Genomic DNA, 144179 nt, shown 5'->3' with positions numbered 1-144179 from the left:
CCTTCATCAGAGAGGGGGATGGGGTGAGGGTTCTGGAATAAATAGGGAGAGAGGGGGAGGCGGACTTATCCCCTCCCTACCTCCCCACCTATACTCACCTCTCCACCTATCTTCTTTTCTCTCCATCTTCAGTCCGCCTCCCCCTGTCTCCCTATTTATTCCAGAACCCTCACCCCATCCCCCTCTCTGATGAAGGGCCTAGGCCCGAAACGTCAGCTTTTGTGCTCCTGAGATGCTGCTTGGCCTGCTGTGTTCATGAAATGAGTTCAATCTGTTTTTTTGCTCCTGATCTGTAGTCCAATTTCCAGCATCACATGGCAGTCTAGTTAAAAGCGGGCACTATAGATTCTCCGCCATGTGGAAATTTAGTGTTTGGAATTTTCGAGGCAATTGCCTGAGCTTTGTAAATGCTATGGTGGCACTATCAAAGTTAATGAAGGGGACTGGAAATGATTATTGCAGTAGAAATGAAGGTCAGTCCATGATTTTGTTTTGTTCTTGCATAGGATGTGGGCATTGTCAGCATGTCTGGCCTTTATTGTCCAGCCTCAGTTGCCTCTGAACTTGTTGGCTGTCTGGATAATATGACAGCTTAGAAGTAGTAAGATAACAAAGTAAGCAGCTCGATGAACACAGCAGGCAAAGCAGCATCTTAGGAGCACAAAAGCTGACATTTTGGGCCCAGACCCTTCATCAGAAAAGGGGAAGGGGAGAGGGTTCTGAAATAAATAGGGAGAGAAGGAGAGGTGGATCACAGAAGGAGAGAGGAGAAAATGAAGAAGGGTCCCGACCTGAAACGTCAAGCTTTCCTGCTCCTCTGATGCTGCTTGGCTTGCTTTGTTCATCCAGCTTCACACCGTGTTAGCTCTGAATTAACTACCAGTTGGACACTTGACTGAACAAGAGTGGGTGTTATTCAGGATCAAGGAAATCAGTGGCACAAGTCCTGCCTGCCTGACAAGAGCTGCCAGACAACCAAAAATCAGCAGTTGTAGGGAAGGACACTGCAGAGGCGCTGACTAGTCTTAGTTACAACATCACTCATGGCCACAGGGATTGCTGAAAAGCGCAGTCTTGGAACGGGAGTCACACGGGAGAGGGCAAGATGTCAACTACAAAAGCAAATGTGTGGCTCTCTGCAGGACATTCTTTCCCAGTGTCCCTTGATCAGGAGCGGAATGCCTTTGAATGAGGAAGACATCTCCATGACTAGAACCCAATCCAGAGTAACACTTGTGGTGGTGGGATGAGGCCCTGAAGTAGGTACTAATTGTTTACCTGAGGCTCTGAGTTGGCAGCTTGGTGAGAAGGCCATCATAGGCACTCCTGCCATAGATTTAATTGGAGTGGGTGCAGAAAGGCGGTGGTGTCCCATTATCCATCATCAAACATATCATGAGGGAAGGAGTAAATACCACCCTGCATCACAAGTGCAGTGACCTCAGCTGAGAACAGGTCTGATGTAAAGGCTACTTTGAAATTAAGGAAGGACTTCAATTTTGAATTTCTCAACTTCTGCTCTTTATGTGAACAAGACAGAGAGTGTTTCAGTACAATCATCGTAAATAAATCAGATAACGAGGTCCAGGCATTTGCTAACGGAATTGGTCAGCATGAAATTCCACCAAAAGCAAAAATTTTTGGAATGGAAACAAGCCCTATATAAGGACATGCTCTAAAACTTCGTGTGATCTCTCTGCATATCAAATAAAGTTAAATGCTTTTAAACGATCGAGTGCCAAATAGTAAAAGAAAGTGTCAAGCAATGTGGCCAAGCATGCTTCTTTGTCCATTTACGGTTCTGCCTGAAAGAATTTCCTAAGGTGACTAAGTGTAAAGATATCTGTCATTAAAATTGGGCTCACAACTATTGCATCAAGTTCTAAACTAAGTTACCAAAATGTATTTGCACATTGCCACAATGTTTTTTTGATAATATATAGTGGGGATTTTTCGTAGAATATTCGAGAGTTGTTTCCTCAAAATTCTGTTATGAGTTGGGATGAACTGACTGGCCATTGAGTTCTCAAGAAAATTGTTTGACCACAAAATTATTGACTTCTGCAGAGTCCAAATGTTTCTCTCCCACAGCCAAATGCAAGAACGAAACTTCTGAAACCACCTTCAAGCATAAGAGTTGAGTTGATGCTCTATCTCAGCCTCCTCCTGAGCTCCCTAGCATCACAGGCACAAATTTTTGCTTCATTGGATTCAGCCCATGTAATATCAAGAAATAGTCAAAGACATTGGATACTGCAAAGACTGTTGGCCCTGACAAATACCCAGATGCAATACTGAAGACTTGTGCTCCAGAAATAGCTGGGCTCCAAGCCAAGTTATTCCAGTGAATCTACAACACTGACACCTAACTGAAAATATGGAAATTTTCCCAGGTATGTCCTGACCACAAAAAAAGGGCTGTCCAATCCAGCCAATTCACAACACCATTGGTCTGCTCTCGATATTTGAATAAAGTGATGGGAGGCATTGCCAACAATGCTAACAGAGCAATGATCTGTTCACCAATGCTCAGTTTGAATAGTATTAGGGTGAATCAGCTCCATTGCGTCCCTAATCCATATATGAACAAAAGAGCTGAATTCCAGAGAAAATATAAAAATAATCACTATTGATAGCAGAACAGCCTTTGACCGAGTGTGATATTAAGAATTCCTAGCAAAATTGAAATCCTGAAAACTGTCGGTGATTTTTCCACGGAATTCCTGTACAAAGGAAATGGTTGTTGTCCTTTGAGATCAATCATCTACCTCAGCTCCAGAATATCAGTTGCAGGGGTATCTTCAGGGTATCAGGGTAGTATCTTCAGCCAAAACAGCTCAATCTGCTTCATCACTGACCTTCCCTTCGACAGAAGTTCTGAAGTTTGCTGCTGATTGGACAGTAATAATGATCTTATTCACTATTTGAAATGCTATTCCCTTCACCACCAGCCTACATTGGTACATTGCATACCAATTTCAATATGTCCTGCAGCAACTTGACAAACTCCCATGAACAGATCTTCTAGATGTGTGACCCTTACCACCAGAAGGACAAAGATAGCAAACATGTTGGAACTACACCAGATGCAATTGCGCCCCCCCCGCCCAAAATGACCAACCTTCCTAACTTGACCATTATCTCACTGTTCATTTAGAGTCACTGAGTCAACTCCCTTTCTAAAAGCAGTGCACCAGAATGAAAAGAAAAGGTTTCCTTTCTTTATTAACCATCAGAGCACCAAAGAGCTTTACAGCCACTGAGTACTTTATTTTAAATGTTGTCATTGCTAGATTTTTCTTTCTGTTCATTTTGTGACCAGCATTTCTTGCTCATCCCGAATTGTGTTTGACAAGATGGTGATGAGCTGCCTTCTGAACCACTGCAGTCCTCCTGCTGTGGGTTGACCCACAATTCTATTAGGGAGGGAATTCCAGGATTTTGACCTAGCAACATTGAATGAACAGCGATATATTTCCAAGTCAGGATGGTGAGTGGCTTGGAGGGGAACTTGCAGGTTGTGCGTTCCCATATGTCTTTTGCCGTTGTCCTTCTAGATGGAAGTGGTTGTGGGTTTGGAAGGTGCTTTCTTAGGATCTTTGCTGTAACATAGGAAACATGATAACTCATTTTAAAAAGTAAAGGTCCACAAACAGACAAGTGACAATGGTCACATAATCTGCCTTCTTGCAATGTCGATTCCCTGGCCTTCTTTACAACAGTGCTATAGGATCACTGCATCCAACCGAGTAGGCTCTAAAGTGTTTCCTTCATCCTGTCCTGATGTATAGTATTGATGTTGCATTCAAGCTCCAGAGTGGGAATTGAAAGCAGAATCTTGTGACGTAACAGCTGAAAGTGTTACCTTCTCAAGCAACACTAGAAATTAGTCACAATGCTTAATTGCCATCAACAGGTTAAAAAAAAAAGTACCATGCCAACTAAAGTGGTAATTTCTTGCTGCTAGGTCACTTTGTGGCTCTGAATGAGTCTTTCAAAATAATCTTTTCATAGCTTGCAGAATCCTTGGCAAAGCCAGCTTTTTCGGTTCATCACTAATTAGCCATGACAGCAGTGGCTTTTTGAGTCATATCAGAACCAATCAAGGTCAAACAAACTTGCTACAGAGCAGAGATAATGGGAACTGCAGATGCTGGAGAATTCCAAGATAATAAAATGTGAGGATGAAGGGTCTAGGCCCGAAACGTCAGCTTTTGTGCTCCTGAGATGCTGCTTGGCCTGCTGTGTTCATCCAGCCTCACATTTTATTATCTTGCTACAGAGCAGGGTAGGTGAGACCAGGTAAGGACAACAGAGTTCCTTCTCTAATGTTATTAGTGAAACAAATAGGCTTTTGCAACATTGGGTGATAGCTGTCACTGTTGCCGTTACCGGGACTAGTTTTCAATTCCAGCATTTGAATTCTATCAAACTCTGTGGTGAGATTTGAACCCATACCTCGAGACCATTTGCTTGAATCATCTTAATACAGTATTGCATGCACTGTCTTCCTTGTCATGTTCTGAATTTGCTCTTTCATAGTTCCCAACAAGACCCATTCTACTGGAAGTTACACTTTCATGACCTGCTATTTGCGTAGAGAAATGATATCCAGGCTCAGTTGTCTGATGTATATTACTTCCTTAAGATTTGGAAGGATCTACTCAGTTTTCAGACTCTGTCACCAGTTGCACTTCGTTTCTTCAAATCATAACAAAATTGGAAAGTCTAATGAGCCCTGCTATACTCAGACAGTCAGTTGCAATGGTTCCCAAATCAAAAGCATTGTCATTCTTGATAGTGAGTGCATGCATTGTGCTTGCTCCAGAGAGTTCCAGGGAAATAGCGAAAACAGTTTTGTAGAGGTAAGATTTTAAAGTTATAACTACCTAGTGGAAGTCAGGGGTGTTCCTCCAAGCCCCACAAAGATAAGCAGATTTACTGCTGCAGATTTTACCACTGCTCTTCCCCATCCTCACCTTGTCCAGATGATTTGTGTCTCCCTCTTCTGCCCCCCCACTCTTGCCCCACCTCCCGAATCCACACACATTGCATCTACCTTTTTGCCCATCAGATGGCGTGATATTAGGAGACCACGATGTGAAGAGTTGTTTTGAAATAGCTGCTGGCTTCATACAAGTGGGGCATAGCTTTTTACGTCACCCCACTCTTCTTGCTCACGAATAGCGTACATCACATTCCACCAGCCAGAAGCCCAAAAGTCAAAATTGATCTCTTTCCACAGCATTGTTCAACGTAGCTCTCCGTTTTGACTCTGTCCTGGCTATTGAGTGCAACTAAATGAATTAAATTGACTTTATTTTTGACCCAGACCTATCCAGTTTAAGACAATTCATTACCAGTGACAATAACAAAATTACAGTTTGGTATTGTTCCCACAGATAATGGAGCATGTTTTGTGTTGAAAAATATGTTCGCTTTTTATGCCAAACACAATTTGGAATTCAATGCATAACGTAATTAATGTCCCTTATAGCACTACTCTGTAGGTCTGGCCCTGGCCCCAGTTAAACCATATTTCTTTTCCCAGTTGTTTTAATGCAACTGAGTATTCATTATATTTAATTACTTCACATTAACTGTTTTGACGCATAGGCGTGTCCTATGACATATTGTGCTTCATAATATCTATAGTTGTCTGGTAATCTATTTTTCATTCCATCAGGCAATACAAAACCTTTTGGCATTCTCAGTGTTTGGCATGTTTCTGTTCTATTTTCTCCATTTGCCTTTTTTCAGGTTTTCCCATGTCACCCACCAATCATGCTCTGGCCATGAGAACAGTTAGGTCAGTTCTCACGCCTCTCGGAGTCCTGCTCTTTGACAAGCAGCACAAGAGTTGCCTGGGCGATCGACAGTCTGATTATTCTCTCCTTTCCTAAGGGGAAGTGTCTCTGCTAAGCGCCTTTCTCCATCAGAATGGCTTACATTGGAATATTTCTTTTGGTGACTCATAAGTGTCAACAATATTAAATACCAATAAGCAATTTAAAATTATTTCACCATAGTTGGTAGCCATGTCTTGAATTGTCCTTGGATATAAACTCTACAATTCCTTCCATAACCCTCCGTACCTTCTTTTCCTTTAAAGTGCGCTTTAAACTGACTTTTAACAAGTTATCTTAATTTCTTCTTTTATGGTTTAGTGCCACATTTCATTTGATAACACTCCCATAAAGCACTTCGGGACTTTACATTATGTTAAAGATGCTTTATAAATGCAAGTTGTTAATGATGTTTCTGTTAAACAGCAAACATTTCGACCACTAGCACATCCTCCCTAAATCCTTGTCCCTTGCATCTTTACCTCCAATAATAACCTTATAGAGGTTTATAAAATCATGAGGTGCATGGATTGGGTGAATAACCAAGGCTCCCACCAGGGTGCAGGAGTCCAAAACTAGAGGACATAGGTTTAAGATGAGAAAGGAAAGAGTTGAAAGGGACCTGAAGGTCAGCATTTTCATACAGACTGTGTTATGTGTTCATGAAGCTTTGAACAAGCACCGAGATAAATACGTGAACAGAAACACAATAGAGGGATACAGATCTTGTGATTAGAAACAGTTTTAATATGGGAGGGCAAAATGTGGCCGTGCAGGCTCAGAGGGCTGAAGGGCCTGTTCCTGTGCTGTATTGTTCTCTGTTCTGTGTACAGAATGAGCTGCCAGAGGAAGTGGTGGAAGCTGGTACAGTTAGGACATTTAAAAGGCAACTGGATGGATATATGAATAAGAAGGGTTAGCGGGATATAGATGAAATGCTGGCAAATGGGAGTAGATTAATTTGGAATATCTGGCTGGCATGGGTGTGTTGGGCCAAAGAGTCTGTCTCCATGTTGTACATGTCTTTGACTCCATTACTCTAAACAGCTGAAGGACTTCTTTCTTTGTATGATGGCGACCATTCAATCAGCTGCTGATGTTGCTTTCCTCCCTTCCCCTTATCCAGCAAATTAACCAACTCCCCAACCAAGCCCTCTGACCTTGCCTACCAGCCTGACAAACAATGGCCCACTTCACCATCTAATTTTCTGTCTACTGATGAAATTTTCATTTATGTCTTAGCCATCTCCAGTATTGACTCTTACAGTTTTCCCTTGGTCAGTCTTCCATCCTACAACTAACTCAAAACATTGCTGTCCCTGTCTCTGTGGGGCATTACTCCTCTCACAGACGAATATTGGCTGCTGATCCTCAATCAACTTCAACGTTAAATGATCATTCTCTTTAAGTTCCTTCAAGGGTTCATCGCTGTCTATCTTTGTGACCTTGTTAAGCTCTACCAGCCATTGCAACAAACACTGCAATCCTCAAATTCTGATGTCCCTTCACCCCATCATCTTTGGTCATATCTTTAGGCATCCCAGTTTCACCTTCTGAATTTCCTTCCCTAAGACCACCAATTTTCCAGTTGCCTCTCCTTTCAGAAACTGCCAAATGAACCTGCATGAGAATCCTGAACTAGGTCTACCAAGTCCCTTTGTGCTTCAGATTTTCATAGTCTTTCCCATTTAGAAAATAGTGAACACATCTATTCTTCTAAAGTGCATAGCCTCAATTTCTCACATTGTATTCCATCTAGTCCCGCTTTGCCCACTTTCCTGACCTAACCAGTCCTTCTGCCGGCTCCCTGCTTCCTCAATGTTACCTGCCCCTCCACCTTTCTTTGTGTCATCTGCAAACTCAGCAACAACGCCCTCAGTTCCTTTGTCCAGATTAACAATGAATAACATGACTGTACTGGTCCCAACATAGACAATTACAGACCTCCACTAGTCACTAACTGCCAATCTGAAAGAAAAGAGACCCTTTTTCCCCATTCTCTGCCTTCTGCCAGTCAGCCAATCTTCTCTTCATGCTTGTACCTAATACTTCATACCATTCCTTCCTCAAAGAATTCTAACAGATCTGTCAGGCATGACCTCCCTTTAACAAAGCGTTACTGACTCAGCCCTATTTTACCTTGCACTTCCAAGTACTCTCCAATATTGTCTTTAATAATGGACTCTAAAATCCTATCAATAATGAAGATCAGGCTAATCAGCTTATAGTTCCCCTGCTTCTGCCCCCCCCCACTTAATATTAGCCATTTTACAGTCCTCTTGGACCCTCCCTGACTCCAGTAATTCCCGAAAAATCAGCACCTCTACAATTTCCTCAACTATGTCCTTCAGAACTATGGAGTATAGTCCATCTGGTCCAGGTGATTTATCCAACTTCAGACCTTTCAGCTTTCCCTGCATCTTCTCCTGAGTGATGGCCAGTACACTTACCTCTGGCCCCTGCCTCTCTTAAAGATAGTATGAACTGCCAATGCTGGAGTCTGAGATAACAAGGTGTGGAGCTGGAAGAGCATAACAGGCCAGGCAGCATCAGAGGAGCAGGAAAGCTGACAGTTCGGGTCTGGGCCCTTCTTCAGATTTCCTGCTGTGTTCCTTCAGCTCCACAACATGTTATTCCTGGGTCTCTTGATGTTCTAATGTGCTGCTGCTGTCTTCCATGAAGACTGATGCAAAGTATTGACTCAGTTCTTTTGCCATTTCTTTGTTGCCCATTACTATTTCTCCAGCTTCATTTTCCATTGATGTAATGTCCACTCTTGATTCTCTCTTACCTTTTAGATATCCAAAAAATCTTATTGCAATCTTCTTTTATATTGCTAACTGGCTTGCTCGCTCATATATTTCATCTTCTCCCTTCCTTATCACATTTTTAGTTTATCCTCTAGCTGGTTTTTAAAAGTCTTCTCAATCATCTGGCGAAGCTGAACCTCCCAGTCGTGAACCATTTCAACTAACCCTCCCATTCCTTAGACAATATGTCCATTCTGGGCATCCTGCATTGCCATAATGATGCCACCCGAAGGTTGCAGGAACAGCACCTCATATTCCACCTGGGAACCCTGCAGTCCAATGATATCAATCTGAATTTCACAAGCTTCAAAATTTCCCCTCTCCCCACTGCATCCCAAAACCAGCCCAGCTCGTCCCCGCCTCCCTAACCTTGTTCTTCCTCTCACCTATCTCCTCCTCCCACCTCAAGCTGCATCTCCATTTCCTACCTACTAGCCTCATCCTGACCCCTTGACCTGTCCATCCTCCCCAGACTGACCTATCCCATCCCTACCTCCCCACCTATACTCTCCTCTCCACCTATGTTCTCCTCTATCCATCTTCGGTCCGCCTCCCCCTCTCTCCCTATTTATTTCAGAATCCCCTCCCCATCCCCTTCTCTGATGAAGGGCCTAGGCCCAAAACATCAGCTTTTGTGCTCCTAAGATGCTGCTTGGCCTGCTGTGTTCATCCAGCTTCACACTTTGTTATCTCGGATTCTCCAGCATCTGCAGTTCCCATTATCTCCGTATACTTTTCCTTCTGTTTTTAGGTTGTGCTCCTTATTTGATATGCCTGATATTCGTGACCCTTTCCATTCTCTCTGTCCTATTATTTGTTCTGGAAACTTTACCGATTTCTGCTGAGCCTTCCTCTCCTTTAACTTTTTCGACAATTTTCCACATAATTAAACCCATGCCCCCATTATTTAGTTGAAGACCCTATCTTGGTGATTGGCCAGGAACTCTGGTCCCAGCATGACGCAGGTGGAGCACCGTCCTTTTGGAACATTTCCCACCTTCCCCAGTCCTGGTGCCAATGTCCCATGAATTCAAACACATTTCTCCCACACCAATCTTGAGCCATGTGTTCAGCTCTCATATCTTGTTGACATTGTGCCAAATTGTTCATGGTGCAGGTAGTAATCTAGATACTATAATCTGGTCATATTTCCTCAGCAGACCCTCTTTCCTCTTTCTACCTATATCAGTGGTACCTATGTAGACCACAACAACTGGATCATTCCTCCCACCCTCCTACTCCGAGTTCGTCTGTAGCCCAGATGAGATATTCTGAACCTGGGCACCAGACAAGCAAAACAGCCTTCTGGAATCTCGAACCTGGCCACAGATAATAGCATTTATTGCCCTGACTATACAATTCCCAATCACAAATGCCATAATTGGATAATATGGATTGTGAGCAGCTGACATCTGACACATGGAAGTCTTTTCAAAACCAGTTGATTAGAGTCCAGGATAGGCATGTTCCTGTGGAAATGAAAGACAGGAATGGCAGGATTCAGAAATCTTGGCTGACAGTGGCAATTATTAACTGAGTCAAAAAAAGGAAATACACCTAAAGTCTAGGCAATTGAAGACAGACAACGTCCTTGAAGAATACAGAGAAGGTGGTAAGAAACTCAAATGGGGAGTTAAGAAGGCAAAAGGTGCTATGAAATATATTTCGCCAGCAGGATTAAAGAGAATTCCAAGGCATTTTACACATACATTAGGAGCAAGAGGATAACTAGAGAAAGAGTGGGCCCACTCAGGGATAAAGGGAGGTTATTTGTGGAGCCAGAGGAGCTGAGTGAGATCCTCAATGAATACTTTACATCAGTATTGACCAAAAAGAGGAATATGAGGGATGTTGTCGTTCGGGAAAGGCATGTGAACACTCTCAGGCAGGTCAATATAATAAATAATAATATTGGGTGTCTTAAGATGTATTAAGGCAGACAAGACCCCAGGGCCCGATGGGATCTATCCTAAGATATTGCGGGAGGCAGGGGAGGAAATAGCTGGCGTCTTAACAGATATCTTTGCATCCTCTTTGCCCTCAGCTGAGGTTCCAGAGGACTGGAGAATGGCAAATGTTGTTCCTTTGTTTAAGAAGGGAAACAGAGATAATGCAGGAAATTACAGGTTGGTGAGCCTGATGCCAGTGGTTGGGAAACTGCTGGAGAAGATACTGAGATACAGGATCTATTCACATTTGGAAGTGAGTGGACTTGTTAGTGATAGGCAGCATTGGTTTATGTGGGGAAGGTCCTATCTCAACAACTTGATTGAGTTTTTGAGGAGATGACAAAAATGATTGATGAGAGAAAGGCATTGGATGTTGTCTACATGGGCTTTATTAAAGCATTTGATAAGGTACCTCATAGTAGGCATTTACAAAAGGTAGAGTCTCATGGGATCCAGGTTGTACTGGCTAGATGTATAGACATCTGACTTAGTTATAGATGTTAGAGATTAGTGATAGAAGGGTGCTTTATGGAATTGAGATCAATAACTTGTGGTGATCCACAGGGATTAGTGCTGGGACCATTGCTGTTTGTTATGTACATAAATGATCTGGAGAAAATGTATGGTCTAATTAGTAGATGACACCAAAATTCATGGATTTGCAAATAATGAGGAGGATTTTCAAAGGATATATCAGGACAAAGATAGATTGTGGATTGGGCAGAGAAATGGCAGATGCAGTTTAATTGAGACTAATGCAAGGTGGTGCATTTTGGAAGAGCAAATTCAAGGTGCAAATTACATAATAAATGGCAGAACCCTTAGAAACATTGACATATAGAGGGATCTAGGTGTAAAGATCCACACATCCCCAAAAGTGGTAACATGGGTGGATAAGATGATCAAGAAGTCACATAGCATGCTTGCCTTCATTGGCCAAGGCATCAAATAAAGAAGTTGGCAAGTTATGCTACAGCTGTGTGAAACTCTAGTTCGTCCACACTTGGAATATTACATGCAGTTCTGGTCGCCACACCACCAGAAGAACATGAATGGTTTGGAGAGGGTGCAGAGAAAGTTTATCAGGGTGTTACCTGGTCTGGAGGGTTTTAGTTATGAGGGGATGTTGGATTAACTCAGATTGTTTTCACAGGAAAGGCAGAAGTATGAGAGGCATAGATAGGGTAGATAGTCCGAGGCTTTTTCCCAGGTTGGAAATGTCAACTGCAAGAGGGCAAAGGTTCAAGGTGAGAGGAGGAATGTTTAGGGGAGATGTGAAGGGAAAATATTTCACAAGCGAGCGGTGGGTGCCTGGAACACATTGCCAGTGGAAGTGGTAGAAGCAGGCATGTTAACAATGTTTAAAGTGTATCTTGATAGACACATGAACGGGAGGTAAAAAAAGGGGGTAGAAACCTTACACAGGTAATAGGTAGCAAGTCTAAATAAGAACTAGGAATTGGCCCAGGCTAGCTGGGCCAAGCAACCTGTTCCTGTGCCATATAGTTCTTTGTTCTATTCTATTCTGATTGGGAGTTCCTCAATCAACCAACATTTGTGATAGATATAGTCAATATGAGCCATAATGGACTAGCTCATGTCCCAGGTGATCAAAAATGTTGAGAAGGTATGGCATTCATGGTTACCTCATCCAGTACAGGAATTGAACCCATGCCATTAGTGTTGCTTTGCATTCCAAACAAAGCATCCAAACAACTGAGACAACAAAGTGTGGAGCTGGATGAACACAGCAGGCCAAGCAGCATCTTAGGAACAGGCACAGCGGATGCATTATACCACATTGACAGACGTGCAGGTGAACATCTGCTTGATGTGGAAAGTCTTCATGGGGCCTGGGATGTGGGTGAGGGAGGAGGTGTGGGGGTAATTGTAGCACTTCCTGCGGTTGCAGGGGAAAGTGCCAGGTGTGGTGGGGTTGGAGGGGAGTGTGGAGCGGACAAGGGAGTCACGGAGAGAGTGGACTCCTGGAAGGCAGACCAGGGTGGGAATGGAAAAATGTCTTTGGTCGTGGGGTCGGATTGTAGATGGCGGAAGTGTCAGAGGATGATTTGTTGTGTACAGTGTTTGGTGGTATGGTATGTGAGGACAAGGGGGATTCTCTTTTGGCGGTTATTGTGGGGACGGGGTGTGAGCAATGAGTTGCAGGGAATTGGGAGATACGGTCAAGGGCGTTCTCGACCACTGTGGGGCGGATGTTGCGGTCCTTGAAGAATGACGACATCTGAGATGTATGGGAGTAGAATGCCTCATCCTAGAAGCAGATGCGGCGGAGGCGAAGGAATTGGGAACACGGGATGGAATTTTTGCAGGAGGGTGGGTGGGAGGATGTGTATCCTAGGTAGCTATGGGAGTCGGTGGGCTTGAAATGGACATCAGTTTCTAGCTGGTTGCCTGTGATGGAGACAGAGAGGTCCAGGAAGGTGAGGGATGTGTTGGAGATGGCCCAGGTGAACTTGAGGTTGGGGTGGAAGGTGTTGGTGAAGTGGATGAACTGTTCGAGCTCCTCTTGGGAGCACCAGGTGGCGCCGATACAGTCATCAATGTAACGGAGGAAGAGGTGGGGTTTAAGGCCAGTGGAGGTACGGAAGAGGGACTGTTCCCCGTTACCTACAAAGAGGCAGGCATAGCTTGGGCCCATGCAGGTACCCATGGCCACCCCCTTTGTCTGTAGGAAGTGAGAGGAATTGAAAGAGAAGTTGTTACTTACTAACCATCTGCATTTAGACTGAAAGGCAATAGCAAATCACCACTATTGAAAACTGCCAAGGAAAGTGGTTCAAGATGGAGCATCAGCAGGCAATAAGTCAAACACTCATCAGTACATGAGCAGTGCATGAATGAAATACAATTAAAGTTATATGGGGTCTTTCGTTTTTGTATTAAATAGATACATTGAATACAAAGTAAAGAAATAATGATAAACAATGATAAAACAATGGTTATAGCACAGCCTGGAGCGTTGAGCCTAATTCTGGGCATCTACTTTGGAACGTTAATCAATGCCTTTGAAAGGATACTGCATCTTATCAGAAAATAAGCAAGGATGAGGGGAGTCAATTATATGAAGAGAATTGAGAATTTAATATGTTTTCAGAGCAAAAATGGTTACTGGACTTAAATGGGAGAGTGAATGGGGAGAATCTGTTTTCTTCAGCAGGCACATTGATAATTAGTAAACACTGATTCAAGTTGGCAGTGCAACGGGAAAGCAGTTTTTAAAAATGTAGTTTTGCTATGATCTGAAAATGCCCTGCCTGAAATGATAGTGGAAGTAGAATCCATGGTGGCTAACAAAAAGACGTTAGTTATATGATGTAAAAAATTAATGGCATTGGCAATATAGATCAAAAGGTTTCCTGTGCTATATGATTCCAGAATAAGTGAAATTTTTATTCTTCTCTACACTCAGTGGTTAATAAAAGCATTCAAAAACAAAGTAATTCACTAAAAATTGTACTTTTCTCTGTGTAAATGCTTATTTTTATTTAAACTGTTATTATAAGCCAATGATAAATTGGTAAAATAATATTGCTTTGGCTTCACACAGAGAACAAAATACTTCTAACTTTCTTCACTGATTAGATTTTTATTTAGATTATATTTTAAATTGAGGGGACCAAGTAGTTTCAGTTTCCAAAAAGATGACCTATCGTGTGTGTGCATACACACATCACAAACATGCACTCAACAATCACATACACAATCACGCACTAATACAAACATGCAAATACATTCACCCCCACTCAAGCACAACTGCAAACACGCACACACGTTTACATTCATACAGCCATGCAAAATTGCACATGCAATCACAAATGTATTTACATTTAAATACTCACACAAAATTGCAAATACACACACGTGCAATTGAATGCTCCTCCTTATACTCAGTTGCACACAGATTCCCACACACACTTGTATTTGAGCAGTGCATGGATGGGGTAACGTTGGTCATATGGGAACTTTGGTTTTGTAATTAGAGACACATAACACAAAAGCATTTAATAAAGCAGCACAGCAGCTCAGTGCTTAGCACTGCTGCTTCACAGCTCCAGTGACCCGGCTTGAGCCGACTCTCAGGTGACAGTCTGTCTGCACATTCTCCACGTGTTCGCCTGGGTTTCCTCGGGGTGCTCAGGTTTCCTCCTACAGCCCAAAGATGTGCAGGTTAGTTGGATTCACTGTGCCAAATTGCCTGTATTGTCCAGGGATGTGTAGGCTAGATCAGGGGAATCCAGGGTTACAATGATTGGCGGGGGCGGGGTCGGTGGTGGGTGCTGGGTGGGATACTCTTCAGAGGGTTGGTGTGACTCAATGGGCTGAATGGCCTGCTTCAACACTGTAGGGATTCTATGCTGTATTTGCCATATTGTTGAATAATTTGGATACTTAATTTATCTTAAAGCAATGCACAATGAGACGTGCTAAATCTACAACATGGTTATTTACAGTTTTTAAAACATCTCAGAACTCACAAGAATTTCAAGACATAAAGCCATAGAGTCATACAGGACAGAAACAGACCCTTCAGCCCAACTCGTTTATGCTGACTTAGTTTCTGATATATATGGTCACACATCAGTAGTAATACTTAGAAAGTAAGATTAGGAGTATTGGGATTGCAGGACCAGTAATCGTAGGATTACAGCATCAAAAATAGTGTGATTGCTTAGATGGTAAATGAGAGTAAACCGGTTGATGTGGTGTATATGGATTTCAGCAAGGCGTTCGATAAGGTTCCCCACAATAGGCTATTGTACAAAATGCGGAGGAATGGGATTGTGGGAGATATAGCAGTTTGGAATAATTGGCTTGCTGAAAGAAGACAGAGGGTGGTGGTAGATGGGAAATGTTCATCCTGGAGACGAGTTACTAGTGATGTACCGCAAGGGTCGGTGTTGGGTCCACTGCTGTTTGAAATTTTTATAAACGACCTGGATGAGGGCGTAGAAGGATGGGTTAGTAAATTTGCAGACGACACTAAGGTCGGTGGAGTTGTGGGTAGTGACAAAGGATGTTGTAGGTTACAGAGAGACATAGATAAGCTGCAGAGCTGGGCTGAGAGGTGGCAAATGGAGTTTAATGCGGACAAGTGTGAGGTGATGCACTTAGGTAGGAGTAACCGGAATGCAAAGTACTGGCTAATGGTAGGATTCTTGGTAGTGGAAATGAGCAGAGAGATCTCAGTGTCCATGTACACAGATCCTTGAAAGTTGCCACCCAGGTTGACAGGGTTGTTACGAAGGCATACAGTGTTTTGGCTTTTAGTAATAGAGGGAGAGAGTTCCGGAACCAAGAGGTTATGCTGCAGCTGTATAAAACTCTGGTGCAGCCGCACTTGGAGTATAGCGTCCAGTTCTGGTCACTGAATTATAAAAAGGATGTGGAAGCTCCTTTTTATATTCCCTTGCAATGGAAATGTGAGTGTGATTTACAGTTTTTAAAACATCTCAGAACTCACAAGAATTTCAAGACATAAAGCCATAGAGTCATACAGGACAGAAACAGACCCTTCAGCCCAACTCGTTTATGCTGACTTAGTTTCTGATATATATGGTCACACATATACAGCTTTTATCACTTGAAGATAATTGGGGTGCAGTAATAAAGGAAGCATGGTCAATTTAAATTAGTAGCAGAACATTATTTTGAAATTGGGAAGAAAACATAATTTAAGAATTCTGAAAAATAACCAAATTGCGGGAGGGTGCAATTTGGGTGCAGAGGAGATTTACTAGGATGTTGCCTGGTATGGAGGGAAGGTCTTACGAGGAAAGGCTGAGGGACTTGAGGCTGTTTTCTTTAGAGAGAAGAAGGTTGAGAGGTGACTTAATTGAAACATATAAAATAATCAGAGGGTTAGATAGGGTGGATAGGCAGCGCTTTTTTCCTAGGATGGTAACGGCGAGCACGCGGGGACATAGCTTTAAATTGAGGGGTGAAAGATATAGGACAGATGTCAGAGGTATTTTCTTTACTCAGAGTAGTAAGGGAATGGAATGCTTTGCCTGCAATGGTAGTAGATTCGCCAATTCTAGGTAGATTTAAGTCATCATTGGACAAACATATGGACGTACATGGAATAGTGTGGGTTAGATGGACTTGAGATCGGTATGACAGGTCGGCACAACATCGAGGGCCAAAGGGCCTGTACTGTGCTGTAATGTTCTATGTTCTATATCAAAGCCTCAGCTCTTTCCGGCCATTCTCAGTTTTCTTATTTTACTGGCTCCTTCCAAAAGTTTAAATAATCAAGGCTAGTGTTCATGGATTAGTGCCCAGAATAATACAAATAATATAATCTAATTCATCAAACTATTGAAGATTTCAGAAGTGATGAAGCCCTTACCCATCATCTGGAGAGCCATGTGTTATGTTCCTCTTGCAAAGTTTGTTCTGTCACATTTCTAGTACAGCTGGGCAGCTGTATTTCTATGCCTGGGTCAAGATTCCCAGCTGTAGAAATCTCGCTCTCTTGACATCAGTGGTGTCAAACCAGAGGCTGGCAGCTGGCATTATAGGGAGGAGTGGCAGCAATACACAAAATGCACCCACCTAATGCCTGGGATCACTATATGTCCCAGAGCACAAGTGAATGATATGGGGCTGTGGTTGGGGTAATGGGTGAGAAAGGAAGCAGGGGCAGGTTATAGCTCTCCAGTACTCCTTCATTTCCAATGTCAAATCAATCAAAACAGACTGAATCCTTTAGGACCAGGGATCCTCTAAATGCCCATCAGTAACCTTGGCAGGATTCTCTTTTCGGAACTCCCTCACCCATTGCTTTGTGAATAACATTGTTGGCACAATGAGGCATTGATTGCCACCTCCAACCTGATTAAATAGCCCCACTCCCTACTTTATCTCAGGACAAGGCATGAAATGCTGCTCGCCGCACAGTCGCACAAATCATAATCACACTCACATTTCCATTGCAAGAAACCACACAGTGTGCTGAGATTGGACTCTCATGGCTTTGTTGATGGTCCATTTGTTAAGTTATTAATTACTGTAAAGATTCAGAGCCTACATTTTGTGTCCGAACAGTGACTCAAATAACAAAATAGTTCTACAGAGGCCATTGACCCTCCAAGTGGTCAATCTTCATGTGATAAACCCATAATTTCATCCAGTATTTCAATGTGCTTTGACAATTGGCACCCTCCCGCAATTTGGTTATTTTTCAGAATTCTTAAATTATGTTTTCTTCCCAATTTCAAAATAATGTTCTGCTACTAATTTAAATTGACCATGCTTCCTTTATTACTGCACCCCAATTATCTTCAAGTGATAAAAGCTGTACAATGAGCTAACTGGTACCAGAACAGAAATTTATTTAACAAATAACAATGTATTTTCTTATTTCTAGCTACCTGCCCTGTTGCATGCAGAGGAAGTGGGGTGTTTGAATATTTTGACGGTGAAGGTAGATACAATCTTGTTCGGCAGAGGACCCAGTGAATGTCTGGACTAAAGGCAAATATGGAATTCAAACTGCAAGCAAATGAACCATGATTTTACTGATTGGCAGAACAGGCTTCAGGGGCTGAATGGCCAACATCTGCTTCTCAACTTTTTGCTCGCACATATGTTTCTTCCATTTATCTTACCCATCTTTCAATCTGCCTTTTTTTAAAAAAAACTTATCCACTTAAAAGTATTCCTCTGCCATCTCTTCTCTTCCTTGCGTGCAAATTATTATCACCAAGATGACTGTACAAAGCTGACGCTACCACTGTGGTCTAGGTTTTTGTTTTCTGTGTTTTACTGGATTGTTTATATTAATTAATCAACCTTGAAATGTGATTGTTTTCATCTGGTAGTACTAAAGAATCAAATTAATACAGAGCGAGCAGAACTGCAACTCTGATCCCACCTCCTCCTCAATCATCATGATGTTGGGTCCTCATTCCAAGCACTCTTTCTTTCTTACAACCCTTGATCCCCAGAAGCACAAGCCTCATTTCTAGTTGTTAATTATTTGGTGTTTGATTATACATGTCAGCAGACTATTCTCACTCCTGTGCACTATTAGTCAAGCCTGTTACTATATTTCCAACACAGAAAAAGAAACTGAAAGTATGTTGAAAGCTTCAGGCTGGGGGCATTTTCCAAAAGCATCTGTAATAAATTTCTGTTCGGACACTGAACTAGGCGTGCCATCTCTGCACATCTCCAAGACAGAAAAAGCACAATAGCAGCAATTTTTTTTCACCAGAAAGGAAAGAAAAGGAAAAGGCTGAAGATATTAGATCCCATGTTAAGGCCAGCAGCTGCAAAGTGTCTCTGTTGTTTGAGCACCAATTTTCAGAGACCAAATTTCACAGCCCCACTTACATTATCAGCACCTGTCTCCAGCTCTCTTATTTTTAACTGGTGATCCGCTCCCTGCGTATTGGCTTATTTTGTGCGACTTTCATCGGAATCCTGTGTCTATTCTGCTTTGCCAGTTTTGTTTTCCACCTGCCAATCCCCTTGTCTCTTGAAGTTGCGAGGCACATATTTTCTGTTCCTGGATTGTACCCTGATGATTCTGGTTTGGACACTGTTTGTAGACTAAACCTCTGAGAAGTTGTATTCACACTGGGAGGATTAAGTGAGGTGTCTGACTATTGTTATCCATGGCATTAAGCTGGCCTTGTAATTCTCGGCTGGTTTACTCAATGGTTGTGCCAGATCAGATGGTACATTAATCATTGTGTCCTTAGAGAATCCTGGAATGAAGTGACATTGAAGGAGAACATTTGGTCTGTGCCTGCTCTTTAAAGGAGATGTCCAAATGATCCATTTTAACTTACTTTTCAATTCTGTAAAATAATAGTTACTTTTATCCCACTGCAGTACCCAAGAATTATACCTGGGCACTTATACTTAAGGTGTTACCATAAGAAGGTAGAGAGTGTCAAAGCTTTTCACTGTACTCCTACAATGGAATACAAATGACAATAAAAGTATATTCTATTCAACCCAATAGGGGCAGCCGGTACTAGCAGTGATGTCTTCACCAATGGTGGCAAAGGAAACACCGTAACCTGAAAAATCCGGCAGCAAAAACAGAAATTGCTGGAGAAACTCAGCAGGTCTGGCAGCATCTGTGGAGAGAAAGCAGTTAACATTTTGGGTCCAATGGCCCTTCTTCAGGGCTGATGGTAACTAGGAACAGCTGGTAGTTATGCTGAAGACAGGATTGGAGGAGGGGAAGGAGTAAGTGATAGATAGAGACAGAGCCCAGAGGGAGAAAAAGATAGTTAAGCAGGAAGAAAGAGATCGATAACAGGAAGCCAGGGTGAAAAATGACCTTCTAATGGGGGCTTTAAGTAGGTGAGAATGGTTTGGTTTTGCTGAGAACAGTCTATGTGACAACATCGGGAAGGCAATGGCCTAGTGGTGTTATCAAAGAACAAAGAAAATTACAGCACAGGAACAGGCCCTTCGGCCCTCCAAGCCTGTGCTGATCGAAATCCAGATAACATTCTGGGGACCTGCATTCAAATCCTACCGAGGCAAATGGTGGAATATGAATTCAATAAAATATTTGGAATTGACAGTCTAATGATGACTGTCCATTGTCAATTGTCAGGAAATACCCATCTGGTTCACTAATGCCGTTTAGAGAAGGAAACTTCCATCCTCACCCATTCTGGCCTACAAGTGACTCCAGACCTGCAGCAATGTGGTTGACTCTGAACTGATCTCTGGACAATTAGAGGTGGGCAATATATACTGCCTAGCCAGCAACTCCCTTATCCCGTTAATGAATAAAGGGGAAAAAATATGTGTTGGGGTGTGGAGGTGGCTGAAGATTCAGGCCTTGATCTCTATTTATAAAGCTAAGGATCTTAAATGTTTCTTTTGAACAGCTTTCTTAATTTGTCAAAAAAAATGAAAAAACTGCTGACTCTAGAAATCAGAAATAGCTGGAAAAACTCAGCAGGTCTGGCAGAATCTGCGGAAGAAAAGCAAAATTAATGTTTCTGATCCAGTGATCTGTCCTCAGAACCATTCTGTCATTTTATTCACAGCCTCTCATCCAAAAGTTTAAAAAAAATGTGGTCTCTTTCACTATCACCTTCCAAGTATTTTTACCCCAGGATATCTCTCAACAAAAGTACAACACTTCATGCTCCTTTGCACTAAATTTCATCTGTTCACTTCTGCCTTTGTGAGTCTGTTATTGTCCTTCTGTTCATTTACAGTATTTCTAAGTTTTAAGTTATCTGCTGAAATGTTGCTGAAGTTCAGGTCATAAATATATATTGAGAAGAGCTGTGGTCTACATATTGCCTCCTGTGAAATGCCGCTTCATGTCTTTCTCCTCTGTGGAAAAATAACCATTCACAACCCCTCAGAGATACTAAGAACTGCTGATGCTGGAATCAGAGATAACAGTGTGGAGCTGGACAAATATAGCAAGCCGGGCAGCATCAGAGGAGCAGGAAAGTTGACATTTCAGTTTTGGATCCTTCTTCAGAAAATCTGAAGAAGTGTCCTGACCCAAAATGTCAGCTTTCCTGCTCCTCTGATGCTGCCCGGCTTGCTGTGTTCCTCCAGCTCCACACTGTGTTAGAACTCACAACCACCCTCTGCTTTCAGATCATGAGCACTTTCATTCCTGTTGTATTTGAAACATCAGTTGTTTTCCCATCAGTTTCACAGAAAGCATTGTCTAGATAGCCTCAGAAGTTAGCTGCAGAAACCACTAGGCTGCTGGACCCTGATTCTCCATTCTCCTGTGTGCTTGCTGAGGCTGTGACTGAGAAGCTGGTGGCCTTCTCTGCTCTCTCAGAGAACGAAGCAAGTCCTGCTAGGCACAGGGATGAAACAGAGTCTGATTTTTCTCTGTAAAGATTGTCTCACGAATACAGTGAAGGAGTTCTCAGCAGATGGATTAGCCATTAAAAACAGCCGTGTTTATGTTCCTGGTCTTCAGCAACTGGGTGAAAACAGAATTCCCAGCAGCAATGAGACTCAGAAAACCTGTAGAATGCCTTCCTAAAATTATATCTATCGCTGCTTTTTTTTCATTCAAGGAATCAGATGGTCATTGGTTAGATCAACATGTATTAGATTAGATTCCCTACAGAGTGGAAACAGGCCCTTTGGCCCAACAAGTCCACACCGCCCCTTGAAGCATCCCCCTAATCTACACCTCCTTGAACACTACAGGCAATTTAGCATGTCCGATCCACCTAGCTTGCACATCTTTGGACAGTGGGAGGAAACCAGAGCACCTGGAGGAAACCCACACAGACGCAGGGAGAATGTGCAAACTCCACACAGATAGTCACCCAAGGTTGGAATTGAACCCGGGTCCCTGGTGCTGTGAGGCTGCAGTGCTAACCACTGAGCCATCGTGCTGCCCTAATTACCCAATCTGAATTGCCCACAGGGCAGCTGAGAGTCAGCCACACTCTTTTGTGGGTCTGGAGTCACATACAGGCCAGAGAAGGTAAAGATGGCACAATTTCTTGCCTAGAGGACATTTGTGAATCAGGTGGTTTTTAATAATAATCAACAGTGGTTCCATTGTTGCATTTAGATAAACTCTTAATTCCAAACTTTTACTGAATTCAACTTGCGCCATCAGCCATGTTGGGATTCAAACCCATGTTCCTACTTCCTAGGATTAGCAACAAATATTACTACATCATGGTCTCTCCATACTGGCAAGTATTACGTTATTTATCATACATGGTACAGACATAGAAATTGTGTTAACCAAATCATCAAGTTGAATTTAAACACTTCGGGCAAAGAAGTTAGAGCTCAGTAAAGAGACCGAATTCAGAATGATTCCACTGTGATATTTTATATTTGATTACAGAATACTGAGCAGACACAGAATTTATCACCAGCCTTGTGGTATGTCTGAGCCACCATGAAGAAAGTCCAGGCTTAACAGTACATCTAAGCATACAGGTATAATTTTGTCGGCTCAGACAGTGGTAGATTAGAGTTCTACACTGAAATAACGAATTATAGAAAATAAATCTATTCTCCTCTCTCCTCACCCTTCATCAATAAGAAAATGATACTGATTTGCAGTAGGATCAGATGATTAAGGAAAATGAAGTCACACCTTCATGGCTTTCAAATGACTTGCCTTGGATGTAGCCACCTGTGGTGATCAAGATACAATTTCTCTGGACTTCAAATTCAACTGGCATTTCACAATCGTTTTCACTGCTTAAGAGACTTGTTGATTGTTGAATGAAATTCCTTAATATGGAAAAGTGACTGAGAGAGCTTTTGTTTGAATGTTGAATTATTTGACTGTATGAAAACTTTGACATACACAATGTACTAATTCAGCTGTCATAACATTGTCAGTTTTCTCTATACTTCAAAACTTTTCAGTTGAACACTTTACTCAAAATCAGTCAGTTTTGTTATACTTCTCCCAAGAGTATCTGGTAGAGCGGATGTCTCACGATGAAAGGCACAGACTCTGAAATTACTACTCTGTGAAGAAAGCCTGAAAAGCTTGATGCTCTGTGAGCTGTACCAGCAGCTATGCTTTTCTTTGGAAGAATGACTCTTCCTTACTCCCTCTTTACTGCAAAAATAAAGGTCATCACAACTATAATTCATTCAATATCAAAACAGTGCAACTCTTATGCTCCTCTTCCTCACATACAGGATTTATAACCCAAACTTTATGTTACATTTGTCACTAGTACCAACTGTACATTTTTCTCTTCACAACAGGTTGTAGCTCATCAGCTAGGCCCACACACACACACACACACACTCTTATGGATTACATGATTTCTGCCATGAATGATGTATTATGATCAAAGTTGATGCTGATATTGGACAAAGCAGACTCCTGAGTGAGAGTTAGTTTATGTTGAGGCTTCATGAACAAATTGCAAGCACAGGTTACATACTCCCTTACTACATGTTCATTAAATTAATGCCTTTAACAACTTTTGAAGATGTCTTCTTCTCTAACACCTTAAAGGTTTCTATTTCTGGTGCTTTTCTTTTAGTAACTTAAAAGCCATTCAGGACTCTTTACTACAGCCCTGGCTGTATTGGAGACTGCTAAACTGCACTGATGTGACAGAGAAAAATACATAGAAACAAAGATAGGAGCAGGGGGAGTCCATTCGGCCATTCAAGTCTGCTCCACCATTAATCATGATCATGGCTGATCATCCAACTCAAAAACCTAGTCCTGCTTTCTCCCTATAACCTTTGACAATCCTCTCTCTCTCTGAACAACCTGCTTTTCTCTGAAAGTAACCAGAAACACTGATCTTCTGTATGGTTCTCTCTTTATTTCCAGAAGGAAACATGTTTTTATCTCTGCTTCCTTGAGTCATAGGACATCTTGTTGCTAAGCAATAGTTCATGTATTTCCAGTCTTCTAGCATGGGCTTCCTAAAAGATTGAAGGATTCATTTCAACAGTTACTTTCCTTTAAAGCAACGTTTAAAATGCAGATTAGCACATTTCCAGACAATCCATAAACACTTAGAACTCAAAAATTAAGCAAAAACTCCAGCCTCTTCCTACATTAATACAGAAGTACAAATCAAACTTAAAGCTAAACATGGTCTACCATGCTTTCAAATAATGATAACTATATACAAAGAACCTTAATCACAGCTGCCACTGTTTATTTTCTCAGGGCTGCTATGCCAAAATACTTGCCAAAAGCAATTACCAAGTATTATCATTATTCCAACTCATCAAAATCAATAGTAATAATGACTTACACATATCTTTTTTTTAAACCTTACAATCGCAACATTAAAGCACAATCACACTGAAATATTTTGCTGAAGTCAATGCAAATCGCATTTCAGCATTGTATTTGTTTCAAAAAGTAATGTTCACCCCTTCCACCACAACAGCTTTCTGATAAAGTACATTTTACATCAATGAATGCAGAACATGCCCAGAACCAGGAGCTTCAGCAGAATTTTAAATCTTTTTGAAAGAAAATAATCCACATTAAAATTGCTCATACAAACTTTTAAAACTGGTAACTTGATTAGTGTTGATTAACAGAAATAAACACTTTTAACCACAATGTTAATCCCACCACCCAACTTGATTGTAAACCATTGAAATTAATATTTAATCTTCAACTATTTCCTATTTAGATCGGAGTATTTGGAACACATTAGTTCATTACTTAATCAAAACAAAAACTATCAAGAGTATAAGAAACAGACGCAGAGTTGACTTGCATCAGAGGAGCAGGAAGGCCGACATTGGGCCTAGACCCTTCAGAAAATTTATTGAAGAAGGGTCTAGGCCTGAAACATTAGCTTTCCTGCTCCTCTGATGCTGCTTATCCTGCTGTGTACATCCAGCTCTACACCTTGTTACCTCAGATTTTCCAGCATCTTCAGTTCCTGCTATCCCAGGAGTTGACTATTTGGCTTCTGGAACCTGTTCTGCCATTTTATAAAGTAATCGTTCAATCTTCAGCTCTAGGAAGGGGAGTTATTGTGGGCGATCTCTACATAGAGAGAGTGTATGCAAAGCCTTGTAATCAGTGATGAAGCTGAGACATCAGTAGTTATTGAAAAAGGCGCAATTAAATACAATGGCTCAGTGGTTAGCACTGCTGCCTCATTGCACCAGAGCCTGGGTTCAATTCCAGCCTTGGGTTACTATTTGTGTGGAGTTTGCACATTCTCCTAGTGTCATTTGCAAACTTTGAAATTGTCCCCTGGACCACAAGATCTACATCATCTAAATATATCAGGAGAAGCAATCTGCAGGGAAAAGAATAGCTTCCTCCCGCCAGCACCTTTTAGAGCCTGTCTCTGAGCCATTTCCTCAAGGATCATGGTACAGGAGCACAGTGAGAGAAGCAGTTCATAGCTTACAGCATCTGAAGAAGTGGCTTGTCTTTAAATACAGTGCCAGTGGCATGAACACTAGAAGGTCCCAGAGGTATAGAGCACTCCTTCTGCCATGCAGTTCCACAGGAAGTCCACCTGAATGCCCAGTTACACAATTAACAAGAAAAGGAGCAAGAGTTTATAGTAGAAAAATCACACCCAGCTAACATGGGTTGATCAACAGGAGTCTCACTTGACAGATTTTGTTAATTGAAAAATTGGAGAATGCTGCCCATTCTGACCCAAAATCACAACTGCTGGGCATCAAACTCCTCCCGGAACATGTGAGATGACCATTAACAGAAGGCAATTTGGACATAGCCACTGTGGCCACCTGATGAAGTGGGACACAAAGGTTTGACCTGGCTGCCACTGCAGAATTCTTGGCCGAATGATGGAACACATTATTGCAGCTATTCCTGCCTCAAATTTGTGGATAACCTCCTGAAGTTACTCTTGCTGTTCGGTGGGGCATTGTGGTGTGCTAGAACTGGATAGTAAAACTGTGACAACTGTTTCTGCTCATAAAGCCATATGAAAGAAGAAGAACAGTTTGTCATGTCAACCCTCAACAACTGAGCATCCATGACTTTCAGTGGAGAATAGAAGTAGGTGAAATCTATACGACTCTTTAAGCCTATTCTATCATTTGAGAAGATGTGGCTAAATTGATTGTGGACTCAACTCCATTTCCTGTACACCCCCTAACTCCTCTCTCCTTTGTCAGTCATGTACCTAGCCAACCCAACCTCAACTAAACCAAATGACCTAGTTGCCACCGCTCCCTGTGGAAGAGAATTGCACAGTCTAATGGTCTTCTAAAACAAAATATTCTTTAAAATTAGGCTTACATGTCAGTCTCAGCCTTCATTTTTAAACATGCCCCTTTGTTCTAGGCAGTCTTGCAAGGGAAATAATCTCAGTGCCCAATCTGTCATGTTCTCCCAGGGCATTCAATAAAACAACTTAGTTTTCAATAAAGTCATTTCTTATTCTTCTAAACTCATAAACAAACTCTTCCTCAAGCCCTCACGCACCAATATCAGAATCACATGCATCTCCCTCCACCCATTCTGCCCAATCTCTCCACTCCCTCAGCCTCTGTGGGAAAAGCAAAATTATAAGGAAAAAGTCCAAAATGTAAACTTTCTGATTACATATACCACGTGTTACTCATAAGGAAACCTACAAATGTAGGTAAAGTCACTATAGTCCCACAAGGGAAAGACAATTGGCAGTAGTTCAAACTCAAGGTCACCACACCTCTAGGCAAGGGGAAAGGTTGAGAAGGAGAGTCCTCCGTTGTATACAAGCCATCTGGCCAATTGAGCTAACCAACAACATTAACTAATGGGACACGTGCCATGAAATGATGATACAGCAATGTTGTACTGATCAATTCAACAACTGCATCAGCTATTTAATTTCCTCAAATTCTCAGATCAAAGAACTTTCAAAATCATAATCCCACTTTACTCCTTCCCGACTGGTATATTTAATATTCTGTACTGATAACTGCTTGATTCAGATGAGAAGCAAAACCAGAAAGACAATTGGAAAGGCAATTAGAAGTTATGAAATTAAATTGTTCTGGAACACAAACAAAATAGTCGACAGTAATGTAAATCTATTGGGAATGAGGCGGATATTAAACAGAATTGGGGATGAGAAGTTGTCTGACCAAATTAAAAATAATGAGGAGAAATATTAACTAAATTAATTAAACTCAAAGAGGGTTAAAATTCCTGCTCTAGTCAGATTGCATCTGCCCATTTTAGAGCAGTCTCATAAAGAGATATGAGAGGTATTAGCATTCATTTAATAATTCATTAGAAAAAGCTTGAATGCCCAAGGACTGGCAGATGTTATATCGAAGAAGGGAGATAGAGCATGCAGAAAGAATTACTGAGCAGTTAAGTGAATGAAAGATAATGGAATCTCTATGAAGGAAGAAAATAGAAAAAAAAAGTCTTTAAGTTAATAAACAACATGGCTTTCAAAATGGAAATTTTTACTTGAGTGATATCATTGAATTCTTGGAGATGGCAACAGAATCGACAAGGAAAATAATACAGTTGCTATAATATACAGAAATCTCTGTAAGAATTTGAATAAACAACAGATAAAATAAACCAATAAATGTCAGAGCATGAACTATCAGGAGAAAGCAGTAACATTGTAGATTCCTGGCTGCAACGGACAAAGAACAGTCAGGCGATGCCTAATTATTCAGAGTGGCTGGAAGTGAGAACTGGTATTCCATAAGGTTATTGTTGAGATGATTGTTGTTCACAAACTATATTTCTAGAGGTTTAGAATTGAAAAGTGCATAATTATGCTAAACAAAGAACAAAGAACATAGAAAATTACAGCTCAGGAACAGGCCCTTCGGCCCTCCAAGCCTGCGCCAATTGAGATCCTCTGTCTAAGTCTGTCATCTATTTTCTAAGACTCTGTATCCATTTGCTCCCTGCCCATTCATGGACCTGTCCAGATATATCTTATAAGACACTATCGTGTCTGGGTCTACCACCTCCGCTGGCAACGCGTTCCAGGCACCCACCACCCTCTTCGTAAAGAACTTTCCACGCATACCTCCCTTAAACTTTCCTCCTCTCACTTTGAACTCATGACCCCCAGTAATTGAGACCCCCACTCTGGGGGAAAAGCTTCTTGCTATCCACCTTGTCTATACCCCTCATGATTTTGTAGACCTCAATCAGGTCCATCTTTCTAATGAAAATAATCCTAATCTACTCAAATCTTTCTTCATAGCTAGCGACCTCCAAACCAGGCAACATCCTGGTGCACCGCCCCTGCACCGTCTCCAAAGCTTCCACATCCTTTTGGTAATGTGGCGACCAGAACTGTACGCAGTACTCTAAACTTTTATTAAACCTTGGTTTAAACTCATTATCCTGCAGAGCTTTGGTTGACATATTGGAAAAGGGAGCAGGAGCAGTAAAGAGGTTGCAAATGAGTTTTAAAAGTATAATATCCGTCTGTAATTACCAGGAACGGATGTATAGCCTATGCTCTGTTCTTATGAAAGTCAATGACATGATATGCCTGTATGGACATGCCAAAAAGCATGAGAGTTTTTCTAACTTGGTTTTAATAAGGGTATATCGACTTTTACGAAGAAGTAAAACTGGACACCACTGAAAAATACTCACCAAGACATGAAGTAGGGAATTTAGAGTAAATTTCTTTCAGCAAGAGTGAGAAAATGTGGAATATTTTACCACAGGAAGCATTTGAGACAAATGGTATTAATGCACTAAGGGAAGCTAGAAAGGCATTTGGGAGAGGACAGAGAGTGTTCTGTTGATAGATTGAGATCACATAGGATTGGTGGAGACTCAGGTAGTGACATACATGTTGCCATGGGCCAAATGGCCTGTTTCTGTTTGATGCTTTGTAATTCTATGGGCTGAATCTTACTTTAACTGACTAAGTTCAAGTTTTATCAAGTGGCTTGGAGGGCATTTTGATGTGAGACCTAATACATTTTCTTTCCAAATCTCACCAAATTTACCTCAGTAACTAACTACCCCACCCCAATGGCATCCATCACATCTGCTTCCCATCATGGGAAAAAAAGGCTGAGTGGTGCTATTACCAGATGATTAATCCAGAGACTCTCGGGATTTGAGTTTGAATCTTGTTATGACAGATGGGGGAATTTGAATTTCATCAAAAATCTGGAATTAAGAGTCTAATGTTGACCATGAAACCATTGTCAATTGCCAGAGGGACAACCCATTTGGTTCACTTATGTCCTCCAGAGAAGGGAAACTGCCATCCTTACCTGGCCTGAGCTATATGTAACATTCCATGAACAAATTTTTAAAATCCTACCATGGACCATTCCTGGAGCAACTCCATACTGCCAGGATAACCTCAAAGTAACCAGCATTCCTTGCACCCAAAACATCTTTAAAGCCTGTTGTGCACATGAACGATAAAGTCAGTTGGGAGCTGCCCTGCGTTGTTTCTGACATGGTAGATGGCAGGTGGTGACCTTGGTGCCCTGCTGGATGGGAAAGTACACAGGTGGGAACGTCTTCCCTTGGGATCAGAAGTGGACACCTGACAATGCCGCTTGGAAACAGTAAGGACTGCAGATGCTGGAAATTAGTCATTAAATGAGGAGCTGGAAATGCACAGCAGGTCAGACAGCATTGGGCTGAAACATTGACTTTCCTGCTCCTTGGTTGCTGTCTACCTGCTGTGCTTTTCCAGCTCCATGTATATTGACCTGCCCATGCCAGTCTGGTCCAAGATTGCAACCCAGTTAGTGCTGTCTCAGCTATCAGGAGGAATGCTTAGAATCGAAGGAAAATCAGTGACATGCTCTACTCCACCAGCACAAGAGCCAGCATCTCCTCTCCAAAACCTCATGGTAATCTTATCTTTGCCATTGTCCCCGCCTTCCACTAAGGTTCATGTTCTCCGACCCTCAATATTGAGGAAGAATCGGGGTAGATGATGGACTGCCAAACACCTGACCCATTTCTTGTTGAAACCATTTTAACTCCATCTTCCTCTCCCTGAGTGACATGTCCATCCTGGGCCTCCTCCAGTGCCACAATGATGCCTCCTGCAAACTGGAGGAACAACACTTCACATTCTGCCTCGGAGCCTACAGCCCAATTGCCTAAAAATTGAGTTCACCAGTTTCAAAATTTCCCCACCCCTGCCCTCATCCCAGGCTCAACCCTCCATCTCATCCCCGTCTCCTTAACCTGACACTATCTGTCCATCTTCTTCCTCACCTATCCACCCCACACTTCCCACTGACCATTGCCCATGACCCCTACCTGCATCCACCTATCGCCAACCCACCTACCTTTCCCCAGCCCCACCCCTTTTCCCTCTTATTTATTTCCCAGACCCCTCCCTCCTCCCCCGTCCTGATGAAGTGTCTAAGCCTGAAACTTTGACTCTCCTACTCTTCTCATGCTGCCTGACCTGCTGTGCTTCTCCAGCTCCACACAATATCCACTCTGACTCCAGCATCTACAGGTCTTGCTACCTCCATTTGATTCTATATCCTTTGTGTGTACAGCATCCTGACTCTGTTCACCCTGAGGGGCTAACTGTCTGTTTTGAAGCTCCTTGACTCTGTATCCATGAGGGCACGGTGACCTCACTGCAGCATTATCATAATGGTTACCATCGCAGCCCAGGGTACATTGAAGTGCAGATGCCTTCTGCAAGTGGATGGAAGATGTGCCTCAGAAACTGGAACATTTCAGATGTCACTGGCCATGGACATTGAGTGGTGTGGCTGATGGCTATGGAGCACACCCTGGGATGTTGATCCCTACGTCCAATATGGAGATCCTTTGGAGCAAGCTGAAGATGCTAGCTACACTGATTCCCATGTGAAGATTTATTGACATCTAGCTTGTGTTAGGAAGCTCAATGGTGATGAGGTGAGTTGGGCATTAATAAGATGTTTCACATGTAATAATGCCCCTTCATTGCAGGAAAGTGTTTCCTTGTCCAAAATCTACAGCCAGACCATTCAGGATTAAAATCAGGAAGCACTTCAGTACAGAAAGGGCACTGAATGTTTGGACTCTTTTCTAGAAGTGACACTTGATGCTGCAATCAATTATTAATTTTATATCTGAGATTGCTAGAATTTTTTGTAAACCTCAGGTATTAAGATATGTGGGGCAGAGGCAAGTCCAAAAGGTTAGGCTGCAGATCATCCATGATCTTATTGAATGTTGGCTCAGGCTGGAAGGCCAAAATATCTCATTCCTATCCCTATGTTTTATCAGTCAACCAGATTCACCAGCTTGGTACCCAGAAAGAGCTTCAAATGAGAGTTTATTGCCTTTTAGATATGCATATAAGTTTATTATTTGAGTAATCCATTATAATTCTAATGAATTGGATGATTGTATGAGATTACTATATGTAACATGAGTCACATGCAGGCCAGACCAGGTAGGAACATCAGATTTTCTTTGCTAAAGGGCATTTGTGAGCCAAATGGGTGTTTATGACAATCAACAATGATTATACTGTCACTATTAGGCTGGCTTTTCATTCCAGATTTTTACTGAATTCAAATTTCAACTTCTGCCATGGTGAGATTCAAATCCAAGTCCCCAGAACATTAGCCTGTAATTTAATGTACAAATATGATATGTTCAAATATAAAAAACTAATACATTTGACTTTAAACAGCACTATAGCGACTGATACAATGAGGTTATTTGTGCCTTAAAGTTACAGTACAGATTATTGTGCTTGTGTTTCTATTTAAAGTATTAAAATGCAGGCAACAGGGAGATTCTTCTGTGAATCTTCTTTGTATTAGTTACTTTTGAAAGGCTCAGCTCTAAAAGTGATACTGTTATGGTGCTTTGTTTTGGGTTTCTACTGAAATGACTCCGACTCAGTATTACAGCTGCTGTATCATCCCTCCATTTCCCACTTTCCTACAATGCAAATTGCATCACGTGAACCTCCTCAGTCTGCTGTGGGATGCTTCCAATGTTGAGATGGGCCTTGGTGAACTTATAATCTGATTCTGCTGCAAACCTGACTGTGGCCCATAATGTTTAGAACCCCATAAGATTCCAACCAGTTCATCTGAAATCTAGCAGAAACTGATGCAAGAAATATCTGTTGAAATCTTAAAAGTTGGAACTTTGTAGCTCATTGGTTTTTTTTCAATGAATTATTCTTTTGCTAGCTTGGTTATATTTCCATTTTATTTCTTCTTGTTTTGTTTGCACCATGCCTTATACATGTGCGAAGCAATGGAACTGCAATCTACATCACAGGTTTCTGCAATTCTATTCTGAAACTCAATTTTCGGAGATGTGCAAGAATAGCCTGAGGTAATTCCTTTTCTCTCTGTAACTTTTCCTAGAGAAGTACTTGACACTGCTGAGATTGGGAACTCTTGACTTCAAGAATCATACAAGCCAAAGTCGTGCTGAACTTCACTTTGTCATTCATTACACTTAAACTTTCTGTACTTCCTTGAACCCCAGACGTAACAGACTGGAAGATTTTAAGAGAAGGAAAGCCTTGTGACATAATTGGCTTAGCAACAATGGACACCTTGTTGTAGCATTAGTAGCTTAGCAACAGTTTGCCGAATAAACTGGCTCTGGGCCAGCTTTTAACCAACCCAGCTACATCTGCTCAAAGATACTACTGGAATCTGCAACAATGCTGATTTCGCTTCAGCCTGCTTTGACTGTTGTAAGCATATCACAGCCCCAGTGCAACATGTCAATCCATATGACCCTGAGTCCTTGTTCTGTCCTAGCTACATCAGTGATAAATAAAGCCATACTTATTCTATGCTCTGCCTCTTGGCTGAAGCACAAACAAAACCCCTAACATCCATTTGAAAAAAATTCAAGTAGATTTATCAAAACCTAGTTTCTGTAGGGTGCGGAGAATTGCTCAACGTGGAAAGTGGCTTTCCGAATTGTTTCCGATGCACAGTAATAGCATGCTCAAACTTAAGAGTGAGAGTGTTCTTAATTTATGTCATGAAGTATGTTCTAATAAGCTGAGAAACACAGTAAGCAAACACTTACTTGTAGAAATAATTGCCTTTTAGTTGAAGAAGCTAAAAACATTGAGTCCAATGCTGCTGCCAGTATGTATGGGATACAACATGAGGGTAATCTGTTGACTCAGCAAATTAAATGGTACATACCTTATGACTGCCAACATCAATAGGTCCACTTGGATAAGGTTTAAGCAGGGTTCTTCCCGATCTTCTTTCCATAGGGACAATACTCTTCACAACTCCCTCATCTGCTTCACGCTCCCCACCAACCCCACTGAACCCGGCATCTTTCCCTGCACTGCAGGAAGTGCTACACCTACCCCTACACCTCCCCTCTCATGTCCGTCCGAAACCCCACACAATCATTCAGTCTCCGACAGGGATTCATTTGTACGCCTTCTGACCTGAACTACTGCATGTATTGCTCCTGATGTGATCTCCTCGACATCAGAGAGGCCAAGCACAGACTTGGTGACAGATTCAATGGAACATCCACACTCTGTTTGCTCCAATCAACACAACCTTACAGTTGCCAGTCATTCTAATTCCCCCTCCCACTCCCTCAGTGACACGTCCATCCTGGGTCTCCTCCAGTGTCAAAATGAGGTCACTCATAAATATCAGGAACAACACCTTATATTCTGCCTCAGGATTCCACATCCCAATGGCCTCAACATAGAATTCACTAGCTTTAAAATTTCCCAATCCCTGGCCTCATCCCATGTCTAACCCTCCATCTCATCCCAGCTTCCGTGACCTGACATAACCTCTCCACCATTCTTTTCGCCTGTCTACCCCACCCTTCCCATTGACCCATCTCCACAACCCTGCATCCACCTATCGCCACCCAAAGTAGCATCATGCAGCCCCACCCTCCTCCGTCTATTTATTTCTGAGTTCCCTTCCCTCTCCCCAGTCCTGATGAAGGATGTTGGCTTGAAACATCGATTTTCCTGCTCCTCTGACGCTGCCTGACCTGCTGTGTTCCTTCAGCTCCACGCTGTATCGACTCTGATGTCCAGCATCTGCTGTTCTTGCTATCTCCTAGGGTTAACATAAACACAGGTAAAATGACAGGGCCTCATCACAGAGGAAAGAGATAAGACCTCCCAGTCATCTGAAATAACATGTTAGAAGTTTCATATTAAACTAAGATGGACAAAACAAGGAATGATAGAACATAGAACATAGAACAATACAGCGCAGAACAGGCCCTTCGGCCCTCGATGTTGCACAGACCTGTGAACTAATCTAAGCCCCTCCCCCTACACTATCCCATCATTATCCATATGCTTATCAAAGGACTGTTTAAATGCTCCTAATGTGGCTGAGTTAACTACATTGGCAGGCAGGGCGTTCCGCACCCTTCCCACTCTCTGAGTAAACAACCTGCTTCTGACAACTGTCTTAAGTCTATCACCCCTCAAATTGTAGCTATGCCCCCTTGTACAAGCTGAAGTTATCATCCTCAGAAAAAGACTCTCACTGTCCACCCGATCTAATGATATTTAGATAACATTATAACATAGAACTGCACAAGAAAGGAACAAGCCCTTTAGCCTGCCATATCTATGCCATTCTAAACTAAAATCTGCCTGCTCATGGCCCATATCTCTCCATTCCTTGCCTATTTACGTGTCAATCTAAATGCCTGTTAAATATTGCTCTTTTATCTGTTGTACCACCTCCTCTGGCAGGACTTTCCAGGCACCCACAATCCTCAATGTAAACAATTTGCCTTGCATACTTCCTTTAAACTTTTCCACTCTCATCTTCAACCTCTGCCCCCGATATTCAATATTTGAATCCAGGGGAAAAAGACTCCAATTATCCACCCTATCCATGCCTCTCATAGTTTTATATCTTTCCATCAGGCTACCCGTCAACCTTTGACACTCTAGCGAAAATAATCCAAAGTCACCCAACCACTCGTTATAAGTAATACACTCCAAACCAGTTGTGACTTTTTGAACACAGGTCCCACATTTGGGGATACGGACTCCTTCAATTAGCTGGACAAACACAGATGTAAGATAATTGTAAATTAGAAGTGATTTCACCCATAATTAATCTCATACATATTTGTAGCTTTAGCCAAGGCTGAAGGAATTTTCGTTGTAATTAAGCAGAGGTTTAAGATATTGTCAAGTGAATAATTACAATAGCTGGAACAACATGCCTGCTAGCCACTAGGGACCCTATCAACTCCAGAGGGCTGCAGATTCTCAGTGATAACAAGGTGTAGAGCAGCAGGCCAAGCAGCATCAGAGGAGCGGGAAAGCTGATGTTTCGGGCCTAGACCCCGCTCAGTGGCTGAATATATTGGAGACTGAGATTTACAGCTGTTTGGAGATTAACAGGATCAAGAGAAATGGGGATAATATGGAAAATGGTCTTGAGATAAAAGATCAGCCATGGTTCTATTGAACAGCAGTGCAGAATCAAAGGGCCAAATGCTGTCAGCCTGATTCTAATTGCTACCTTCTTATCAAACTGTGACCTTTTGCTCCATTCTGTGTTCCAATAAAGTCCATTACCTTCCCTTCACCTGAGCTTCCCACCACAAGCGGATATGGTTATGATGCTAAACATCTCTTTGCTCTCTGAGGAACTCCAGATCTATCTAATTAGTATTGGAGTCATAGAATCATAAAGGTCTGCAGCACAGGAAAAGATATTTCAGCCTACCGCATTGGTGCCAGACAAAAACAACAGAACCCTATTTTAATCCCATTTTCCAGCACTAGAGCCCATAGTTTTGCTTGACATCTCCATGTTATTAGTGTTTCTACCTTAACCCACTAACAGGCAGTGAGTCCCAGATTCCAGCCACTCTCTGGGTCCAAGGTTTTTCCTCACATCTCATCTCAACCTCCTGCCCTTTACCTTAAACCTATGCCCTTGTGTCACTGATTTCCTCCACAGAGGGGAAAAGTTCTTCCTGTCAACCTATCATTGTCCCTCATAATTTTATACATCTCAATCATGACTCTGGTCCAGGAAAAACAACTCCAGTCTATTGGATGTCTCATAACTCCAACTTCCCAGCCCAGAACAAACTGTGGCTCTTGCCCTCATTTCTTATGGTCTTCTTCCAATTGTAATATCTTTGTAAATTTCCTCTGCATCCTCTTCGGTAAAATCACATTCATTCGATAAAGCAGATTTCAGAACTGCACACAATGCTCAAGCTCTGGCCTATCCAATATTTTGTACAGTTTCAGCATAGATTCCCTGCTCTTAAACTCTATGCTTTGGCTAATGAAGGCATTTAGACAGTTTATTTTCCTGTCCCACGACTTTTGAGGGACCGGTAGTGATGCATATTAAGGCCCCTTTGTTTCTCAATGTTTCTCTGCTGTTCATCAGTATTCCCTTGCCTTGTTTGTCTTGCACAAGTGCATCATTTTACAGAGGGAGGTCATGCCAAACAAATTTGATTGAATTTTTTGAGAAGGTGACCAATCATGCAGATGAGAGTAGTGCAGTTATCATTGTTTATATGGATTTCAGGAAGGCCTTCGACAGGTTGTCATATGGGGGACTGATTAAGAAGTTAAAAGCTGCCCGAAACACCAGCATTCCTGCTCCTCTTATGCTGCATGGCCTGATGTGTTCATCCAACTCTACACCTTGTTACCTCTGGAATCCAGGGTAACTTGGCAAGTTGGATCTAAAATTGGCTTTATGACAGGAGACAGAGAGTGACGGTAAACGTTTCTGGGGATGCTTGTGAAGCTGGAGGCTGATGTCTACCACATAACGATAAGCACGTTTGCAGATGACATGAGGATTGGCCAGATAGTTGACAGTGAGAAAGGACATCTTAGATTACAGGAGGACATGGATGGAACAGTCAGACAGTCAGATTAGTGGCAAATATGTTTTAAACTTTGATAAATGTGCAGTGATGCATGCTGGGAGAATGAACAAGGCAAGTGAGTAGGCTGGAACAATGAACAAGACAAGGGAGTACTCAACGAATAGCATGACACCAGGAACCTCAGAGCAACAGGGAGATCCTAGGATGCTTGTCCACAGATTCTTGAAGTTGGCAGAGCAGGTGAATAGCTTAGTTAAGAAGGCATACAAGATGCTAGCCTTTATCAGTTGTGGCATAGATTGTAAGAGCAGAGAGCTATGTTGGAGAAATTTCATTAGGCCACAGATGATTAGTGTGTATAGTTCTGGTCACCACACTGGGAAGGATGTGACAGCACTGAAGGGATACTGAGTCAATTCACCAGATGTTGCCTGAAATGGAGCATTTCAGCTATGAAGAGAGGCTGGATAACCACAGGTTATAATTGTAGCCTGTTCCTCCGCTTGTTCTGGCAGCTCATTCCACACAGACACCACCTTCTGTGTGAAGAGAAGATTGACGAGAGTCATGATAGAGGTGTATCAAATTAAGGAGCATGAACAGTTTGGATAGAAAGCAGCTGTTTGCCTTAGTTGAAAGGTCAAAAAAGGGGGCAAAATCTAAAGTGAAAGGCAGGAGGTTTAGTGTGGACGTAGAGAAAAATGTTTTCACCAGAGGGTAATAGGATGGATGCACTGCCTAGGAGGGTAGTGTGGCAGTGAGGATAGTGGCACCTCACAACGTTTAAAAAGGATGAGCACTTGAAATTTCATCACATTCAAGACTATGGGCCTAGTGCTAGATAGTAGGACGAGCATAGGTTGAGCGGTTCTTTGGCGGTTCCAATACTTAGGGCTGAAGAGGTTCTTTTGTTCTGTATGATTCTATGGTATCTATTCTCTAACATATTTATATTCTACCCAGTCTGAAGACTAAGCCATTTCTAAGACTATAAATTGGGTCAAGATATCAGAATCATTGAGCACAGAAGAGGCACTTTGGCCCATCACATTTCTACCATTAAAAACCAATTTCCCATATGATGCCCATAACCTTATATGTTACAACACTTCAAGCATTCATCCAAGTACTTTTGTAAAGTGTTCATAATCTTATAGACTTGTATCAGGTCTTCCCTCGACCTTTGTGTTCTAAAGATAACAGCCGAGCTCATCCAGCCTCTTTTCGTAGCTGAAATTCTCCATCCCAGGCTTCATTGTTCAAAACTTTTGAGTATGGGAGTTGGGAGTTGTAGCTGTACAGGAATATGATTAAATCCCTTTTACCATACTGTGTACAATTCTGGTTGACCCTTTTGGGGAAGGATGTTGTTAACGTCTAGAAGGTGCAGAAAAGATTTACAAGGATGTTGCCGAGATCGGAGGGTTTGAGTTATAGGGAGAGGCTGAAAAGGGTGTGTTTTTTATCCATGGAGTGTCAGAGGCTAAGGGGTGGCCTTGTGGACATTTACAAAATCATGAGGGGCATTGATAGGATGAATAGCCAGGGTCTTTTTCTAAAGGTAGTGGTGTCCAAAGGTAGTGGGCATAGGTTTAAATTGAGAGGGGAAGGATTTAAAATGGACCTGGTTGGGTGTGGGGGCAGCATTCCACACAGAGGGTAGTGCATGTATAGAATGTTCTGCCAGAATAAGTGGTGGAGGAGGGTACAATTACAACATTTAAAAGACATCTGAATGGATACATGAATAGGAATGGTTTAGAGGCATATGGGCCAAATGCTGCAAAATGGAACTGGTCAGATTGGGATGTCTAGTTGGCATGGATGATTTGGACTGAAGGGTCTGTTTCCAAACTGTATGAATCTATTTCTCTATCTTGGGAAATCTCTTTTGTACCCGCTCCAATGCAATCACATTCTTCCTATAGTGTGACATCCAGAACTGCATGTAGAACTCCAGATATGATCTAACTAAAGCTCCATACAGCTGAAACATAATCTCTCTGCTCAAGGTAGGTGTCCCAAATGCCTTCGTAACTACCCTATTAATCTGTCCTGTCACGCACAAGGATCTGTGAATTAGTATCCCAAATTCACTGTGTTTCTCTGAGCTTCACAGTGTTTTGGCATTCTTTAAGTACTCCATTGTCTTGTCTCTTCTTCCAAAATGCATCACCGTACATTTATGAGCATTAAATTCCATCTGCTACTGATCTGCCCATCTGGCCAACCCATTTATATCCTCTTGCAACCTAATACCTTCCTCATCCTCCTGCAACCTAATACCTTCCACCTCATTGTCAACTGCCTTCCCAAACTTTGCAACATCCGCAAACTTATTTATCATGCCCCACCCCTCAACACCCCCATTGTTTACATGAAGTCTCCACATCACACAATAACAAATAATTCAGATCAGTTCTGGTTGCTGCACTGTAAGAAGGACATGGGGGCTTTGGTAAGGGTGCAAAGAGGTTTATCAGGATGTTGCCCGGATTGGAGTGCATTAGCTATAAGCAGAACTTGGACAAACTTAGACTGCTTCTGTTTGAGTGTCAGAAACTGAGGGTTGACCTGAGAGAAGTATATAAAATTATGAGAGGCATGGACGGGGTGGATAGTCAGAGCCTCTTTCCTCGGGTAGAAATGTCAAATACCAAGAGTCATTGATTTAAATGGAGAGGGGGAAAGATTAAGGGAGATCTGCGAGGCAAGTCTTTTATGCAGAGGCTGGAAGGTTCTTGAAAAGTTCTTCCGGGGAGGTGGTAGAAGCAGATACATTAGCAAAGTTTAAGAGTCATTTATACAGCCACATGAACAGACAAGGAACAGAGGGAAATGGATCATGTGCGGGCAGATGTGATTAGTTTAGAATAGCATCACAATCAGCACAAACATGGTGGGCTAAGGGTCTGTTCTGCTCTGTACTAATCTAATATATCCTGGCTTTTCCCACCATATCACTTGGATGTGATATAGCACGAGAAAACATATCATTTGTGATAACTAAGATTAATTGTAAAACTAGTTCCAATATTAATTCCAATATTTCTGAAGGAGGGTCTAGGCCTGAAACATCAGCTTTCCTGCTCCCCTGATGCTGCTTGGCCTGCTGTGTTCATCCAGCTCTATACCTTGTTATCTTCAATATTATCTGTTTTCTTTTTCAAATTTCTAGCAATCACAGTACTTTGCTGCAATATTGTTTTTTAGCTGTTACACTGAAAAATAGCTATACATCACAGAAGGCCTAAACCCAGATGTATTATAAATTGGTAGTTTATTTTATTACAGTTAAACATTGGTATTACAAGCATTCCTACTCAATAAAGTAAATGTGTATATTTAAAGAATGCACTCATAAGATTAGCATTTTCTGTTCTTTGATAACCTTGAAACACTCTTTCTGGTTTCCTGATAGAAAAACCCCATCTGTCCAAACAGAATGACGTGTGACAGAGCCCACATAGAGGTGGAGGTGGGACAGCTGCCTTATCAGTCTTATCACTGGAACCTTTGCACTGATAGAACTGCACTGGGAGGGCTGGAATGCTTGCACAAATTTATCAGTGTTTATGTACAAATGGTCCAAATCCAAGCTGGAGTCTTGGATCTTAACTCAAGAGTCTACATGTCAGGCAGTGCTATCAGTATTTGTTAAGGAGAAGGTTGGGCTACCCAGTAAATGTTTCCTAGGTTTAAGGTTTATATGCAAAGACTTGCAAAAACAAAGCAAAGCCTTTCGGGTGGGAAATAAATCCTAACAAGTCACACAACGCAGTAAACCACATTTACTTTTCCACAAGTTATATACCAAACTATTTTAATAAGTATTTATTCACAAAAAATTGCTTCCTGTTCCAATTCCAAGATCTGAGGTTTATCTGGGAGATTTATGAATCTTTTGAATATTTCAACAAGAATACTTTTGGCCATTGTCACTTGAATAGCTTCATACATATTGTCATGAACAGTTGTGGGTCTCCTTTCACAACCATTATCTGCTTCATGGTTCACTTTATAACTATTATACAGGAATTGATTTACAAAGGGCAAAAGTGTTAATTTTTCCTATTCCACATCTGAGCTGCTCTGATTGGGGAAAAGGTTCAAACCACCAGAGAGTTTACCATCTGAAGCTGTTAGTCCCAGTTTCTCTCTTAGGCACCTGGCCCAGGTAGTCTGAGGCTAAAGCAGTTTAAGCCATTGGAAATGGATGCCCCAACCAGAAGTAGGCAGGAAGTAGCCACTGGACTTTGGAAAACTGTAGAGACTTTGGTTTCCCACCAGTACTTAGCTCAGAAGAAGACCGTTCCAGTTACCTGCCAAATAACTTCCAAAAACATGCAAGCAACCCGTAATAAAAACAAAGTTACTGGAAAAGCTCAGCAGGTCTGGCAGCATCTGTGGAGGAGAAAACAGAGTTAACGTTTCGGGTCCTGAGGAAGGTTCTGAGGAAGGGTCACCGGACCTGAAACGTAAACTCTGTTTTCTCCTTCGCAGATGCTGCCAGACCTGCTGTGCTATTCCAGCAACTTTGTTTTTGTTCCTGATTTACAGCGTCCGCAGTTCTTTTGTTTTTTTTAAATTTAGCAACCGGTAATACTTGGAAATGAATATTTCACACTGGGTTTATGCAGCTCCATTTAAAATATAGAAGATGAACATCAACCACAAATGTTACAGGTTTATTTTTTTTTTGCGTTGACAAATTTTGACAGTATTAAAGCCACCTTCAGGTCTGGTGGTATCTGTGGAGAGAGAAAAATCTGAAGAAGAGTCATGTTGGACACGAAAGGTGAAATCCATTTCTGACTCCACAGATGTTGCCAATCTTGCTGAGTTTTTCCAGCATTCTCTGTGTGTGTCTCAGATTCCCAGCAACCGTATTATTATACTCTCATTAAAAATATCTTTATTGCTAGAGTATACTTTTCAGTGATAGTGGTTACATTTTCATGTCATGGAAACAGTAGATACCTCAGAGGTCAGTAATGGCTCTCTCCAGGTTCTCTGCCAAGCTTCACAGGAAATGCAGGAGGCCCTGTTCCTTAGGGATAGCAGCAAGAAGCAATCCCGTCTGACTGAGACAGCATAGACAGAAGTCACTGTGCAGGATAGCTGCTGGACAGAACCTGGGAAGAGGATGAACAGTCTGTTCTCCACCAAAGGAAATGGCACCGTCTGATCACTGCAAAATTGACCATTGTTGGGGCATAAAGCACTATAAATGAATGAATTCAGGGGGTTGTAAAGCAGGAACACTTGATGTGGGCCTCAGCAGCAGGTGGAGCATGTAGACTCGATGTGAGGGAGAAACTTTGTATAATGAACATCATACCATTCCATTTGCAGGTCAGCGTGGATATTGAGCACAGGAACTATCATAGGCATGCATGCCCATAAAGTACCTATATACATTGGGTTGGTACACATTCATTCTTTTTGTCTGTATGAGAAAACTGCCCTTAACAGCACAATAGATGGAAGGCACAATCATATTGGAGAAGGTGTCACAGACTTTGCAATTTTGACCTCAACAGAGAACAAGACCATTAAACTTGATAGTGAGGATCTTCAGCAACTATGCAATATCAGACAGACCACGCTTTCACAGCTAAACCTCCTCTGAACTGCTTCCAATGCATTTTCATCCTTCCTTAAAATAAGGCAATGGGCACTCTGCTCGTGATATGGTCTCACCGATGACCTGTATAACTGAATTGTAAACTTCGTCTTTCCTTGAGACACACTAATCGATGCATCTTCCCCACTTGAAACTGAATTATTTATGTCTACACTGTACTTCCAATTACTCAGCCAAACTTCTATACATGTTGTGGAATTATAAAACATAGAACATAGAACAATACAGAACAGAACAGGCCCTTCAGCCGTCAATGTTGCACCAACCTGTGAACTAATCTAAGCCCCTCGCCCTACACTGTCCCATCATCATCATCACAGAACTCTGTCCGAACTGGCCAAGAAGTGGAACCTTCCATTTAGCATTCCAATAGGTTTCTCTGTTGAGCCTGGTCCACTGTTGAGGCATGGTTTCACACAGTACCTTTCCTCAGGTAGACTTTGCAGCTTCTGAACTGGTGACAGTGGGGGAGAGGAGTCAACTCTGCAGCTATTGAGGTAGAACAACCCGTCATGACACCTGCAAGTTAGTGAGGACAAACAAATCACAAGCGTTATCCACTGAGCATGCAGACACCTGAAGGATTTGTTTCCTGTGATCACAATGTGGCTGTCCAATCAGACAGTGAAACCCACCCCATTTTTGTGAACAAATGCTGTCAGCCAATCCCAGTGAGCTCCCAACACCACACGTGCAGTCAATTGCTGCTCACACTTGTCAAAAACGAGCAAAGGAATCAAATCCCAAAGCTCTCCTATCTGGATCTCTCAGTCTAAACTGCACCTAACAAATTCATTTGCCCTTCTAAGTAGGCCATTGGAACTCCCTTAAAGTATGTCTGTATGGCTGACTGTGAGATGCCGCTTCTGGCATTAACTGTCCAAAATTTGAGAAGAAACGGTGCTATGTGCACCATGATCGGTTGCTCAGAGGTCCAACATTCCCATTACCACTGATTTTGAGTTTCCATCTCTGCTCCTTGACAACATTTCCCTGTTGTTGACCAACTCTTGCTTTACATTGCTCAACATCACCATCTACTATCTTCTGTGCAACTGCACCAGAACAAGCAGAAGAATTGGTTGACTTATTCCATCATCAGGTCAGCCTAAGGTGATCTGTGAATATTCTACAAGGACCAATCAAATCAGCATGTCCCTTGAGGCTCTCACTCCCATTCTGTGTACTTCTGTCCAATGGGATTCTTCACACTTAGCATTGGAAACCAGGTTTGCAACACCAATTGGAGTATTTGGGCCTGTGTATTTTTGAGGAAAACAATCCCATTATGTGATGTTGCTATCCTGATACCTCAGAATAGAAGGGTCTGAACAATCCAACCCCACCACCCAAGACATTTTTCCATCCCCTCCCCTGTCTGCTTTCCGGAGAGACCACTCTCTCCGTGACTCCCTTGTTCGCTCCACACTGCCCTCCAACCCCACCACACCCGGCACCTTCCCCTGCAACCTCAGGAAATGCTACACTTGTCCCCACACCTCCTCCCTCACCCCCATCCCAGGCCCCAAGATGACATTCCACATTAAGCAGAGGTTCACCTGCACATCTGCCAATGTGGTATACTGCATCCACTGTACCCGGTGTGGCTTCCTCTACATTGGGGAAACCAAGCGGAGGCTTGGGGACCGCTTTGCAGAACACCTCCGCTCAGTTCGCAACAAACAACTGCACCTCCCAGTCACAAACCATTTCCACTCCCCCTCCCATTCTCTAGATGACATGTCCATCATGGGCCTCCTGCAGTGCCACAATGATGCCACCCGAAGGTTGCAGGAACAGCAACTCATATTCCGCCTGGGAACCCTGCAGCCATATGGTATCAATGTGGACTTCACCAGTTTCAAAATCTCCCCTTCCCCTACTGCATCCCTAAACCAGCCCAGTTCGTCCCCTCCCCCCACTGCACCACACAACCAGCCCAGCTCTTCCCCCCCACCCACTGCATCCCAAAACCAGTCCAACCTGTCTCTGCCTCCCTAAACGGTTCTTCCTCCCACCCATCCCTTCCTCCCACCCCAAGCCACACCCCCAGCTACCTACTAACCTCATCCCACCTCCTTGACCTGTCCGTCTTCCCTGGACTGACCTATCCCCTCCCTACCTCCCCACCTACACTCTCTCCACCTATCTTCTTTACTCTCCATCTTCGGTCCGCCTCCCCCTCTCTCCCTATTTATTCCAGTTCCCTCTCCCCATCCCCCTCTCTGATGAAGGGTCTAGGCCCGAAACGTCAGCTTTTGTGCTCCTGAGATGCTGCTTGGCCTGCTGTGCTCATCCAGCCTCACATTTTATTACCTCAGAATAGAAGTTAGGACCACACTGGTTTTGGGTTGGCAACTAAAGTGCCTGATCGGAAATGTCTTTTAGAATCAGAAATGATGGGAGTTGCACTTCATTCCATCAAGTGACCAGCATTTTAGCTGGCCATGATAAAATTCCTCGGCAAGTAAGTTGAAGAAGTTAGAATTGGAATGTCATAGTAATACAGCTGAGAGTTTTCTATGAATGAAGTTAGCTGAAAACATGACAGCATAAAGAGTTAGGCTACACAGTGTGAATAAAGTGTGTATCCTCTTAAAAGTGTGTACTACATCATTTGAAGGACAATATCATCACTGTATGCCCTTCCAGTTGTTATATTCAAGACCAAACTTACCTCAGCAATTCACCTTCAGTTGAATAGTTCAGTTTAAAAGAAATTGGTATTGTGCTCCTACAATGTCTTTTGTGGCATCTTGCCACTAATAAGTACATGAGAACATAAGAATTGGGAGCTGTGGTAGGTAATTCAGCCTCTCTACCATTTCATACGATCATGGGTGATCTGATCTCGGCTTCAACTCCACTTTCCTGCCTGCTTTTCATATCACTTTAACAAGACTTCAAATTTAAAAATTGCCTATCTCTTTCTTAAATTTATTCAATGCCCCCATATCCACTGCACTTTGAGGTAGCTTAAGGAAGGCATGGCATTTAATCTCTGCTAGGAGTGCAAAGGGAATATTGAATCTCGTCACTGCCAACCTGAGGCAGACATTCACCTGATCACTGGAAGCTGGATGGGAGGTGTTGCTGTGCAACTGAATTTTGAAAAGCCTAAATAAAATACCGTATCAGTTTTATTACGAGCCTTCTCAGATTTGGATTCAGATAATCTGAAGCATATTATTTGATTGCATCAGTTAGTATATAACAAAATGTTGCAAACTCAGCAAAGTAAGTAAAAGATAATTTAACAAAATATATTAATATTAATTGGGAGATAGTACATGAAATCAAATGGGATGTCATACTTTTAATTAGCCTTGTTTTATTACAGCCAAAGCTGTTAGAAGATTAAATTGTTTGTTATACTTTTGTTCACCAAAAGTTGCACTTGCTACAGAAATAAAATTAGCAATATAGTATAAACTCATGCAAAGTTACAATTCTAACCTTGAACAATACACGCACATTGCTAATACTATTCATTCTGCTTTTCTAAAATTGGACTATTATTAAATAAAATTACAATATAATTCTATTCTTCTGCTGTAATGTATTATTTTTGCAAAGTTCTTTTGATTCCCCACTCCTACACACAGATGATCCTTCCCTATCGATGAAACACGAGAGACTGGGCATTCTTTAAGAATGACTATCATTGAATTTTTTTGTTCTGGAAACAATGGTGTGAATTTATGTGTTTGAACTGAAAAGTCTCAGACTGGAAATTGGAACTTTTTTTTAACCAATTTGATCATTACACAATAGTATCAACCTTGTCCAGGTTAGATATGTCTCATTTTCAAAGGAGATTTGTCATAACCTTGTACTAACAGCAACCTCATTAAGTTTTATGTGAACAGTTTCGATACTTATGAAATTTGCTGGGATTTAAGTAAATGGGGCAGTCATGGATCAGTTTTACTTAAATATCAGAGACTTGTGGGTTTGAGCACCATTCCTAATGGTTGAATCTATAATCTTGGTGAATTCCAAACCCCAGTTCTAAGGACACTGTCAGGAGATGCTATCTATAAATTAAGACAGTAAATCAAGGTGCTATCTCGCAAATTAAAGAGTCCTTTATTTTACTGTTGTATGTAAATTGGCCACTACGTTTCCTAAAACAGATATCACACTTCGTAGGTGTTTCAGTAACTGCAAAATGTTTTTGGAGATCCAGGGCTTATAAAAAGTTAAATAGAAATCAATTTTTTTTCATCCTTAATACCTCAATTAAAGCAACCAATAACAAGTTAAGATATTTTTCTGATCAACCTGTTTAGGGCTAACATTGGAGCAGTTGGGGCTTAAACCTTCTGTCTCAGAGGTAGAAACGCTGCCACTGTACCACAAGAAACCTCCATCCTCACCATCAATTCACTAACTGAGAACAGAGGAGTTTCAAAAGTTTTCAAGTCACAATTGATAGGTGTGACTGGAATTAGTTGTCCAACAATACTGAGCACTACTTGCAAATCCCATGTTACAATTCTTTAATAATTGACCTCGTGCAATGTTGTTTTTAACACTTCTTCATTCAGTGATGAAATAATGCAAAATGTATTTGGAAACATCAGCGTCAATAATTTATGGGTCGAATGGGATTGAATTAACAGCCTAAAGGATAGTTGAGGGACAGTTTATAGTAAGATACATAGTGGCCAAAGTAATCTAGCGGCCCCATGAAAGTAGATTCTGTAAAATGTAAAGTTGCAATAGTCCCACTTTTTAATTAGAGGAGGAGACAATTTGTGGTGATTTAACATGGTGTGTGAAGGTACGCACACCTCAGGTAAGGGGTGAGGTTGAGAAAGCAGGATGTGCTTAATGACATCAGCCAGTGCTGGAATAGAAGCCATGATGTTGGCATTGCAAACCAGCCATTCAGCCAACTGAGCTAACCAACCTTTAGGAAGGGCTATAGGTGTAGGCTTCAGAGTCTCCTATGTCAGGGATTTCAGGGGTTCCAAACCCTAACTCCCATTTATGCTGCAAAAGCCATATCTAGCCATTGGAAAATCTGGGCCATTGTTACAAAAACTTTGAGGAGAACCAGATGTGAAGTCCCACTTATTTAAGATCCCAACCCAGTCTACCCACAAATCCATATGACATTACCATAGTGGATGCTGTATGTGGCATACTTGAGTATTAACCCTTTACAACCCTCACATGACCCTTACAAGATATTGACGAAGCAAACGGCACAAAGGCATTTCAAGGTAATATTCATAGGGTTAGATTCAGGTTAGGGGGAAGTGACGGCCTAGTGGTATTATTGCTGAACTATTAATCCAAAAACTCGGATAATGTCCTGCATGCCTGGGTTCAAATCCCCCCCATAGCAGATGGTGGAATTTAAATTCAATAAAAATCTGGAATTAAGAATCTAATGCTGACTATGAAACCATTGTCAATTTTCAGGGAAAACCCATCTGGTTCACTAATGTTCTTTATAGAATGAAACTGCCATCCTTACTTGGTCTGGCCTACATGTGACGCCAGCACCACAGCAATGTGGTTGACTCTTAACTGCCCTCTGGGAAATTAGAGATAGGCAATAAATGCTTCCGAGCCAGTGACCTCATCCCATGAATTAATTAAAAAAAGATAAAGGTGAGTAGGAAGAGGATTCATGCAGTGCTCAGATCCTAACATGGGCCATTCAGGCTGAATGTCCTGCTTTTTTATTGCACCCAACTGATGTTAAACATCATTGACTGATTTTATATGGTAGGTGAAGCCTCCAAGGTGGATTTGTTTTCTTGGCTTGCAAAATACATTTATTTTCTGAATTTTATTCAGAATGTGGCAGCTCTTGAGCATGCAAGATGCACACAAGGGACTTTAAGGTGATCTGTGTAAGGAATTTCAAGCCATTTATTTAACATTAAGGAACATACCGAATTACAAAAGGAAAGTCAAATACTTAGCACAATTGGTCCTTCAAATGGCTGAGTTACTATGCTTTCTGTGCTTTATATTTCTATGATTCAATGAATGGTGGTTAAAAACTGAAGAAATAGTGTCCAACTGAACAAACTTCACATTGAAGATAATGAAATGTGAGGCTGGATGAACACAGCAGGCCCAGCAGCATCTCAGGAGCACAAAAGCTGACGTTTCGGGCCTAGACCCTTCATCAGAGAGGGGGATGGGGTGAGGGTTCTGGGCATTGAAACCTGGTTTAAACAATCGATAGTAGCTCATTCAAATTATTGAATGTGATGCCATATTTTCAGTGATGGTTTTGTTGCTGAATGTTACATCTTGTAATAACCACAAAGCAATTTGCCAGATGGGGTCAGGTGGAACATAAATCCATTCATGGAAATTTTAACTTACTCCGCAATTTGGGAAAATGACAGGATTGGGTGCATAATTGGTTTTGCACCTTGCCAGATTTTATATTCTGTTGAAAACAACATGCAATATTTGGTGGAATAAAAATCAGCATTTCACTTCATCCTGTTGGTTTCCTGGCAACTTTGCTCTTTGAAGCAACTCTGTTTTATAGTGGTGGCAGTGTCAAGTTCTTCAATACATGGTGACTTATAGTTGGGATGTTGAGAGAAAACAGTCTCTGAACCTACCTTTTAGAGAGAATCACAAAGTTACAGAAGCCTTACAATGGTGAAAGAAGCCATTCAGCCCATCATGCCCGCCCGGCCCATTAAATGAGGGACATAACAAGTGCCAATTTCCTATTTTTTATCCTCTTGCACATTATTTTTATCCAAATAATCATTGAGTCCCTTCTCAAATGTATCAATTGAACCTCCTCCACCACATTTCCAGGTAGTGGATTCTGTAGCTTAATGGCCACTGTGTCTCATATTGTCATTGCTTTTTTTTGTAAATCACTCCCAATCCATGCCCTCTCATTCTTGTCCCTTGTCCAGATGGGAACACTTTCTCCCTATCTTCTCGAGCCAGCCCACTCATGATTTTGAAATAGTCTATCAGATCATTTCTTAGGCTTCTTCTCTCAACAAACGGAATAATCATAGGCGTCCCATCTATTCCCAAGGGAAAGTGAAAGAATCACCATGTTAATCACATTGGTCAGCACATGTTGTGAGGAATGTTTTAACATTATCATCTTACTCCCAGCAAGTGATGGCTGTATTTCTGCTTCATACCAGCTTAACCTCTGGCAAGCCCCCACATTCGAATAAAATTACGGTGACCTTTCAGTTGCCAAAATAAATCCATATTATAGGAATAAATAACTACTTAGGAACAATTCTTCAGCACTTCTGTAAAATACAACAGAGTGATCGCACTGCTCTGTCCATGTGGAATTTCTGTCACAAACTCATTTCCTTTCAATAGCACATTAGTTTTCTTAAACACATCCCCAGGGAAAACTGGGCCTAATTAATTTTTTCACAGACTAAGTTAGTAAATCCAAGAAAAAGAAAGTATGGATTTATGAGTGAAATATTATCCCAAGTAGTATTTTACCTCAAATTATTTCTAAATCCATGAGTACTGAGCTTTATTGATCTACAAATCCCTTTTAACTTTTCAGTATTTGTTGAAATGTGACCATACCAACAACCTCTTCTGTAGACCATCTTATGAAGCTTAGTGTTATCTGTGCATACCGAGGGTAAGTCTTCTGGTGAACACACTTCTAAGGGCTATTAACCCAGCTGGCTGCAGTAGGCCTGGTATTTTAAACAACAACAAATCTTATTTTTATATTGGACTTTCAATGTAATAGAATGCCCCAAAATGCTTCATAGGAGCATTCTCAAAGTACACCAGACCACATCAGGAGATATTTGATCAAATGATCAAAAGATTAGTCAAGGAGTGTTTTAAAAGATGAAAGGGAAATAGAACGGCAGGGAGACATAGGGAGTGTATTCCACAGCTTGGCCACCAATGGTGGAGTAATTGAAATTAGGGACACTCAAGAAGGCAGAGTTAAAGAAGAATATTTTTCTTGGACATTTGTGGCTGATTGCAGATATTGACAGCAGTGAGGCCTCAAAGTAGCTTGACAACAAGGATGAAAATGTTTAAATCAAGGCATGGCTCAACTGGGAGCCAGTGTAGGCTATTGAACATGGGGGCAATAGTAGAATGAGACTTGCTGCAACTTAAGATATGGGGAATAGAATCTTGAAGGGCCTCAGATTTGCAGAGAGTAAAAAGGAGGAGACCAGCCAAGAGTATGTGTTTCTTTAATTCATTCATGGGATGAGGGCATTGCTGGCCAGGCAACATTTATTGTCCATCCCAAATTGTCCAGAGGGCAGTTATAATTCAACCACATTGCTATGAGTCTGGAGTCACATGTAATCCATATCAGGTAAAGATGGCAGTTTCCTTCCCTAAGGGACGTTAGTGGCCCAGATGAGATTTTCCTGACAATCAACAATGGATTCAGGGTCATCATTAATTTCTTAATTCCAGATATTTATTGATCTCAAACTTAACCATCTGCCACAGTGGGATTCAAACCCAGGTCCCCAGAGCTTTTTCCTGTGTCTCTGGATTAACAGTCCAGCCTAATACCACTAGGCCATCATCAACAAGAGTTGAGACTAGCTGTACCAAAGAAATGAATGAGGCTTTCAGCAACAGACAAGTTGAGACAAGGACAAAGTGGTATGATGATACATAAGTCAAAATTCATGCTGCTGACGAAATTAACTATTGCATTAATGAAATGAACATTGAGAACAGCTACCAATTTTGGTTATCCCACACAGAGAACGTAAAGAATAGAACCACATAAGCAGGAAAGCAAAAAATCAACAGTGGCAAGTCATTAGCTGCATAGTTGTTACAGCCAGTTGAGAAAAGGAAATTCAGCTCCCCCTTTTTGAATCCCCTCTCACTCAGATGCAACAAATATTTTTATTTCTTCTTAGCCCATAGCTATCAAACTTCAATTAAAACTTAGTTCATTTGATCAAAATGAAGGAGACAATTACTGAGGCTTCCTGGAATGAAAGAAAGGGGAATTTTATGAACTCTACTCACCTCAAGAAAAGATAAAGATGGAACATTAACCAAACACCAATAATAATTTCAAAGGGAGAGCGTTCCTGGTACAGACAGGAAGAATAAAGGCCATGCAATTGAAAAGGCATTTGGTATGCATGCCTTTATTTGACAGTGCGCTGAGTATTGGAGTTGGGAGGTCATGTTGTGGCTGTACAGGACATTGGTTAGGCCACTATTGAAATACTGAATTCAGTTTTGGTCTCTCTGATACAGGAAGGATGTTGTGAAACTTGAAACGGTACAGCAAAGATTTACAAGCATGTTGCCAGAGCTGGAGGATTTGAGCTTTCAGGAGAGGGTGAATAGACTGGAGATATTTTCACTAGAGTATCAGAGGCTGAGGAGTGACCTTACAGAAGTTTATAAAACCATGAGGGGCATGGGTAGGATAAATAGACAAGGTCTTTTCCCTGGGGTAGGGGAGACCAAAACTAGAGAGCATAGATTTAAGGTGAGACAGGAAAGTTTAAAAGGGACTTAAGGGGCAACTTTTTCATGCAGAGGGTGGTGCGTGTATGGAATGAGCTGCCAGACAAAGTGGTGGAGATTCATATAATTGCAACATTTAAAAGACAGCTGCGTGGGTACATGAATAGGAAGGGTTGGGAGGGATATGGGTCAAATGCTGGCAAATGGGACTAAATTTATTTGGGACAGCCACTTGGATTGCATGAGTTGGAAGAAGGGTCTGTTTCCAAGCTATACATCTCTATGACCCTATGACTCAGAGTTTTTCAGATGTGAGATTTTTAACCTGAGACCGAAAACCATTCATGGTTGACTCATATACTCAACAGTAGCAGAATTTGTAGATATCTTTGAATTCTGGGTGAGTGGCTCTTTTGCCTAATTTGCTTTCTTACTGGGTGTTGTCTTCCAAGTTGAGAAAAAGACACAGAAAGGTAACCAAAAGACTTTCCACATTAAGCAGAGGTTCACCTGCACATCTGCCAATGTGGTATACTGCATCCACTGTACCCGGTGTGGCTTCCTCTACATTGGGGAAACCAAGCGGAGGCTTGGGGACCACTTTGCAGAACACCTCCGCTCGGTTCACAATAAACAACTGCACCTCCCAGTCGCAAACCATTTCCACTCCCCCTCCCATTCTTTAGATGACATGTCCATCATGGGCCTCCTGCACTGCCACAATGATGCCACCCGAAGGTTGCAGGAACAGCAACTCATATTCCGCTTGGGAACCCTGCAGCCCAATGGTATCAATGTGGACTTCACCAGCTTCAAAATCTCCCCTTCCCCCACCGCATCCCAAAACCAGCCCAGTTCGTCCCCTCCCCCCACTGCACCACACAACCAGCCCAGCTCTTCTCCTCCACCCACTGCATCCCAAAACCAGCCCAGCCTGCCTCTGCCTCCCTAACCTGTTCTTCCTCTCACCCATCCCTTCCTCCCACCCCAAGCCGCACCTCCATCTCCTACCTACTAACCTCATCCCACCTCCTTGACCTGTCCGTCTTCCCTGGACTGACCTATCCCCTCCTTACCTCCCCACCTATAGTCTCCTCTCCACCTATCTTCTTTTCTCTCCATCTTCGGTCCGCCTCCCCCTCCCTCCCTATTTATTCCAGAACCCTCACCCCATCCCCCTCTCTGATGAAGGGTCTAGGCCCGAAACATCAGCTTTTGTGCTCCTGAGATGCTGCTGGGCCTGCTGTGTTCATCCAGCCTCACATTTTATTATCTTGGATTCTCCAGCCTCTGCAGTTCCCATTATCACCAACAAAAAGGGTTGATGGGATAATGCTGTTATCGTCTGAGGCTATGCCTTCAGGTCCTAGTATCTCCAATTGGTGGAAACATCTTCTCCATATCCACTCCATCCTGCACTCTCAATATTCAGAAAATTGCAATCAGACCCGCCTATATTTCGAAACTTCATTGAGCACAGACACTCATATGACGAGCTTTTCATCCCTGGGATCATTCTTCCTCTGGACCCCCTCCTACACCAGCACAACCTTCATTGGGTATGGGGCCCAAAACACCAGATAGCATTCTAAATATGGTCTGACCAGAGCCTAATATGGCCTCAGCATTACATTCCTGTTCTTGAATTTGAGACTTCTTGAAATGAACGCTAACATTACATTTACCTTCCCAACTGCCAACTGAACCTGCATGTTAACCTTAAGAGCATCCTAATCTAGCACTCCTAAATCCTTTTGTGCTTCAGACTTCCAAAGCTTTTCCTCATACAGGTTATAGTCTACACCCATATTCTTCTTATCAAAGTGCACAAACTCCCTCCTTCCCACATTGTATTCCATCTGCCATTTCTTTGCCCACTCTCCAAGCCTGTCCAAGTCCTTCTGCAGCCTCCCCATTTCCTCTACACTATCTGTTCCTTCACTAATCTTTGCATTATCTGCTAACGTAGCAATAATGCCCTCAGCTCCTTCATCCTTTGTGGATCAAAAAATCTGTCTGATTCAACTTTGAATATTTGATTTGATTTGAAATATTATTGCCATATGAACCGAGATACAGTGAAAAGGCTGACGAAGAAGCTGGCTGGCTTGCTTGCCTTTATTGGTCAGAGCACCAAGTTCAGGCATTACGTTGTGACTCTAGGATGCCAGTGAAGCCATCTTTGGACTATTATGTACAGTTTTGGTTGCCCCGCTATAGGAAGGATGTCATTAAATAGCCAGAAAGGATTGACGAGGATATTACCAGGTCTGGAGTATTTGGGTTGTACAGGAAGCTGGATAGGCTGGGACTTTTTATCTTGGAGTGTAGGAGGCTGAGGGCTGACCTTACAGAGGTTTGTAACATCCTGAGGGACATAGATAAGGTGAACAGCAAAGGTCTTTTCCCAAGGCTAGGGGAATTCCAAACTAGAGTGCATAGGTTTAAGGTGAGAGGGAAGAGATGTAAAAGGGACCAGGGGCAACTTTTTCACACAGATTGTGGAGCATATGTGGAATGAGCAGCCAGAGGAAGTGGTAGATCCAGATACAGCGACAACATTAAAGAGATATTTGGATGAGTACATGAACAGGAAAAGTTTGGAGAGATATAGGCCCAAGCACAGGCAAATGGTACTAGTTTAATTTGGGAAACCTGATTAGTGTGGATGAGTTGGGCCGAAGAGTCTGTTTCCATGCTGTAAGAGTGTAGGGCTCTACTATGATGTGGAGTATCACCTCATAAAGTGGATCATTGTTACACACACAATTTAATAGAATTACAGAATTGTTATAGTGCAGAAGAAAGCTATTCAGCCCATTGTGTCAGTAACAGCTCTCTAAAACAGCATCATGACTTTGTGCCATTTTCATAAAATCATTGAATTTTACAAGACAGAGGGGAATCATTTGATCCACTGTTTCTTTGAAAGCCCTTTCTCAATAATTTGCATTTTCCCCTGTTCAAGGATCCAATCCCTTTTGAAAATTATGACTGAATTTGTTTGAAGGTTGCAGGAAGTCAGTCATTTCAGACCCAGGATATCTCTGAAAGTTAACAGAGTGTGGGGCTGGAAGAACACAGCAGGCCAAGCAGCATCTTAGGAGCACAAAATTTGACATTTCCGGCCTCGGCACTTCATCGGAAAAAGCTTTTCTGTGAGAATCCTAGAACTCCCTGCCTAACAACCTTGTGAATTAACACCAAGTTGACTATGGTGGTTTCTGAAGACAGCTCACCACGACCTGCTCAATTCCACCTAGGGATGGTCAATAAACACTCACCCGGCTAGTGAAGTCCATATTGGTTGATTGAATAATTGATTGCTTTATTGTTACACGTACCAAAGTACAGTGAAAAATTTTGTCTACTAGCAGTACAGGCGGATCATAGTTAGCAAGAATGTACAGATCAAAAAGAATTAGACAGGAGCATACAGATTACATTGCATCAGTGTATGCCCTAGGCGAGATTAATGTTAGCAAGATCGGCATTATTTGAGGCTAGAGAGTCTATTCATCTGTCTGTTAATGGCCAGGAAGAAGCTGCTCCTGAACCTGCTTGTGCATGTGTTCAGGCTTCTGTATCTTCTGCCTAATGGAAGAGGTTGTATGAGTTCATTACAGGGGTGCGATGGATCTTTGATAATATTGGCAACCTCTCTGCAGCAGTGAGTTCTGTAAATGGAGTCCATGGATGGAAGGTTGGCTTCCATGATGGTTTGAGCTGTGCCTGCCACTTTCTGTAGTTTCTTACAGTCCTGGGCATAGCTGTTGCCATACCAGGCTGTTATGCACCCAGACAGAATGCTTTCAATGGTGCATCTTCAGATGTTGGTGAGGGACCTTATGGACATGCCAAATTTCCGAAGCCACCTGAGGAAGAAGAGGCATTGTTGTGCCTTCTTGGCTGTCGCATTTATGTGGGAAGTCCAGGACAGGCTGTCAGTTATCATCACTCCAAGGAACTTGACGCTCTCCAAGCTCTCAACCTCAGTTCTATTGATATAAATAGGAGCATGTTCACTTTCTTTCTTACTGAAGTCAATGACCCCACTTCCTTAGTTTTGCTGGCATTGAGAGAGAGGTTGTTCTCGTTACACCATGTCACCAAGTCCTCTATCTCCCTCCATTATGTTGACTCGTCTTTGTTAGATATCTGTCCTACTCCGGTGGTGTTGTCAGCGAACTCGTAGATAACATTTGTTCGGAATTTGGCAACATAGTCATGGGTGTACAGGGAATACAGTACGGGGCTGAAGATGCATCTGTAGGGTCTCCAGTGTTAAGTGGAGGAGGTGCAGTTACCTATTTTCACTGATTGCAGTCTGTGAGTCAGAAAGCCATGAATGAATAAAATGAACGTACATGCTCATTCCAGGACATGTGACAGTAAATTTGAGCCACTTCAGTGCAACCATCCATCTCGACACTCACATACTCTCAGTATAAGTGGGTATTCCTTTACTGTACTGTGTGATTCCGACAAGCATTTTCATTATCTAGCAGTTTCCACATTGATTTTGTCCCATTTCAGTACTTTACATTCATAAAGTGTGCACCAACATTCACCTTATCCACTAACGTTTGTAAAACACAGATGATTTACTTTGGCATTACTCCTTGGTTCTCTCATTAAGTTCTATGTTCTATGTTCTAACTAACAGCTCCACGTCAAAATCAATGCGTAAGCAGAAATGATAGGAACTGCAGATTCTGGAGATTCCGAGATAACAAGGTGTAGAGCTGGATGAACACAGCAGGCCAAGCAGCATCAAGAGGAGCAGGAAGGCTGATGTTTCAGGCCAAGACACTTCTTCAGAAATGGGGAGGGGAAGAGCTTTCTGAAACAAATAGGGAGAGAGAGGGAGGCAGATCAAAGATGGATAGAGGAGAAGATAGGTGCAGAGGAAACAGACAAGTCAAAGAGGCAGGGATGCAGCCAATAAAGGTGAGTGTAGGGGGGCAGGTAGGGAGGAGATAGGTCAGTCCAGGGAAGACGGACAGGTCAAGGGGGGCGGGATGAGGTTAGTAGGTAGGAAATTGGAGTGCGGCTTGAGGCGGGATGAGGGGATAGGTGAGAGGAAGAACAAGTTAGGGAGGTGAGATCGAGCTGGGCTGGTTTGGGGATGCAGTAGGGGGAGGGGAGATTTTGAAGCTTGTGAAATCCACTTTGATACTATTGGGCTGCAGGGTTCCCAAGCGGAATATGAGTTGCTGTTCCTGCAACCTTTGAGTGGCATTGTGGTGGCATTGCAAGAGGCCCAAGATGGATATGTCATCTGAGGAATGGGACAGGGGGTTGAAATAGTTTGCAACTGGGAGGTGCAGTTGTTTATTGTGAACCAAGCGTAGGTGTTCTGCAAAGCAGCCACCAAGCCTCCATTCGGTTTTTGTGATGTAGAGGAGGCCACAACAGGTACAGCGGATGCAGTATAACACATTAGCAGATGTGCAGGTGAACATCTGCTTGATGTGGAAAGTCTTCCCAGGGCCTGGGATGGGGGTGAGGGAGGAGGTGTAGGGGCAGGTGTAGCACTTCCTGCGGTTGCAGGGATAAGTGCCAGGTGTGGTGGGGTTGGAGGGGAGTGTGGAGCAGACAAGGGAGTCACGGAGAGAGTGGTCCCTCTGGAAAGCAGACAAGAGTGGGGGGGGGAATGTCTTTGGTGGTGGGGTCGGATTGCAGATGGCAGAAGTATCGGAGGATGATGCATTGGATCCGGAGGGTGGTGGGGTGGTAAATGAGGATGAGGGGGTTCTTTTTTGGTCGTTATTGTGGGGATGGGGTGTGAGGGATGAGTTGCAGGAAATGCGGGAGACGTAGTCGAGGGCATTCTCGACCACTGCGGGGTTGGGGGGGGGGGGGGGTGGATATTGCGGTCCTTGATAAACGAGGACATCTGAGATGTGTGGGACTGGAATGCCTCATCCTGGGAGCAGATGCGGCGAAGGTGAAGGAATTGGGAAGAGGGAATGGCATTTTTGCAGGACGCTGGGTGGGAGGAAATGTATTCTCAGTAGCTGTGGGAGTTGGTGGGTTTGAAATGGATATCGGTTTCTTGGTGGTTGCCCAAAATGGAGACAGAGAGGCCCAGTAATGTGAGAAGTTTTAGAGATGGTCCAGGTGAACTTAAGGTTGGGGTGAAAGGTGTTGGTGAAGTGGATGAACTGTTCAAGTTCCTCGTGGGAGTACGAGGCGGCGCTGATACAGCCATCAATGTAATGGAGGAGGAGGTGGCGTTTAGGGCCAGTGTATGTATGGAAGAGGGATTGTTCCACGTAACCTACAAAGAGGCAGCCATAGCTTGGGCCCATGCATTTTTTTTCTCAGAATTATAGGAAATTCTCTGATGTTTCCTAGGTGATATAAAATGTTCTGTCTGGGTATAGGCTTCAGAGGTTTGGCTTCATTCCCAATCTTATGAGATTTCCATAGAATTCAACTGGGCTTTAACATTTAGAATGGGAACAACCAATTTTTCTTCACCAACTTCCACCTCCAGACACATCTAGGTGCTGGAATTGTGCCTACATTTCTTGAAATTTCTTCCCCTATAATCTTGGCATCTGGGGCTGGGCAACAAATGTTAGCTTGACTCTTGATGCTCGTTCTCAAGAATGAGCAAAATAAAAACCTGAAGTGTGTCCCTTTGAAACCTTCTAAAAGCCCGAAAACATTCTAAATGTCTTCAATAGAAGCTGAAGCCTCTATAAACCACTTTGTCTCATGAGGACCTCTGGGATCTGTGCCCCAATGGATAGTGATTAGACTTGTACCAGTGCAATATCATTGTTGTACTCACGTAAGTATTGCTTTCAGCAATACTGTACACACACTCCATGCCACCACACATAGAGCATAGAACATAGAACATTACAGCACAGTACAGGCCCTTAAGCCCTCGATGTTGTGCCGACCTGTCATACCGATCTCAAGCCCATCTAACCTATGCTATTCCATGTACGTCCATATGATTATCCATTGACGACTTAAATGTACCTAAAGTACATTTACTCTCTGAGTAAAGAAACTACCTCTGACATCTGTCCTATATCTTTCACCCCTCAATTTAAAGCTATGCCCCCTTGAGCTCGCCGTCACCATCCTAGGAAAGGATGGTGACGGCGAGCCTGATAGTGTACAGACCCAGGAATTTCCAGAAATAAATTCTGCATTTGAAATTATTGTTTTTCTTTGATTCTCTCTATCATGAACACTGACATCCATCATTGTGGAGATAAAATTGATACAAAGAATGGCTTGCTATCATTGTGAATAATAATTGTGAATGTGGGATATTAATCCAACTGAGAAGTTAATTGAGTCAAAACAGTGCTACATGATAATTTTGAAATCAAATTAATAGATTTGCATGAATTTGATTGTCATGACCTATGACAGACAGATGGACAGATTGATGGATTGATGGACAGAAGAATAGACAGGTGGATAAATTAAGAGAAATGCAGAGAAGTGAACATATAGATGGATAAATGGTAGCATGAACTGGGAGTTGGAAGAACAGATGGAAAAAGGGTTAGACAATGGATGGATGGAGGGATAGATAGAGCTATGACAGAAGGCTGAATGAACAGATAACAGAATTTTCAACTTTCTCCAGTTTTGATTAATGCAAACAATCTGTATTTTTAACTATTTTTCTATTAAGAAGGGATGAAATCAGGTAAGATAACTCCTGAGAAAAAAGTAACGGAAATAAGTTTGAATTTCACTGCATGGTTTTAATTTTAGGCATAATTAGGCTTTATAACACTTATCACGTAACAGCATGTATTCACAGAACTTTATCAAAAAGAAAAATGAACATAATTTCCCTGAAGTAAATATTACAGAAAATATTATAGCATATTATAGAACAGAAAAGGTAAATAAACATTTTTTAGTTGAATTCCCACAAAAACGAAAAAGCCTGCCAGAGTTTGTCACTATATCTTCTGAGCTTTGACAACTATTGCAGCCATTTCATTGAGCGGACCATTAGAGATGACATTTTTGTCAACATTTTAAAATTAGCTTTGTTACATGTTTAACTGCCCTGATATTCCAAAACAAATACATTATTTAGACATTTGCTTGCAAAGATATTTTTCATTGTCAATGTGTGTCACAGCACAGGTCTTTGCTCAGTTTTGACCCTGTTGTCATCAAACTGTATGGAAACAAAAGTTTTCCGTGAGAATGGTATAAACAATCCGTAGCATTTAAGGGGATAAACAAGGCAATCATCCAGTCGATCCATTCCTGCATTTATCATTTATAGAAGCCAGCTCACACTTTTTTTCACCCTACTTTGTGAAATGCATCCAACATCGTACTTTTATTACTTATTCTCTTTATCTTTATCTAGCTTCCCTTTAAGTGCATCTATGCTCTTCAACCACTCTATATAGTTCCACATTCAAACTACTCACTGAGTAAAGACATTTCTCCTGAATTCTTATTGGATTTATTAGTGACTCTCTAGTCTTACTGGTCCCTAGTTCTGGTGATGTCTACAAATGGAAATATATTGTCTGTGTCTCCCTATCAAATGCTTTCACAACCTTAAATACCTCTACCAGACCATTCTTCAGTTTTCTCCTTGGCAAAAAAGCAGGCACCTCAGAACCTCTGAGATATGTAACGTTCTACTACACCCACCTTGCACTTTCTCTGATGCCTCTATGTCCTTTCAATAATAAAAGATAAGTATTGATCACATAGCTCCAAGTGTAACTCTGCATGGTCTTATTACACTAGCTATGATTGGGGACCATTTATTATTTGTCGTTAGATTAGCATCCACCAATTCAAAGTTGCAAACAAAACCCACTGAGTCCATTTCTGGGTGAAAGAGTTGGAGGCAGTAAAGAAGGCACTTCACAATCTTTTCACTACCATTTCTATTGAGGCAAGCAGCTCACAAAAATCACTCAGAGTCTTTGTGTCCATGCTTTCTGCATAGGGCCCAGTGCAATTCGTATTGCTGGACAAGCTAAATAAAAAATGAAAGAATTGAGGATGCTGTAAATCAGGACAAAAACAGAAGATGCTGGAAAATCTCAGCAGGTCAAGCAGCATCAGTGAGGTTAAAAATCAGTTAATGTTTCGGGTCCCCTGACCCTTCCTCAGTTTTCTTCTCAGATGCTGCCAGACCTTCTGAGCTTTTCCAGCAACTTCTGTTTTTGTTGCTGCTAAATAGGCTGTTTGGCCAAAAGAATGCTTTACAGTTTGAAAGGCCAACATGAGTCACAATGAGAATCTAGCTGTCTCAAACAGAGTTTGACAGTGGAGCAATTGGGGAGAAGAGAATATACGAAATAGGAGGAGAAGAAAAACTTTTCGGTTCCTTGAGTCTGCTCCACCAATCAATATGACCATGGCCCGTCGGCTTGTGCACTAAATTCCACATTCCCATTCACTATGAATATGTCGAGATTTCTGTGCATAACAGGAATCCATCAATTTCTGTTTTATAAATATCCAATGACTCCTGACGCTGCAGCCTTCTCAAGTACAGAGTTCCACATTACACAATCCTCAGAGAGAAAGAAAATTCTCTTCCATCTGCATCCATTTATTTTGAAACAGTGTGACTCTGTTTTGAACTAACTCGCAAGAGGAAACATCCTTCATATGTCCAATTTGTCAACATCATTCAGGACCTTCTATACTTCAACCAAATCATGACTCACTTTTCTGAACTTCTGTGCAATAACACCCAGGCTGTCTGACCCAGCCGCCTAAGTCAGTCATTTCAGGTATCAATCTGCTAAATGTCCTTTTGAACCACCCCCAATTCATTTACATCCTTCCTTACATAAGGAGACAAAAACTGCATGCAGTATGCATGAAATAACAGTACCAATGCCCTGTTAAACTGAAGCATAACATCATTAATTTTACGTTTAACTCCTCTCGTAATACAGGATGGAATCCTATAAGCCTTCTTGATTATGTGTAGTACCTGCATAGAACCTGGCGTGACTCATGCGCTAGAATACCTAAATCCCTCTGCATATTGGAATTCTACAGTTCTGCTTTGCTCTAATCATTTTTTTTATATCCTTCCTACCAAGTTTAAGGACTTCATGCTTTCTCAAATTAAATTCCATCTGTCAGGATTTTGCCCATTCACAGAGTTCATCTATATCATCTGCAAAGTCCTTTCTTTTCATTCATTCACAGAATGAGGGTGTCACTGGCTAGGCCAGTATGTATTGCCCCCATCCCAGAGGGTAGTTAAGGATCAATGACATTGCTGTGGGTCTGGAGTCACATGAGGGCCAATCCAGGCAAGGATGACAATTTTCTTCCCTCAAGGGCATTCGTGAACCAATTGTGTTTCTTTCTGACGCTCGGCAATTCATGGTCATCATTAGACACTTAATTCCAGACTTTTATTAAATTCAAATTCCACCTTCTGCCATGGCAGGATTCCAACAGATCTCCAGAACATTATCTGGTTCTCTGGTTTAACAGTCCAATGATAATACTCTAGGCTATCACCTCCCCTAAATAAAAGCTTTGGTGGTTAATGCAGGTAATTTGAACTGAAACATGTAAACAGCATACTTTACAGGGTCATAATTGGTTCCCAAAGTCAGAGATGATATAAAACATCTGGACTTCATTATCAGGAAAGAAAGACAAGAATTTTTATAATGTCCTTCACAAACTTAGATATCCAAAGTGATTTACAGCCAGTGAATAATGCTGAAGTATTGGCATTGTTTCACTGTCGGAAACACAGCAGACAGTTCTCACACAGCAAAATCCATAAAACCAATGAAAAAGTGACCAGATAATTTTTTTTGGTGGTACTGGTTCAGGGGTAAATATTAGTCAGGTCTCTGAGGTGAACTTCACTGATTTTCTTCAAATAACTAAATTTTCATAGACCAAGTGAAAATTAGCCATTTTGGAGACACATAATTTCAAGAAGTGGAACAGTTAGTAAAATTGGCTAATAAAATTATGTGGGATCTTGTTCTTTTAAAATTTGGTGAAAATGCCAAGAGATGAACCTCGATAAATTATTCATTGGGCCAGAATTAGAATGCCTCACCTGATTTCATACTTGCAGGGGATTATCAAAGTTAAACAGGGAATAATGAGAATGTCTATGCCAAGTTATTTTGTACTTCATTTCTCCTTCCTGAGGTCTTCGAGCAAAGGCAGATCCAACCCATTGCACCACTATCTCCACCATGGGCTGGAGAAAGACCTGCTACTCAGGTGAGTGACCATTGACAGGCTTACATGAAAATAACTATATAACAGTGAAGGTTAGGATGTCTGTCTGCAAGCTCACTGACTCCAGTTCCAATTCCTTGCAATCTGATATCACTATGACATAACTGTTTCATCAGACACCTCTGCAGTAAAGAATTCCACGGAATAGAGTTTGAGGAGTTTTGAAAGGATTGACAAATGTCTGACTCACAGATGCTTGCTCTTATGGCTGCAATCTGATACAGGGGTGTAATTTTAGTGATCCAACATGCAAACATTTCATGTTTATGCAAAAAGCCACTTTATATTGTCCTGTATTGTCTTCCAACTTGCGCACAAGTCACCTTGCAAACAACTGAAGAACGTATCAATCTGAAATGACATTACTGATCCTTAACCATGTGCAATGATTTCATTGACTTTTTAAAAGTTCAATCCGTGTGTATGTGTATGCACCAAATTCATAAATAGCTGCAACTGTGTATCTGTGATACCATACACAATAAATACAAGGTTAATAAAAACAGCAAATCATAAATAAGCAATAGGCATGATGAAAAAATCAGCCTTGACAATGATGATAGCATCTGGTGCAATAAATAATGCATTAATCAAATCTACTTACTTCTCTTTCATATTCTTTATTTATAACGTGATGTGGCAGCAATTATTCAGATTTTTCACAGGAGGGGATAAGATGGACAGAATAAAGCAGAGAGCCAACTTAATCAGTTATGACAGAAGTGATTTTGTTTCCAAATAAAAAAATCCCTGAAACAAAACGAGGAAAAAGCTGGAGATGTAATAAAGGTTCTTCGGCACCCACAGACAGTAAAGAGACACATGCAGGCAAAACCCCCTTGAGAATCAGAATTGGATATATTTCTGGCATTTCCTGCAATTTGTCTTTCAGTTTGTCACTAACCTGTTCCCGGCAAGTGCCTCACTAGTCATCAGTGTGAAACCAAACCTTTAACATAGATTTTACTTAACGTAACACTAAGGTGCTGAAGGCTTTGCCTAAAGAATATGAAGATGCGGTTAGATCCCTGATGTAGAGTACTGTAGCCAAATCTGGGCAATGCAATACAGGAAGCACACATTGACATCGGTTTGGGGATGCAGCACAGACTTTTTAAAAAAATACATTCCTTATACAAGAACATTATTGTCTATTCTTAATTGCAGTTGAGCAAATGATTGTGAACCAACACTTTCTTAAATTGTCACAGTTCAGAAGAATGAGTGCATAAACTGTGCCAATTAGGAAGGGAGTTCCAGGATTTTGACCCAACAACAGTGAGGAATTAGTGACATAGTTCCAAGGATGGTGTGTGGCTTCAGCGGCAGTCTGCAAGTGGTGATGTTCCAATGCATCTGCTACCCTCATCCTTCTAGCAGAACGGACTCATGGGTTTGGAAGATATTGTACGAGGTTAGTGAGTTGCAACAATGTATCCTGTAATGGCACATAAAAACCAAAAAAAAACTGCAGATGCTGTAAATCAGGAACAAAAACAGATGTTGCTGGAAAAGCTCAGCAGTCTTGGCAGCATCTGTGAATAAAAGTCAGAGTTAACGTTTCGGGTCAGTTGACCCTTCCTCAGAACCCTCCTGTGTGTGTGTTATGTGTGACTCCAACTCATGGAAAGCTTTCCTTTGATTTCCATTGACATCAATTTCACAATGGCTCCTCGATGCTTCACTCAGTTGGATGCTACCTAAATATCAGTGGAGGGCACTCTCCTCATTTACACATGTTTCTATGTTTGTACTATGTCTGGAGCAGGGACGATCTGGTGGAACCCAAACCGAGCATCAGCCAGCAACTTATGGCCAAACAAGTGACACTTTCCATCACTTTGCTAATTGGCCATGGGCACACTGGGCAGTAATTGACTGGTTGGATTTATTCTGCTTTCTTCAGGTAGGGCTGAACAATTTTCTCTATTAACAGATAAGTGTCAGTGTTACTGTATTCAAACAGCTTGACAATAGCTGTAGCTAATAGGAATGTTATCAGGGTCTGTAGGCTTCACAGTATCCTGTAGCCTCAGCTATTTTTTGATATCACATGGAATGATAAGCCTTCTGTTACAATGATCACTGTCCCCTAAATGTGTCCCTACTGACATTTTATTGACTTTTCCCAACTCATTTGTCCAATCAGGACAAACAATGCATCCTTTCTTGTTGGGCTGAGCATTTCCTGCAATAGAAAATATGCCTGAGCACAATCTAGGAATGCTGGCTCCTCCTATCTGTTTACCCCACTGTCCAAATCTACATTTAAGAAGTTAATGTTCCCCATATTATTATGCTACTGTGTTCATCTTACTCTACAAGTTCCCTCGGGGTTTATTCCCCAACATCCTTCCCACAAGTCAGCAGTCTATTGTTATTATCCCAACTAATGGCAATATGTGACAAGAGAGATCCCAGACTGAAACCTAACTTGATAAATCAAATGTTTACCTTTACTACACTAGAGATCAAACTGTGCAATGTAATTGCCTCCTTTGTAGACCTTAACTAGACAAATTCGTTCTGCCATTGAATCTGTCATAACATTCTCTTCTTCAGCACCGCAATGTTGCCTTTAATCACTCGTGCCAACCCTCCTCCTTTTGTTCCTTCTCCATCTTTCTAAACAACTTGAACCCGGGAATATTGAAAACTCAGCCCTGCTCTTCCTTGAGCCAGGTCTTTGTTATTGCCACAACATCATATTTCCATATTTTAATCTATTTCCATATGTTAGTCTGGGGATGTATTACTCCCCATCTGACTTGTTATACTCTATGCATTCACATATGTGCACAATACCCAAGTTTAGATTTGGATTACCTTCTCCCTTGCTCTGACTTTGCGTGTTAACTTTCTGTTCTTGATGCTGTCTGTCACTCTAAATCATTTGATATTCTGATTTACTATTCTGCCTTGATTTCCACACTCCTGCCGAGTTAGTTTAAAACCCTCCTGACTGCACTAGTAAAATGCCCCACAAGGAAATCAGTCCCAGCTTTGCACAGGAGCCACCTTCCGCAGAGCCAGTTTCAGTGTCCCAGGAACCGAATGCCATATCCTTCTATATCCTACTTGCAAGTGGCACTGAGTGTAATCCAGGGATTAACACATTTGCAATCCTGCTTATTAGCTTTCTCCCTAGCTCCCTAAATTCTGATGACAGGACCACATCCTCGTTCCTCAGTAAGTCATTGTTACTAATGCGGATCACATCCTTTGGCTGTTCAACTTCCCAGAAAGAATGCCCTGCATCCACCCTGTGGCGTCCTTGGCTGTAGCACTAGGGAGACAACGTACATTCCTGGAGTCATGACTACAGACAGAAAAATGCTTAACTGTTCTTGTATCTATTGAAATCCTATCACCATAGTTACTCCTCTCTTCTCCATCCCCTCCTGTGTTACTTGTGGTACGAGGCCCATTTGACTCATGCCTACGAGTGCACTCCCTTGAGGAACTTGCAACCTCATCAGGTTCCTAAACAGGAAAATAATATACTCATAGGACTCCAGGGCACTCCTGCATTTTCTACATGTTACTGTTTGACTTTCTAATGGTCGCTCATTCCCTGTCTTCCTCAAAGCCCTTAAGCTGTGGTGTAACCACCTCTCTGAACATGCTATCCACATGGCTTTTAACTTCACAGATGTGCTGTAGTTACTCCTTTCAAACTCTGAAACCCTGAGATCTCATTTCTGCAACTGACAACATTTCCTCTACATATGGTTGTCAGGGAGACCAGAAGGATCCATGACTTCCAATATGTTATAGGCCAGACATTTCAATCAACCAAGTTACTCTGTCACTTCTTAAATTTACTTTTGTTATATCATCTTTACTTCACTTTGGATAAAGTAAAGTTGATGTAACAAGTGTAGCTTTTTTTGGTTTGTACTGGTGCCACCTTTCCCTAGGACCTTTCCCAATGCCCCAGGAATCTAAAATGCTTCTAACCACTCCAGCTCTTCAAGCATGCATCCATCTGATGTATCCTGCTATCTCTACTCGGACTAGCATGTGGCAGTGGTAGCAATCCTGAGATCACTGCCTTTGAGGCTCTACTGTTTAACTTGCTTCCTAACTCCTTTTATTATGCTTTTAGAGCCTGATCCCTTGTTTTATCATGTTGTGTTTATTGCTACTGGATGTTCACCCTCCTATTCCAGAATTTCCTGTCGTCACTCCAAGATGTCCTTAACCCTAGCACTTGGCAGGCAATGATAGCAACCTCGAGTCTTGTCGTTGGCCAATGGCTTTCTGTTCCCCTTAGATTTGAAGTCTTTATTACTGCATCATTCCCATATGTATTCCTCTTCTCTCATATAAGACAACCCACTGTGGTGCAATAAATTTGGCTGCTGCTACTTTCCTCAGAGAGACTATTCCCTCCAGCAGTATCCAGAGGGATATAACTGTTTTGCAGGGGAACGCCTGCTCCCTTCCAACCCCCACAGATTTTGGCTTGTAAATTGGCAAGTTGTTTATTAATGACTTTTGGGCTATCTTAAGACTGTTTATCTTTACTGGGAGATCTAAATCACAAGTCTTTCTCATAAACACAAATTTGATTTATTAAAATTATTATTATTATTATTATTTTTTAAAATTCATTCACAGGATATGAACATCATTGGCCAGGCCAGCAGTTATTACCCATCCCTAATTTCCCTGAGGGCTATTAAGAGTCAACACATTACTGTGGGTCTGGAGCCACGTGTGGGCCAGACCAGACAAAGATGCCAGTTTCCTTCCCCCTGAACCAGATTCAACAGTGGATTCATGGCCATCATTAGACTTCTAATTCCAGATATTTATTGAATTCAGATTCCACTATAGGCCATAGCAGGATTCAAACCCAATTCCCACAACTGTATCAGGGTCTCTGGATTAATAGCTGATTAACATCCCATTTAAATCAATTTGTATTTAAACAAAGTTTGTATCAAATGCAAAATGACCATTGCATTTCTTGCAAAATAGCCTAGTTTGTGTTAAATTAAACAGGTATGATCAATCCTATATAAGAACATAACTGAAACTGCAATTTGAGTGTTGTCTCACGTCAGGTAAATTTCCTGCCTTTCTCCTTATAACACATCATGCTAATAGTTAAACATTTGTTCCAGTTCAGAAAACTGGCTGTGCATATCCAGTTGCACTTTTATTTGATCAGCGTACTGAGTAAAGTATGGTCTAGAAAAGATGTATTACCAGTTTTGTGCAGAGCTAATGCACAATAATATGTTACTCTTTTGTAATTAATTTCTGTAATGGTTTTGATACAGCATACAGGCAAAGAGCACAGTAGGGGGCCATTCAGCCCAATGTGTCTGGCCTAGCTCTTTAAGGCAGCTATGCCTTGGTATTTTATGTAGCAAGAAACTTATTTCAGCTCTCAGGAGCAAAAGAAAACAGGTTATCACTATCTCCTTTAACACTTTCTAATCAGTTCTTGGTTTGAATTCACCTTCGAATTAATGATCCACCTTAAAATGTCCTCTCTGGATAGGTAAAAGGTCTGATAAAAATGAGATCAATAGTTTCCCCTTATAGTGGATCACATGCTAAATTTGGCTTCATGATGGGGATATCATGATTGTCAAACTTACTAGAATTCTTTGAGCAGGTAATCAGCAGGATATAGGAGAAAAAGTGGATGTAATATATGTGGATTTTCAGAAGGTATAAGGTAAGAGCCAATGTTATTGGAGCTAGAATATTAACATGGATAGAGGGTTCACTAACCAATAGAAAATAGAGTTGAGATGAGGGGCCAATTTCAGGCTGGCAACCTGTAACGAATGGTGTGGCACGGGGATCAGTGCGGGAAGCCATCATTGCTCACAACACATACTAATGACTTGGATGTGGAAAGTGAATGCATTCTTGCCAAACTTGCAGTTGGCACAAAAATTGCTGGGTAGACAACTGGTGAGGATGACACAAAGAGTCTGCAGAGGGATATGGACAGGTTAAGTGAGTGAGCAAAAACTTGCAGGTTGAATGTAATGTGGAGAATCAGGGGCAATGTACTTTGGCAGGAAGAATAGAGGTGAAAGGCTACAGAAAGATACAACACATATGGATAGAGGCGTCTCTATGCTTGAAACACAGAAGGCTAACATCCAAGCACGGCAAGTAATGAGGAAGGCAATTGTAATGTTGGTGTTTATTTCAAAGGGAGCAGAATATTTCTGTCTCCTCTCCACCTATCTGCTCATTTATCCATCTTCCATCCGCCTCCCTCTCTCTCTCTATTTATTTCAGAATCCACTTCCCCCTCCCCCATTTCTGCAGCAGTGTCCAGACTCGAAACATCAGCTTACTTGCTCCTCTGATGCTACCTGGCCTGCTGTGTTCATTCAGCTCTACACCTTGTCATCTATAAAAATGGGAAAGTTTTGTTAATACAATACAAAGCACTAGTCAGACCACAGCTGGAATGCGATGAAATGTTTTGGGCTTGTTATCTCAGGAAATATATACTGGCATTGGAGGCAGTCAAAAGAAGGTTTGGTAGGCTGATATAAGGCACAGAGGGACAGTCTTGTGGTGAGTGGTTCAGTCAATTGGACTATACACATTGGAATATAGAAGAATGTGGTGACCTTATTGAAAATAGAAGATGTTACAGGACTTTATGCAGAAAGATTGTTAACACTTGTGGGGCAGTGTCAGGCAAAATGGTGTAGCCTCAAAGGAAGGATTTGCAAATTTAATACATAGATAAGGTGGAATTCCTCTGCTCAGAGGAGAAGTCTTTGAAATTCTTTACAACAGCGGGCTGTTGAGCTGCATCCTTAAGTACATTCAAGGTTTAAATGGACATATTTTTAAACATTAAAGGAATCATGAGTCATGGGGAAATGGCAGCAAAGTGGAAATGATGGTTAGCAGATCAACCATGATCTCACTGAATAGCAGAGTAGACTTGAAGGGCTGAATGGCCTATTCTACTCCAATGTCTTAGATCTGTACAACGTGAAGATGTTCTTTGATTCTAACTGTCCCTCCAAGTTTACAAGTTGCCGTGTGATGCACTTTGTCATCCAGCTGTCCATTTTTGAAATGATCCTTTGTGCCTCTGACATTTTTGTTCTGTCTTCATGTCAGCTTGTGAGAATCCCCTCCAGTGTTTCCAAACTTCCAACAGCTTCATGTCTTCATCTTTTTCCGATACCTTGGATCATTCTAATTTTAACTATGGTTCTAGTCTAGCGTGCCAAGAACAGTTCAAAATTGTGCAGAAAACTAACAGTTTCTTTAAGAGCAACAAACAAATTTTTCACGTGTGTATGTTCTGATACCATGGGGATTGCAGGGTATACAGGAAAACAGCAATTAAAATTTGCTCTGCACTAGGACAATACCGGTCTGTGTCATTCCTCATTTGGCAGGTGTGAGCACTTCAACTCAAGAGCAATAACTGTGTGTGGTCCGGGAGCGTAAAAAGGAGATTTCCTGTCATAGATTTCAAACTCTACAAACAGCCTACAATTCCAAAGTTGATCTTTGTTTTGATTACGCTGGTTAAGCACAGAACAAAATAAGGAAACCCAAATACAAGAATAAGTCTGTATTTGCATTTTTGTCAGATACAACTATGATTCCCTCAGTAACTCTGTCATAATCAGGCCCCGTATAATAAGAATATCATTTTGGCAAACCTCAAAGATGTTGCAGAGAAACTTTTCATTCTGTCTGTCAAAAATTATGAAGTTGTTCCAGCGGGGATAAAACCACAATTGTCCACAAGACTTTTTCAACCAATTTCACATTTTAAATAAAAGACAACAAGCAAACAGCAAACACAAGGCTTTGCTGAATAAGATGCTGGAAAAGTTGTCATAAAATTGGAAAAGCAAAACTAAGAAATGCAACATAACTGTGAACAATATCAGCTAAGTTGAGAAACAAGGTGAGGCTGAAAAAGTTCATGAAATTTCCACCAAGAAGTCACAAGGGTGAATTCAGAAATGCCTTGTCTCTTCACATGCATGAGCTCCGCTCCGTCATTGAACATAGGTCTCAGTAAGATTACCTGTGTTCAAATGATATTCTATCATAGGGATTAGGAGGTTGGCGTTGTTGAACTGTAGTAGTGCATATAAATTAAGCATTTCTAGTTGGCATTTGAAATCACCCAATCTCATTGTGATAATTCCTGTATGACGCAAGGAGTAATACTTTGGGCCTAAAGTTCAATCATATTTTATAAATAACATCAAACTCATTCCCCTCTAACCTTAGATTAGCAGTGAGAGAATGGACGGGTGAGGGAGGAAACATTAAAAAATCTGCTTCATGGTAATCACCAGCTAGCAGGGAAAGCTATGCCCTTCAGGAACACAACTGACACTCCATCAGTCTCATGCTCCAGTAAACATCGGACCTGACAGCTGAAGTGAGGGGGAACAGTGAGGTCAGAGCTCATGTCTGATTGACTATGAAGGGAAGGGAGATGAAATGGATCAAAATGTCATCCTGCGAACATCAAACTCACAGGAGCCGACAGGTTCATCCAGCATCTCTAAGCCCTCATATGCTTTGCTGCTTTTTTTTCACTTTTAAAAAAATTCTTGCCTGCAAGCAAACCACCACCTTGGAGCATCAGTGATGACAATGTAAATTATGAGATTGCTCTAATGGCAGGGATGTTTCAGGAGTGATATAAAAGTGCAATATCATAGAAATGGCTCTAGCATGAACATAAATACTCAGAGCACATTCTAAAAATTCACTAAAATGCTGTGTTGTTTAAACAATGTTTAAATTAAATCTCTCCTTTAGCAGTGTTCAGAAACCAGCCCAGCATGCATATGCAGAAGACAAGCTGTTAATAGGCACACATGCATAGCTATGAAAGAGCTGATTTGTAGATTGATGTTGGGTGAGGTGCACAGCTAATTAAATTCTCAAACCCAACCCAATCATTAACCAGAAATTTAATTAAAGCAGTCATATAAATACTGTCTGGAATAATAAGTCAGATGCTGGGAATTCACTCCTGTCTCCCCAAAACATGGGCACTAGTCAATGGATTGTAGAACAGTTGAATTTTGAAAAGTGTGAAGCTTTTTTCCCTTTATTCATTCATGGGATGAGGGTGTCACCCCCATTTACTGCCCATCACTCATTGCCCAGAGGGCAGTTAAGAGTCAACCACATTGCTGTGGGCTTGGAGTCACATGCAGGCCAGACCAGGTAAGGATGACAGTCTCCTTCCCTGAGGACGTTAGTGAACCAGATGGGTTTTTCCGGTCAATCAACAATGGATTCATGGTCATCATTAGATTCTTAATTTCAGACATTTATTGAATTTGAATTCCACCATCTGCCATAGCAGGATTTGAACCTGTGTCCCCAAAACATTATCTGGATCTCTGGATTAACAGTCCAGTGATAATACCACTAGGCCATCATCTCCCCTGAAATTCCTGAAGGAAGGTCCCAACCTGAAATGTCAGCTTTCCTGCTCCTCTGATGCTGCCTGGCCTGCTGTGTTCCTCCAGCTCCACACTGCGTTATCTCTGACTCCAGCATCAGCAGTTCTTACTATCTCTAATTTTGAAAAGTGTTGTTTCATAATTAGGTGCCAACTAACACCAGCAAGTGCAAGAAACTTCAGCCACTGTGGGGAAGGATTCAGCCCTCTTGTGATTGGGAGCCTAAAATTGTCATATCCTAAAATGTTTAACAATGCTTGTACCATACACACTGCCTTTGAAAGAGGTGAGAAGCAGCTTCCATTGCTACTTTCCAATGCAGTCAGCATCAGTTAACCTGACAAAATTTTCTGACGTGTGGAGGGGAAAATCACCGTTTGGCATCTGTCAGCCCTTGACCGCGTCTCCCACATTTCCCGCAACACATCCCTCACACCCCGCCCCTGCCACAACCGCCCTAAGAGGATCCCCCTCGTTCTCACACACCACCCCACCAGCCTCCGGATACAACGCATCATCCTCCGACACTTCCGCCATTTAAAATCCGACCCCACCACCCAAGATATTTTTCCATCCCCACCACTGTCTGCTTTCCGGAGAGACTACTCTCTCCGTGACTCCCTTGTTCGCTCCACACTGCCCTCCAACCCCACCACACCCGGCACCTTCCCCTGCAACCACAGGAAATGCTACACTTGCCCCCACACCTCCTCCCTCACCCCTATCCCAGGCCCCAAGATGACTTTCCACATTAAGCAGAGGTTCACCTGCACATCTGCCAATGTGGTATACTGCATCCACTGTACCCGGTGTGGCTTCCTCTACATTGGGGAAACCAAGCGGAGGCTTGGGGACCGCTTTGCAGAACACCGCCGCTCGGTTCGCAATACACAACTACACCTCCCAGTCGCAAACCATTTCCACTCCCCCTCCCATTCTTTAGATGACATGTCCATCATGGGCCTCCTGCAGTGCCACAATGATGCCACCCAAAGGTTGCAGGAACAGCAACTCATATTCCGCTTGGGAACCCTGCAGCCCAATGGTATCAATGTGGACTTCACCAGCTTCAAGATCTCCCCTTCCCCCACCGCATCCCAAAACCAGCCCAGTTTGTCCCCTCCCCCCCACTGCACTACACAACCAGCCCAGCTCTTCCCCTCCACCCACTGCATCCCAAAACCAGTCCAGCCTGTCTCTGCCTCCCTAACCTGTTCTTCCTCTCACCCATCCCTTCCTCCCACCCCAAGCCGCACCTCCATCTCCTACCTACTAACCTCATCCCACCTCCTTGACCTGTCCATCTTCCCTGGACTGAGCTATCCCCTCCCTACCTCCCCACCTATACTCTCCTCTCCACCTTTTCTCTCCATCTTCGGTCCACCTCCCCCTCTCTCCCTATTTATTCCAGATCCCTCACCCCATCCCCCTCTCTGATGAAGGGTCTAGGCCCGAAACGTCAGCTTTTGTGGTCCTGAGATGCTGCTGGGCCTGCTGTGTTCATCCAGCCTCACATTTTATTATCTTTTTTTCTAATGGGGACTGGATAAAGAGGAATGCAACAATTTAGCTCTGAGAGGTTGTTCTATCTTCAAAACCCCATAGAGAGTCCATGGGCTGGTTTTCCATATCAGAGATGACTACAAAGTCAGTTAAAACTGGTGTGCAGAATTTGACTTCTGGATTCGTGCCAGCATGGGATATAATCAGGAGACAAGCCCTCATCCTCCACTCTGCGACCTGGTCAACTCCATTGTGAAGATCATGGTGTCATAACTCCCATCAATTTTTATAGAATGGGACCAATGTTTTATGACCCCTCAGAGAAGTCACAAACCATCATTTCAATTTGGGAACTTTTCAAAAGACAAGTTCAAAACGTCATACCCATGCCCCATTCAGCCAGTAGAATGCAAGAGCAGCGATGTACTGCTGAAGCTGTATAAGGCCTAAGGCTCTGGACAGACCATATTTCGAATATTGAGAGTTGTTTTGGGCTCTGTATCTAATGAAGGATGTGCTAGTCTTGGAAGGGATCCAAATAAGGTTTACAATGATAATCCCAGGGATGAAGGCTTTGTCAGGTGAGGAGCAGCTGAGGATTCTGGGTCTGTACTCGATGGAGTTTAGATGGATGAGAGGAAACGTGCAGAATACTAAGCAGTCTGGATAGAGTGGATGTGGAGAAGACAATATAGTCTGGGGCTGGAGGAACACAGCAGGTCAGGCAGCATCAGAGGATCGGGAAAGTTGATGTTTCAGGTTTACACCCTTCATCAGGGTGGAAACGTTGACTTTTCTGCTCCTCTGATATTGCCTGGCCTGCTATCTTCCTCCAGCTCCACACTGTGTTGACTTTGACTCCTGCATCTGCAGTTCTTGCTATCTCCAAGTGCATGTGGAGAAGGTGTTTCCACCAATGGGAGAAACTAGGACCCAAGGGCACAGCCTCAGAGTGAAGGGATAACTGTTTAGAACTGAGCTGGGAAGGAAGTTCTTCAGGAAGAGGGTGGTGGAACTGTAGAACTTATTGCTGCAGAGGGCTGTGGAGGCCAAATCATCAAGTGTCTTTAAAACAGAGATGGATAGGCTCATGATTAGTAAGGGGATCAAGGGTTGCAGGATAAGGCTGAAGAATGGAGTTGAAAAACATATCTGCCATGATGGAATGGCAGAGTGGAATGGATGTGCCCCATGGCCTAATTCTACTCCTACATCTTATGGTCTTACAGTCTAATCCCAGGGCCCCTCATACCCTCCACCACAACTTGTTGGCAATGAATGTCCCCAGTTGCATCCTGTTGCCCCTAATATTCTCTGTGCAAACATGATCCTCAAATGCCTTGCTGAGTTACATATCCAACATTTGAACGAAGAGCATTAAAACCATCCCTTGACCCCCACTGCCATGGTATAACTGCCATTTCAGCACTATTTCTTGACAGGTGCCTCTTTGTCCCTTTGATTACCTGGGATTTGAATGTGCCACATGCTAATAAACTGCAGGGGCTTTGGGCTCACCCATTCCACACATTAGAGATTGACAACTTTATTCCATCTTCCTCATACAATGCAATGTGATGGACATGCACACAAACGCTTGCAAAGAATTTGATTTTCAGCATGGTTTAATGTTTGAAAATTACCACAGGCTTTAATTTCGTTCCATCAGCACATGTCGGCTCAAACTACCTTGAATCTTGCCTTCTTGTAGTTTTTACTCAAGCTGCCTTTTGAACCATTCTTTATACATTTTACCTACTGGGCATATCAAAATTCATTGGTGTTTCATCCAAGCTGCTGATGTGACAGAATGGGCACTTGTGTTTTTGCTGCTGTCTGATGATAAACAGAGAGAGGCTGATAATTTAAGCAATTAGTGTCTGAGCGACCTGAGTCTTCTGCCACTACACTAGACAGTTTTGTTCCATAAAACAGCTACAATAACAAGCAAATAATCTAAAATTTTTCCTAGACTCCATGCTTAAGTGTGTACACTCTGATGACAATGGAACAACTTTGACCATTTTTAAGGACAATTTTCATCATCAGGCTGGTGACATGAAACATTTCTTCCTCTTAATTTTCCTCAGAGGGGATTCCACGTCTTTGCATTCTTGCATCAGTTTTTTGTGAATGATAGATCTCCTCGCTCCTGCACCATTACTTTGCTGTGTTAACCAAATGATGCAATTTTTCACTTACAGAGTTATAGAGGTTTATAGTATGAAAACAGGCCCTTTGATCCAACTTGTCCATGCAGCCCAGTTTTCACAATTAATCTAGTAGCAGTTACCTCTGTTTAGTCCCTACCCCTTCATATCTATCCCATCCACGTATGTGTCCAAACGTTTCTTAAGTGGCAAAATTGTACCTCTCTCCACCACTACTCTGGCAGCCCATTCCAGACACTCACCATCCTCTGTTTGAGAGAATTGCCTCTCTGAACCTTTTTGTATTTCTCCCCTTTCACCTTAAACTAATGCCCTGTAGCTGTAACCTCCCCAACCATGGGGAAAAGCTGTTGGCTATCATGTATGCATTCCATGATTTTACAGATCTCTATAAGGTCACCTCTCAGTTTCCTACTCTCGAAAGAAAAATAGTTGAAAGCAGCTTTAAACATTTTTGCCAGAAGATGCATTTCTGTCTGCCACTCACCTCGTGTAGCCTGGTCTACACTGCCTGCTTTAAAATCTGGCATATCTTCTTGCTCACACAACCCATGTTGTCTGCTTGGTGCTAAGTGCCAACTTATCAGGTGGGTAAAACCTGCAGGTTAATTTGTGTGCCTTGATATACAGTATGTATGGGCAGGCGGAGCTGGTCAGCCTTGGTTGGCAAATTACCTGAGGTGAAGGAAGACGCAGATTTCAAAACCTCAGCAATTGGCCAAACATTACAGACTTCATTGGCAGATAGTGCAGAAGGTTACAGACAGTACCAGCGTGGGTAGTGGTTGGTAGAAAGGCCAGGGAGACATTGCTGCTGGTTTGACAGCTCAGCCAAGACGAAATCCCAAGTAAAAAGCTACCACAATTCATCTACAGCACTCCAGGGCACATGTCGCTCTAGAGCAGCATTAAAGTGGGCATGTCTCTGTACAAACCTCATTCACAGACAGGCACACAATGTACAACTTGCTCAGCAAATCAAATCAACCAACATATCAGACTTCGGGGTAAAACTTTCAGTCAGCGCTGTGAACTCAGACCTTGGTTTAAGATCATTTGTGAGGCAACACTAGCCATAACCTAACCTAACCTAGACAGAGGGGTGAAGCGTCAGCTTTTCTGCTCCTCTGATGCTGCTTGGCCTGTTGTGTTCATGCAGCTCTACACCTTGTTATCTCAGAGACAAACCAGGCTCCTTGTTGAACACTGATCTATTGAAGTAAAGAGAAAATCTGTGGATCCAAAGGATGACTCCTTCAGGTGAAACAGGCCCACTCAGTAAATAATCACTTTCCTCCACCCTCTGACATCCCATGGCCGCCAATATGCTGAATCCCATGTAATCTTCCACAATTCATCGACTTGGTGGTTAGCTCTATAATCACCACTGACCCCACAGCTATACTATACCCAATTCTGCAATGACCCCTGAACCTCTGCAGTCACTCATGTCCCGAAGCTCACTGATCGCCCACTATGACAACTGTAACTACCCCTGAACCCCCAACCCCTCTTTACCCATCCTTTGCAGTCTCCTGATCTTTCTTCACCTACTTTATATCTCTTCCCCACCTGATCAACCATCCCCCACCTCCCACCAACCACCACCAACACTATTGCTTAGGCTTAGGATGAGACCTTTTTCAGAGCCTTCATTCCCCGTTTGGCAGTCAGGACTGGTCACACAGTTACAGGATTTCGTGAACATAACTCCTCCTCCTCAACAACAGCCTGAACTCTCCGAAAACCTGGCCCACGAAACATCCAGACCACTAAGTCAATGGCTGGAGCTGAGGAATAACAGGGAAAATATGAAAGAGCAACTGTACAGATTTTCGCTTAATCCCTTTTCTGCAAGTTGAAACATCTCAAACTGTTACTCATTGAAAATCCCGAAGCTTCTTTTCAAAGGTATTATTCATATGAAAGCCTGTTTGTAAGCATCATGGAAGGATTGTTTAATTCACTCAGGCATATATATTTCTTGTTAATATGTTGTTTGCCACAAGACTAAAATACAGAGGAAATTTTGCTTTTTGTTGACATGTTTGTGGCACAAAAAGTTTACTATCTTAAAGCATTCACTAAGTCATTGTGATATTTAAAGATTAGTACTGACAAAAATTTCCATTGTGCAGTTTTCTGTAAACAGTAGCAAGTTCATCTGTGGCTGGCTTTCTCTGCTATAAATCTTCAGGGAGAGACTGCAGTAATTCTCTCAAGTGAGTGATGAAATGTTTTATAGTGGACTGTGTTGAGACGAAAGAATGTGAGCAAGTGATTTCAATCACCAACAGTTGGTATCATTGTCAAACCTCAGAATCTGAACTCATTTTGGTTTTGACTGTGTTGTTCATCTTTTGATCTTCTGTTTTATCCTCAAGCTTCCCAAATTTGACATCCCTTTACTATTATTCCAATTTATACATCAGTTAAAGGAAGCATAAACTGCGGAAAGTGCTTATTTTACCAGACCTACTTATCAGTTTGCTTCTACAAGAATTAGTTCAGTATCACTCACGGAATGGAGTAGAAGTAAATCATTGTTAAACAGGAAAGAAGTGACTGAAGTGTGGCTCAGTCCAGGCTGACTCCATGCAATAAAAGAGACAGGAGAGGGTGCAGTAAGCTATCTTTGTAGACAGCAGCAAGTGGTGTGTGGTAAAAGAGACAAGCAAATCGTTTCAACTTGAAAGGACAAAGAGTGCGAAAAAACAAACATTTATGCAATTGTTGAAAAATATATCTAGATCTGGAAATCCTATTTGTTAATTTTGATTTTGCCCAACCCTGAAAGATTTTACCAATAGGTACGAATGGAAAGTGTAATTATACCGAGGATTTAGAGAAATGTGACAAAATGCTACAATGAGAAACACACAGTGCAAAGACAATAGGTTTAAGTGGGTAAGTGGTGTTTTCTCACCGAAAATTACTTGGGATGATGATCTTACCTCTTCAGTGTGTCTGGGAGATGGTCCAGTTCCAGAAACAAATGAACAGTGTGACATGCCTCCTCTCTCCCTTCCCTACTGGGCTGGGAATACTCAAACTTCATCTGGATGAAAACAGTGCAGACAAGAGCAGGAAGTGCATTGGCCAGGTTCTCTCAGGACCTCCCATCTCTTTTACCTCTGGGTATATTGGAAGGATTTCCAAAAACAGGAGCATCTGGAGACTTTGGCACTGAACATGCAGAGAATCTGGAGTGAGTGAGTGGGATGAAAATTGGAGGAGTTTTCTCAAGTTAAGTAAAACCCTTCACCTTACAACTTCCTTAGAACTATTTGAACTTGCAACTTTTCAGGCTGTTGATCGGAGAGCAACCAGAAAGCTACCAGAACCATCAGGCAATCAAACTACTACTATACGTTGTATGTATGCACAAAATTCTGTGTTAGTTTTACTCAGAGGCTACATTGATGACCTGCAGTCATTGCAACAGGTTCCAGACTATTATTCTATTTTGAAGCTCAGGGCGATGCAGTGGACCGATTTTTAAAAAATTCATTTGTGGGATGTGGGTGTCACTTCGCTGGCCAGCATTTATTGTGTTTACTTGAGAAGGCGATGGTGAGCTGCCTTCTTTAACTGCTGCAATCCATGCACTGTAGATTGATGTAAAATGTCCGGAGGGAGTGAATTCATGATTTTGATCCAGCAACAGTGAAGGAATAGTAATATATTTCCAAATCAGGATGGTGAGTGCTTTGGAATGGGACTTGCAGTTGGTGGTGTTCCCTCCAAGGGACACACACTTGAGTGTGGAAATGAGGGAATGCTGCATTTGCTGCTTTGCCATCATTTAGATGAGGCATTAAATCAAGATCCTGTTTGCTGTCTCAGTTGGCTGCAAAACATGTGATATCACTGTGCAACGAGAAATGAGAGAGCTTTCCCCTGTTCCCAGACCAATGTTCATTCTTTAAGCAACATGATTAAAACCAATCACCAGGTCATTTACTTAATTGGTGTGTGGGGGAATCCTTCTGGTTAAATCAGGTGCTATGCATCTGACATTGCCATAGCGACTACATGTCGAAAGGTCATTTATTAGTTGTAAAGTGTTTCATACATAAATGTGAAATAAACAATGACATCCAATTTCCATGCACTGGAGACTGGATTTTGTCCAGGACATTTCCTGATTCACCTGAGCTGCCTCAGTACAAAGTGCTCAAACCACAGGATTTTTTGGTCCAAGAGCTGGCCAATGGGTGTGCAATGAGGTTAGGACCGTCAACCCCGTAAGTCGATGCTAAAAGAATTCAGAGATGCAAGAGCGCCAGGGTAAGCTGGCAAAAAGGCCCACCTTGGCTCCCTGAGACCTAGCCCCCCCGTTTTAGAAATCTCTAGGCCTTCGAGCTCCCATCATTCACCCTACCCTTACAGGTTCTTCGAGATTAGTAGGTGTCTCTGTCAACATCCGTAGAAAGAGTGTGTGTGGCCAGTGCCCGTGGTGCATGCCCGGAGATGTCAGTGCGCAGCATGGAGATCCTTCGGAGCAAGAGGCAAGCTAAATCTGCCAGATACCCACTGCGGGTTTCATGTCAAGAATTCTAAATATCTAGCTTGTTCAGAATATTTGATAAGATGGAAAACTGAACACTAATGATGTGGGTTGTGGCATTAACAAAGCATTTCATAAGCTCTAATAACCCTGATTGAAACTCACACTGCTCAGTAAATGCATGAAAGAAAAAGACTGAGTTGCTTCTGATGTAAAGATTTCTTGCACAATTCTGCCAAAACCATGACATAGACATCATCACTAAGTCCCAAATAAGATTCCACCAGAGAGCAGCTGGAGAGAAACTATTCCCTTTGGCTGAAGGATTGGGAACCAGAAGGCCAATGATTGATGGAATAAGAATGTGTACCAGTGTAAATGGCAGATATTCCCTGTCTTGACCTGGCCCTTCACACGGTCTGGAATTCCAAGGCTGATGATTATAAAATTATTGAGTGGATAACTGCCTCAATGTGGTTGCAGGGGGAAATGAACCAATACATTGTGGAGGCAGCCTCTGATTCAGGTACCTGATGCCAGAATCTCTTGAGGTCTGCTGCAGAATATGGTACATACAGCTATGCCTTTAGCCACCAATGATCCTGAACCTATCTCCCACCTGCTCCATGAACCCAGGCAGTGGAATTCCGAGTCTGGCAATCAAATGCCAATGATAATGGGAACTGCAGATGCTGGAGAATCCAAGATAATAAAATGTGAGGCTGGATGAACACAGCAGGCCCAGCAGCATCTCAGGAGCACAAAAGCTGACGTTTTGGGCCTAGACCCTTCATCAGAGAGCCAAATGCCAATCTTGCTTACTATGCTTGTTCCGAGGGAGTATTACGGTGGCTTCAACATTTTTAAAGTGTAGCCCTGTGTACTTTTCATTCCCACAATCAAAACATTCAACTTTTCTTACTGTTGGTCACCTGCCAAATATATTTTCATTTGTTCTGAAGAAAATCTCAACATGAAATATGAATAGTTTTATTCACTCCCTAGATGCTATCAGACCTGCTGAGTATTTCCAGTGTTCCTGGTTTTTGTTTCATGTTTTTACAAAGACAGCTTCCCTAAAGCATGAAAACTGCAATAATAATGAACATAGAACATAGAACTTTACAGCGCAGTACAGGCCCTTCGGCCCTCAATGTTATGCCGACCTGTGAAACCAATCTGAAGCCCATCTAACCTACACCATTCTATTATCATCCATATGTTTATCCAATGACCATTTAAATGCACTTAAAGTTGGCGAGTCTACTACTATTGCAGGCAAGGCATTACATGCCCTTACTACTCTCTGAGTAAAGAACCTACCTCTGACTTCTGTCCTATATATATATCAATTTAAAGCTATGTCCCCTCATGTTAGCCATCACCATCCGAGGAAAAAGGCTCTCACTGTCCACCCTATCTAATGCTCTGATCATCTTGTATGTCTCTGTTAAGTCACCTCTTAACCTTCTCTCTAACAAAAACAGCCTCAAGTCCCTCAGCCTTTCCTCATAAGACCTTCCCTCCATACCAGGCAACATCCTGGTAAATCTCCCCTGCACCCTTTCCAATACTTCCACATCCTTTCTCTAATGTAGCAACCAGAATTGTACGTAATATTCCCAAGTGCGGCCCACCAGAGCCTTATACAGCTGCTGCATGACCATATAGCTCCAAAACTCAGTCCCTCTACCAATAAAACCTAACACACCATACGCCTTCTTAACAACCTTATCAACCTGGGTGGCAACTTGCAGCGATCTATGCACATGGGCACCAAGATCTCTTTGCTCATCTGCACCATCAAGAATCTTGCAATTAGCCCAGTACTCTGTATTCCTGTTACTCCTTCCAAAGTGAATAACCTCACACTTTTCCGCATTAAACTCCATTTGCCACCTGTCACTCAGCTCTGCAGCTTACCTATGTCCCTCTGTAACCAACAACATCATTCTGCACTATCCACAACTCCACCAACTTTAGTGTCATCCGCAAATTTACTAACCCATCCTTCTACGCCCTTATCCAGGTCACTTATAAAAATGACAAACAGCAGTGGCCCCAAAACAGATCCGTGCGGTATACCACGAGGAACTGAACTCCAGGGTGAACATTTCCCATCAACCACCACCACTTCTTGCAGCTAGCCAATTTCTGATCCAAGCTGGTAAATCACCCTCAATCCCATGCTTCCATATTTTTTGCAATAGCCTACCATGGGGAACTTTATCAAACGCTTTACTGAAATCCATATACACCACATCAACCGCTTTACCCTCATCAACCTGTTTGGTCACCTTGTCAAAGAACTCTATAAGGTTTGTGAGGCACGACCTACCCTTCACAAAACCGTGATCAGCGATAATGGGAACTCCAGATGCTGGAGAATCCAAGATAACAAAGTGTGAAGCTGAATGAACACAGCAGGCCAAGCAGCATCTCAGGACCACAAAAGCTGATGTTTCGGGCCTAGACCCTTCATCAGAGAGGGGGATGGGAAGAGAGTTCTGGAATAAATAGGGAGAGAGGGGGAGGCGGACCGAAGATTGAGAGAAAAGAAGATAGGTGGAGAGGAGAGTACAGGTGGGGAGGTAGGAGGGGATAGGTCATTCCAGGGAAGACGGACAGGTCAAGGAGGCGGGATGAGGTTAGTATGTAGGAAATGGAGGTGCGGCTTGAGGTGGGAGGAAGGGATAGGTGAGAGGAAGAACAGGTTAGGGAGGCGGGAACAAGCTGGGCTGGTTTTGGGATGCAGTGGGGGAAAGGGAGATTTTGAAGCTTGTGAAGTCCACATTGATACCATTGGGCTGCAGGGTTCCCAAGCGGAATATGAGTTGCTGTTCCTGCAACCCGCGGGTGGCATCATTGCGGCACTGCAGGAGAACCATGATGGACATGTCGTCTGAGGAATGGGAAGGGGATTTAAAATGGTTTGTGACTGGGAGGTGCAGTTGTTCATTGCGAACCGAGTGGAGGTGTTCTGCAAAGCGGTCCCCAAGCCTCCGCTTGTTCCCCAATGTAGAGGCAGCCACACCGGGTACAGTCGATACAGTTTACCACATTGACAGATGTGCAGGTGAACATCTGCTTAATATGGAAAGTCATCTTGGGGCCTGGGATGGGGGTGAGGGAGGAGGTGTGGGGGCAAGTGTAGCACTTCCTGCGGTTGCAGGAAAAGGTGCCGGGTGTGGTGGGGTTGGAGGGCAGTGTGGAGCAAACAAGGGAGTCACGGAGAGAGTGGTCTCTCCAGAAGGCAGACAAGGGTGGGGATGGAAAAATGCCTTGGGTGGTGGGGTCGGATTGTAGACGGCGGAAGTGTCGGAGGATGATATGTTGTGTCCGGAGGTTGGTGGGGTGGTATGTCTGAACGAGGGGGATCCTCTGGGGTGGTTGTGGCGGGGGCGGGGTGTGAGGGACGTGTTGCGGGAAATGCAGGAGACGCAGTCAAGGGCGTTCTCGACCACTGTGGGGGGACCGTTGCGGTCCTTGAAGAACTTGGAGATCCGGGATGTGCGGGAGTGGAATACCTCATCGTGGGAGCAGATGCGGTGGAGGCGGAGGAATTAGGAATAGGGATAGAATTTTTGCAGGAGGGTAGGTGGGAGGAGGTGTATTCTAGGTTGCTGTGGGAGTCAGTGGGCTTGAAATGGACATCACTTTCTAGCTGGTTCCCTGAGATGGAGACTGAGAGGTCCAGGAAGGTAAGGGATGTGTTGGAGATGGCCCAGGTGAACTTGAGGCTGGGGTGGAAGGTGTTGGTGAAGTAGATGAACTGTTCGAGCTCTTCTGGGGAGCAAGAGGTGGCGCCGATACAGTCATCAATGTAACGGAGGAAAAGGTGGGGTTTGGGGCCTGTGTCGGTGCGAAAGAGGGACCGTTCCACATGGCCTACAAAGAGGCAGGCATAGCTTTGGCCCATGCAGGTACCCATGGCCACCCCCTTTGTCTGTAGGAAGTGGGAGGAATTGAAAGAGAAGTTGTTGAGGGTGAGGACGAGTTTGGCTAGGTGGATGAGGGTGTCAGTGGAGGGGGTCTGGTCGAGCCTGTGGGACAGGAAGAAGCGGAGGGCCTTGAGGCCATCTGCACGAGGAATACAGGGTGAAAATGAGGTGTTGGGGACAGAGAATTGGAAGTTCTGGAGGAGGTGGAGGACGTGGGTGATGTCATGGACGCAGGTAGGGAGTTCCTGGACCAAAGGGGAGAAAATGGAGCCCAGATAGGTGGAGATGAGTTCAGTGGGCAGGAACAGGCTGAGACAATAGGTTGACCAGGGCAGGCAGGTTTGTGGATTTTGGGAAGGAGATAGAAACGGGCCGTGTGGGGTTCCGGAACAATACGGTTGGAGGCTGTGGGTGGGAGGTCCCCTGAGGTGATGAGGCCAGGGATGGTATTGAAGATGATGGCTTGGTGCTCAGGGGTGGGGTCATGATCAAGGGGGCGGTAGGAGGAGGTGTCGGAGAGTTGGCGTTTGGCCTCAGCGATGTCGAGGCCATTGTGCCATACTACAACTGTGCCTCCCTTGTCTGCGGGTTTGATGGTGAGGTTGGGGTTGGACTGGAGGGAGCGGAGGGCTGGATGGTAAGGTTGGGGTTGGAGCGGAGGGAGCTTCACAAAACCGTGTTGGCTATCATTAATCAAATTATTCCTTTCTAGATGATTATAAATCCTATCTCTTATAATCCTTATCAACACTTTACCCACAACTGAAGTAAGGCTCACTGGTCAAAAATTACCAGGATTGTCCCTCCTCTCCTTCTGGAACATGGGGACAACATTTGCTATCCTCCAGTCTTCTGGCACTATTACTGTAGACAATGACAACATAAAGATCAAAGCCAAAGGCTCTGCAATCTCCTCCCTCGCTTCCCAGAGAAAAAAGGGGCTGTTCTGAACATTTGTCCTGTGCTGTAAGTCAGAATCTCAATGTAATTTCGGTTTATTAGTGTTTTCAAAACTTCAATTGAAATTTACAGAATCACAGCAGTTTTACAGCACAGAACGAGGCCATTCAGTCTATCATGCCTGCATTGCCTCTTCGAATAAGCATCATTACCAGATGCTAGTTTCCTGCTTTTCCTATATGACATTGAATATTAATTAATTCAAGTTGTCTATCTGGCAAAATCTAATGAAACAGATTATATTTCTACAGTTGACAGTGGTTTCATAGTCGCCATTCGTACAGCTTTTTTAGATATTATTGATATCAAATGTTATCCTTTGCAGCATGAAATGATGCTGTAAATTAGAAGCAAAAATAGAAGTTGCCGCTAAAGTTCAGCAAGCCTGGCAGTGTCTGTGAAAAAAAATCGGAGTCTACGTTTCGGATCCGGTGACCCTCCCTCAAAATGCAGCAGAGAATAGATCTTCGTTTGAAGAAAAGTCGAGTCGAGTACAGCTGACCTCCATTCTGCTGCCCACTGATTGTCTACAAGTCAAGTGGCTGAGCCAACATGTGTTGTCAAGGTGTGTAATAAGAACATAGGAACATAAGAACTAGGAGAGGAGTAGGCCATCCGGCCCCTTGAGCCTGCCCGCCACTTAATAAGATCATGGCTGATTTTTTTTGAGACTCAGCTCCACTTACCCGCCCACTCACCATACCTCTTAATTCCTTTACTGTTCAAAAATTTATCTAGCCTTGCCTTAAAAACATTCAGCGAGGTAGCTTCAACCATTTCACTGAGCAGAGAATTCCACAGATTCACAACCCTTTGGGTGAAGAAGTTCCTCCTGACCTCAGCCCTACATCTGCTTCTCTTTATTTTGAGGTGATGCCCTCTAGCCCTACTTTCACCTGCTAGTGGATACAACCTCCCCGCCTCCACCTTATCTATTTCCTTCATAATCTTATATGTTTCTATAAGACCTCCCCACATTCTTATGAATTCCAATGAGTATAATCCCAGTCTACTCAGTCTCTCCTCATAATCCAACCCTCTCGACTCTGGAATCAACCGAGTGAATCTCCTCTCCACCCCCCCCCCCCCCCCCCCCCCCCAGTGCTAGTATATCTCTTCTCAAGTAAGGAGACCAAAACTGCACACAGTGCTCCAGGTGTGGCCTCACCAGGACCCTATACAGCTGCAGCATAGTCTCCCTGTATTTAAACTCCATCCCTCTAGCAATGACAGACAAAATTCCATTTGCCTTTTTAATTACCTGCTGCACCTGCAATCCTACTTTTAGCGATTCATGCACAAGGACACCCAAGTCCCTCTGCACAGCAGCATGCTGCAATTTTTTACCATTTAAAACGTAGTTTGTTTTGCTGTTATTCCTATCAAAATGGATGACCTCCCTCTTATCAACATTGTGCTCCATCCGCCAGACCTTTGCCCACTCACTTAGATAAATGATTAGGATAACAAAGTGTGGAGCTGGATGAATACAGCAGGCCAAGCAGCATCTCAGGAGCACAAAAGCGGACGTTTCAGGTCTCGACCCTTTATCAGAACCTTTCTAGGCCCGAAACGTCAGCTTTTGTGATCCTGAGATGCTGCTTGGCCTGCTGTGTTCATCCAGCTCCACACTTTGTTACCTCGGATTCTCCAGCATCTGCAGTTCCCATTATCCCAGATAAGTGACTGGCAAGTGTTTGAAGATACATTCCCTTGAAGGTAAATAGACATCATATCACAACAGTTACAATGCAGGTATAAGAGGTTCATTGAAATGTGAAAGACGCTGCATGCTCATGTAATATTAATGTACAAACATGTGAAATAACAACAGAAGAAGACCATTCAGTCACTCTTGCCTGTTGTGCCATTTAATATGGCTGTTCTGTGCAATTGTGCGGAACTGATTTTGGCCTCAACTCTATTTGCAGGTTGAGAACTGGGAGACATTTACAATTGAGATAACGAGAGTTCATGAGATAATGGGAACTGCAGATGCTGGAGAATTTCAAGATAATAAAATGTGAGGCTGGATGAACACAGCAGGCCAAGCAGCATCTCAGGAGCACAAAAGCTGACGTTTCGGGCCTGGACCCTTCATCAGAGAGGGGGATGGGGAGAGGGAACTGGAATAAATAGGGAGAGAGGAGGAGGCGGACCGAAGATGGAGAGTAAAGAAGATAGGTGGAGAGAGTATAGATGGGGAGGTAGGGAGGGGATAGGTCAGTCCAGGGAAGACGGACAGGTCAAGGAGGTGGGATGAGGTTAGTAGGTAGATGGGGGTGCGGCTTGGGGTGGGAGGAAGGGATGGGTGAGAGGAAGAACCGGTTAGGGAGGCAGAGACAGGTTGGACTGGTTTTGGGATGTAGTGGGTGGGGGGGAAGAGCTGGGCTGGTTGTGTGGTGCAGTGGGGGGAGGGGACGAACTGGGCTGGTTTAGGGATGCAGTAGGGGAAGGAGAGATTTTGAAGCTGGTGAAGTCCACATTGATACCATATGGCTGCAGGGTTCCCAGGCGGAATATGAGTTGCTGTTCCTGCAACCTTCAGGTGGCATCATTGTGGCAGTGCAGGAGGCCCATGATAGACATGTCATCTAGAGAATGGGAGGGGGAGTGGAAATGGTTTGCGACTGGGAGGTGCAGTTGTTTGTTGCGAACTGAGCGGAGGTGTTCTGCAAAGCGGTCCCCAAGCCTCCGCTTGGTTTCCCCAATATAGAGGAAGCCACACCGGGTACAGTGGATGCGGTATACCACATTGGCAGATGTGCAGGTGAACCTCTGCTTAATGTGGAATGTCATCTTGGGGCCTGGGATAGGGGTGAGGGAGGAGGTGTGGGGGCAAGTGTAGCATTTCCTGCGGTTGCAGGGGAAGGTGCCGGGTGTGGTGGGGTTGGAGGGCAGTGTGGAGCGAACAAGGGAGTCACGGAGAGAGTGGTCTCTCCGGAAAGCAGACATGGGTGGGGATGGAAAAATGTCTTGGGTGGTGGGGTCGGATTGTAAATGGCGAAAGTGTCGGAGGATGATGCGTTGTATCCGGAGGTTGGTAGGGTGGTGTGTGAGAATGAGGGGGATCCTCTTAGGACGGTTGTGGCGGGGGCGGGGTGTGAGGGATGTGTTGCGGGAAATACGGGAGACGTGGTCAAAGGCGTTCTCGATCACTGTGGGGGGAAAGTTGCGGTCCTTGAAGAACTTGGAGATCCGGGATGTGCGGGTGTGGGAGCAGATGCGGCGGAGGCGGAGGAATTGGGAATAGGGAGTGGAATTTTTGCAGGAGGGTGGGTGGGAGGAGGTGTATTCTAGGTAGCTGTGGGAGTCGGTGGGCTTGAAATGGACATCAGTTACAAGCTGGTTGCCTGAGATGGAGACTGAGAGGTCCAGGAAGGTGAGGGATGTGCTGGAGATGGCCCAGGTGAACTGAAGGTTGGGGTGGATGGTGTTGGTGAAGTGGATGAACTGTTCGAGCTCCTCTGGGGAGCAAGAGGCGGCGCCGATACAATCATCAATGTACTGGAGGAAGAGGTGGGGTTTGGGGCCTGTGTAGGTGCGGAAGAGGGACTGTTCCACGTAACCTACAAAGAGGCAGGCATAGCTGGGGCCCATGCGGGTGCCCCACGTAACCTGCAAAGAGGCAGGCATAGCTGGGGTCCAACCATTTCCACTCCCCCTCCCATTCTTTAGATGACATGTCCATCATGGGCCTCCTGCACTGCCACAATGATGCCACCCGAAGGTTGCAGGAACAGCAACTCATATTCCGCCTAGGAACCCTGCAGCCTAATGGTATCAATGTGGAATTCACCAGTTTCAAAATCTCCCCTTCCCCTACTACATCCCTAAACCAGCCCAGTTCGTCCCCTCCCCCCACTGCACCACACAACCAGCCCAGCTCTTCCCCCCCACCCACTGCATCCCAAAACCAGTCCAACCTGTCTCTGCCTCCCTAACCGGTTCTTCCTCTCACCCATCCCTTCCTCCCACCCCAAGCCGCACCCCCAGCTACCTACTAACCTCATCCCACCTCCTTGACCTGTCCGTCTTCCCTGGACTGACCTATCCCCTCCCTACCTCCCCACCTATACTCTCTCCACCTATCTTCTTTACTCTCCATCTTCGGTCCGCCTCCCCCTCTCTCCCTATTTGTTCCAGTTCCCTCTCCCCATCCCCCTCTCTGATGAAGGGTCTCGGCCCGAAACGTCAGCTTTTGTGCTCCTGAGATGCTGCTTGGCCTGCTGTGTTCATCCAGCCTCACATTTTATTAACAAGAGTTCATGTACAGTTTCCCAGTTGTTAGTGTGAAAGGCAAGGCTGGTAGGGGTTGGAAATGCTGAATGACCAGAGATCGTCAAGAGAAAGAAGGAAGCATATATCAGAGATAGACAACTGGGATTGAGTGAATTCCTTGAGGAGTATATCGGCATTAGGAGGAGACTTAAGGGGGAAATCAGGAGTGTGAAAAGGGGGCATGAGGTAGCTTTGGCAAATCGAGTTAAGTCAAATCAAAAAGATTCTATAAATGTATTAAGGGCAAAAGAGTAACTAGGGACAGAATAGGGCCCTTCATAGATCTACATGTCAATCTATGTGTGGAACAACAGGAGTTGGGTGAGATACTAAACAATATTTACTGTCAGTATTTACTGTCGAGAAGGACGTGGAAACTAGGGGACTTGGAGCAGGTGAATAATGATGTGTTGACAAAAGCTCATATTATGGAAGAGGAGATGCTGGTGGTCTTAAAATATTTAACAGTAGACAAATACCTGGGACCTGATCAGGTGTTTCCCAAAACTCCATGGGGAGATAGGGAAGAGATTGTTAGGCCCCTTGGTGAGATACTTGTATCATGGATACCCATAGACAAGGTGCAGGAAGACTGGAGGTTGGCTAATGTGGTGTTGTTATTCATGAAAGGTGTTAAGGGAAAGTAAGGAACTATAGACTGGTGAGCCTTATGTCAGTGATGGGTAAGTTCTGACAAAATTAAAGAATCCCTATGGTGTAGAAACAGGCCACTTGGCCCAACAAGTCCATACCGACCCTCACAGCATCCCACCCAGACCCATATCCCTATAACCCACCTAATCTACACATCACTCACTCTATGGGCAATTTTGTATGGCCAATGTACCTAACCTGCACATCTTTTTGGACTGTGGGAGAAAACTGGAGCACCCGGAAGAAACCAAGTAGACACAGGGAGAATGTTCAAACTCCACACAGACAGTCACCCAAGGGTGGAATTGAACCTGGGTTTCTGGTGCTGTGAGGCAAGAGTGCTAACTACTGAGCCAAAGTTGTTGGAGGGGATGCTGAGGGATAGGATTTACATGCATTTGAAAAGGCAAGAACTGGTTAGGGATAATTAATATGGCTTTGTGTGTGGGAAATCATGCCTCATTAACTTGATTGAGTTTCTTGAAGAGGTGACAAAGAAAGACCGATGAAGGTAGAGCAGTCGTTGTCTATATCAACTTCAGCTAAGTGTTTGACAATATTGCGCATAGTAGACTGCTTAGTATGGTTGGATCATATGGGATCCAGGAGGAGCTAGTAAATTGGATACAAAATTGCCTTGAAGGTTGGAGACAGAGGGTGGTAGTAGAAGGTTGTTTTTTTGGAATAGAAGTCTGTGACGAACAGAGTCCCACAAGGATCGTGTGCTCGATCCATAGCTTTTTGTCATTTATATAAATGATTTGAATGTGAATATAGAACAAATGGTTTGTAAGTTTGTAGATGACACCAAAATAGGTGGTATAGTGGACGGTGAAGAAAGTTATCTCAGACTAGAAGGGGGCATTGATCAGATGAGCTAATGGGCTGTGGAGTGGCAAACGGTGTTGAATTTAGATAAATGTGGGATGTTGCATTTTTAAAGGCGAACCAGCCAGGACTTGTATAGTTAATGGTAGAGCCGGAGGGGTTCAGGTTCATAGGTCCTTGAAAGTGGAGGCGCAGGTGTACACGGTGGTGAAGAATGCATTTGGCACACTTACCTTCATTGGTCAGAGCATTGAATAGGGAAACTGGAACTCGTGTTACGCTACACAAGATATTGGTGAAGCCACTTTTAGAATGCTGTATACAATTCTGGTTGCCCTCCTATAGGAAGGGATATTGTTAAATTTGAGACATTGTAGAAAAGATTTACAAGGCTGTTGCTGGGACTGGAGGGTTTGAGTCATAGGGAGAGACTGAATAGGCTGAGGCTATTTTCCCTGGAGTGTCAGAGGGTGAGGAGTGACCTGAAAGAAGGGCATGGATAAGGTGAATAGCCAAGATCTTTTTCTGAGGGTGGGAAAATCCAAAACTGACAGGGCACAGGTTTGTGATGAGAGGGAAAAGGTTTAAAAAGAGCCTGAGGGGTAACTTTTCCATGCAGAGGATGGTGCATTTTAGGAATGAGCTGCGAGAGGAAGTGGTGGAGGCAGGTGCAATTACAGTATTTAAGAGGCATTTAGATGGGTTTGTGAATAGGAAAGGTTTAAAGGGATATGTGCCATTGCTGGCAAATGGAACACGGTCAGATTGAGATGTCTGGTCAGTGATAACTGGTTGGACCAAAGGGTCTGTTCCCATGCTGTATGATTCCATTACTCCATAGCTCCACTGCTTGCTATACCCTCAAAACTATTTAATTCTCTTGTTAGCCAAGAATCCATTCACCTTTACCTTAAATATAGTGAAGGATGCTTTTTCTACAGATCTCTGGAGAAAACTATTCCACAGACTCACAAACGTTTGTAAGAAAATAAATTCCTGTCCTTCAACATGAATTATATTCATAAACACCATCTCAAATTCATGTCTCTTCCACAAGACGAAATACCTTTTCAGCATCCACATATCATGTCCCCTCAAGATCTTAGAGGTATTAACAAGTTCAATTCTATTCTTCCAATTTTGAATGAACCTTCTCTGAATTGCTCGAACACAATTAAATGCTTTCTTAAATAAAGTATCCAAAGCTGCATGCTGTACATAGACATGGTTGCACCAACATGGCATAGACTGGTAGAGAAAGTTCCCTACTTACTTAGTACATTCTCTTCCAACAAACACAAACATTCTACTTTTTTCACCACTTGCTGTATCTGCATACTAACCTTTCACAATTCATGTGGCAGGACACCCAATAGCGTTTGTACCTCAAGAGTTCTGCATTTCCTCTCCATTTAAATTGAATGCTGCTTATCATCTGTGCAGCATTCAGTTTTAGCTTCAGATCCAGGGAGGTCAGCACTACAACAAGCCAGTCAAGTTAAAAGCCAGAGGGAGACAGCAAAGCAAGCAAAAAAGACAGAAGCCAAGCTGCTAACCTGTGTAATTTTTAAAATGAGGATTTTTCTCTCCGGCAATTGAAGGATGGAGAGGACCACCAGTGCTCGTCCAGGTCTCCAAAAAAGTCTTTGGACCTTCCCAGCCCTTGTATCACCTTTCCCTCCCACCACCAGTAGCTTTTTTTAGGCCCCATCTGCAAGCACCAATCTCAAGTCAAGGAGTACTCTTTCAGCCTGATTTCCTGGTCCCCATCCACTTGTTCTGATTTCATTTCCATGGGCTTCAGAGTAGGAAACAATACATGTGAAAGAGGCTCAGCACATAGAATAATTAAGTCCGTCCTGTTGAGGAGCTCCCAGCTAAACCCCACTTTAAAGTCTCAGCAGATTTTTGTCTGCACAGTGGTTTTTGATAACAATAGAAACTAAAAGATTTTGTTTTGGAAATGAGGCATGGGTTCTCCTCACAACTGTGGACAATTAGAAGAAATCTGATTCAATTGCAGAAATTTTCAACAGCCAGCGCACAGTTGAAGCTTCTTGGGATTGCACAGATCTGCTAGAAAATTCTAACAGCTGTTCACATTCTCTTCATGCCAGGATCTCACATGTATGTTTCCGAATACAGAATGTGACAGATTTTACACAGCCATTCGGCAATAGAAGCCCAGCCTGTGTATGAATCATTTTCTCTGTGTCTTACTTACCAGCGAAAAGTGACACTCAGAGTGATAAATTATTGTATGCAAAGGACAGAAGGGAAACTGCAGCATGAGCTCCTCATTCACTGAGAATGTGCCAAAAACATGTATCAATAATTTACTGTTGTTGAAGAATGTTGCTTCACTCCCGAAGGACAATAGCAACAATTCAGCAACTAGCACCAGAGTGATTTAATGACTAAGGCCTTCGCTTTTCATTTTATTTCGGGAACACATTAAAATCTCAGGGTTCCACAGTAGCAGCTGTAACAGAGGACCTTGTTTTGGAGTTTATTCAAAGTAGGGTGTACAGTGGATCGGGTCAAAGACCCAAACTTCAATGAATATGGGCAGTTCAGCCAAGCTTTGTGGCAGGTCAAAGATTTATGCCAACTGTTTGGCACAGGAAATAGGGAAGGAAAATGTGTTCGATTAGCGAATGAAGTAACAAATTAAGTTGCATATTTCATGAAAAGTAACAATACTTGTGTGTCTTAAAAAGGTCTCTGAAACCTAAAAAGACAAACCAGCAGAATGTCATCTTATTTTCTGTATCTGCTCTATCAGTATCATTGTTGCCAATGTGTGTTGTTGCCAAATTGAGAATGTATTTTTGATGAGATGTTCTTTGCAGATCTGCATTCAATTGTATTTAACTCTTCTTCTGACATAAACTTGAAGTAATGCATGCTCTTAACTGCATTAGTGTGGGCTTCAGTTTAGACAGCTATATTATCTTTCAGCACCATTTTTGTCAAATGACGAACCCTCTTCCTCCTCCAAAGCAATGAATTAAGAATGCCAAAAGATTCCACATCTACTCCACACCAGGCATCATTTCTCACTGGGGGTGTCATGGCATAGCAGTAACATAATTGGATTCATAATGTGGGCATGAGTTTGAATCCCAACGTGGCAAGTTGAGAAATTTGATAAAATATGGAATTTAGAACCTAGTAGGTCCGCTAGCAACGTTTACGGAAGTAAATCTGCCATATTCACCCGGTTTGGTCAAAGTGCAACAAATTCCAAAACAAAGGAATGGGACATTGGCACTAGGAGTGGCATCTGTATTCCCAGCCTTGCTGATTTCCTCCTTACTAACATCCATGTGTCAAAACTGAGAAAGCTGTCCCACAGTTGAGTAGATTCTGGAGCTTTGACTCCAGAATCTATGCATTCCCATGGTTAATCACCTTGAGGAATCAATGAGGGTGGCAAGGACATAGAGTATACTCAGGGAGGGGGATTCCAATGTCCACCACCTACAGCAGCTCAGTAGTGCCACTAGTAGCCGAGCCAGCCAAGTCTTCAAGGTGCTCAGTGCGGACTGAAACAAATGGTAAGGGAAAAAAACTTATTGATCTCACAGATCCACCAGTTGCAAACATATTTCTCCAAGATAGTATTGGCAGCAGTGACTGTTAGAACAACATCTTGTCTTCACCCTGAGGATACCCTCCTACATCCTGGCTGACTGCTCCCAACAAGCTAAATAAAACTGACCTCCAATTGTTCCAGTTATTCTATGAGGTATTGTGGGCCTTTAAAAGCAGCAAAATAGAATTCAACCACATTTTGCATCTCATAATCTAATTCCACAACTAGCTGCATGAATGGGCAATTTGTTCCAGTACAGCTGTAAGACTAGTATCCACTTGGAAACATCAAAAATTATTTAGTTATCTCCTCACCACAAAAAGCAAGACAAATCCAATCTGGCCATTGTCACTCAGTTTATTCTCATGCAGTAAGTTGATAAAAAGGGGTCTTTGACATGCTGTCAAGAAGGTCTTCATAGATCATAGAATCCCTACATCATGGAAGCAAGCCATTTGGCCTATCGATTCCACACTATCCATTCAAACAGCATCCCACCCAGACTCAGCACTCCCTACCCAAAATGCTACATTTCCCATGGCTAATCAACCTGCATATCCTTAATCACTCAGGGCAATTGAGCATGGCGAATCCACCTAACCTGCAAATCTTTGGATTGTGGGATGAAACTGGAGCACCCAGAGGAAATTCATGCAGACACAGGAAGAATGTGCAAATTCCACACAGATAAGTCACCTGAAGCCGGAATTGAATCCAGGTCCCATAGCGCTATGAGACAGCAGTGCTAAGCACTGAGCTACTGTGCTGTCTTGACATTTGTTTACTGACACTCAGCCTGGGTTCTACAGTGGCCACTACATTCCTGACCACATTAGAATCTTGATCAAAACATGGACCAAAGAGCTGAACTCCAGAAGTGATTTGAGAGTGAATCTCCCGAATCACAGCATTATTTAACTGATTATGTCAACCCTGCCACATTCAGCCATGAATGGTACTGGACAATTAATCAATTCACTAGACGAGGAGGCTCCATGCTCATCCTCAACCTCAACAACCATGGAGCCAGTACATCAGTGCAAAAGATAAGGTTGAAGCATTAGCCAGAAGTGCCAAGTGGATGATCCATTTTGGCCTCTTCCAGACATTCCCAATGTCACGGTTGCCAGTTTTCAGCCAATTGATTCACTCCACATCATATCAAGAGACAATTGGAGGTAGTGGATACTGGAGTCAATAGGAACCGGTGTGGCTGTGGGTGGGGGAGAAAATCTCCACTGGTTGGAGTCACACTTGGTACAAAGGAAGATGATTGTGTTTGTTGGAGGTCAGTCTTCTTAATTGCACTGCATTCCTGCAAGAGTTCCTCAGGGTAGATTCTGAGGGCCAGCATCATCAATTGCTTCGTCAATGACCTTCCCGCCATCATGAGGTCAGAAGTGGAAATGTTTGCTAACATTGCACTATGATTTTACTAGAAAAAAACTGCACAGGTAGGATCCCACCATAATGAACTTAAGGAAAGCATCAAACGTAAGGAAAAAGACATGGTTTGTGAAAGGTAAGTGGCAAGTCAGGGTTATTAAGGGTTAAGGGGAGTGAGCAAGTAAGTAGAGCTGAGGCCACAAAAAAGATTATTAATGATCTTATTGAATGGTGGAGCAGACCCGAGGGGCCAGATGGTCAGCTGCTGCTTCTATGTCTTATGTTGTGATATACTCATGTCAGATGGTTAGTCAAAATATAAAGAACTGCAGAAAGTGATAAAAAGACTAATCAGAAGAAATTGATTTAAGTTTGAAAGGCAGCTATCTGGAAATTTTCTAGTTATTTGAAAACGAAAAGACATAATAAAGTGAGTGTTGATCTTTGAGAGACAATGTGGCGTTAATAGCGCATAATAATGAAATGGTGGATAAGAACATAGAACAATACACACAGTACAGGCCCATTGGCCCATGATGTTGTGCCAACCTATTATCCTACTAAGATCAATCTACCCTGCATACCCTACATTTTATTATCCTCCATGTACCTATCCAAGAGTCGCTTAAAAGTCTCTAAAGTATCTGACTACACTATCACTGCCAGCAGCGCATTCACATGCCCACCACTCTCTGTGTGAAGAACCTACCTCTGATATCTCCCCTATGCCTTCCTCCAATCACATTAAAATAATACCCCCTCATAATAGTCATTTCTACACTGGGAAAAGTCTCTGACTATCCATTCATCATCTTGCAAACCTCTATCAAGTCACCTGTCATCCTTCTTCACTCCAATGAAAAAAGCCCTAGCTCCCTCAACATTTCCTCATAAGACCTGCCCTCCAGTCCAGGCAGCATCTTGGTAAATCTCCTCTGCAATCACTCCAAAGCTTCTACATATTTTCTACATTGAGGTGACCAGAACTGAACACAAATATTCCAAGTGTGGTCCAACCAGAGTTTAACAGAGCTGCTGCATAGCCTCCTGGCTCTTTAACTCAATTCCCCTGCCAATGAAAACCAACACACCATATGCCTTTTTTACAACCCTATCAACTTGGATAGCAGCTTTGAGGTATCTGTGGATGTGGACCCCAAGATCCCTCTGTTCCTCCACAATGCCAAGAATCCTGCCATTAACTCTGTATTCTGCATTCAAATTTGACCTTCCAAAATGAATCACTTCACACTTTTCTGGGTTGAATTACATCTACCACTTCTTCGCCCAGCTCTGCACCCTGTCACTGTCTCATTGCAACAGCCCTCCACACTGTCCACAACTCCACTATCCCTTTGTGACATCAGCAAAGTTACTAAACCCCCGTTCCACTTCCTCATCCAAATCATTTATAAAGATTACAAAGAGCAAAGGTCCCAGAACAGGTCCCTGGTCACCGAGCTCCAGGCTGAACACTGTCCATCTACTAACACCCTCTGTCTTCTATTGGACAGCCAGTTTTGAATCCAGACATTCAAATTTCCCATGCCTCCTTACTTTCTGAATGAGCTTACCATATGGAACCCTATTGAATGCCCTGCTAAAGTCCATATACACCACATCCACTGCTCTACCTTCATCGATGTGTTTTGTCTCATCCTCGCAAATGTCTAGGTCCCTCTTACAAGTGAATACTGAAGCAAAGCATTCATTAAGGACCTCCCCTACCTCCTCTGACTACGCACACAAGTTCCCTTCGCTATCCCTGATTGGTCCTAACTTCACTCTGGCCATCCTCTCGTTCCTCACGTAAGTATAGAAAGCCTTAGGGTTTTCCTTGATCCTCCCCACCAAGGTCTTCTCACACCCACTTCTAGCTCTCCTAAGTCCATTCTTCAGTTCCTTTCTGGCTACCTTGTAGACCTCTATAGCCCTGTCCAAGCCGTGCTTCCTCAACCTTAAGTAAGCTTCCTTCTTCCTCTTGACTTGGTGTTCAATGTCTAGTCATCCAAGGTTTCTTCACCTTACCATCCCTTCCTTGCCTCAGAGGGACAAATCTATCCATAAAATGAACATTTTGTTTTTGTCTTCACAAAAGGATACAAAATTACAGTAAGAGCTGTGAATCAGGACATGGAAGGAACAAAGTGAAACTGAAATCACTCATGAAATGGTAAATAGCGAACTTATGGAGCTGTAGGCTGATATGTCCGCTGGTCCAGATAGACATCATCCTAGACTGTTACTCAAGATGGCTAATAAACTAATAGATGCATTGGTACCAATTATTCAAGCATAGTAATGTGCTGAAAAGGTTCCATCAGACTGGAAAGTAGTCCTTCCAATCAAGAAGGAGGGGGAACAGAAAACAAGAAAGTACAGGCTATTTGATGTAATTTATGCTATGGGGAAGGTATTAGAATTGATCAATGATGAGGCTACATCTGGCACTTACAAAAACGCTATGTATTCAGAAAATAATCAATTTTGTGCTTGTGAAAGGGAAATCATGTTTATCTGATTTACTGATGTTCCCTGAAGAAGTTTTCTGATTGGTAGAATGTGACAAGCAGAAACTTGTTGTGGTCTTGATATCGAAGGCAGTCACTTGCATTGACAGTCCAGAGTTCAGCTCTTTTGTCTATGTTTGAACCGAGGCTGCAATGAGGTCAGGAGCTGAGTAGCCCAGATGGAACCTGAATGGAACATTAATGAGCAGACTATTGCTAAGCATGTTGATAGCGGTGTACAAAATGAACAGAGGTATAGATAGAATAGACAGCCAGAGATTTTTTCCTAGGATGGATGTAGCTATAATGGGGAGTGGGGGGTGGCAAAGTTTTAAAGTGAATGGAGGTAGATATAAGGGAGACGTCAGAGGTAGGTTCCTTACTCAGAGAGTGGGAGCGGCGTGGAATGCATTGCCGGAGAGGGTAGTGGAGTCAGCCTCATTTGGGGCATTTAAGCAGCTATTAGATAGGCATATGGATATAGTATAAGGTAGGGGTGGAGGTTAGATAGACCTTAGGATTAAGGTAAAGCTTGGCACAACATCATGGGCCGAAGGCCCTGTACTGTTCTCCGATCTATGTTCTATGTGCTGCTTGCCAGCATTTTGGATGTTCCCTTCCAGCAGTTTTTTGATGATTGACAGTGTATTGATTTGGTGGCAATGGCTGAGATTGTATTTGTCTTTTCTTTATGTACATAACATACCTAGGCAATTGACCACTTTACCAGGTAGATGCTGGTATTTTAGCTGCACTGGAACAACTTGACCAAGTGGAAAGGATCGACCTGGAGAGCACATGTTTCCCAGGGTGGCACAGTGGCACAGCAGTTAGCACAGCCACCTCACGTCACCAGAGACCCGGGTTTGATTCCACCCTCAGGTAACTGTGCGGAGTTTGCACATTCTCCCCATGTCTGGGTGGGTTTCCTCTGGGTGCGCTGGTTTCTCCCACAGTCCAAAGATGTGCAGGCTAGGTGGATTGGCCCTGCTAAATTGTCAGCAGTGTTCAAGGATGTATAGGTTAGGTGGGTTATCGGGGGATGGATCTGGGTGGGATGGTCTGAGGGTTGGAGTGGACTTGTTGGGCTAAAGGCCCTGTTTCCACACTGTAGAAATTCCATGATTGACTTGGGGTAATGATAGAATGGGGAATATTTTGGGCCGTGAGCAGATTGTGTTGCAACAGAGTTTTGCTAATGGACCACAACAGCTTGTGGATGCCCATCTTTGAGTTACTAGCTCTGAGCAAAATCTATCCCATTTAGCACGGTGATGGTTCCACACAACATGATGAAGATACTTTCATTATAAAGACTGAATTTCATCTCCACAAGGGCTACACAGTGGTCAGTCTTAACAATACTGTCATGGACAGATTCATTGGTGGTAGGCAGATGTGTGAGGATGAGTGCAAGTATGTTTTTCTCTCTTATTGGTTCATTTACCAACTGCTAAAGATCGAGTGCAGCAGGAATGTCCTTTTGGTCTTTATTAACTTGGTCAGTATTGCTGTTACTGAACCATTCTTGTTAATGGTCATTATAGCCCATCACCCAGAATATATTCTGTAGTTTTTCCACCCTCAGTGCTTCCTCAAACAAGAGCTGTTCAACTTGGAGAAGGACTGAAGGGATGCATTAGCGAAACGTGTCATGTGATAACTGTTGGTAAATGCATCAGAGGCAGTTTATTTAAGACATAGAATGTTACAGCACAGGAAGTGACCCTTTGGTCTACCAGGTCTGTGCTAACCATGGTGCCATTCCAAACTAATTCCATCTGTCTGTACATAGTCTGTACATATCCGTCTATTCCCTGATGTTCATGTCTGTCTAAATGCTGTATCTCTCTATTCCCTGCCTGTTTATGAATAAATGCCTCTTAAATATTGCTATCATATAAGATTCTACCATCTCCTCTGGCAATGCAACTATATATTAGAGAAATTTGCAGGCTGATTATTAACCTTTTTACATATACCATCAGTGCACCTTCCCCGGCCAACCAAGTCCTGGAATGGGTCTCAGCCCTTGACCTCTGTCTCAGAAGTAAGGGCGCTACCCAGTGCATAACAAGGCCATCCCAAGGTTTCAAGTATACAGTTTGAGAAACATGAGGACAGATGTGTGAGGAAATAGATGGTCAAGGTCTTAGGAGGGGGAAGGTATCGTGGAGGCAGGAAAGTGGTTTGCAAGGGCAGTGATATCAAGGAGTATTGTGTTGTGGAATGGGTAGGGGTTTAGGGAGTTGGGTCTATATTTTAAGGAACAGGAATAGTGAGTAAACTCAGCCTGTTAACAGTATCAGCACTTACTGGCAAAATGGTCAAACAAATTAATATCATCTCATATTATATATCGAGTTTGGAGCATTTGGTTAAGCTCAGTCTATGAACTGCCATACCCGGCAGCCACATTATTATTTGCTTCTGACTACAACAAATTCACAAATGTTTCTATTTTTCAACCACAACCCTATCTCATTACATAAACAATAATATTACAGTGACAGCAATAAGTAATTCTTATACCTCTTTAGACATTATAAAGTGTCAACACAATGCAACCCCTTCAATGGTCAAAAAATCAAGCGGGCTGTGAGAATTTGAGCAGAATCTGTGCTAACAGTGTTAAAGGGATTAAATTCAGTGTCATGATCCAGAGTATTTTTTTTCCATCATGTCGTCTTTAATCAACAGTTACCAGAATTCTTGCTCGGCCAATACACAGACAAAAAAATCAATATTTATGGGTTTAAGAGAGCAACAGTTCCATTACAATTATAAAGAGTCACTTGACATTGATAGAATACAAATAATTAAATATGCTGGTGGAGGCAAGGTGTCGTCATTTTTTGAGTGGAACATTTTCAGAAAGCATGGAAAAGTCATTACAATCTCCAAATGATCCAAACATTGTCATTTGTTTGATTTATACAAACATATTGCTTCTGAATGAGTCTCCAGACCAGTGACAATTCTGTTCAAATGCTAATCATTTCCAAGCTGTCATGGATGTCACTATTTCTTCTACAACCTTGGGCTTCTGTTTTGTGGCTTTGCCCCTACCCCCACTCCCACTCCCACCCCTCAATCCTCAGCCAAGAATTTTTCTGCAAAGGAGGATTCAAGCATTCACAAAACATCTGGCTATTTGTTAGGTTCAAAAAGGGAAGTGTTTGTCATAAATATTCATTACTCCTTTTCAGCAAATAACACAGACAAGTCAGGTACTGGCCCAACTTAGACTGATTCAATTTGGTTGGGCACCAAACTATTTTCTATATATTAGCCATTGTATTTGTGCAGTTAGAAGAAGACACAAGATGTTATGCATTTTTTAAAGAATAACTTTGTAAATCAATGAGGAAACATTTTTATTAAATAGAGAAATTCTTGCCATTTTAAGCATTAGCCAAATTATTCTTTGGAACCTGAATCTTTAGAACAGTATTTTGGTCAACAGATGGATATTATTAATAGTGGTCCCTAAAAGAAAGAGAAATGCCATTGAAGCTTTTCAACTTGCATCCATCAGAAAAGCAATGAGAATGCCAAATTGCAAAGGGAATAACAATTTATTGTACATACAAAACAGGATGATTGTAAGTAGACTCTGCATTGCTACATAGTCAACCAGAGAACAGTTATCCCAAATCTATCACTTTATCTTGGTTGGGTCAAGACATACTATGGGAATGCATCCCAATTTGGTTTATATGCCAGACCTATTCCTCTGCAGAAAAGGCATTGCATCTTTGCAGTTAAACAAAAGCTTTAAGTTTGGAAAATGTAAACCCGAGCTTCAGAGTAACTGAGTCAACAGCTCATTTCCCACTCAGTTGAGAAACAGATATCAACTCAGGGGGATCATCTCACTGATTGACCATCTCATGGCCGTCAGCCTTCGATCCCTGACTGTATGAAAGTGCTGTAAAAGCACAAAGGCCACAGCCTGAGCCATGCTACATGCTCTGGACAGGGTTGTATCTCCATTCTGATGGCCATTTGGACTGTGGACTCTTTACATGCTCACGTTACTCAGATTTCCACCAACAACACACCTTTCCTACCTGCCTCAGCAGTATCCACACCCTGCCTCCCTTAGCAGTCTCAACTTCTCCCAGTATCTCCAAGTCCTTTGTCCCACTTCAACTGAAACTGCAAATGAACATTCCGGAGGTGGGTGAGAGTGGGTTTGAGATTTTTGAAATATTAACATCTGACCTATCCCCGGCCTATAATATTTTACTAGGGGGCAGGGTTGTGTGGAGTGGTAAGTGGCATGTTTAAAATTATCTGTATGTAATTTTAGTATTCCAGCTAATTGAATTTTTGATGGAACATTTAAATGGAGAAGACTCTTACCAGGAATTCAAAATGTAAAAAATGCTTCTTCTGAGATTCCTATGAGCAACAAATACAGGTAACACGATTCAACATTTGACTGAAATTAGACAATGCCCTTGAGGAATATAAGGGAAGCAGGAAACTACTTAAAGAAGGGACTAGGAAAGTTAAAAGAGATGTGAAATGCCATTGGCAAGTACGATCAGGGAGAATCCCAAAGTATTTTATACACAAATGAGGAAGAACAGGATTTGCTATGTTCACTCAAGGACAAAGGAGGGAATTTATGTGTGGATCCAGGGGAAGTGGTGAGGTCTTAGCGAGTATTTCCAGTCAGTATTGCCATGGATGATAGTAAGTTTAGCAAGGCGTATGTTGACTTTCTGGGACATGTTGATATTAAGTAGGAGGAGGTGTTGGGTGTCATGGAAAACATAAAAGTAGATAAGAAACCAGGCACTGATGGGATCTGTTCCAGGATACTGAGGGATGAAAGGCATGAGATTGCTGTGGCCTTAACAGAAATCTTTGCTGCAGGCAAAGTCCAAGAAGACTGGAAATTAGATAATGTAGTTCTTTTGTTGAAAAAGGGCAACAGGGATAATTGAGGAAGTTATAGGCCAGTGAGCCTTGTGTCATTTAGTCAGTCCTCTCTCCAGGCCAGTACCTTGCTCCTAACACCATGGGGTCTTATTTAATAGCCTTCTATGCAGCAATTTGTCAAATCCAAATCAATCATGTCCCCTGGTTCGCCTTTGTCTAACTTCCTTATTACCTTCTCAAAGAATTCTAACAGATTTGTCAGACATCAGACCACTATGGATTCAACTGGTCATTGGTTATAATGCCAGCATTTAGTTGCAGTGTGAGCAATTAGTTTTCCTAGCTGTCAACAAAAGTTCATGCTTGAAATTGAATGTTTGCCTGTACATGACGTTCCCCAACTCAACAATGACAAGATGTGGATTCACATTTAGCATTGGGAGCAGAGTAGGGATGATGTAGATAGGGTGGTTTGATGGGATGTAGCTAAGGATAGGTGAACTGTGTGGCTTGTGGTTAAACAGTGACCATGGTGAGAGAACGGGTTTGTAAGTGCAAGGGATTGTCAGTCATGCCACATGTGCCAAGAGCAAAGTGGCTTTGTGACTGCTGTGTCAATGTGGGACAATGTCAGAATTACCAGTGTTTGTCTGAGTGTATTGGGTCTTTTCAAAGATGACATGCCAAGTGATACCAGTTTTTTGGCAGATAGCCCTTGAGAAGTAAGTTGTCGTCAGAGCAACATTTGATAAGATGAGGTAGAATTGGTTGTGAGGGGTATAGTAGCATTTGGTCAGATAGTTAATGAGGTGAATTTATTAAATTGCAGCAAGAAATCTGTCTGGTCCTTATGTGAGAAGCCTTCCAAAATAACTTGAAACAACCTTCAAGTAGTCAAAAAGATCAAAAATTCATCCCAAGGACTGCCTTCAGATTTAGACATTGGAATAACTTTAAAGTAAAAGGCAGGAGGTTTAGGGGATTTGAGGAAACATGTTTTCACCCAGAGGGTGATGGGGGTCTGGAATGCACTGCCTAGGAGGGTAGCTGAGGCAGAAACCTCACGGTCTTTGAAAAATACTTGACGAGCACTTTAAGCGACATAACATTGAAAGCTATGGGCCAACTGAAGCTATGGGACTAGTGAAGGTAGACATACATTGTCAGTGGTACAAACTTGATAGTTTGAAAGGCCTCTTCTGTACTGGATGATAACACCAGTAATTATACATTAATACTAAATATTGTGATACATTGTAATCATAGCTGTACCAAGTTCTGATCTTCTAGATTGTTACCTTAGGTAAGAAGTCATCCATTTTCTTTATATCATTATGTCCGTGTTATAGTCTGATCTGGTCCAAAGTTCAAGGCCCTAGAGATCCTTCAAGTGTCACAGACTTTTTTTTCTGGAGTGTTCAGGCTCTGCCCATACTCTGGTATTTATACCTCACTTCTCTGTGACATCATCACAGGATTGCTCTAAGGCACTATTGCCCTTATAGTACATTATGGGCACTAAATTAAGGCCCGGTTGCCAGTTCTGGTTCTTTAGGGGAAAGTGAAAGGTCTCATAGCATTCTGTCAAGGAGGGCATGGTCCCGTTTTAGGAAACTATCCCACTCCCACTTCCCATCTTACATCACTGTTCTACTCGATACCTCCCCAAAAAAACCTCTCTCCCATCTGTGGGAGCTCACTGCATGCAAACATGCTGTCGTATCTATCCACAGAACAACAGTGACAGATCTTCAAACAGTAAGTCATTAGACATTGGGCACTTCTTTGGAGCATGTGCTATTTGCCTGTAGTCTATGGCTTTTGAATCATTCTGTTGTCCAGAAACCCTGAGAGAAATATTTGTGAGACTGCACGGGGCACAAACAGAAGAAACACATTGAACACAGAGGCTAATTCATCAGAGTGCATTAGAATGGCATTGTATCCTGTCTAAAGCCAGCAATGGAGGCCCAAAACCCAACAAATTGCAACTCACTGGATTTCCACTAATGAGTGTCCTTTTTAATTGCAGAACTGATTCCCACTCTGAGCTATTGCTTCAACTGAAAGAAAGGTTCTGATATTAAAGGGGCTGCGCAAGGGCCAGCAGTGGTTCTGATCATGGAGACTATAGGTGTAATCTGATCTCATTAGATGTCCACATATGTAATTTACAGCCACTGAATCAGAACGAGATTGCGTGTGAAGCCTGCCTCAAATAGTTTTCCCCTCCTAACCTATGATGAGCTGTGACCACTTGAATTGACCCAAACTCAGCTCCAACTGTGGTTAACCAACTCAGCAAGGACCAAAAACCGAATCAGAAAATCTTTGATGTCCAACACATTTAAATTATGATCTTGTCCAAGGTGTTTCTGTATAGCCCAGAGGCAACAGGAGATAAATAAGACTGTGCAACCTGGCAGAATACATATTTGAAAATAATTACATATATCCTTGTGCCTGTATTCCTCTACATGTCTGGGATTCAGAACACAAATCATAGAACATAAAACATAGAACAATACAGCGCAGAACAGGCCCTTCGGCCCTGGATGTTGCGCTGACCTGTGAACTAATCTAAGCCCATCCCCCTACATTATCCCATCATTATCCATATGCTTATCCAAGGACTGTTTAAATGTCCCTAATGTGACTGAGTTAACTACATTGGCAGGCAGGGCATTCCACACCCTTACCACTCTCTGAGTAAAGAACCTGCCGCTGACATTTGTCTTAAATCTATCACCCCTCACTTTGTAGCTATGACCCCTTGTACAAGCTGACGTCATCATCCTCGGAAAAAGGCTGTCACTGCCCACCCTATCTAATCCTCTGATCATCTTGTATGTCTCTATTAAATCCCCTCTTAGCCTTCTTCGCTCCAATGAGAACAGATCCAAGTCCCTAAGCCTTTCTTCATAGGGCCTTCACTCCAGACCAGGCAACATCCTGGTAAATCTCCTCTGCACCTTTTCCAATGCTTCCGCACCCTCCTGTAATGGGGCGACCAGAACTGCACACAATATTCCAAATGAGGCCGCACTAGCGTTTTGTACAGTTGCAGCATGACATCACGGCTCCAGAACTCAATCCCTCTACCAATAAAACCTAACACACGTAAGCCTTCTTAACAGCACTATCAACCTGGGTGGCAACTTTAAGGGATCTATGTACATGGACACCAAGATCTCTCTGCACATCCACACTACCCAGAATCTTTCTATTGACCCAGTATTCTGCCTTCCTATTATTCTTCCCAAAGTGAATCACCTCACATTTATCCGCATTGAACTCCATTTGCCACCTTTCAGCCCAATTCTGCAATTTATCCAAGTGTCCCTGCAACTTGCAACATTCTTCCACACTGTCCACCACTCCACTGACTTTAGTGTCATCTGCAAACTTACTAACCCATCCACCAATGCCTGCATCCAAGTCATTTATGAAAATGTCAAACAGCAGTGGACCCAAAACAGATCCTTGAGGCATACCACTAGTAACCGGACTCCAGGCTGAATATTTTCCATCAACCACCACTCGTTGCCTTCTTAAAGAAAGCGGGTTTCTAATCCAAACTGCTAAAACTCCCTCAATCCCATGCCTCCGTATTTTCTCCAGTAGCCTACCATGTGGAAACTTATTGAAGGCTTTACTGAAGTCTATGTACACAACGTCAACTGCCCTTCCCTCATCCACACGCTTGGTCACCTTCTCAAAAAACTCAATGAGGTTTGTGAGACACGACCTGCCCTCGACGAATCCATGCTGATTATCTCCAATCGAATTGTTGCTTGCTAGATGATTTTAAATCCTATGTCTTACAATCCTTTCCAAAACTTTTCCTACAACAGACATAAGGCTCACTGGCCTATAATTACCTGGGTCATCTTTACTGCCCTTCTTGAACAAGAGCACAACATTTGCAATCCTCCAGTCCTCTGGTTCTAAACCTATAGACAATGAGGACTCAAATATCAAGGCCAAAGGCTCCACCACCTTCTCCCTAGCTTCCCAGAGAATCCTCGGAAAAATCCCTTTGGCCCAGGAGATTTATCTACCTTCTCACCTTCTGGAATTGGTAACACCTCCTCCTTACTAACCTCAATCCTTTCAATTTTAGTAGCCCTTAACCCAGTCTTCTCCTCTACAATATTCTCCTGTTCGTCAGTGAAAACAGATGAAAAATATTTGTTTAGCACCTCTCCGATCTCCACAGGGTCCACACACAACTTCCTACTTCTGTCTTTGACTGGCCCTATTCCTACCCTAGTCATCCTCTTATTCCTCACATACCTATAGAAAGCTTTAAGGTTCTCCTTTAGTCTACCTGCTAATGCCTGCTAATGTCCCCCTCCTTGCTCTTCTTAATTCTCTCTTTAAATCCTTCCTACCTAATCTGTAACTCTCCATCGCCTCATCTGAACCATCTCTTCTCGTCATCACATAAGCTTCCCTCTTCCGCTTTACAAGAGATACAATTTCTTTAGTAAACCATGGTTCCCTTACCTTATCACTTCCTCCCCGCCTGACAGGGGCATACCTGTCAAGGACACGCAATACCTGTTCCTTAAACCATCTCCACATTTCGATGGTCCCCACGCCCTTAATTTTGCTTACCCATTCTATGCCTCCTAAGTCTTGCCTAATCGCATTATAATTGCCCTTTCCCCATCTATAACTCTTGCCCTGTGGCATGTTCCTATTTAAAACAGGAATAGGGGAATATAGGAGTAGGGGAATGTAGATAATGTGGAAATATTGGCCACACCTACCAGGTGAAAGTCAGGGTAAGCCCATTTCCTATGGCCATTCAGCCCATTGAGTCTACTCCAGCATTCAATGAGGTCAAGACTGATCTGATCATCCTCAATGTCACCTTCCTGCCTTTTCTCCAAACCCCTTGGTTCCGTTAATGACTGATAATATGCCAGTCTCAGCCTTGAATAAACTTATAACTGAGTCTCAACAGCCTTTTGCAGCAAAAAATTCCTCAGATTCACAACCTTCTAAGAGAAGAAATTCCTCCTTATCTCTATCTGAAACGCATGATCCCACACTTCGAGATTATCCTTCTGGTCCTTGACTCTACCACTAGAGGAAATAACCCCCCCACATTTATCCTGTCAATTTTCCTCAAAATCTTGGAAGTTTCATTAAGGCCATCTCTCATTTCTCTAAAATCCATGAATACAGACTCAACCTCCTAAACTTTTCCTCTTAGAGAGTTTCTCCATGCCCACTATCAACCTAGTGAACCTTCTCTGGACTGCTTCCAATGCCAGTATAGCATTTCTTAGATAAGGGGCCCAAAACTGTTTGCTGTATTCTATCAGTGGTCTGACTAGTGCTTTCTATAGTTTTCGCATTCCTACTTTTATGTTCCTCCCCTTCAAAACAAAGACCAGCATCACATTTGTTTTCCCAGTTACCTGCTAAACTTGGATACTAGCGTTTTATGATTCACAGAACAAAGTCTTCCAAATAACTCTGTTCTGTCTATGTTTTTCAGACTTTCTCCATTTAAATAATATTCACTCCTCTATTCTTTCTGTCATAGTGCAGAAGCACACCTTTCCCACATTACGTTCCATATCCCAAATTCTTACTCACTTGTTCAACCTGCCTATATCCCTCTGCAGTCTCTTCATGTCATCTTCTTCACTTGCCTTCCCAGATGTTTTTGTGTCATCCATAAATGTGGCTATAGAGCATTCATTTTCCTCAAAAAAGTTATTAACATCCATTGTAGATCATTCTGGCCCGAGCTCTGATTCGTGTGGCACATGGTAGGTTAAAGATTGCAGTCCAAATTGGCTGTGATCTATTGATCTGCCAATCCTCCATTCATGCTGGTTGCTCACGACCATGGCTTTCCTTTGACTCTGGATTTTCCATCTCCAAAAACTGCCGGACAATCAGAGGACCACTATTCTTCAATTACAACAGTGTCAGTGTTTCAAACAGCCACACTGGGGTTGCAGTAGGCCCTGGGCTAGGAGCAGCAATCAAGCCTTGGAATCAAGGAGTTTTATTGCAGTCATCAGGAAGGCAACAATAAAAGTGGGGGGATTGGGGGTAAGTGTGGTAGCTTGAATGGGACAGCCCTGCCTCCTCCTTCAGCCGACAGTGAGATTGGCAGAATATATCTATCAGCCCTGTTAAGTGGCATAGGCAACACTTCCAACACTGGTGAAAAAAAGCATTGACTGATAACAAAGTGTTGGGCTGGATGAACACAGCAGGCCAAGCAGCATCTCAGGAGCACAAAAGCTGACGTTTCGCGCCTAGACCCTTCATCAGAGGCGACTGAAATGTATTTCGATAGGCCTATGGGTGACTGGGTCACTATTGAGTCTAAACAGAACAGGGGCTTGTCTTATTTAACAAATTAGGTGATTTCTTGACAGCAATAAGTACAGTTGCATTACTTGTAGCCATACACAGATTGTGTATGCCCTCATCAGATTGGGTGGAGTTCATGGAAGCTCAACATTAACTCTTTCAGAAATATTACCTTATAGAGCACCAAACCCACCCCCCAAGGGAGTGCAGAATTATGTGTGTGTGTGTGTGTGTGTGTGTGTGTGTGTGTGTGTGTGTGTGTGTGTGTGTGAGAGAGAGAGAGAGAGAGAGGCGGGGAGTGAAAGTCTCTTTGTTTGTGTGTGCTTGGACTATGTATACATGTTTGGATATTATACAATTAAACAGACTGTTGCCAGGTACAATGAAATCCAAATTGACACAATACTTGAGTAAAAATGCAGCAGACCCTTATGAATATTTGCCAAATTCAATTGTGTGTAAGCAAAGAAAAATTGGAACCTAAAATTCATGTTGAAAATGAATTAATTTTCCTTTTTTAAAAAAGTGTTTTTTTTAACTGGACTCATAGCCATGATAGATGAGAGTGCTCGGAAATGTGGTATTCACTTTCAGAGTGTGTTTGCCAAATTGCCATCAACTAATGCCAAATTATGGCTATTCTTGTGCTGCAAACTCACTCCCATGAGGAACTGGATTGAGACTGACCAAACAGTTTTTTTCTTTAGATCCACATAGATGTCACAAAAGAAGACTCATCCCATCAGTTTGTGGCTCATCCAATCTCAGGTCCTGGAGGTAATGGGAAAATTTGAAAGAGCAGTGAAATGTCTAATTTGACTCTTTGATTTTCTTCATTGGACAAGGCTAAACCAAACTATAAAAATAAACACATCATCTCCAAAAATTTAGAAACCACAAACAATGCAGCAGTTGTAATTTAATTTGTTGCATTGTTGTGATCATTTCATATACCTGGGGGGGTAGTTATCACATCTTTGGGAAGCCTGAGTCCTGGCTCACAATAAAGCCTTATTGGAATATTTGAGTCTCCACAATCATTTCATCACACTGAAGCAACACTATGATAATAATGACAGACATCACCAATCAATGTGATTCAAATGAACAAAGGGATGAGGGCCAGGAGTATACTTCCATCCTACGATACTATTCAATAAGATTGTGGTTGATTTGACTGTGGCCTGAGCTACATTTTCTGATCATACTGTCACAGAGATCTACAGTGCAGGAAAAGTCCCTTCAGTCCATTGCACCCATACCCTGTAATCCCAAGCTCCCTTGATTCTTTTGTGTGCTGCATTTACCACAAGCGAAAAGTCATGAACCCACTGCATACTTAGCTATGGTGAACAATATAGCAAGTTGTAAATGAAACCAGAAACTGCTGGAAAAACTCAGCAGGTCTGGCAGCATTTGTGGAGAGAAGTCAAAGTTAACGTTTCGGGTCGAGTGACCCTTCCTCAGAATGTGGCCTGAAACATTACCTCTGATTTCTGTCCACAGATGCTGCCAGACCTGCTGAGCTTTTCCAGCAACTTCTGTTTTCGTTTCTGATTTACAGCACCTGCAGTGTTTTGATTTTTATTTGATTTGACAAGTTGGGTACTTTCTAATCCGGAATCCTCTGCAATGTCAACTTTTGGAATGTGGTTTTTAAAATTCTTTTCAATAATGGTAACCTTTAATATTGAGGTTAAAATGAATAATATTTAAAGTTTTAATAGAAGTACTTTCAGCCACATAAAAATGGATGGATTGGGATTGGGTGGGATGTTAAAACTTTAACAACATCATATCTGATCCCAATCTCCTCCACGCTACCCACTCGTGGCTCATAATTCACCTCTGATACAGGCAAGCCATGTTACCCCAGCCTCAGGAAAGCCACCAGCTGAGGGGAGGCAAGGTTGCTTCATGAAAGACATAAATGCCTTAAGTATTGTCTCTGGGTATCTGTGGAATAATTTTAACCCTGATGATGTCATCAAATCACCACGCATGTCCTTGCACAATTCATAACATTTGCACGGCACAGCATCTTGCAGAAGTCTTTCCCCTGTTGACATGGTTCTGTAACCTTTTTACCTCCAGTGCCTGGAATAGAAATTTCCTGTCATCATTGTATCTTACATCATAAAGAAAGTAAGCCAATGGCGAAGAAGGAACTGCTTGTTTTCAAACGGGTTGCATTACCAGGAGCGCAAATACTTTAAAAAATAACACATTTATGGGATTGAACATAGAACATAGTACGTAGAACAGTACAGCAGAGTACAGGCCCTTCAGGCCATGATGTTGCATTGACCTATTACCCTAAGATCAATCTACCCTGCATACCCTACATTCTACTGTCTGCAATGTGCCTATCCAAGAGTCACTTAAAAGGATTGCAAAAGGAATCAGTGCTGACCAGTCCAGCGAACAAAACAAAGATGAGCTATTTAGCAATATTACAAATATTGCAGCAGCAAAGGCAGATGGGAGCTCTGACATCCAAATCTGACATTGGTGTCACGTAAGGCAAGCAGTCAGAGGGACTGAGGTGTGGGGTGGGGGAAAGGTTCCTGGCTTTTTTCCTGCAAAGCAAACGACAAAATACTACTCTCTTGTGGTAAAATACCTGATCCGTGTTGAAATTTTGATTAATGGCCTCTGCTCTGAAACATTGACAGGCTGATATAAAAGCACTCAGTGTGCAGTAAGAGGCAAGTACTTCCAATTACACCCCTGATCCTTTAGAAATCTCCCTGGTTATAAATTTCTCAAATTGCACAATGTCAATTAAAAATAACAAAGAGAAAATTGAGATACCAGTATTCATAGAGGAATGCAATTGGCCAAGGCCCCAGATGTTTTGAGTCTCCAGTGATTTGTTTGTAACTAGTCCAGGAAGCTTGAGGAGCATTTTACATTGACATCATAGGCTACGAGGTGGAAAAACATTTACCATGGGAAAGATTTGAGGCCTGTGTCTGGATAACCAATACATTGCAAATTCTGTGGAAATAAACTATCCATATGATTCCCCTCCAGAAATAAACTATGTACTGGCAGACCCAGCCGGTGAAGATAGTCACTAGTTTTATTTTAAATTAACGTGTTTGAATTCTCCCGGTTCTGTAGAAACGATACTGTGCTGATCGAGACAGGATTGTATTCTCATGTAAATTAAGCTGTCATGAGTTCTTTCCTGAGAAGCTGTTTCTTGTCTCAGCCTTTTTGACAGGCCCTGGACCAAATTCCAGCCTGATTCATGACTGGCTGTGAGACAGAGGAAGTGCAAGTCTGCTGTAATCCAAACATAGCAAAAGTAGCACAACACAGTGCGAAAATAACTGAGATGGTCACATGAAACCTGGAGAATTAGAAGACCATTCTCAGCGGGGCATAAAAAATGACCGACATAACTTTCTCAGGGTTTATTGCAAGCAAATCTGTGCATCAAACTATAGGTGCAGTTGTATGAGCTCAACAAGCTTGCAGTGGCAAGAAAATAAACATGCAGAAAGAAGCAAATGCCAAGAGCAAACAATTATTATTTTTTTAATAATCCCTTTTAAATAAGAAACAGTGGTAGTGAGTAATTTGGTCAGGTCAATCAGATTGGTCTGATTAGTGGGAGATCTATCTCCACTTACACTTTCCATTCTGGTTATGAAACAGCCCATTCTTACCTTTTTCAATAGGTGGAAACAAATTGGCTATTGATCTGCTTATCTGTAGACAGGAATAAAATAAAGGCAATATTATCACAATAAATTGCAAAAAAAGCCAAAAACAAATGCGCCAAATTCAATGCAAACTAAAATAGAAAGGTTAAAGAAAATTTCTTTCACCATGCCAGATCCAATCAGGCTGGAGAAGTCACATTTAACAGAACTGACAAGAACAAAGCAGGACGAAAGAGGTACAGGTAGTGTATAATTTGATTTGATAATTTGTTTGCAATATCTCTTGAAGAAGTTCATTTTTATTTTGAGGGAAGTGTGCAAATCTAATGACATTATTTTTTATAAAGGAGTTATTATGTTGAGTCTAAGGGTACCAGAATTAAATGGGATATATAAATAAGAATAGGATATCTGCTTATCAAATCCATAAATTTATCAAAGTAAGCATGACAATAATTGTGATTTAATGATGCCAATGCCTTGTGTTGCCAGCCCTTCAAGGTAGTCTCAGACCCTCTAGATATTAACGGTGAATCGACTGTACTTTAGTTATGTGAACATTAGAAATATTATGATGTTCTCTGACTTCTTTAATTTATTGCTGATAAAAGTATTAAGTATGGTGGAAAATTGCTGTTTAAGTGAGTGGGGCTGGTTGGAGGTGAGAGGTCATACAATGGAATCTTCAGCAGTACATCCAATCAGAGCTGGCAGCTCAAATCTCTGGATGCCATTTTTTTTACACAGTTTGTAATGCATGTAACAAGTCTTTGGCTTCAAATCAACTTGTTTTCTTGCTAGTGGGATACAGGAATCAGGTAGAACAGCAGTTGCAGTGAAAATTCCAGTAAAGTATGCACAGAGTCTGAATGCAGCCTATGAAGAATACTCCTGTTAAATGAGAAAATCAAACCTACCTTTCTGGTCCCTGTTCTAACTGTAACTGTCTGGCTGTTAAATGATTGAAAATAGTACAGTCAATCACAAAGTGGGCTTGTGTAAGTCTTGGATCCCTTGTTTACAAATGCAAAGAAGGTAATGTACTAATATCACTGGACTAGCAATCTGTAATTGTTTAATTTATCCCTACTACCCTTCTTGAAAAGTGGAACCATATTAGCTGTCCGCCAATCCTCTGCACTCAACTGTGACCAGATATGAATTAAAAATTTAGTTCAGAGCCCTTGTAATTTCTTCACTCCCCTCCCACAGCAGCCTAGTAAAACACACATGCAGACCTGGGGATTTGTCCACTTTTAAGCTCGCCAAAACCTCCTTACTCTCTATGTCAATCTACTCAAGAACCTCACAGTCCTCTCACCAAATCCTGTGCCTCCATTTCCTGAGTGAAACAGAAGTGAAGTACTAAAATGGTCCAAGCCTTTCCCTATGTTTGTAGATGAGGATGGAGGAGTGAATTTGAGATTCTCACAATATCATTTGCCTTTTAGCTGAGTTCCCAATGCAAAGACACCACCTATGTGACAAATACAGAATGTAGAAGACAGGATGATGAAGGACAGCAGTTAATGTAAGGTGGGTTTCTGCAAGACTGTGAACAGTGGAAGCAAATTTCACATTACAATACTGAGTTGTGAAAAGTGGCTGCAAAGCATTTGAAAGGATAACATTGTATGAAGAAACATCACAATTGTTTTGCACCGTCTTTATTTCTTTATTGCACAAGATCATGACAATGCAGAGAAGTATTTAAGGGTCATATCATTACACAACTATAAACTAATTTATAATGTGCCCTTTATGTAGGAAATCATTCCAAGATACTTCCAATACGCACTATTGGAAAACAGGTAGCTTGGACAGACGGTAAGGAGATCAGGCTAATCTGTTTGAACTCAGCGGTAGGAAAGCTTTCAGAAATGGTTATCTGGGACAAAATTAACAGGACCAGGACAAAAATCAACTAAGAAAAGTCAGCACACATTTGTTAAAGAAAAGAAAGTATCAGATTTAACATTTCGGGTCTGGTACCTTTCCCAGTTCTGAGGTGGGGTTACCAGATCCAAAACGTTAACTCTGATTTTTCCTTCACAGATGCTGCCAGACCTGCTGAGCTTTCCCAGCAACTTCTGTTTTTGTCCCAGACTTACAGCATCCAGAGTTCTTTCAATTTTTGTTAAGGCAAAGTTGTGTTTTACTGATTAGATTGAGTTCTTTTTTGTTGAGATAAAGGAGAATCTTGATCTGGCGCACAAGTTACTGTATACTGGTTTGACAATCCTCCTTTGTCAACACTATATCTCGACTCTGTCTAATTACCAATTGTACAGGATAGACCACAGCTAAGTCTTAACTGAAAAGGCTCTTGTCTTAGATAACATGTAGCTTATTGCATAAGAACAGTAGGTCCAGGTCTCATATTACAAGTCAGACTCAATTATTAAGGACTGTTGGGAGCTGAACAGATGATCTAAGATGCGGACCTTAATGGCCTCCATCCAAAGAAAATGTGTGTCATCATCACATTGGATGGAGGTCAACGTAGCATGAACATAACTTTTTCAGAACCATAACCTTAAACAACAAAAGACCTTTGCAAAGGTGTTTAATAAAAGTACTACATATCAGACTTACCAGTCAATTTGGAGGCTGTGGAATGAAAGGGGCAATACAATGTGGAGCTGGAGTTGGAGTCAGTCCTAATGAAGGGTTCTGGCCTGTATTGTCAACTCTCCTGCTCCATTGATGCTGCCGTACCTGCTGCGTTCCTCCAGCCCCACACTGCGTCGACTCCAGCATTTGGAGTTCTTGCTCTCTTGGAATGAAAGGGATATTGACAGCATGAATATAAATTTGACTAAGTGGCAAGCAACATTCTCCATCATTCTTCTTGCTGCTGCCTGGATCTGTCAGGTCTGTGTGTGGCAGCAGCTTCTGGAAGTGGAAGCTATGCATCAACACGTCAATCCTCATGCAGAGATTCCCAGCGGTCGGGCAGCAGAGGGGCAAGGAACAGAGAGTGAATGGCTGATTTCAGACTGGAGGGTGGTAAATACTGGGGGTTCCCCAGCTGCCAATGCTGTAAGACCACATGAACGACATTCATCAATTATTTAGATTTTATGTAGGGCACAATTTCAAAATTTGCAAATGTTGTTGAACCTGGAAATGTGAACTGTGAGAAGGGTAGTGATAAACTTCAAGAGAACGTAAACAGTTTGGTGGAACATGTAAATGAATAGCAGGTGAAGTTTAACACAGAGAACTATCAACTGATTCACTATGGCAAGAAGATGTGATAACCAGGTAATCTATATGAATGATATTGATTGAGGTACATATTGGCCAGGTCCTAAGTGGCAGATAGAGACAGGCAAGTAGCAGCTGGCTCAATTGTTTCTCCCTAAAATTTCCCAAAAAACCATGAAAATTCCAAGCCTGGGAATGCTAGTCGACAGAGTTCTTTTGGGAGTTGGTTTAGCTCAGTTATCTGGATGGCTGGATTGTCATGCCAACAGCATGGGCTCAATTCCTTCACTGGCTGAGGTTACCCTGAAGAACTCTCCTTCTCAACCTCTCTCCTCACGTGAGGCTTGGTAACCCTCAAGTTAGCCACCACCAATCATCCTTCTCTAATGAGAGAACAACCCCGTTGTGTGTAGATGTTGTTTCTGTCAAATCACATTTGAAATCTGGCCCCCTCAGGGCTGATATCTGTAAAACAAAGCTTGTTAATCAGAGCAATTAGTTGTTACTAGCTGAGCGATTCATCTGTTTAGTCCAGCAGTGATTTATATAAACGTTTGCAACAGTGGCTTCAACGACACAAATGGAATTAGTAAAGCTTTCAAATTATTTTCTAGACAGCAGATGGGCAAATAATCATTCAGGTAGCAGGGAAGAAATGCAATAACATTTTATAAAAAACATGTTTGAGTTTGTGCAAGAACTGAATACCTCATGGCTGAGGAAGGTGCAGTAATCACTTACCTCAAGGAGTCAATGGTGCAGAGATGCTTAGACCAGTGATTTAATGGGAAGATGGGCCCAGTCCTAGATATTTCAATGCTTTGCAGACATATCAGGAAACCCTAAGGAGGAATTGCGCAGATCCTCATGAAGCACAGATGCTTAAGATATATGAATAAAGATGACAATGGCGCACTGTATACTATGCCTGGGATTCCTTTAGCTGGCTTTGGTGGTAGCTTGGAACTCCTTCTGGCAGCTTCAATGGCTGTTTTCACCAACGTCAGCCAGGGTTCCGTGTGGTGGCACCAGTCAGCCTGTGACTCTAGGTGGTGTTTTCTTTGGCATTGAGGGGATCCAGCTTGGGATTCCAACAGGGGTTCGGGTCTTTGAGCCCAGAGCCATGAAATGGACAAAAAATCTTTTTTTAATTTCCTTTTTTTCTCTTTTGTTATTATGTTATCACAGAAGGATTGCTATTCTAAACTTTTATTTCCTTATTTTTCTAACATTTTTCCCTAAAAATTTGTATTCAAAAGTCTATACCTATGTACCTTCATACTTAAGATAACACCATTAGTGGCAGCTTATAAAATTTTCATTGTTCTCATATGAGTACATGTGACGATAAAGCCAACTCAATTCAATATTCAGTGTTGGGCCAAGTATCTGATACTAATCAAACCCATCCACAGTCTTGATATTCTCCAGATTAAATGACTGATAACCTCAACAATTCGTTCTTGCTTTGGCCACACCACTCAGGATCACCAACTGTTGAGAAATTGCATGCAGACTGGCAAAGTCAAATCTTACAAATGCCCAAGTGTGCATTGCAAGAGTTTAATAGCAACAAAAAACAGGAGAACTTAATTGTAATGAGATCTAGTAGGTTTCCTGCTGCTTGCCCAGATTTCTAGTGCTGGAGAATTGGCCCACAAGATAAGGAGCAATGTGAAAAATCCTCCCGTTTTCCCTATACTAAGTTGATCCATTCATGTCCCATCCACAAAATAGACCAGCCTGTTAAATGACAACTTTTCTGGCTCTGGATCAATGAACATCATGGATTGGTTTGCATTTGTACCAGCTTTTTTGCCTCAGATTGAGTTAGCCTGACCCCAAAATCAGCCTATTACCTCTATCACCAATGATAATCACAAATTGGCCATCAGGAGGTGGTATCAAATGACTATTTGTCGAACTTTTCAGGGAAAGCTTCGAGGCACAGATAGAACATAGAACAGTATGGAACAATACAGGCTCTTCGGACCAAGAAGTTGTACCGAGCTTTTACCCTAATCCTATGGTCTGTCTAACCTCCAGCCCTACGTTATGCTATCATCCATATGCCTATCTAATAGTGGCTAAAATGCCCCTAATGAGGCCGACTCCACTACCATCTCCGGCAATGCATTCCATGCCCCTCTCACTCTCTGAGTAAAGAACCTACCTCTGACATCTCCCCTGTATCTACCTTTACTCACTTTAAAACTATGCCCCCCCATAATAGCTACCTCCACCCTAGGAAAAAGTCTCTGGCCGTCTACGCTATCTATACCTTTGATCATTTTGTACACCTCTATCAAGTCACCTCTCATCCTTTGTCGTTCTAAAGAGAAAAACCCTAGCTCTATCAACGTTTCAAAGAAACAAAGAAACAAAGAAACCTACAGCACAGGAACAGGCCCTTCGGCCCTCCAAGCCTGCGCCGATCAAGATCCTCTGTCTGACCTGTCATCTATTTTCTAACGGTCTGTGTCCATTTGCTCCCTGCCCATCCATGTACCTGTCCAAATATATCTTAAAAGACGCTAACGTGCCTGCGTCTACCACCTCCACTGGCAACGCGTTCCAGGCGCCCACCACCCTCTGTGTAAAGAACTTTCCACGCATATCTCCCTTAAACTTTCCTCCTCTCACTTTGAACTCATGACCCCTAGTAATTGAGTCCCCCGCTCTGGGAAAAAAGCTTTTTGCTATCCACCCTGTCTATACCCCTCATGATTTTGCAGACCTCAATCAGGTCCACCCTCAATCTCCGTCTTTCTAGTGAAAATAATCCTAATCTACTCGACCTCTCTTCATAGCTAGTGCCCTCCATACCAGGCAACATCCTGGTGAGCCTCCTCTGCACCCTCTCCAAAGCATCCACATCCTTTTGGTAATGTGGCGACCAGAACTGTACACAGTACTCCAAATGTGGCCGAACCAAAGTCCAATACAACTGCAACATGACCTGCCAACTCTTGTACTCAATACCCTGTCCAATGAAGGAATGCATGCCATATGCCTTCTTGACCACCCTATTGACCTGCATTGTCACCTTCAGGGAACAATGGACCTGAACACCCAGATCACTCTGTTCATCAATTTTCCCTAGGACTTTTCCATTTACTGTATAGTTCGCCCTTGAATTTGATCTTCCAAAATGCATCACCTCACATTTGCCCGGATTTCCTTGTAAGGCCTTCCCTCCACTTCAGGCAACATCCTGGTAAACCTACACTGCACCTTTTCCAACGCCTCTGCATCTTTCCTGTAATGAGGCAACCAGAACTGGATATAATACACCAGAGATAGTAGGAACTGCAGAAGCTGGAGAATCTGGGATAACAAGATGTAGAACTGAATGAACACAGCAGGCCAAGCAGCACCAGGGGAACAGGAGAGCTTTCCTCCTCCTCTGATGCTGCTTGGCCTGCTGTGCTCATCCAGCTCTACACCTTGTTATCTCACAATATTCCAGATGTGGCTGAACCAGGCTTTTGTATAGCAAGAGCACAACTTCATGGCTCTTGAGCTGAATCCTTCTATTAATGAAAGGTGTCACACCATATGCCATCTTAACAACTCTATCCACCTGGGTAGCAGCTTTCAGGGAACTATGAACATGAACCCCAAGATCCCTCTGCTCCTCCACACTGCTAAGAATCTTTCCGTTAACCCTGTATTCTGCTTTCAAGTTTGTCCTTCCAAAATGAATCACCTCACTCTTTTCAGGGTTGAACTCCATCTGTCACTTCTCAGCCCAGTTTTGTATCTTATCAATGTCTCTTTGTAACCTAGAACAGCCCTCGTCACTGTCCACAACGCGACCCACCTTCGTATCATCTGTGGACTTGTGGATCCACCCTTCCACTCCATCATCCAAATGATTTACAAAAATCACAAACAAAAGAGGACCCAGGACAGATCCTTGTGGTACACCACTCAATGAGGCTGGTGCAATTGTTGCAGTTCATATGGACTTCAGTGAAGGCTTTAACAAGTTCCCACACGATAGATTGATGAAAAAGGTAAAAATACAAGGCATACAGGATAACTTGGCAAGTTAGACCAAAAATTGGCTCAGTGACAGGAGACAGAGGATGTTGCTAGAAGGCTGTTATCCAGTGGCATTCCACAGTAATCAGTACTAAGCCCTTCATTGTTTTTAATATATACAAACAATTGAGAAGAAAATGTGTAGGGGATGGTGAATAAATTTATGGATGACACAAAGCTTTGCAGGCAGTTGACAGTAAAGAAGGTCTCAGGTTACAGGAAGATGCAGATGTATTGGTCAGATGGGCAAATCAGAATCAGATGGAACTTAACCCTGAAAATGAAAACCAAAAGAACTATGAATGCTGTAAATCAGGAACAAAAAGGAAAGTTGCGGGAAAAACCACAGGAGGTCTGGCAGAATCTGTGGAAGAAAAAATCAGAGTTAATGATTCAGGTCTGAGGAAAGGTCACCGGACCCAAAGCGTTAACTCTGACTCTTTTTTTCTTCACAGATGCTGCCAGACCTACTGAGCTTTTCCAGCAACTTCTCCTTTTGTGTTTAACTCTGAAAATGATATACTGTGCAAGAAGTAACAAGACAGGTAAATCCTCAATGAATGGCAGGACACAAGGAAGCTCAGAGGAACAGAGGGTGCTTGTCCACAGATCCCTGAAGGTGCTTGGATAGGTTAATAGGGCAGTTACAAAGTCATACAGGATGCTGCCTTTTTCAGTCATGGCAACGTTTATAAGAACAGGGAGGTTATATTGGAAATGTATTAAACTTTGGTTAGGCCACAGCTGGAGTACTGTTTGCAGTTCTGGTCTCCGCACTGAAGGAAATATGTGATTTCAGTGGAGGGAGTGAAGAAGAGATTCATCTGGATGTTGACTGGGATGGAGCAGTTTAGCTATAAATAAAGGCTGGTTAAGCTTGAGTTGGTTTCTTTACAGCAGAGCAGGCTGAGAGGGGACCTGAGTGGAACAAACGAACTTGGGAACAGGAGTAAGCCATTCAGCCCCTCCAGCCTCTTCCAACATTCAACAGGATCACATTTGATCTGTTCCCTATCTCCAAATACCTACAATTGGCCATATCATAGAATACCGTCACATAATACCATCACTTAATAAAAATTTCTCTATCTCAGTTTTAAAATTAACGATAGATCCAGCATCCACTATGACTGTGGAAGAGAGTTCCAAACATCTACCACCCTTTGTGTGTACAAGTGCTTCCGAAAATCTCTCCTGAATGGTCTGGCCCTAATTCTCAGATTATAGCCTCTAGTTCTAGGATCCCCAACCAGTGGAAATAGTTTATCTTTATCAACACTGCCTTCTCTTGTTAATATCTCAAGACATTTATCAAACCACTCCTTAATCTTCTGAATTGAAGAGAAAACAAGCCTAATTTATAGAATCTCTCCTCATAACTTAACCCCTGTAATGTGAGTTCTAAGAAGGGTTTTGTATAGTTGCAGCATAACTTCTGCATCCTTAGATTCCTGTCCTCCAGATGTAAAGGCCAGCATTCCATTAGCTTTCTTGATTATTTTCTATACTTATTCAAGACAAAGATCCATGCACTAGAACCCCATTTAACCGCATTTAACTTTACACCATGTTGAAAGTCTCCTTATTTATTCTGTTTCTGCCCAAAAGGCTGAGGTATATAGGATTATGAGCAGCATTGGCAGGATAGATAGAAAGCATCTGTTCCCCGTAGCTGAAGGGTCAACAAAATAATTTTTGGATGAAGAGATTTAGAAAGGACTCGAGGAAAAGTATTTTCATCCAGAGGGTGATGGGAGTCTGGAAAGCACTGCTTGGGAGGGTAATTGAGGTGGGAAACTGCACAACTTATAAAATGTGCTTGGATGAGCACTTGAAATGTCATAATATTGAAGGCTATAGACCTTTTACTGGAAAGTGTGACACAAGTAGATTTAGTATAGTTTTTGCCGGTGCACACTCAATAAATACTGTTAAGTGGATAGACACTTGAGAAACTTTAGAATGTGTAAGAAATACAAAAGGATGGAATTAGACCTGCTTCCTCATTAAAACCTGCCCCTCCTAACAGTCTGAGATTAAGAGGGTATGGTGGCAACCTTGCTATCTTATTGGAAATTGAGATTGCAATCTTATGTTTACATCCTCTCTCAGAGACTATTTCTACTGCAGTAACATCAAATTCACCTTGCTTCAGCATATCTGCTGCTGAAACCCCTCATCCAAGTTTTTACTACATGTAATCTCAACAATGCCAACATGGTGTCTTTCCCACATTCTTCCTTCTGTGAACTTGAGGTCATTCAAAATTCTGCCATCTGTTTCTTAACTGAGCAAGTCTTGTTTCCTGATCAGCCCTGTGCTCAATACATTGGCTCCCAGTCAAGAAAGATCTTTAGTTTAAAATGTTTATCCTTGTTTAAAGATCCTTGCATGACCCCACCCTCTCAATCCTTGTAATCTCCTTGAGCCTCATAACCATCTTCGATATTTGCCTTCCCTAGTTCTAGCCTCTTCACTTCGCTTTTCTCTCTTAAGACACTTCTTAAGGGTTATAATCTTTAACCAAAATTATTGGTCACCTGATAAAATATCTTTCGAGCGACTCAATGTCATACATCAGCTCATAATGCTCCAATGTGACGTTTTACTTTGTGATATTTCATGACATGAAGGGAGCTTTATTAATGTAAGGTGTTTTTAAAACTAAACCAATATTTTCCATTATGTGGATCGCAGGCTTTGTCCCAAATCTCTATAAATGTTTTTCACCTAAAATCTATCATATACTTCCATTTATCTGGACAAACTAGAGTAATCTGCCATTTCATTTTATGACTGACAGTACCTTCTGTCATTAGTGGCATTAATAGATATGCCAGCAGGAAGTAGGAGGATAATAATCATCAGTGCTTAGATGTGTTTAGTTACACTGCCAGCATATTTAATTAAGATGCATAATATGCAATTTGATGCAGTCAACTGTAGGCTGACAGTACTGCACTGGCATTTTCCAATGAGGCTCTGCACGCCTATGCGCAGAACTCCAGAATTTGCAAGTCTATAGCCCAAAGCTAACACTTATGACAAGCATCATTGACTGTACATTAAACACATGCATGCCAGAGGCCTCGCAAAGATGTCAATATTCACTTTGTTCTTTGTTTTTATACCACACTAACTTGATATGGCTTAACTGGCCCTCATATATAGAATTATATCAAAGATTATCGAAGAGATTAACAATTGTCATGGACATCATCTTAAATACAGCCCTGGGGCACCATCTGTTAGGGTTCAAAGTTGAACAAGTTTTGGTGGAGACATGGCATCTCCAAGTTCTGATGAGTTCCACACCCAACTGGCAACTGCACAATGGTCTGAGGATGAAACGCAATGGATAAGTTGTGTTTTGGAGACTGGGATAAAGATGGGCAACTGGGGCAAGATAAAAGGCACATGGATTTATGCCAAATCTCAGACAGAAGTGTCAGGACTTTGTAGGTTTACATAGTCACCCATACTTAAGGGCGTAAAATTGTAAAAACTGGAAACAGGAGGAGACCACATGGCCCCTCCAGCCTGCTCCATATGCAACAGAATCATGGCTGATCCAACACTCCGGATATTCACTTTCCTGCTCTTTCCTCCATAACCCTTGTTCCCCTACTGATCCATAATCTACCTGTCTCCGTCTTAAATATACACAGAGATTCTGCCCCCCACGGAGGCAAGGAGTCCCAAAGACTCTCAACCCTCTGAGAGCAGAAATTCCTCCTCATTCCAGTCTTAAATTGGTGTCCCTTTATTCTAAAACTATGCTGTCTGGTCCGGGACTCTTCCATGAGGGGAAACATCCTCTCAGCAGTCCTAAATAGTCCCACCAGAGCAGGGATCATCCTAGTGAGCTGCCTCAGAACTGCCTGCAATGAAATAATAGCTCTTTACAATGATATTTATTTTCCTAGATAACAAAGTGTGAAGCTGGATAAATACAGCTGGCCAAGCAGCATCTTAGGAGCATAAAAGCTGATGTTTCGGGCTGAGACCCTTCATCAGAAAAGGGGGAGAGGGAGAGGATTCTGAAATAAATAGGGAGAGAGGGGGACGTGGATCAAAGATGGATATAGGAGAAGATAGGTAGAGAGGAGACAGACAAGTTAAAGGGGCGGGAATGAAGCTTGTAGAGGTGAGTGTAGGTGGGGAGGTAGGGAGGGGATAAGTCAGTCCGGGGAGGATGGACTGGTCAAGGGGGAAGAGTGAGGTTAGTAGATAGGAAATGGAGGTGCGGCTCGAGGTTGGAGGAGGGGATAGGTGAGAGGAAGAACAGGTTAGGGAGGCAGGGATGAGCTGGGCTTGTTTTGGGATGGGGTAGGGGGAGGGGAGATTTTGAAGCTTCTGAAATCCACATTGTTATCATTGGGCTCTCGGGTTCCCAAACGGAATATGAGTTGCTGTTCCTGAATCCTTTGGGTGGCATCATTGTGGCACCGCAGGAGGCTCAGGATGCACATGTCGTCTAAGGAATGGGAGGGGAAGTTGTATTCTAGGTAGCTGTAATACACCTCCTCCCATCCACCTTCCTCCAAAAATTCCATCCCCTATTCCCAATTCCTTCGCCTCCGCCGCATCTACTCTCAGGATGAGGCATTCCAGTCCCACACATCTCAGATGTCCTCGTTTTTCAAGGACCGCAAGTACCCCCAATAGTGGTCGAGAATGCCCTCGACCTTGTCTCCCGCATTTCCCGCAACTCATCTCTCACACCTCGTACCCACAATAACCGCCAAAACAGAATCCCCTGGTCCTCACGTACCACCTCACCTACCTCCGGATCCAATGCATCATCCTCCGACACTTCTGCCATCTACAAACCGACCCCACCACCAAAGACATTTTTCCCCTCCCACCTTGTCTGCTTTGCAGAGGGACCACTCTCTCCGTGACTCCCTTGTTCGTTCCACACTCCCCTCCAACCCCACCACACCCGGAACTTTCCCCTGCAACCGCAGGAAGTGCTACACCTGCCCCCACACCTCCTCCCTCACTCCCATCCCAGGCCCCAAGAAGGCTTCCCACATCAAGCAGATGTTCACCTGCACATCTGCCAATGTGGTATACTGCATCCACTGTACCCGTTGTGGCTTCCTCTACATTGGGGAAACCAAGTGGAGGCTTGGGGACTGCTTTGCTGAACACCTCTGCTCGGTTCACAATAAACAACTGCACCTCCCAGTTGCGAACCACTTCAACTCCCCCTCCCATTCCTTAGACGACATGTCCATCCTGCTTCTGCGGTGCCACAATGATGCCAGCTGTAGGTTCCAGGAACAGCAACTCATATTCAGCTTGGGAACCCTGCAGCCCAATAGTATCAATGTGGATTTCACAAGCTTCAAAATCTCCCCTCGCCCCACTGCATCCCAAATCCAGCCCAGTTCGTCCCTGCCTCCCTAACCTGTTCTTCCTCTCACCTAAGCACCCCCACCTCAAGCTGCACCTCCATTTCCTATCTACTAACCTCATCCCGCCCCCTTGACCTGTCCGTCCTCCCCGGACTGACCTATCCCTTCCCTACTTCCCAACTTATACTCACCTCTACAGGCTCCATCCCCACCCCTTTAACTTGTCTGTCTCCTCTCCACCTATCTTCTCCTCTATCCATCTTCAATCCATTTCCCCCTCTCTCCCTATTTATTTCAGAACCCTCTCCCTCTCCCCCTTTTCTGATGAAGGGTCTAGGCCTGAAATGTCAGCTTTTGTGCTCCTGAGATGCTGCTTGGCCTGCTGTGTTCATCCAGCTCCACACTTTGTTATCTGGAATTCTCCAGCATCTGCAGTTCCCGTTATCTCTGATATTTATTTTCCTCTTTGGTCCTGTTTCAATTGCACAGCTTCTTCAGGAGCATTGCCAGTCTTTCTGAGCTGTGTAAATGATCCCAACTCAGTGCCTCACCTCCAGCACTGTCTTCATCACAATCTCTGTCCAAAAGTAAGGTTGTGTCACTCTATTACTCTGCTTACTGTATTCCATCAATCAAACAGCCCTCTGTGGTGTTGATGTTACAAAGTTCTGCATTCTTTGAGAGAGTCCACCACTGGATTATCAAATCCTTTGATAGTTTTGCCTGTTTAAGTGGCTCTTTAAACAAAATTGAAGTTTTGAAGGGATGGAAGATAATTGAAAATTGGGTCTTGAACTGGTATATTCCTATATTCCAATTATGGTAGCTTCTCCATGATTCATGGAGTCATTTTTACTAACATTCAAAGTTCTATTCTCAGAAATCATAAGTATGTGAGAACTACGAGAAACGTAAACCATAGGGCCTCTTAAATCTGCTCCATGACATAATTTTCTGCCTCCGCTTCACTTACCCGACCATTCCCCATAGCTCTCGAACCCCGCAGGAACCAAAAATCTGTTCAGCACAGCTTCGAACATCTTCAATGATGGAGGTTCATAAACAAGCCCTTATGAAGCAGTTGCGATTTAAACAATATGCTGCTTTTCTATTCTTACAGCCAAAGGGGACAAGTTCACTGTTTCCCATATTTTAAATTCATTTCCCATAATTTTTAAATTTCGTTTACAGTCTTGCTATGCCATTTTCGCAACTTATTTTCATACCAATTTCAGTGTCATTAGCAAATTTAGCAACCGTGCATTCAAGTTTCTTCATTCAAGCTATTGCTATAAATTGGCAATGGTTAAGTCATCAGTACTGACCTTGTGGCACTCCACTTACTACATCATGCTAACCAGAAAACTGCATACGATTCTGGTCACCCATCCATAAGGTAATCATTATAACTTAAACCTTCTGATCTTGGTATCATTCTTGTAAATTTCTTTTGGACCCTTTCCAGTTTAATAACATCCCTCCAGCAGCTGAGCAATCAGAATTGTAGGCAGTGCTCCAAAAGTGGTCTTATTGATGTCTTGCACAGCCATAACACAACATCCCGACTCCTCTAGTCAATGATTTGGCCAAAGCCTTCTTCACCATCCTGTTTATTTGTGGTATCAACTTCAAGGAACTATGTACCTGAACCCCTAGGTCCCCTGAAGAATGAGACAAAATGGCTGACTCATCTGGTAAACTTTAAAATGGAAGTCCAGTATGTTCATTTCCAGATGTTACCATTTTTACTGCTGGGCAACTACCAGTATCACTTAGAACTCTACAGATCACCATCTCCCACGAAAGTGGCCTAGTTGCTGAATCCATTTTTAACTAAATTGTTTCATTTTCAAACTGGGGAGAATGCACCTGCATGTTGTGACACTGTCTCCTTCACTTTAGTTAGTAGATGTCCCGTTAAAGTGACCTTTGTATTCCCAGAGGCATGTTCTGGGCCTCATAACAGTGCTGATTTCTGTTTCCCATTCGCAGATGGAAAATCCAGCTCCATTCGGTTACAAGCTGAGATACTTAATTATTTTCTTAGTAATTTGTTCAGTTTAATAAAAAATCTGTTTTGGCCACTTTTCAAAAGCAGGAAGAAAGGAATGAAAATAGACCTTTGGATCTCCTGTGGTCAGAGATAATTATCTGTGTTTCATTCAAGGAGAAGACTTTTCAGTAATTTTAACTGAGAGTGCAAAACAAAAAATTATTCTTACTGGCTATGTTAGTGCAAAGGATGGATGGTTAATGCTAATAATCAGTAATAATCAGTAATCAGTAATAATCTTCCTACATCTTTGGAATGAAGGAGGCTACTTTAAATTTATATTATCAAACAGTTCCTGTTACAAGTAACACACAAACATATAACCATAAAATGCAGGAGTGGAAATAGGCCATTCAGCCCATCTCTTCCACCATTCAATGAGATCATGTATGATCTGATAATCTTCTACTCCACCTTCCTGCCTTTTCCCCATAACCATTGATTCCCATACTGATTAATAATCTGTCTATCTCAGCCTTAATTTTAACTAACAACCCAGCATCTACAGGGTGGTAAAGAAATCCACAGATTCCCCCGTGCTCTGCCAGGAGAAATTCCTCCTCTTCTCTGCTTTAATTGAGTGAGCCTTATTCTGAGATTATGCTCTCTGGTCCTCCATACCCAGGATCAATCCAGTGAACCGTCTTTTGACTGCCTCCATGGAACACAGATCAGAACCAACTAAGGAATGGGCACTTTGGCCAACTATGACTCTGCTGACCATGTGATCAATGCCAGTATATCTGTTACACAAGCAGAAGTTACTGGGAAAATGCAACGGGTCTGGCAGCATCCGTGGGGAGCAAGGAGAGTTAACATTTCAAGTCCAATGACACTTCTTCAGAAATGGGCCTGAGATTTGCCAGCAATTTCTGTTTTTGTTTCTATTTCCAGCATCTGCAGTTTTTTGTTTTTTTCTCCTCCATGTATCTGTTGTGGGATAAGAGGGCCAAAATTGATTATAGTATTCCAACTGCGATCTGACTAGTGCCTTGTCTAGTTTTAGCGAGACCTCCCTTTTTTGTACTCTTTGAAATAAAGGCCAATATTTAGTTTGCCTTCCCTATTTAACCGGTAAACTTGATTATATTTTGTGATTTATGCACTTAACTCCCAAATCCCTTTACACTGCAACTTTCTGTAGTCTTTCCTCATTTGAATAATATTTAATCTCATCTATTCTTCCTGCCAAAGTAGCCCACCTGTCAAGCCTCTACTTGCTCACTGAATCTCTGTGCATCCTTCTGTAAACTCATTGTACCATCCTCGTGTCTTGCCTTCCCACTTCATGTTAACTACAAACTTGGATATAGTGTATTCGCTTCCATCTTCCTTATGAACACCTAATGTAAATAACCTGTGACCCAGCATTGATCCTTGTGACATTCTAGTAGTTACAGGGTGCTATTGTGAAAATCACTAGCACGCCCCTCCCCAACCTGAGCCCAACTCTCTATCTTCTGACAGTTAGCAATCCTCTATCCCTGCTAACATAAACCTCCAAAGCATAGACTCATATTAAGTAACCTTACGTGCAGTACCTATTGAACACCTTTCAAAAATCTCCTAGGCTTAGCAAACCAAATCAATCGTTTCCTTTCCTAGCATTTGTTGCAAAGCTCTCCAGAATTAGGATGGTGATAGCCACAGTAATGAATAATAATTGAATTCTGAATGAATAGTAACAGATGTAATTTGTGAAAAATGTACTTGTTTTATTATTTGTTTCCTGCTGCAAGAATGTTACTCAGCCTGGGTCAACTTTCATTCAATTGGTGTCCATGCACATAATTGAATATTTTGGCGAAGATTTCATATGCTGGCCTTGATATTTTGATACCAGTCAAATTGTGTGGCAAATAGTTAAACAATTTATACACCCTGAATGAGTGAGATATATTTTGCAGTTGTATGTTGGAAAGGAGAAACAGAAACCACACTGGTCTCAATTTGGTCCTCATTCACTCAACAATGGGGAAGTTGGCCTGATAAATCTACATTTCGTAATACACACTTTTTCAAGCCTGTAACACAGAGAAAATATTATGCTTAACAACATCCCAGCTCCTTTCTCCGAGGAAATATGTTCTTAATTAGTTTAGACAAGAGATCAAGTTGCCAAGTGAGCCATACCCATAAATGTCAGAAGGACCAGACTAGATGATTCAAGTAAAATGCTCATAAGGAATTATTAGTGTTTACTTAACATAGCACATTTGACTGCTCAAGATGCATCAAAATGCTTTATCCAACTCTTCTGAGTATAGCAACTGTTGCTTTCCAGATAAATCTAGCAGTTAGTGTTTGTATGACAAATGCTCCGAGGTAGGTTCACTAGACCTGAAATGTTTACTCTGTTTTTCTTTCTCGTAGATGCTGCCACACCTGCTGAGCTTTTCCAGCAACTTCTGTTTTTGTATGACATGGACCTGCACACAGGTCAATGAGCTGAATGATCAGTAACTGTTGGTCCTGTTGATGTGGCCGAGGTCTGAATCAATGACCCCTTTAAAATTACTTCAATGCTCAGCAGTTCTAAATTCTTTATTCAGCTATGTACATGTGGAACCATCAAGAAAACATCTTGTGAGTGGCCAACTCATGTCTTCATGATTAATGCACAGCCAGCTATACGTACATAGCAGCTTTGAAGTGAATTGGAGAGAACATTCATCTGGCTACCATCGGAATTCCCATCATTTCAATTAAGGGTGTGAATTAATTGTTTAGATCGAGCAATTGAGGGTAATCAAGGATGAGAACTCTGGTTTAGCTAGTGCTACCCGCATCCCATGAACAAAGAAAAGGAATAAACAACGAAATGGTTCAACATCTTATCCGAAAGACAACACTGTCTATAGTGGATCATGTATGAAACTATCACCGAGATTACGCGCCCAAAACCAGCTGAAGATATTAACAAGGAGCACAGTGCAGGAACAGAATACACTTCAGAATGTGGAGAGTGAGATGCTGGAACTGAGAGCTGCCCATTTATCATATGGTCATGATTTCAAGCCCAACTCCAGAAATTTGGCCACATGCAGCAGGTTAGTCCTTTGTTACAGCATTGAGCAAGTAGTTCCAGACCAAATAGACAAGCACTGACTGATGTTGCCCAATAGTATAGCCTCACCATTCCCACCACGTTATGAGAATTGTGCCAGGACCACTAGTCTTTGACAAATGTGAATGTGTCAGTGATTCTTTACACTGTTTCACAGAGCCATGCTATCGGGTCTAGATATTATGTGAGCATAAATATGTTTACGTCTCATTCAATCACATCAGGTAATGACAAAGCATTTGTTGATAGACTTCTGTTCTCGGTTTTCTCCATATAGCAGTACATCAACAGGTAACCACAACTCTCTGAAACTCATTAACAACATGCATTGTATCTTACACAATATAAAATATCCAAATTTCTGTTGCAGGACCCTTCTTAAATCAATTTGATATTGAGCCACTTAAACAGATATTAAATAGCTTGGTCAAATTGCAAAGCATTAAGGAAGTTTTTTTTCATTCACAGGAAGAGGGAATCACTGGCTAGGCAGCATTTATTGCCATCCCTAATTGCCCAGAAGGCATTTAAGAATCAGCCTCATTGCTGTGGGTCTGGATGCTGTAGATCAGACCAGGTAAGAATGGCAGTCTTCTTCCTGAAAGGGCATTAGTGAACCATGTGGATTTTTCTGACAATCGACTATGGATTTATGGGTTCCATTCAATGTTAATACTACTAGATGGCTGTCGCAGCCTCGTGGTGTTCTATGAAAGAAATATTGAGAGGGACGTCAAAGCGAAGGGTCTGAGCAGTCAGTGATGCGGCCATTAGAATCAAAGGTGTGTAAGTAGTCAAAACGGAGGAGTGTGGAGTTTGCAGAGACTTGTAGCATGGAGTCTGTTACAAAGATAAAGGGGGTCAAAGCATGGTAGCATTTCAAAACAAGAATGAGAGTCTTCAAGTTGACACAAGTAGGCAGCATAGAAAATACATTAATTTATCCTCGGTTGCTCCGGGAAGCGAGAAAGGAGGATGCTAAGCCGCTGGCGAAGATCTTTGCTTCCTCACTCTCCACAGGAGTCGTACCAGAAGATTGGAGGGAGGCAAATGTTGTTCCTCTTTTCAAGAAAGGGAATAGGGAAATCCCTGGAAATTACAGATCAGTCAGTCTTACGTCTGTGGTCAGCAAGGTTTTGGAAAGAATTCTGAGGGATAGGATTTATGAATATTTGGAAAAGCATAGCGTGATTAAAGGGAGTCAGCATGGCTTTGTGAGGGGCAGGTCATGCCTTACAAATCTTATTGAGTTCTTTGAGGAAGTCACGAGACAGGTTGACGAGGGTCGAGCAGTGGATGTGGTGTACATGGACTTCAGCAAGGCATTTGATAAGGTTCCCCACGGCAGGCTCATTTATAAAGTCAGGAGGTATGGGATACGGGGTGATTTGGCTGTCTGGATTCAGAATTGGTTGGCTGACAGGAGACAGAGCGTGATTGTAGATGGTAAGTATTCTGCCTGGAGGTCAGTGCTGAGTGGTGTCCCGCAGGGCTCTGTTCTTAGGCCTCTGCTCTTTGTAGTTTTTATAAATGACTTGGATGAGGAGGTTGAGGGGTGGGTTAGTATGTTTGCTGATGACACAAAGGTTGGAGGTGCCGTTGATAGTATCGACGGCTATTGCAGGCTTCAGCGAGACATTGACAGAATGCAGAACTGGGCTGAGAAATGGCAGATGGAGTTCAACCTGAATAAATGTGAAGTGATGCATTTTGGAAGGTCAAATTTAAATGCTGAAAATAGGATTAAAGGCAGGACTCTCGGCAGTGTGGAGGAACAGCGGGATCTTGATGTTCAAGTGCATAGCTCCCTCAAAGTTGCCACCCAGGTGGATAAGGTTGTTAAGAAAGCATATGGTGTTTCGGCTTTCATTAACAGGGGGATCGAGTTTAAGAGCCGCAAGGTTATGCTGCAGCTCTACAAAACCCTGGTGAGACCACACTTGGAATATTGTGTCCAGTTCTAGTCGCCCTATTATAGGAAAGATGTGGAGGCTTTGGAGAGGGTGCAAAGGAGGTTTACCAGGATGCTGCCTGGATTGGAGGGCTTATCTTACGAGGAGAGGTTGACCGAGCTTGGACTTTTCTCTCTAGAGAGGAGGAAGAGAGGTGACCTGATCGAGGTGTACAAGGTAATGAGAGGCATGGATAGAGTCGATAGCCAGAGACTTTTCCCCCGGACAGGATTGACTGCCACGAGGGGTTGTAGTTTTAAGGTGTTAGGAGGAAGGTATAGAGGAGACGTCAGAGGGAGGTTCTTCACCCAGAGAGTTGAGAGTGCATGGAATACTCTACCAGTGGTAGTCGTGGAAGCGGAGTCATTCGTGACATTTAAGCAACTGCTGGACATGCACACGGACAGCAGTGAATTGAGGGGAATCTAGGTTAGGTTATTTTATTTTTGTATTACGATTATTCCGCGGCACAACATCATGGGCCGAAGGGCCTGTGCTGTGCTTTCTATGTTCTATGTTCTATTCTGAAAGACAGCTAATAGAATCAATTCTCTTTTTGCAGGAGTATGGATCAGGGAACCAGCATTTCAATGCAAGCTGCTGGTCGATAAATTTACCCTTGCAATGTTGATGAAGAAGACACTGAACTCTCATGATTTCAAGAAAAGGCTGCTGAAGAGAGCCTGACCAAGCAATGCAGGCTCTGAGTTGAATAAGAACGGAGACTGTGATGAACAAACTCTAAAAGGAGACCGTGACACAGCAGCAACACCTTACTAGGTTGTTTACAATATCAATATTTAATTAGTCTGAGAGTTTAATACTCCCTGTGAAGTATTTACACCTCAATAAAGCCATGTCTGTGTTAGTTTAATATCGTCATTAATGTCATTTAAACAAAAGACGATACCTGCAGTTAACATGCAACATTTGCTGTGGAGAAATATTTATTGTGTGCAAAAGAAAATTCTCTGCTGATTGGGCAGTAACTTATTGAGGCAATTATAAGTTTTCACTTGCCAATTAGTTTAACAGAAGAGAATGACTTAAAGGTTGTCCGAGGCTCCAGGCATGTTTCAGCCCCATAGAATAAACAGAGTACCTTGGTGTATTATTTTAACATACAAGAAGCTTTCATAACTCCTAAGTGCCGACAGCATTTATGATTTCTCCGCAATCATGTATGAGCACTGGTTTCTCACACCACTGTCAAGTGGCTGCTTCTTATTTGTAGCTCTGCCCTACATTCATCAAAAAAAAAGTCACACAGCACTGCACCAGAGACTTGCTGGTAAATTTGTTATCATTAATTTCATTTACAGCAATTCAGCTTTTGTCTTTCATCTGTTCTTTGCCTGCCTATGATTCCTCATGTCACCTAATCTGAGTCGGAAAATTAGTTCCTACCTTAGCTTCAATTTTGCACATTGGTCAGTGCAGGGGTAATGGGTGAATATGCTTGGTGTAGTTAGGGACTGTCTCAAATTCAAAGAGGGCTGAATTTTTTCGGAACCCACTGATTCCAAACTCATCCCCAAGTAAAAGGCCAGTGAAGAGACATTACTAATGGGTGCCCCACAGCAATTTATCACAGCAACATTAATTGTTTTAAGGCTCAATTCCCACTTCTATCTTTACAAAGCTGTCAGGATCAGGATGGTTACCACTTCTGTCATCTCAGCAGCTGCAGCTGAAGTACTGCTTGGGACTACATACAGTCTCAAAGAAGAGGAGGCCAGATTCCAAGGTATGGCTGGAATATTGTCAAAAGCAGGCTGATGAGCATGGGTGATGGGGTGAGGAGTAGTGGCTGGGAGTGGGGGTGTGGGGGCAACAGGATTTGATGTACTGGGGGAGGGTTATGATTGCAAAGGAGATGCCTCAGATCAGCTTAGCGGACCTGCAAAGGAACAAAAACAAAGTTGCTGGAAAAGTTGAGCAGGTCTGGCAGCATCTATGAAGGAAAAAAAAGAGTTAACGTTTTGGGCCCAGTGATCCTTCCTTTATAGATGCTGCCAGACCTGCTTTTGTTCCTGATTTACAGCATCCATAGTTTTTTTCAGTTTTTATTTTGACCTGCAAAGGAAGTTCTCCTAGTGCCCCAAATGCTCCTATTCCATCTTAAACCAACTTAGTCCATGCACCTAAAGCTGCTAGGTTGCCCACTTAATCCAAGCCTCTTTCTGCTGTGAGTTAAATAGGATGAGGCCCTTAACAGCCATTAACATGGAATGGAGAGTGAGTGGGCAAGCAATTCATCAACCACCCTGACAGATAGGGATGCAGTGGTGATGCCAATATGTGGCAGGCAGCTGGTGTGTTGGAATTCAGAAGTTGACTATTCATGCCTGAAAAGAAATAAGATCAAGGGTTAGCTTTCATGATTAGATATGGCAGGGCAATGACAATGCCATTGAACTAATAGTTCAGAGATCCAGGTTATTGTTTCTGGGGAGCACAAATTCAAATTCCACTATGTGGCCAATAAAATTTTAGTTCAATTAATAGATCTGGACTACAAAGTTTGAGTCAGCAACAGTATCCATTACAACTATCATAGGATATGTTAAAAGCCTTGCTGGCTCAATAATGTCCTTTAGGGAAGCAAGCTTGCTGTTCTTGATTGGTCTGGACTGTATGTGTCTCCATATTCACAGTAAGGTGTTTGGCTGTTTGCTGCCCACTGGCAAGCCACTCAGTTCAAAGATTAGTAGCAGTGGGCAAGAAAAGTTGGCCCATGTCCCAAGAAAGATGGACAAAGGTAGAGAGAAATGATTCAGAGATAGTAGGAATTGCTGATGCTGGAGAATCTGTGATAACAAGGTGTAGAGCTGGATGAACACAGGAGGCCAAGCAGCATCAGAGGAGTAGGAAAGCTTACGTTTGGGTCTAGCCCTGAAATATCAGCTTTCCTGCTCCCCTGATGCTGCTTGGCCTGCTGTGTTCATCCAGCTCTACACCTTGTTATTTCAGAAACAAATAATGTTGTGCAAAGGAAATTAGGTGGCATTTCAGAGAACACTTCAGAGAACACTTCTAGTAACTCCATGCTAATCAAGACGGTGGACAAGCTTCTAGAAACAATATTCATGGAAAAAGTAAAGGGACCCTTAGCGAATTTGAAGGGATGAAAGGCCTGCTTCTGCTCCTAAATTTTATAAACTAACCTCATACTTCTTGCAAAATCAACTGGGCACAACCACAGCCCTGCCCCCTAGTAACCAAGCCATTCAAGCTTGGTGTCAGGCAGATGTTGGTATTGGTCATGTGACCTGGGTGAGCATGAGGAGTGACTTTGATAATCAGTTTGAACATAATAAATTGCAAATCCATAGAAATTTCCTTAGGCTAAGCTCAGAGTCTAAAATCAGCTGTTGTTGCCAGTTCCTGAAAATCACATTCTTACACATTCACTTTTCTTAAATAAACGATTACAACAAGTAATAACGTCTTATTTCTACTGTATGGACAAAACCTTTATCATCCAATTAATAGAGAAAAATAGACTGGAATCACTGTGGTGATAATATCTAATGATTTGAATATGTTATTTGAATATATTATTTTGATGAAGGACATTAACCCATCCATTTTATTTTTGTCTTATGTAATTCTATCACGATTCTTACAGCTACTTTCCAAGTTTAAAATGTCTGTAACTATATCTGTGGGAACTGCTTTTGGCTTGAATAGTTAGAAAATATGCAAGTGTCAAAAACCCTCCAATGAGGGAGCAGCTCTCAGATCCACTAAGAAATCCATTCTCACACATTCAGTGCTCACATTTCTCCTCGATAACTTATACCTTTACCACAGCCACAAGCTGCTGTCTTCCATTTGGAGTTTTCCTCACAATAACGTGATCAAACATTAAGTAACCCCTGAAATGACTTGGCAAGCCACTCAGTTCAGAGATTAGTAATGTTGGCATTTGTACTGTTCTACTGCAATTTCAATACCATGCTTAACTGACCCTCACACAGCTAAAATTCAGAACTGGATTTGAGCTGTCCGCTTTTCTAGGACTGTGTTAACTTTTAAGAAGCTGTTGGCCGGCTTTTGTGAGCGTTCTCGGTTGACATTTGTGTGTCTGCAGCAAACTGGTTCTGAGACGAATGCAACAAAATTGGTTGTCTCAGTACTCAATACTGGAAGCTGAACCATGCAGGAGTAATGAAGCAGCAGACTGCCCAAGAGAACTAAGATTACATGCGGCATGAAAAAACTAAATTGGTGAAATGATGAAGCTTATTCAGAAGAGGCAAATCACGAGCAGAAAATTCCAAAAGAAGAAAAACAATTTACATTTATGTAGCAAATTTTTAACATTGTAAAATGTTCCAACGCACTTCACTTAAATACTAAAAGCCAAAATTTGACACCAAGATACATAAACCATTAGCACAGATGGATAAAATTTAGGTTTTAGGAAGATTAGAGAGGTACATAAGTAGGTATCAGAGTTCTGAAAAGGCAATAGGTATGCCCCTCCATTACAGAGACACAGTTAGCTACTTACTGCTCGAGGATAACCATTTCATGTGTGCTGGATGAAATAGGGAAGCAAGCTTCTTTGAACTACCATAAGCCAGTGCAAGGATTGAACCCACATTGATGGCATTATCCTACACCCCATTAGCATCATCTAGAGAACCGAGCTAACTGACACTCCAGAGCTGGGAGGTAGAGGAGAAAAAGCTTTATGTAGGGAATGCCAAAAATTTAAGAAAGAAGCAACTGAAAGCATGTTCACCAATGGTAGTGTAATTAAAATCAGGGGTACACAAGAGGCGAGAATTGGGGCACAGTTATCTCAGAACCTGGAAAGCTTGATGAGAATACAGCAAAAGAAAAGTGATTGGTGGGAAGCACAGAGGAATTTGAAAACCTGGTGATAGTTTTAATATGTACCTGGAGCCAATGAGGTCATGAATACAGCAGTGATGGATGAACAGAACTTGCTTTAATTTGGGATATCGGCAGCAAAATTTTCAAAGAGCTCCAGTTTCTAGAGGTTGGAAAATGGGAGCGCAGGAAAGCACAAGCTCTCTCAAGTCTAGAAGTAACAGAAGCATGAATGAAGCTATATAAGAGCATAGGCAAGCAACATTGCAATGGCAGTTTGGAGTGGATTTGTGATTTGCACTGAAGACAGTGAATTTAATTTTTCCAATATTTCATCGCAGAAGGTTTCCATCCCTCCAAGATTAGGTGTTGGACAAGTGAGAGAAAATGGAAGGGTAAAGACAAGGAGTGGGAAGATAGAGCTAAGTGTCATCAGCAGCTTAAGCCTGAAATCATGTTTTCAGATGATGGTGCTGAGAAGAAGCATACCACTGAGAAATAAAAGGGAAACCAAGAATAGAGCCTGAAGAGAAGCCATTGCTGGTTATTCTCTGGCAATGGTGGGATAGATAAGAATGGAACCAGACAAGCAATGGAGGAGGATGGTGTCATTAAACATGCCGAATGCTGCAGACCAGTTAAAGAGGGAGATGAAAAATAATTGTTCACAGTCACTCAGGATGTAATTTATAATATTGATAGGGGCCACTTCAGTCCAATGAACGAATGAATGGAAACTTGATTGCTGGGAGTAAAATGTGGAATAATATGTGGAATAACAGTTAAATTGAAAGCAGAAAATTCCTCTGAGATCCCATCTCACTTGCTTAAATAAAAGTTCTCTTTTATTCCAAAGTGGAAAATATGTGGTCTTTAATACAGTAAAGATAATTGTCTATTGTAAGGCAGCCAGTAGAAGTTGTCGAGACTGTTTGTTTTGATTTACTGTCGCTCATTGATATCTTACTTACATTATAACTTAAACAACGTTGCGATAGGATTAGACAGTGTGTTTAGTGATGGCAGGAGTTGATTAGGACGGTGAGAATGTGCATTTCCGACAGACAGGCAGCCCTACAAAGTCACTGGAGGATTGTTTTGACTTGAAGTGCTTCCTATTTCTGTCAGGGCACAATCAGTAGTTCATCTGCTGTGAGGAATCCATGCCTTTGGCAGGAGACAAGGCGCCAGGTGTGTTCTCCAGCACATTGATGTGAGTAACTGATGTCCACAGTCAAACCTTTTATGATCTTAGTTTATACACAATTCAGGCACTTAGCCATCAATTTCATGCATGTGCCCTGGTTGTTTAAGGGACACATCAAAAGAAAGATAGATTTCATTTATATAACACCTTCCCCTTTAGGATTTCTCCAAGTGCTATTGTCTAGAAGCTTAGCATATAAATAGGCCGTTCAGCACAATGCTTTTGTTTTTTGTACTGATGCTCCCAAAAAGGTTTAACAGTCAATAATGTCCCTTCGAAGTGTAGTCACCCTCATAATAGAAGGAAAGTGGGCCTTGGACTCCAAGAATGTGATCTGGCCTGAATTCATTAAAAGTGAAAGAACCTACAATAAGAGGATGACTTTGCCGCAAAAGTGAGATTGTCAATAGTGTGATGGTGTCCTTTGATTTAGAAGTGAATGTGTTGTCTGATGAGTTCTACCAACTCTCAACTCAGCCAGTCATGTATTTTCAGATAAGGGCTGGATTTTCACACACGAGTTGAAGTTGCAGGACGAGGCAAATTCCCGGCTCCATAGGAGAGGGTATCACAGATACAGAAGCTTCCATTGTCAAGGAAGGTCTGCCTACCAAGTCAGTATGGGTGGAAATTAGGAACAGCAAGGGAGTAGTCACCTCGTTAGGGGTTTACTAGAGGTCCCCCAATAGCAGCAGGGAGATTGAAGAAAGCATAGGTCGGCAGGTTTTGGAAAAGTGTGGATGTAGTAGGGTTGTTGTAATGGGTGACTTTAACTTTCCTAATATTGATTGGAACCTCCTTCGAGCAGAAGATTTGAATGGAGCTGTTTTTGTAAGGTGTGTTCAGGAGGGTTTCCTAACTCAGCACGTTGACAGGCAAACGAGGGGAGAGGCCATTCTAGACTTGGTGCTCGGAAACGAGCCGGGGCAGGTATCAGATCTTGTGGTGGGAGAGCATTTTGGTGATAGTGACCATAACTGCCTCACATTCTACATAGCTATGGAGAAGGAGAGGATTAGGCAGAATGGGAGGATATTTAATTGGGGAAGAGGAAACTATGATGCGATTAGACACGAGTTAGGAAGCATGGACTGGGAGCAATTGTTCCATGGTAAAGGCACTATAGACATGTGGAGACTGTTTAAGGAACAGTTGTTGCGAGTGATGAATAAATATGTCCTTCTGAGACAGGCAAGAAGGGGTAAGATAAAGGAACCTTGGATGACGAGAGCGGTGGAGCTTCTCGTCAAAAGGAAGAAGGTAGCTTACGTAAAGTGGAGGAAGCTAGGGTCAAGATCACCTCTAGAGGATTACAGGCAGGCGAGGAAGGAGCTCAAAAATGGTCTGAGGAGAGCCAGGAGGGGGCACGAGAAAGGCTTGGCAGAACGGATTAGGGAAAACACAAAGGCATTTTACACTTATGTGAGGAATAAGAGAATGATCAAAGAAAGAGTAGGGCCGATCAGGGATAGCATAGGGAACTTGTGTGTGGAGTCTGAGGAGGTAGGGGAAGCCCTAAATGAGTTTTTTGTTTCTGTCTTTACAAAACAAACTTTGTAGTGAATGAAACCTTTGAAGAGCAGGTGTGCATGCTGGAATGGATAGAGATAGAGGAAGCTGATGTGCTGAAAATTTTGTCAAACATTAAGATTGACAAGTCGCCAGGCCCGGACCAGATTTGTCCTCAGCTGCTTTGGGAAGCGAGAAATGCAATTGCTTCGCCACTCACGAAGATCTTTGCTTCCTCGCTCTCCACTGGAGTCGTACCTGAAGACTGGAGAGAGGCAAATGTAATTCCTCTCTTCAAGAAAGGAAATAGGGAAATCGCCGGCAATTACAGACCAGTAAGTCTCACGTCTGTCATCTGCAAGGTGTTAGAAAGGATTCTGAGGGATAGGATTTATGACCATCTGGAAGAGCATGGCTTGATTAAATGCAGTCAACACGGCTTTGTGAGGGGCAGGTCATGCCTCACAAACCTTATCGAGTTCTTTGAGGATGTGACGAGAAAAGTTGATGAGGGTCGAGCTGTGGATATGGTGTATATGGACTTCAGTAAGGCACTTGATAAGTTTCCCCATGGTAGGCTCATTCAGAAGGTCAGGAGGAGTGGGATACAGGGGAACTTAGCTGTCTGGATACAGAATTGGCTGGCCAACAGAAGACAGCGAGTGGTTGTAGAAGGAAAATGTTCTGCCTGGAAGTCCGTGGTGAGTGGCGTTCCACAGGGCTCTGTCTTTGGGCCTCCACTGTTTGTGATTTTTATTAATGACTTGGATGAGGGGATTGAAGGATGGGTCATCAAGTTTGCAGATGACACGAAGGTTGGAGGTGTCGTTGACAGTATAGAGGGCTGTTGTAGGCTGCAGCGGGACATTGACAGGATGCAGAGATGGGCTGAGAGGTGGCAGATGGAGTTCAACCTGGATAAATGCGAGGTCATGCATTTTGGAAGGTCGAATTTGAAAGCTGAGTACAGGATTAAGGATACGATTCTTGGCAGTGTGGAGGAACAGAGGATCTTGGTGTGCAGATGCATAGATCCCTTAAAATGGCCACCCAAGTGGACAGGGTTGTTCAGAAAGCATATGGTGTTTTGGCTTTCATTAGCAGGGGGATTGAGTTTAAGAGTTGTGAGATCTTGTTGCAGCTCTATAAAACTTTGGTTAGACCGCACTTGGAATACTGCGTCCACTTCTGGTCGCCCTATCATAGGAAAGATGTGGATGCTATGGAGAGGGTTCAGAGGAGGTTTACCAGGATGCTGCCTGGACTGGAGGGCTTATCTTATGAAGAGAGGTTGACTGAGCTCGGACTTTTTTCATTGGAGAAAAGGAGGAGGAGAGGGGACCTAATTGAGGTATACAAGATAATGAGAGGCATAGATAGAGTTGATAGCCAGAGACTATTTCCCAGGGCAGAAATGGCTAACACGAGGGGTTATAGTTTTAAGCTGGTTGGAGGAAAGTATAGACGGGATGTCAGAGGCGGGTTCTTTACACAGAGAGTTGTGAGAGCGTGGAATGCGTTGCCAGCAGCAGTTGTGGAAGCAAGGTCATTGGGGACATTTAAGAGACTGCTGGACATGCATATGGTCACAGAAATTTGAGGGTGCATACATGAGGATCAATGGTCAGCACAACATCGTGGGCTGAAGGGCCTGTTCTGTGCTGCACTGTTCTATGTTCTATCTATAACACAATTTTGGGAAAATGGCTTCCAGAGCATCAGGTGGACAACCTTTGAATTCGGGCTGTCAATGTTGCTGGGCACAGAGTGGCATATACAGAGGCCAGTCTTGGGGCATCAACACACACAGTCAGTGTGATTATGTGGTAACTACATTGCTGAAAATTCCACAGCCAGCCACCCCAGAGGAGACAGCCACACTGAACCCTGCTGCATCTTCACCATCCCCCCAGACCTCACACTAACTGAGGACGAACGGTCAGTCCTTAGTAAGGGGCTCACCTTTGTCCCCCTACAAACACACATCAACGAATACCAGTCACGGTTGGACATTGAAAAGTTTTTCCGCCGCCGTCTCCTCCACGCCTACTTCTTCCACCGGGAGCCCAACCCGCCCTCCACTGACCCCTTCACCCACTTCCAATACAAGTCCTCCTCCTGGACACCACCCCCAGGCCTCCTAGCCTCCCTCGAGCTCTTCATCTCCAACTGCCGTTGAGACATTAACCGCTTCAACCTCTCCACCCCTCTCACCCACTCCAACCTCTCCCCCGCAGAACCGGCAGCCCTCCGCTCCCTCCGCTCCAACCCCAACCTCACCATCAAACCCGCAGACAAGGGTGGCGCAGTGGTAGTATGGCGCACTGACCTCTACATCGCCGAGGCCAAACGCCAACTCTCCGACAGCACCTCCTACCGCCCCCTCGATCATGACCCCACACCCGAGCAGCTCTCTGATGAAGGGTCTAGGCCCAAAACGTCAGCTTTTGTGCTCCTGAGATGCTGCTTGGCCTGCTGTGTTCATCCAGCCTCACATTTCATTATCTTGGATTCTCCAGCATCTGCAGTTCCCATTATCACTGACACATTAAATAAAGCCATGTTAGTTAAAATGCATATTCCCATAAAAACCCAGCTAAGTGTTTAGGTTAAGCTGCTTTCAAATTAAATTAAATTAGTATTAAAGTTAATACAAAATATCAAAATAGACATAAAGCTGTACAAAATGAGCCTAGAGTCATAGAGTGGTGCAGTGTGGAAACAGATCCTGCAGTCCAACTTATCCATGCTGACTTGCCTCATACACAAGATTGTTTATGTGGAAGTGGAAGGCTTGGGATTTTCATCTGACTCATCTGTAGATCGAAGACAAACGTGAAGGATCATCAGATTGCTCTTCTGCTGTCTTTCAGATGGAGGATGAAGTGTCCCTGGGGACAGTTTCTAAAAGTTTATTCAGCCTTATACAAGGCACACAACAGCCAAAACAAGCTGCTTGAACAGGATCTTGAACAGGAATGCTGAGC

General features: G+C 42.6%; 1 long non-coding RNA gene across 1 annotated transcript; it reads left to right on the top strand.

The window, feature by feature from the left end:
* Positions 1-78135: 78135 nt before the first annotated feature.
* Positions 78136-134319, top strand: LOC132206936 (uncharacterized). Its single transcript, XR_009443226.1, has 3 exons — positions 78136-78270; positions 132148-132256; positions 134194-134319. It is a non-coding gene; the product is annotated as an uncharacterized LOC132206936 (long non-coding RNA).
* The last annotated feature ends 9860 nt before the right edge of the window (positions 134320-144179 follow it).

This window comes from Stegostoma tigrinum, chromosome 2 (genome assembly GCF_030684315.1).
Source record: "Stegostoma tigrinum isolate sSteTig4 chromosome 2, sSteTig4.hap1, whole genome shotgun sequence".
NCBI classification, from domain to species: Eukaryota; Metazoa; Chordata; class Chondrichthyes; order Orectolobiformes; family Stegostomatidae; genus Stegostoma; species Stegostoma tigrinum.
Note: the sequence above shows the minus strand (reverse complement) of the source record. Positions and strands in the feature narration are given on the sequence as shown.